We start from the raw sequence: 144,179 nt of genomic DNA, 5'->3' as shown, positions 1-144,179 counted from the left end.
CTCTCTGCTTGTGGCCTGGGGAAGAGGTTCCTGGTTCCCGGCTTCGGATCGGCGCGCATCGTTGCGGCTCACTTGGGGAGTGAATCATCGGACGGAAGATCTTCCTCTCTGTCTCTGCTCCTCTGTGTATATCTGGCTTTCCAATAAAATGAATAAATCTTTAAAAAAAAAAGATTCTGATTCCCTTTGTGATTCAAGTCCACTTTGTTTCTATAAATGTAAATGCAAGCCCCAGCACTAAAGCCTAGTGTCTAAAGTCCTTGCCTTGCAAGCACAGAGATCCCATATGGGCACGGGTTCATGTCCTGTCTATTCCACTACCCATCTAGTTCCTTGCTTCTGGCCTGGGAAAGCAGTTGAAGATAGTCCAAAGCTTTGGAACCCTGCACCCACATGGGAGACCCAGAAGAAGCTCCTGGCTCCTGGCTTCTAATCAGCTTAGCTCCGTCTGTTGTGGTCATTTGGGAAGTGAATCAGTGGACAAAAGAGCCTTCTCTCTGTATCTCGTTCTTTCTGTATATCGGCCTTACCAATAAAAAGAAATAAATCTTGGGCCCAACAGGGTGGCTTAGTGGCTAAAATCCTCGGCTTGAACATGCCAAGATCCCATATGGGCACTAGTTCTAATCTTGACAGCCCCATTTCCCATCCAGCTCCCTGCGTGTGGCCTGGGAAAGCAGTTGAGGACGGCCCAAAGCCTTGGAACCCTGTACCCGCATGGGAGACCCAAAGAGCTTCCTGGCTTCTGGCTTCGGATCAGCTCAGCTCTGGCTGCTGTGGCCACTTGGAGAGTGAATCATCAGATGGAAGACCTTCCCTTCTGTCTCTCCTCCTCTCTGTATATCTGACTTTGCAATAAATATAAATAATTTTTTTTAAAAAAAGAAATAAATCTTGTTAAAAAATGTAAATGCATTGTGACCATTTGGGGAGTGGACCAGTGAATACAAGATGTTTCTCTGTCTCTCCTTCTCTCTGCAAATCTTAAAAAAATCATAAACCTTTTTTAAAACATTTATTGCAATACTTAGGTGATACGCAAATAAATTTACATTTTTAGCTGAATGTAAGGTATGTATAATTTTATGTCAAGAATGTATCACAATTCAAAATTCAGTGATTTGAATTCAATCTTCAGCATACTGAATGCAAATGATTTTTAAAGGAACAAACTAAAATGTGTTTAAATGTAAATGTATTAAGAAGCATAAGATAAGTTAAAATGTGTTATGATTTAAGTGTGCTTCTAAACATTTATGTGCTGAAATTTAGTCTCATTGCGAAGTAGTAGGAGGGTAAAGAGTTAATCCACTGAAGCGTCAGAGGCGGGACCTGGGATGGTGATTAGGATTTGAGGAGTTTTAATGTCCCCATAACCGACTCTTTCTGACTTCATCAGAACAGGGCCAGAAAGAGGAAGAGGCATGCCCACGTGGACGCTCGCCCGCTGTCTCTCGCTGTGCCATATCCTATGCAGCATCTCAAACACGGGGGCAGATTGATTCTAGACTAAACCTGAAGAGGGACCATCAGTCACACACACCCAGGATTTCTCTTGGAGACTGAGTGGGTTTTTCAGGGTAAGATTGGGAGGGCCTTTCTAGTTCTGCAAGTTCTGCAGCCTCGGCCAACTGCAGATCAGGGAAGGAGGCTGAGCGCGGATGAGCAGGAGCAGGTGCCGATTTGTCTGGAGGGAAGTGGGCCAGTATTATCAGCTCATTTCATTGCCCTCCAGCTTGCCTAGGAGCATGCTTGTGATGGCACACAACCTGAGCCTTTCACCCCTCCTCTTTGGGCGCAGTGGATAATAAAATAGGCAGAATGTATTTCATATTCCAGTTGCAGATGAAAAATGAAGGAATAGATAAGAAATGGTGAGCAAAACATGAATAAAAGAATGCCAAGTCAGAAATTTTTTTAAAGATTTACTTAACTTATTGCAAAGTCAGATATACAGAGAGGAGGAGAGACAGAGTGAGATATCTTTCGTCCAATGATTCACTCCCCAAGTGACTGCAATGGTTCGAGCTGAGCCATTCCGAAGTCAGGAGCCCAGATCCTCCTCTGGGTCTCCCACACGGGTGCAGGGTCCCAAGGCCTTGGGCCATCCTCGACTGCCTTCCCAGGCCACAAGCAGGGAGCTGGATGGGAAGCAGGGCTGTCAAGATTACAACCGGTGTGTTTAAGGCAAGGGCTTAGCTGCAAGGCCATGGTACCGGGCCCAGAAAATTTTTAAAAAGAATATTTTAAAGTGTAAATTGTGATTTAAATGTAAACTAAATCAAATGTAGCTTACTATCATCTTTAAACTGTGATTTAAACAGTGTCAGTTCGGTAGCCACGGGGTGTGTTATCTTTCTGAGGTTGTCTTACGTAACCCAAGGTCTGAACATAAGTGTGAACTCTGTGAGGTCTTGCAACACTACATTTCAGTTGCAGTGGAAGAGTGAGCGTGAACAAATCTACCTGCTCTCGTGGGGAAGGAGTTTTAGTTTGAAGTTTTAGTTTGAAGTTTTAGTTTGAGACTTACGGGAATACAGAGGGGGGGAAAGTTATGAAACGAGGTCAAAGGGTAGAAAAGGATTTTATAGGACGTGGTGCGGTTTTATGTTTTCTTTTCATTGCAATGATTAACCACTGCAGGGATTTAAGCACAGAGGCAACCACATCTTATTCGTGTTTGTGAATTATCAGTGTCCCTGCTCCATGAAAAAAATAGAATTTGAGGGTCTAAGGATGGGACCAATGAGGCTATTTGGAAGGCCTTGGAGAGAGATCAGTGGTTAATGGCAGCTTGGCGCAGGACGGTCTGTGGAGGTAGAAAAAAAGGGAAAAACTTTTCTGATACTGTCAACTAGCAAGGTATGCTGCAATGAGCTGTATTCTGACTATTTTTTGTGTGTGTGGGACCGTGATCCCGAGTAGCTTGGAATATCTGGAGATTGCATCTCAAAGGAGGTCCTTAGGGGGAAATGAATCTTGGAGCAGCATCGGTGGGTGGAAGAGGAGATTCAGACAAAGAAACACTCAGAGGAAGACCAGTGAAAAGATCTGCGGTTTGCCACCCAAAGACGAAGGGAACAGAGCTTAGAGTTAACTTGCCCTCTTGTCAACTTAATTTGGGGCATGTCAACCATAAAACTGTGAGAGAAACAAGTTTGTGTTATGTTAGTGACTCAGCATACATTTTTTTTTTATGGCAGCCCTGATTAATTCATGAAAGCAAATAAAGGAATCCAGGACTATCCCCAGGTTTGTGGCCGGATATTTAGAGGTATCACTGGCAGAATAAACAGGGCCGGGGTACACGCAAGGATGTTGGTTGGGGACACTGAAAGATAACAGCAGTTTTACCTATTTTTATACGAATAAGTAAATGTGAACCTTGGCATGCATTTACAATTTTCAGACGTCAACACGGAGGACTGGTTGTAACAGGCTCAGGTCATCTATGAGCGTCAGTAAATTGGACTCTGTTCTTTTGTATGGAAGGCAGCCCTGTGTTGTGAGATTCCTATGTCTCTATAAATCAGTAAACTTTGGACAGACACAGTCAGGTCAAATGTCACCTTCAGAAGCCACTCCAAATTAGGAGGCAGTTTTGGCATTCTGAAAATATTTACTGGCTTAGACATGCTAAGACACAGCTTTGAATTTGATCTCTGCCTTTGCTAGAAGAATACAATCTTAGGTTATGCTGGCTGGAACTTACAGTCTTCATCCATTTGATAATGATTTTTATTAGGCATAATTTCACTACATTTTTCATAGTTTGGAATGTATGAGAGTAAGAATATCTTAGTATATTCTTATTCTGTAAGAATAGTATAAGAATAGTTTCATTTATTGCATGATTTAGGAGTGTTAGTTATTAGAGGTCTTATAAATTCCCACACAATAAACTGTTAGAAATTGAAAGGTAGTTTTAAATGCATGATTTATTTTCGCATTAATTTGGCCCATTCTTTAGTGTTTGTTATTGCCAAATACTGGAAACAGCCCAAACACCCATACCAAGTAATTATGTAAATTATCCTTGTTGTCCCCCAAGGCCCTGGAATATTACACTCTGCTCTCTTGGTGACTGTTTCTACTGCTGCCTGGAAAAGTCAGAGAAAAGTGCCTGGTGGCCAGTGTTTTTTACTTAGAACAACATTAACAACAACCACAACAACAACAAAATCTCAAGATGCTGGGGTCTGTGCAGTAGGTGTGGATGACACGAAGGTGTGAAGAGAACAGCTCTCCTGCTTGGCAGGGCCCAGGGCAGCGTCCAGATGTTTTTGGCAGGGTCCGGTGGATTTCCTTCTGAGCACCTTGATGTCTTTTCACCCCCTGTTTGCATGGACACTCAAGCACCCCACTAAGAATTCTGTAATCTATTGAGGCATTGTTGTTTTTCCCTGTGAGATGGTTTTGTAATGGAGGTGAGCTTGGGAACTAATGTTACTGATAATGTCCTGCTGAGTGGGCCTTTAACTGCACACAGGAGTACAATTAAGCCCATGTCCTTTCTGGACACCATATTGTGTGCCTACCCATTGCCCTACAATCTGGCCCAGACATGTAGCATGCCTTCTGGAAAATGACTTGATAAGGATCTTACAAACTTTAAATTCACATCATAGCTTTCTAAAATGGCAACCATACACGGAAATCACTCTCTCTAGTATCCAAAAACATGTTCTGACTCCTCCTTGGCTAAGGAACTCTGTTCCTAAAGCCAACAACTTTTTTTTTTTAATGTTTATTGCCTTACAATTTATTTTGATGTTATGGTCAAGAGAATAAAATTTGTTTACAGAAATGCGAATGCTTCCCCACATTCCTCAGTTTCTGTTCATGTGGTAAAGCCAACAATTGTAAGACAGTAGTTTTAGGGGCCATTTGTACTGTTGGTACAGTAACAATTTGTAAAATAAATAAAATAAATAGCCCTCACAAAATCTGAACTAACATTTTAAGACTACCCAATCAGAGATATGTTTCAAATTATTTTATTTGGATTAATTTTTCAGTGTAAAGCATATACTTGTTGCTAGATAATTTGTTAATTATTATTTCCATGTCTGAGTTCTGTGCAATAATTTCCATTATATCCTTTGACAGGATAATGACAAAGCTCATAAGTGAATATTTAATTTAGAAGTGTTAACATTAATGTTCAATAAAAAAAAAGAATCTTAAAAACTAATGGAAGTGATGAGAGTATGAGCTGAAACTGCTATGGCAGAAAATATAGTTACTGTGACCCTAAAAGGTTAGCCTGTCCTTGCAACTCTTTAGAAGAAAGAAAATGTAGCTGTTTTAGCCGCTCTTATAATTTTTAAACTAGAGGAATTATAGGGTGATTTTATTAATACCATAGAGCTATGCTTTTGATTATTGTTTGTTTATGGGGTTATAGAGCCTATAATTATAGGGGAATTTAATATTTGAAAATTTGTCTTGGATTTTTATGTTTTTTCCCTTGTAACATATTTCTCACATTAAATGATGGGCAAGTTATGGAAATAGACATCTGGTGGGAATGTATTACTGATTAGCAGGTAATCACATGTGCCTTGGCCTCGGAGTCCTGGCTGTCATTCCACGGCTACTACTGAAGTATGAACAGTGGCTTGCTTTGAAGAATATGAATACAGTATTTTGCAGAATTATCTTTAGGGGCACCTGCTTAGCCCTAAAGTACAGACAGAATGACCAAATGTCTGTATATGCCCCATTAGTCTTGAAGTAAAAATAGAATAATTAAAGGGAAATGAGCCAATCCCAAAAGGTTAGATACCACATGTTTGCCTTAATTTAAGATAATATTATGTTATGTAAAACATGTTATTTTGTGTATGTTATGTTATATGTTGTATATAAACTAAAATTGAAATGTCAATGAGGTGACCATAGAATGTGGTTAAGAAATCATATTTGTTTTTAACATATTGGTTACTCAATACTATATCAATTAATTCCACAACGAAGTTAATTGTTGCTGATGGTATGTTGGAGCTTTTAATTGATCGGGATGATACTCTGCTGGTTCTGCCCTCACCAGACAGGGTCTTCCTAAGAAGCCGAGGAACTTGACTGGACTATAAGATGCTGGACTCTATGTTTAGTATATGCTTGCAAAGAGGAAATCTCAACTGAACTTGAACTGTGGTTATGCAACAAGGTGGAGGAATCCACCATGGGGGGAGGGGTGGGGAGGGGTGGGGAGAATCCCAGTACCTCTGAAACTGTGCCACATAACACAATGTAATTAATGAATAATAAAAAAAATAGAACAATTAGTTGTTGGTGCAGAAGCTTGTGATGTGTCTGAGTAAATAAAAAAGGGCAGTTTCTTGAGCTGTTATGAGAGGGCACCAAGTAACAGTGTCCGTGTCTTTATCGTCAACTCCACACACCCTTCCCAAGCTCCGAACTCGGCTGGAGCTGGTCTCCGGCACCAAGAGTTTTCTTTCAACTTGATGCGTTAGAACAGAAGCTTTTCTACTAAATTTCATGGCTTAAAGATCACACAGTTGCCCAGATTTTGGTCATGTGACTGTTGTAACTCCACTTCTCGAAGTACCAATGAGTTGGCTTTTGCTCTCCCCACTTGTACCCCTATAACCTGAGTTTCTGAATTCCTGTTCCCCTGTAGGACATGATGCCTATCATCCCCCCAACCCACCAGAGGACATGTTTAGGCATTGCATTAAGCATATCTTTTTATTCTGAATTGTATAAATTATATTTCTTTTGATTGACAAGTTACAGCTATACACTTGTGGGGGCACAATTGCAATTTTTGATATGTATGTGTGTGTATATGTCATATGTTAACACACACAGTCTGTCAAGATTTGTTCTCTGAACTAGTATGTGGTCTGTCCTGAAGCAAGTGTATTTTGCTGCTTTCTAAAAACATTAGGTCTATGTGATAAAGCGCAATTCAAGTTCTAAGTTTATTGACTTTCCATTCTAGATGGTCTGTCTAGTATAATATTGCAGTGTGGTTTCTTTGTTAGATCCCTTCATAGTCACTTTATCTATATAGGTTTTCTGACATGGAGTACTTACATATTTATCACTGTTGTAACTTCTTGGTGAATTAGCCACTCTGTCATTATGTAATGAAATTCTTTGTATAGTTTTACAGTTTCTAAACTAAAATCCAGTTATCAATTGACTATACTGGCTGGACTCTGTAAATGTCTTGATTTGTCGGGCTCGAAGTCATCTTCCCTGGCTGTGTGCTACAACTGTTGGGAATTTATCGATGGGCAGGGTTGCTGCTTGGCCACATAGGATTGAGAGAAGCAGAGGTTATGTACTACAGAGACATGTGGACTGGGCCTGGTATATACCAGTCTATGATAAGCTGAAGCAAAGAACCAAGGTGTGCGGGAATTACAGCTCTGTATGTGCAACTGGGAAGGACCAGATGTTCTGCCTGCACATGATCACTGATCTGCAGTCACCTCCTAGCTTGAGGAAGACAGCACAAGAGCACTGGGGCTCACTTGAGTCATTCTCCTGGGAAATCACTGACCTGCAGCTGTGTCTTGACATTAAGAACTGAAAGTTCATTGGGTGGCCTTTCCTCAGCTGAGGTTGGACAAAACCAGTTATTTCCACCATGAGTAATTGCTAACCTACAATGTCTCAACCTCACAACCTCCAGATGAACTAAGAATGGTGAGAATCAATGCCAACTGAAAATATCCAATAGTGCTGCAGGATGTGTTCCCATATGGCCTTCACACAAGTATTATTATCATGGGAATAAAACTCTAGCTCTCCTACTCATATCATGCACCTGATGACAGGACACTTTAATACTTCCAAACAGGACATGGAAACACATGGTTCTCCATCCCTGCCCAAACTGCCCCCACTTTGACTACTCTATTAAGTTCCTGTTCAGACACCACCGTCCCTGTCGCTTGATGTTGTCAAGAGATGGTCCTGACCATGTGCAGGACTATTTAGTTAATTTGTTTGCTTTTTGTTATTGTTTTTTACTTCTTTGTGTTTTGGCTTTTTGTTCATTCTTCTCTCTCTCCCTCTTTTCCCTTCCCAATCTCCCTCTGTCTCTCTTTCTTTTAATATTTATTTGTTTTTTGTTGGAAAGACAGATTTACATAGAGGAGGAGAGACAGAGAAAAAGAGCTTAGATCTGCTGGTCCGCACTTCATATGGCTGCAATGGTTGCAGCTGAGTGGACCCAAAGCCAGGATCCAGGAACTTCTTCCAGGTCTCCATGTGTGTAAGGTACAAGGCCTCGGTCATCCTCTGCTGCTTTCCCAGGCAACAACTGGGGAGCTGGATGGAAGTAAAGCAACTGGTACACAGACCTGAGCCCACATGGGATTCTGGCACTTGGAGTTGGAAGGTTAGTCAGTTGAGCCAATGAACTGTGCCCCCAACCTCCCTCTCTTGAGCTTTCCCGTACATTTCTTTTAATGAATCCTTCTTTCCTGTGCACCATTTTAATTCAGCTGATTTGATTTCCTTCATGCATGGAGGGAAGGATCTGGAGTAAGTCCAACCAAAGCCCCCTTGCCCGCAGCACTTTGATAATTATGATGCTGAGAGACAATTTTGTCTGTCTTTAAAGTAATTTTTGTGAACTCTAAAGACCAAAGATTTAATAATAAAATGTAATATCATTTACTTTTCAAATAACATTTTAGCTTTATTTGGGTGCCTAACAACTTATGAGGATAGTCACTTCGATCAGCTTTTGACTAAGTATTTAATTTTTAAGAACTTATTTTTTTGGAGTTTTCATTTATCTAAATCTTATATTTAATACTCATTGTAGCTGTCAATGTTATTTTGCTACTACCTCTTGGAAAGTTCGTTCCCTTACTGGGGAAATGTTGACTTTCACATGGACTAGTTCTCTGGACTAGGTTGTTTTGGAAGACAAAGAGAAATCATGGCCCGGAGCATGCTGCAAATAGCAACATCTGAAACGGAAGGCTGAATTCCTCCCTTGACCTTCAAGTAGTATGCGGAGGTTGCCTGAGGGTATAATTTTCTAATTGTTCTGCTGCACTTGATCTTTGATTGTATCTGAAGGATGTACTTCCAACATTGTTTCAGAAGACAAGCAATCACATCAAAATGGTATAGAATCCAATCGAAGAACAAAAACTTGCCATTTTGAGTGTGAAGTGTTAGTGGAACCTAAAGCTATGATTAATATCCTCTTAGATAATGGCTCACACATGAGCTTTTTTTTAAAAGATTTATTTATTTTTCTGAAAGAGTCGCAGGAGAGAAGGAGAGACAAATATAATGAGTGACCTTGTGATCAATGCCTCAGATGGCGACAGCAAAGGGACTGAGCCAGGACAAGGGCAGGAGCTTACAGCTTATGCCAGGTATCCCACGTGACTGGTAGGGGCCCAAGCATACCACACATTCTGCTGCAAATACAAGGTGCTGAATCTACATTGGAGCAGCTGGACCACAAACCAATGCCCAGATAAGAGGATGGCTTTACAGGTAGCAATTCTACATGGACTTAGATTAAAATCTAGCAATAATGATTTTAGTGATTAATGCTCTGAAGAGGAAAGTAGGAGGAGTGAGTATCTTAATGCCAAAATAGCAGAGTTTCGGCTGGTATTCATGTGGAACATTCAGGAATCCTACAGAAAATGATGCATACTGTTTAGAACACAAGGAAAATAGCAATTAATAATATACACACAGTAAGGAGCTTGAGCCAGTGTGGAAACAAAGAAGGTTTCTGAAGATGTCCAACAGCTCGTGTCTTCATGGGTTTCAGCGACCGGTCCCACTGTGTCAGGATGGCGTTTCTGGCCCCTGGCCATTTCCCGGGACCCACCAGCCTAAACTGGTAAGGGCTGCAAGGACCAAAGAAAACTTCCAGAGCCAATCTGGGATCTGTGAGGAATAGCCATGGAATGCTGGGTTTCACCCCGATGAAGGAGGCCAGTTCGTCCATGTAAGTTATGTAATCTGTCTGTATCGTCTCGCTTTGGCCAAACCTAGAGATGAGAGAGGAAGCACCGCTCTGAATGTCCAAGGTCTGTGCCAATACGAGAACAGGGAACACGTCACGTCTTCTCTATCTTTCGCAGTCATTGATCTCTTGTGTTAGCAAGGGGAATGCCATTGGCCTGTCCTTTGTAGTTCTGCCAGCTTGAAAGGACATTGCATGCCTAATTACATATGGGTAAACTGACTCTTGCTTAAATGAAATTTCTATTTTGTGCCCACAATCTAAGTTGTAACAGAGCCAGAAGTGGATCCCATTCTAATGACTTAGTTGGGGATTACTTAAGACTGTCACAGTCTTTTTTTAAAAATTTATTTATTTTTGTTGGAAAGGCCAATGTACAGAGAGAAGGAGAAGCAGAGAGAAAGATCTTCCATCTGCTGGCTCATTTCCCAAGTGGCTGCAATAGCCAGACCTAAACCAATCTGAAGCCAGGAGCCAGGAGCTTATTCTGGGTCTCCCACACGGATTCAGGGTTCCAAGGCTTTGGGCCTTTGTTGACTACTTTCCCAGGTCACAAATGGAGCAGGGAGGAAAGTGGAACAGCCAGGACACGAACCAGCACCCACATGGGATCCTGGTGAATGCAAGATGAGAATTTAGCTACTAGGCTATAACACTGGCCCAAGACTATAGCAATCTTAAGCACTGACAAAATCTGTCTTAGGTCTAGATATTCTAGACTCCCAATATCATAAATAAATTTACCATTTCAGCTTTGTCCCCATTTTCTCTTCTATGTCACTCATCATGTCTTTCACAGAAGGTAAAGTACAAGTTCCTGAGAAACAGGGAAATATATGATAATGATTAAATGAGTCTGTCTTAGGGCTAGCCTACAATTTTTCCTTTGTAATAATTGTGAACCACATTGATATTTCCAGGTTTTTTTTAAATCACTTTCCTCTAAGACAAATTTTACTAAGAGGAACTGAGATAATCATTTTGGGACAAGAATCCCGTGTATTCTCAGAATTAATACTTGCAATAATAATTCAAAACAATTGTCTGAACAGTTTCATAAACCAGTTAACATTTACTATGTTGTAAGAACTTTCAGTCATATTTGTACAAAATTGAGCAACAAACAAATACAAATGAATTGTTTCTTTTCTTAAAATTTAACAGGAAAACTTCACAGGAAACAGTCTTGGAATTTTCAGCTGGTGAGTTATTTAATTTTGAAGGCCCAAGTATCTCTGTAGAGGGCAAACCATTCTTGAATGTTATTTAGAACAGAGACTATTCACCAATCACTAGAGGGCTCCCAGGAAACTAGATCTGATTTGTGGATGTCCTAGGATCTCAGGGTCACATTGGTTTATTGAGTTCTTGAAACACAGAAAAAAAATGTATAGTTTTATGCCCAGAGCTACTTCAAATTTATGATGATTTGTTTGAGAAATGAGATTTTTATTGAAGTCATTTTGAATGAGATTAGAACTCCCAGGCATCATGACTGTTCATGGGCTACAGTGACTGTCAATTCCTCATTCTTGCAATCCTGACAGCTATGGTCATGCGATGCCTTTTGTTGGTATCGATCTTAAACCATCTAATCTGTCTTGTCTTTGGGTGGAAGAAATTGTTCTGTTGCTCAGCTGCTACCTCCATTTAGTTTCTTGTAAATTGTTTCTCTGAGCCTTTGCATTGCACATCAGTTTCTGTTAACTACCTTGTTTGTTTCTTTCCGATTCCAAGTTAAAACTTTCTTCCTCACTGAGAACACAGGTCACCCCTTGGCCTTAATGAAGGTCTCTCTAGGCCTGCACTCCAAGTGAAAGTCTGAATGGAACATTGTGCCATGATCTTCCTGGCTGCTGCCTTACTGAACTTCACTGCCCAGTAACATGCCACTGTCTGGGTGGGAAGAGTTAGAGGAAGAGCAGGGAGATCACTAACGTGCAAGCCACCAATGATGAGGATGGCAGACTGCTGGAGCCAGGTGGCCAGGACACATGTGGCAACTTCTATATTACTGTGTAAAAGAAGAGTCATTAAGTCCCAGTAGGTTAGGTTATGAAGCAAGCCAGAGAAATGGCTTCAAATGGAAGTAAGCCTGCCAAGATTCCCACACCCAGGAGTTTTGTAACTCTAGGTTCAACTAGAGTTTGCATGCTCAAATTTGACATCTCTGATTGCTATTTAATAATGCAGTTGTCACCTGTATCTGTTTACAAGTGCATTCAAACCTTACTGTGAATCTAATTCCAAAGCCTTTCGCTGGGAAAGACAGCTCAACTCCCTTGTCTACTCCAATCAAGTTAATAAAGCTTATTGTTTCTTTCCCTTTTTTGAAACTATTTAGATGTCAATGTTTGTATGTCTTTGAGATTGGCCCTCTACTACTCCTACCTGTTTTCTCTAATAAAATTCTCCTTGTCTTTAATTAATAAACATCAATGACATTCCTATGAAAATATTTTCTGACTGTGTATATTTAAAGTTAACTGGGTAGTAGCCTTTAAAAACCATGTAATTTTATTGAGTTTTAAGACCATAATTTTATAGCTTATATGCATCATGATCTCTGCTCTTAAGTCACATGAATGACTTTAGGAAATTATCTGCTTTAAGGAGCTGGAAGTCATGAAAATGTCTTCTAAAGTATCTTGTTCTATAGCATGTTGGCAATGCATTGTAGTATATTGTAATTTGTTTATAAAATATAGCCCCTGAACATATACAATTATGGATTATACTGATAATATACTGGATGAGAAATTATATTTAGCATAGCAGTTTTCACAAAGCTCCAAAGGCTTTCTCATGGACCCATCTCTGCCCCATCCACTTACCCTTTATGACCTTGGCTGCCCAGCGGGCCTGCAGGTCAGTTGTGGGGATGGTAGCACCTAAAGACTGGACAAGGCCAATCACTGCCAAGGTTGACTTCTCCAGTAGAGGCGGAAAGATGCCTTTAAACAAGGTGACCTTGTTATTTGCACTTTTGATGACCGAATCATCAAGGAAGGGGTAGGCATAACCATAGCCTGTTGCAAAGATGACAGAATCAATGGCTTCAAACACAGTGCCATCCTCAAAGATGGCTGAGGTCTCTGTGAATTCCTTCACGTTGGGCTTGATGGACACAGTTCCACACAGAATGCGAGCTGGGAGCTCATCATTGAACACAGGCTCTTTCCTCAGAGTTCTGTATGAAGAAATAGGGACATCCTTAGAACGACAACATTTTCCATTGTTTCCTTGGTTCTCACACAAAGTGGCTGGGAAAGAAGGATCTACCCAATCTGAACCCAATCAATAGAGCCCATGCACAGACCTGATACGAAGGGAACAATGTGCTCTTTTCTGTTTTCTCTGATGGATCTATCTTCAACGTCAAGTTCTCCATTAAAACTTCTCTTAGGAAAAATTATGTGGGTAGTGTATCTGAGTATCTGATTTTTTTCTTGGCTGCCTGTTACTTATGAGGTTTGATTAGGATTAGATTAAGATGTGTTAATTTTTTGTGTATCATATTTTCTCATCTGAAATAGCAATAACATTTTTGCCTTTCTTAGAAAATCACTGAATGACACAAATACTACAAAGAATTCATGTACATGATGCCATAGATATTAACTTCTAGGCTTAATAACAGGCTACGCCAAACTACTCACTGCTATATAAAGAATATCAAATAGGAGGAATAATATCTGTGGCGAAGTTTCAGGGAAGCTACCACAGAGCGATGAAATACAAAGTTGCATACAGGCCAAGATACAAGTCAGGTGAAGGAGGAAAAATACAGAAATTTCAAGAGGAGGGCCTGGTGTCACTGGTAGAAAGCTAAGAAGGAAGAAGTCTGATTGTCATTCAGTCGCATCCCTAGTGCGTGCAAGTAAACATGTCTCATAACATACAAACCCCAACATCATCTGGATATTTTTATGTTTATGCTTTCACCTCTTGGTGCTCTCCCCTTAAATTCCTCCCCCCAGAAACAGACTCATATGCTTGTTTGTTCATTATGCCAGAGACGATGCGCTCAGTCTTCCCGGGAATACCCTTCCTGAGATGGTCTCATGGCTCATTTCCACATACCCCTCAGAGCTGTGGTTCAAAGTTCCTGACATGCAGCTCGGCATTGTGTCATAGCAGGAAAAGCCACCCCTGTAATACTGGCATTCCACATGGACACTGGTTAGTGTGCTGCCTGCTCCACTTCAGACCCAGTTTCCTACCAATAGTCTGGGGAGGCAGCAGAGAAAGCTCCGAGTGCTTGATTCCTTGCAATTTACATAAAAGACTCAGAAGAACCTCCTGATTCTGGCTTCAGCCATGCTGCAGCACTGGCCAATGTGACCATCTGGGTGAACCCGCGGATGATTATTTGTCTTTGTAACTCTGACTTTCACATAAATAAATCAAAATAAAATTAGAGTTCCCTTTTATATGAAGTATAGTCTGAGGACTTTATTAAAATCATCCTAATGACACTTGCTGTCTTAGTTGCCTGTTGTACTTTTTCTCTCCAGATCTTTCTATAATCCATTTCCTACTACATAGACTACAGATTATAAATCAAAAACAGGTTTTGCCTGTATCCTCAAATCTGCTGTATCCTCAAATCTTAATCAGAACCTGGGACATAATAAAACTTTAACAAATATTTATTAGTGTTATGTTTTTAATCTGAGTGTTTCAGCCTCTGTCAAAATTATTATTATTACTAATTGTCTGAGCTGGAGAATGAAGATGCACACATTGTGACAAAGGTTCAGTGAGAAGGCTCCGTTAAGAGGTGAATGAGGAGAGAGCTCAGCGGGGAACGTTTTTCTGTCTTGCAAACTTAACTTTTAAGACATTACAGCAAGTAGCCAAGGGTTATAGAATCAGCAAATCTGAGCTAATTTTAAAGGTCACTTCTACTTCCTGGTGGTGGGACTTTGGCAAAGTTACCAACTGCGTCAAACTTTGCTTTTTCACACAAGCAAGGATAATGGAACATACTTCATAGATGATGTGCGAATAAAATGATGCATCAAAGCCTTAACAGAGTCTTGCCAAAATGCTGACAAGTATTAAGTGCTGAAACCCGGTTAATTATTATCATTGTTACTCTGAGAACAAATTCTCAAGACATTATGTAACATTTCAGCTGTGCAAATGCAGCAAGGAGGATTGCGAAACAGGAAATTGTTTCTGGTTATGTTCAGCTCTTTATTTTCTGATTTGTGAGATGTGACTGTTTTACGAGTATATTGATTTGTGTTTTTTTAATTAAATTTATTCATTAATTACATTGTGTTGTAATTACATAGAATCTGGGATTCTCCCCCACCCTCTCCCCATGGTGGGTTCCTCCACCTTGTTGCATAACCATAGTTCAAGTTCAGTTGAAATTCCCTCTTTGCAAGTATATGCCAAGCATAGAGTCCAACATCTTATAGTCCAGTCAAGTCCAACTACTTATTGGGTAGACCCTCTCTGGTCTGAGGGCAGAGACAGCAGAGTATCATCCCGGTCAAATAAAAGCACTAACATACCGTCTCCAACAATTAACATCATTATGGAATTAATTGACATGGTATTGAGCAGTCAACATGTTAAAAATAAATGTGATTTCTTAACCACTTTCGGTGACCCCCCGTTCACAGTTCAATTTTAGTTTATATACGATTTGTTATGTGGTTTCCCTGAAGTAAAAGTCAGCCGCCATATCACTTCAATTTTACCTTACCTATTTAAAGGCATCAGGCTATAATTCTCGTGCTTGAACCTTGCATTCATTTGCCTCGTGTACCACCAGTCAGAGATGGCTGTTGGTAAGCTGTTCTTCAGGAAGGTTTGAAATCGTGTGATGAACACCATGTCCCAGGGATAGCCATCATCCCAGACACGACTCATGACCCATGAGCCACTTCTGGAGCTGATGGTGACCTTCAAAACACCAATCCAACCATTAAAATCGTGACCATTTTTAGTTGCTGTCGTGATTTGCTCTCTGGATCTCCCTTTAGGGACACATTTATGACCCTGACTCCCGAGTCGGGCAATAGAAGACATCCCTCAGTGGCGAGCCCTCGTAGGGAGCTGCTTTGGCTGAAGGCAGAGGCCGGCAATTAGCAGCTATGACAACTGGAGAAGGGATTCCTGACTGGGTTTCTGAGTAGTTACCCCTGAAGAATCTTTTAGAGCTAATAGGTAACATTTGTCCATACTCCTTAACCTGCCATAACACACAACAGGTCCTGTATCATCGCTTCTCCTTTACCCTACAACTTCTCTTCACATCTTTATTTTCTAAACTCAATGAGATTTATCTTAGTTCCTGTTGAGGCACCAAGTTTTTTCATGCTTTGAGATTTCTGCCTCGCGAGCCCTTCGGATGCTGTGTCTCATCTCTTCTAGTTCTTCAGCTTCAATGTCACTAACTCAAAAGAAGATCATCCGTATAAGCCACTGTTATACTTTTTCTGGCACTTTTCATAATTATAAATTAGACATTTATTTACTAATTTAATTCATTTTTTTCTGCACTAGATTCTGAGTCCTATAATGGAAGACTGTCTTTTTTGTTCACGACTCTCTAGCATCAAAAGCAGGGCCTGGTGCATTAGACACTCTCAACAATAATCGTAGGATGGTTGTGTGTGGGGGTGACTGTGTACACAGTTCTATATCTACATTGATTCCCAAACAGATGTTATTCTTTTACTATTGGGAAGCTGGAAACCAGAAGCATCCAAGGGCTTGCCCAAGAGTTTCAGTGTCATAACCTTAATGTTCAATCCATTTGTTAGGCATCAAATAGCCTTAAGAAGACAACTGCTAAAGTTCTGTCTTTCCTATTAAGCTATGTAAAATTCAGTATGGGAGGAGAGGGTTATAGAGAGGTTTCAAAACAAATCCCAAAAAAGAGATATGCTTCCAACTTCTCGTGTTACACAACACAAAAAAATATCTTATATACTGCTTAAAGAACTTAAGCAGAAGAACTGGCAGGCTCAAAGCGTAAAGAAAAGATAATGCCAGTTTCTTGATTTGATTTGCTTATTCTGTACACATGTGTTGAAATATTGCACTTTATCCCACACAATGTACTCATGGTATACAGTAATCAAAAATTAAAATGAAAAACCTCACTTGTACCATAAGAAAGCTGAACTATATAACATACCACTTTAACACTTGGAGTTGTTGCACATTTTGTTAAACTTCTGCTTGGGGTGGCTGCATCCCATCTGGGAGCTCTAGTTTGAGTCCTGCTTCTGATACAGCTGCCTGCCAGCATACACGGGAATGCAGGCAATGATGACCCAAGTACTTGGATTCCTGACTCCTGTGTGGAATTGCCGAATGGAGTGCCTTCCTCCTGGCCTCTATTCACCCAGGTTACGGTGGACATTTAGGAAGAGAACTAGCGGATGGAAGATCCCTTCCTCCCCGTCACTGTCTTTCCTCCTTTCCCTTGTCACTCTGCCACATAGATACACATCTTGAAATATACAGAAGGAAAATGAATGAACCCATCAAAAGGAAAAGGAAAAAGGGGCTTTCTCCTCCCTCCATATAATTTCCTCTCATATATTTTAAATATTAATAGTCATTTCTATCCCTTCAGAAAGCCCCTGCCTTATCTGAGATGTCATACCTTTTCAACTGTGTGGCTCAGTTCTGTGGCAATATCGCAGCCAGAGTTCCCCAAGCCAACCACCAGAACACGCTTCCCCTTGAATATTCCTGGTTCCTTATAGTCCCTGCTGTGGAAGCATTTGCCTTTAAAATTCTTTAGTCCTAAATGAAAAAGATAATTAGTTTGACTTAAATTAGAGAAAAAAACTTTGCTTTAATTGAAATGATCTGAGGTTGATGTAATTAACAATGGATTTTTTTTCATACTGTAAATCTATTTTATATTACAGAAGTATGTTTTAATTTAGCACGTTCCTACTTTTATTGTTAAAAATGTGGTCACAAAGACATTGACCTTGGCAGAGATATAGAAAGCAGCCTAAATTTCAGTCTTACCTGGAAAGGAGTCTTTGGGTAGATTGGGATATACGTGGTGTCCAGAACAAATCATTACAGCATCAAAAACTGCTGACTCCTTTCTACCATCCCTTTCGGTGGTAACACACCATTGGCCAGTCTTAGAGAAGTCAGGATGTTTGTTTATGCTGGATACAAGTGTCTACAAGAAACGGAGAAAGGAAGTTGCCTTTTCTATGTTAAGGCGTAGATTTGTGAAAACAATGTGAAAAGAAAACTTTGAAGGTATTAGCTTGGGAAACATACTTAACTCATTATTTAAGCACATCTTAAAAATTTGAAATTCCCTCAGAATATAACCAGATGGCACGTGTGTTTTGCTCCTGTGTGGATTCTTGTTTTGCCCAGTATTTTCTGCAGTAGCCAGTGGGGCTCCTGTGTCATGACACTGATTTCAACTGTGGTTTACATGTAGTGCGTATCATGTACAGGAATAGTCTGTTGACGCATAGCTTTTATAATTACTCCTTCAGCTATTTGACCTTGTAATAGTTTTACGATCTTTAAAAAAAATACAATGTGGATTTACAATGAAAGGCATGGTGTTTCCTCAAACTTTAGCATGTTTAAGAATCATCTAGAAAGCTTCCTACACTACAGATTCCTGGACAATGTTTCTTAATATTCTGTTATGCCTCAAGGTCTGCTCTGGCATTAGCTGTTCCTAAGCCTTTATGAAGGGGCTGGCTTGATGGCGTACTGGGTTAAGGTCCTGCTTTCTATGCTGACTTTCCATATTGCTAATAGTTAACTTAGGACCTTGCCACCCATGCAGAGATAAGGTTGGAATTCCTGGTTCTCAGCTTTGGCCTGTTCCACATCTGGCTGGAATGGCCAGGAGCCAGGAGCTTCTTCCAGGTCTCCCACCAGGGAGCAGGGTGCCAAGACTTTGGGCCGCCCTCGACTGCTTTTCCAGGCCACAAGCAGGGAGCTGGATGGGAAGTGGACTGCTGGGACATGAATTGGCACCTAAATGAGATTCTGGCCTGTAAAAGGTGAGGACTTTAACCGCTAGGCTACTGTATAGGCCCATGTTTCTTAAATTTTTAAAGATTGTTACAAAGAAGCAATAACATGAGGGATATCTTGCTTGAGATTTAAAGGGAGTGATTCTGACTTCTTTCTGCTTAACACAGCATTATAGAGTTGCTTTATAATATGCACAACACATAAAATTAAAATATTTCTAGTTGCCACACCAAAGAGTGAATAACAACAACAACAAAAAAAGAGGGAGAAATTTGGCCCAATAATGAAGACATGGGGACCCCACCTGTCATAAACAAGTGCCTGGATTTGAGTCCTGCCTCTGCTCTATGTTTATGTAGAAATCTTATATTGTTTCTTGCTAACGTTGACCTTGGGAGCCCAGGGGTGATGAATCAGACACCTCGGTCCCTGGTACTCATGTAGAAACCTGGAATAGCTCCCTCCTTCCAATTTGAGAGCTGACCCAGGCCTGAGTGGTTACCAACGACTGGGGAATGCAGTGGCAGGAGGGAGCTCCTTCTGTCTCTGTTTTTCTTTCCAACAAGCAATTTTCAATTGAAAAAATACACTTTAATTAGCACAATGCATCTATTAGAGGCTCAATGTGTAATCAAAAAGGAATTAATGTAATTTGATGGAATGTTTTTATGATAATTTAATAAATGTTTGCTTTATCTAATAAAAAAAAAGGAATTAATGATAGAGCTGTTTTACATTTTTTTCAGAACCATACACTGAAACCAATGTGTATTGTATATCTATAGCACTTTGCAATTTTGTAGCTAAGTGGCAATTAGCTTCCATTGTGTAGATTCAAAATAATGTTCATGTACATTTTTGATAGGTCAAGAGAATCCCTTTGTAGATTTGGTTTGATGAGAGCTTTCTTTTTTAATTCCTTCAAGCATAAATGGATGCTGAATTTCAGTAAATACCTTTCCCAAATTTGTGAAATTGGGAGTGATTTTCAGAACTGGTACCGTGCTGCAGTATGGGCCTCTGCCTGTGGCGTCCCAACTGCTCCACTTCCGATGCAGCCGCTGTTGTGGCCTAGGAAGGCAGCAGCCGAAGTTACAAGTCACTGGGCCTGTGCCCAAAGACCACATGGGACACCCTGAGGAAGCTGCTGCCTCCTGGCTTCAGATCAGGGACTGGCTCAGCTCTGGCCTTTGTGACCATTTGGGGTATAAGCTGGAGGGTGTGTGTGTGTGTGTCCTCTCCACAGCTCTGCCTTTCAAATAAAAATAAACCTTTAAAAGTGAGTTAATTCTTTAAATACTGATTTGCTTCCTGTAACAAGTTTATGTTGCAATATATGTTTATATATTATTGTAATGAAATAATCTAAGGAATGCCTCACTTCAATAAGAGTAGTAAACATTTCGTAATATTCGATTAGATCAACTTTGGAGGAATTTTTGTATTGTTGTTGTGAATATCAGATGTATGGCCACTTATGACATTTGTAAGTCTCCACTAATGGCTTAAAATAACAAGAATTAAACACCTGTATGTTTAGTGTTTTAATTCCTGAGAGGAACTGGTTTACAATTTCCCATTTCATGTAAGCCTGTCTGCTTTGTATAAAGGTTATGATATTATAGAGCCGTTATGCAAACCATACAAAAGAGGGCACAAATTATGGAAGTGATTTCTTCACTGCAAATTTGTAAATGATCACTTATTAAGCTACATGGTTATTTTTATGGATGACTTTTAACCTCCTGGATAAAAAAATTATAAATTAACAAAAAAACAGTCAAGCTTTTTACTTCTTGAGTTTTGACTTTTTTTTCTTTTTAAAGTATCAAAGTGGCATTTGGCAATACCTTTACATCATTCTTTTAAAGAACTTAAAGAATTTATTTTATTTATGTGAAATGCAAAGTGACAGAGAGAGGGAGAAACTGTGAAAGATCTTCCATTTTCTCTTTTACTTCCCAAATCGTTGCAATGGCAGGGCCTTCATTAGGCTGGAGGCAGGAGCTTGTAATCTCCGGCTTTTTCATGTAGGTGGTGGGCATCTCCTAACTTAGCCTCTTATGGAGTGCTTTCCCAGGCACATTAGCAGGGAGCTGGACCCAAAGTGGAGCAGCTGGGATTCAATCTGTCATTCCAATACGGGATGCTAGCTTTTCAGGTGGCAGCTTAACCCACTATGCCACAGGGCTAGTCCCTACATAATTCCTTGTTGGTAAATTTAAAGTTTTTAGTGTATCTTTTTTGTCTAATTTTTGCTTCTCCATATTTTTAATTTTTGCCTTAGTGCATTTTATCTGAAACTAATATCTTTCTGTTGTTCTTAAAAAGAAATAAATGAATATGATAAATGAAATAAACGAACTATCACTTCTGTTAGCACACTTTGTTCTCTTTTTAATTAATTTCTTTTCTAATTCCCTTCATTTTGTATTCTGTGGGTTTACACTGATTTTTGTCACAAAGTTTTAAAGCTTCCAATTAACGGCTTTTCATTTTCTAATACAGGAATTTAAGTTTATATTCTCACCAAAGCATAACTCTCTGCTTTTTGCAAATATTAATGCACAAAATGTGAATTATTATTCAAGTTTAAATAAAAATGCACTGACATTTCTTCTTTTACTCATACATAATTTAGAAGAATTTTAAACCTGAAGATTCATCAATTTTTTTTAACCTTAGTTATTGATACTAAACAAATTGTCAAGTTTTGTGAAGTTCCTATCATATGCCTGAGGAGAGGGAATATTCTCCAAATACATTATCACCAAGTAAGAAAGGGACAATGAAAACACCAAATTAGCATACAGGAAAACTAGACATGAACTTGTCCATCATGATGCCGAAAGTAAACTTGTCAATACTATCTGACCTTAAACTGTATGTATTTCAGAAGGTTTTTTTCTCTGGCAAACGCAGTGATATATTCTTGCAGCTTGCTGTTGTGCATAAAGTTGGGGAAGTCATCGGGGTATGGGAAGTCTGGAAAGCACATCATCTCTTTGGAGGAGTTGGTGAAGACCGACTGGTAGATGCTGGCTCTGCCATCCTCGGCATGCTCCTGTGAATGGAGAGTTACACATGGAAGAGGATTGTCAAGTGAGGATATTGACATTTGGGAGCCAGTGCCAAACAAGTGAATTGGCTTTGACCCATAGCTGAGTTTTGTAAGACGGCTAGGATCCCACACAAATTAACATCCGTGAGATAGTTGATGGTAATAGCAAAAGTTTATCAAGGGAACCCAGAAAATGGAAGGGGAGCAATCTTGAATTTCATTATGCTGTTTTAGAAATATGTAGTTCCGATTGTTTTATTTTCTAAACATCTACATAGGGTGACAGATAATTCCCAAGATTCAAATTTGTTTGATCTCAGCAAGTCAACTTATGAATATGACTGTATGATGGCCAATTTATAAAAACAAATAATGATAGATTGTTGCAATTGTTTATGGTATATCTATGTGTTCACATTTACATGTTTAGTCTTTTAAAATTCTTTGGAATTTCTACAATGCATAAAACAATGTGTGAACTTTCAATACATCTTGTAGAATTTATATGCTTTGCATGTGTTTTGAGTATCTGCATAAGTCACAAAATTTTACCTTTCAGAAATATAGGAATATTAATTTTGTGAACAATGCTGAAAAAGTCTTAGAGAAGATATTAGGTGAGGAAGGAATGATGCTTTTGTTGAGTTTAGAAATGTTGATAAATATGATAAGTATAAGGAAAACTCAAAATGTTAAATAACAGATTACCATGTAGGCTGAAACAAAAAATTCAAAGAAAGTTGTTTTTTTTTTTTTAAAAATGAAGAATTTACTATCCAGAAAAGAAGACTCTGTCATTGAAACTCCAGGCCAAAGTCCATGCAGTTTACTCATTTACTGTTTGCAGAATTCCTGAAGAGCACAGTTGGAGTGGGGAAAATTCACATAGACCTGTAGCCTGGTTATAAACTAACTCATTTTCTCTGTAACCAGAGAGTCAGGGAAACAAACCACTTTTTTACTTCAGGTCAGGATTAGAGCAAAAGAATGAAATGGGTATAGGACATGCATGGAAACCAGCACAAAAACTTAATCTGTATGCATCTTTTATATTGTCACACTTAACTAGCCATATTTAGATTTCTCAGAAGAAAGAATAAGTTGAGAGAAGATAAAAAGCTAACATTAATGGGCAGAATAAGAAAATACAAAATTAGCATAATGTTGAAGCTAATTAGAGTTTAAATAGTTTTTCTGAAACATGATTACAGGTCATGTTGTGAATACTAGATGTATTGCCATGGATGACATAAGTCTCCACTAATGACTTAAAATAACAAGAATTAATTTTCTCATCATCCTGAAGGGCAGTATTTGGAGATTGGTATTGCTGGGCCCCAAAACAAGCTGTCCGGAGGCTCTATTTCTCTTCAGAAATTCTGGAAGAGGATCCATTTATTGACTTCCAGCTTATGATGGATAGCAGAAATCCTTAGCTTTATCAGCATGTCCACAACACCTGCATCTCTTGGTGTGTGACTGGCTTATCCATCTTCATAGCTATAGTACAGTATCTTCTAATCTGTATCTGTTTTTCTTGTTGTAATATTTATTTGAGAAATAGAGAGATGGACAACATTCATGCATGAGTCACTCCCCAAATGCCTTGACACATGTCCTTCAATAGGGTTGAAACCAAGAGCCAAGAATTCAAACCAGTTCTCCATAACGATGTCAGGGACCATCACCTTTGCCTCCCAACATCTGCAGGCCAGGAGCCAGAATCCAAAGTTTATGACCCACATAGGATTCAGGTACTCTGATAACAAGGCACTGACCTCCTGAGTGCTGTTTTAACCACTGGACCAAATGCTTGCCCATCCTTCCAGCATTGTCTCTGTTCAGTCTTTCCCCTCTTCCTTCCTATATGGTTAAAAAATAGATCATTTTGCTCCTACCCAGATAATCCAGGCGATCTCTCCATATACAATTTAAAATTGAGTGTGGCTCCAAATATCCTTTTTCTTTAGAAGGTAACATTAATATTTTTTTTAAAAAGTTGGCTATACTATGGGGTAGAATTATTTAATTGGGATATAAAATGGTTGAATTATTCAATTACTTAGCCCACCTCAGTTCACCCACTGGCACCCCAAAAATCATATCTCTCCCATATGCAACATATTCACCTGATTCCAGTATCCCTGAACTTTCAACCTATAGCTGCTTACACTAAGTCATAACTGTCATTTATATGTCATTAGTTCAAAAATCCCACATAGCATCATTTAAATGATCAAAGACAGGTGAAACAAGCTCCTGCGTATGATCCACTATGAATTCAGGAAACTAAAAGAAAAGTTATCTTCTTCTAAAATACAATCGTTGGGGAAGACGTGAAACAGTGTGTGAAGCCACCATTAGTACACTCATGTTCCATATTTTACTGCCTGATATGTGAATCAAGCCCCAATTTCACTTGTGATCCATGTGCTTGCTCATGTACACCCTGAAGGCAGCAAATGATGGTTCAAGTACATGGGAGACCTGGATGAGATTCTTGGTGCATGACCAATCTTGAAGGTTGCAGGCTATTTAGACAAATGAATGAGCTACTGGATGATTTCTCCACTTATCAAATAGAAATAAGTAAACCTAAAAAATAAAATAGGTTAGTGGAAAAAACATAGAGCAAGAGCTCAGTACATTCTCACTCTAGAAGAGAAAAACGGATGAAAAAAAGGAATTGTAACCATTATGAAATCCAACATCACAACTTCTATAGGTTTTAAGACCTGCAGATAATCTCATGCCCGCATGAGATCCTGCTCTCTGTGTTACACTTTCTTTTTCTTGAAAGTTGGTGCACATTTTCATTTTCAGTTCAGTTTTGTTAGGCTGTGATGTCAGGTTCAAATTTAATGTCTTCCTTATGCAGCAAGAACGGCAACACTCTGTTTCTGGCTGCATTCCTCTGAATCAGCAAGCCAGCAGGTGCTTCGTGTTCAACAGTATTTTCTAGCAGCATTTTGAGCAAGAGACTTTCATCAAAGTCCCTGCGTAGAAGACTAACTGGGCTAATAGCCCCTGGTGAATTGGCACCCCAAAACTTACATAGGGTGGCTGAGAATTCAGATTGGAGAGAACAGCAAGCTTAAATTGGGATTATTGTCACCACAATTTACCAGCTGTATAATTTTTTCTTCACCTTCAGATGAATTTTTAAGAGGGAAACAATATATCTAGCCGATAAGAATGCGATAAAGGTTGGATTTTGTTTGAAATACCGAAAATATTCCCTACAACAGTCCTGCGCAGCATCTGGGTGCTCCAGTGGGGCCCTGTCAGTACTCCGGCAATGTCGTAGGCTCCACAGCATTTTGCAAGGTTCTGGGTGTGTTCAAGAGTTCATGATAGGGGCTTGGCAGCGTGGCCTAGTGGCTAAGGTCCTCGCCTTGATCCCATATGGCTGCTGGTTCTAATCCCGGCAGCTCCACTTCCTCTCTGTCTCTCCTCCTCTCAGTATATCTGACTTTGTAATAAAAATAAAATAAATCTTAAAAAAAAAAAGAGTTCATGATAACCTACAAATTATCTGTATGACTAAGAATAAAGCCTCATGCTGTTAGCAGAATTTGAAAAGCTATCATAAACACTATTTCATTTACTACTCAGATCCTTTTAACCCACACATACAATGATACAGGCTTTCTCATTTGAGGTGAAGACAGTGGCTTAGAAGACTTAAGAAAGGACTTAGTTGGAGGAGAGAAAGGAGACCAATAGGACAGGTCTTCTGGATGTGAGGACGCTGGTGTAGTATTGTTGAGCAGGACAGGAAGTTCTTCATTGAACGTGCGCATGCATATTCGCCAGGAGAGTTGTGGGCAACAAAGCATCTGAGCATCCTGTGCTTGGTTCCTTATGCAGCTGCTCTGTCACGTGGCTTCACAAGAACAAAGCCAGCAACTGGAACTTGAAAATCTGTGATTTGAATCGCCAAGATACATGTGCTAACATTATCAAAACAGTAGTAAGACATGTTCGGTGAGTAAACTGGATCACTGTTACATAAACCAAATCAATATTTGGCCACAGTTTTACCTCAGCAATTGCTCTTATTAAGGAATGACTGATGAGAACTTCCAAGGTAGTCCGATGTTTCATTTATTTCAGACTTGCAAGGAAGCTGCTTCCCAGTTTGCTCCAATATTGCATTTCATGGAGTCAGTCCCAGCACAGCTTATAATCGCCATGGTGATGGCTTTGTAAGGCTGTGCCCTGTCTTCCCATCTCAGCCCACTTCACACTCCTGTATGTTGCGGTGACACCACACTTACCGAAAATTTCCACAGTCCCCCGATATCATCACTCATCTCAAAGCAGGTGGGCTCCAGCCCCTCTTCCAGACAGCTCCTGATGGAGGCCAGGCCACTGACACCAGCTCCAATGACGGCCACCTTCTTCCCCATGGTCACCTGCACGCAGGCCCAGAGAACATTCCAGCAATGATACTACTGAAATTCAGTTCTTTCTTTCTTTATTCTGGCTTAGTGAGACACTTTCTTCTCTTTTTCTAAGAAAATGCTATTAAAACATGTTGTAACTCCTTTGAGTAATCTGACTAGTTTTTTCATTTCTCTCTAATTTCTAAGAGGAATATTTATTCCCCCGCCAAAAAAAAAAACACTTTGTTTTTCTTAAATTCTCCAAAATTAAGAGATGGATGATGCACTGAGTAGGTGCACTCAGGCACGCTTTGGCCTTCTGTCTGTCATCTCTACACAGAGAAGATAACGTAGGTCACAACTAAAACACATTGAACCCTCCACCATTCACAGAAAGTTTGCATATGAAGAGACAAATAGATGTGTGTATGTGTAAACATATGTAAAAAATCTGCTGTCTTCGTTATACTTGGAGTGAAACTTGATGAGAAACAAGGTCTGCAGAGGTCTACATTTAATATGCTAGAGGGTCAATCCCTTTTCTCTTCCCAATAAGTTTCAGTTTCTCAATTGAGAAGTTATTCCATACAGAAGAAATACGTATTCCCACTCATGTCTATTCCCTCCAACATCCATTCTCATTCAAGAAAATTTGCTTTTTAACCTTTTCCTTTTCCTGACCTTATCTTTAGGCTCTAATACCAATTTACCTTTTTTTTTTTTTGGTTGTTTTCAGGCAAAAATTATATAACCGTTCAAATAGAGTTGAATATATGAACTACAATCCATGGTTCTCAAACACAAAACACATCAAAAACAAAAACAAAAACAAAAACAAAGACAAAAACAAACAAACAAAAAAAGAAACAGCATACATCAAAACCAAACCTGTCTGAATGTTATCCCCACTGCTGACAAACTACAGTACGCTCTTTGATTTACTAAACGCCCCTTCCTATTTCTTAGCCCTCACAATGTCATCCTCCCCCCACCGCCCCAACAACCTTTTCTTTGCCTTCCTTGCTTCTGAATGGCGAGGTCCTGTGTCAGTCCTCTGTGTAGTTTGAAGAAGAAAAGTTTTCAGGGAAGTCCTACTGCAGGCAGCGCTGGGAGGAGTGGCACTTAAAGAGGTGGTCATATTTGGTCCTCTGGTAACTGAGCACAGCCTCCAATCCCTGCCGTGGGTGTGACAACGGACTCAGTGTCTCCCAGTCCCTGTTTCCCTTTAGTTGCTATCTAAGGTTACACATATGGACCCTTGGCTGGGACTGAGGCCGCTTACAGATGGTGCCGATTTTCTAGTTCATTATATTGTTTGTTATTTTTAACTTTAGCTTGTGGGGAGATCATGGTAGCACTCCAAATATCGGAGACAATTATTTACTTAATGGAGATAATCCGGCAGCAAAAAAAATGTCCTCTTCCTGTTCTCACTCAGCATGTCCTCTTTTTGACCTTTGTGGTCAAAGGACTTTGTTGCTCAAATTTGTATTTTTCTTATTTCTGAGGGCAGAAAAAATCAAATTGCGGAAGCTGACATAAAAGTATTGCAGTACTACGTAAAAGTATTTTGGCAGTAAGACTAAATAAACTGCAAAAAATTCCAGGTCTTTCAACTTCTAAGTATTTTTCCTTTATTGACCGTATTCCCATATCACTTCAAATTATGACACGTTGGTCACGGTATCCATTTAGCAGCATCGTTAACCAGCCAGTACTTCGCATGAAGTGGGAGAAGACGAATTCTTGTGGAATTGCTTTTGTTATGTGTTTTGGATGGTAATCTGTGTCTTTAAAGTACAGTAGAGACCACAGAGACTGAATCACTGTCAGTTTCATATCATTGGTTGAGGCAGTTAAACTTCACAGGTTTTAGTTTGTTTGTTAAGTGGGTATACTACATTGCTATTGCCTGTCTTGTTAGAGCATTAACACACACACACACACACACACTTGTATACATGCATATAAAAGGCTTGGCACGGAACTAGCAATCAGTGAATGGTTACTGAATGATTATTTTTGTTTGTTTGTTTGCTTTAAGTCATAGATTGATGCAATTTACTAGGGCTGCAATCCGGACATTATTGTATCTTTCCTCATTTTCTACAAGAGCTCTTGTTAAGTTTTTGATACCGAACAAGCTGTAATGCAAAGAAAGAAAATAGTGTGAATATCTTACTCAGAAGCAAGGCATTCATCCTAGGATGCACAGGACATACCCAGTTCCACCCTGGTTTCTGATGTCTAGGAAATAACACACTTGTTATTTCTGCCCTTTATTGTGGAAAGATCCAGTCAATGGTGCAGACATGTATCAACCCCTGCCTGGCTTTTTGGGTGCTGCAGCTTTCTGCCACATGTCCCTTTAACCTGCAGAATCTTCAATGCCCAGACCCAGATTATACACAAAGCCTCTTTTGGCTTCTCTGCTTGCTTGTCTTCTATTCATAACTCGTTTATGTGGCTTCCATTTTTTTACCTATAGGAGAAAGCTAGAAAAAGTTCAGAGTGTGGCACCCCGAAGCTAAGGTCCTGAAGAACCCTAAGCTTACTTCGTAATTCCTGGTTAGATTACTTACTCATTACTTCTGAGTATTCTAGATCCAATGGTTAGGAGGATCCAGGCAGTGGTTAGCATGCAGATGGATCAGTGAAGGAGCTGGCAATGTAGATTTTCATTTCTCTTGTCCTGCACAGCCCCCAGCACTGTGCAGATGAGTTGCTTACACCAGAATAAAAAGACACGCTCGTTTTGTATATGTGGAGAGGGCTTTGGGACATCGGGTCCAAAGGTAATCCTTGGAATGGGAGCTGACAAACCTTTTCTACAAAGGATCTGAGAGTTTGAAGTTGAGGCTTTGCTAACCACTCAGTTTATGGCAGCTACTCAACTCTGTCATTTTAGCTAGAGATAGCCACACACAAACGTGAACCAATGGGCACAGCTGGGTCTAATAAAACTGCTATAGAGATATTGACATGTCAGTTTCATATCACTTTCAATGTTATGAAAAATTGCTCTTTGTCTTGGCCTTTCCCCATCCATTTGAAAGTGTAATGCCACTGTTGACTTGCAAGTCACACAAAAACAACTGGGGGGGTGTGGTGTGATAGCCTAGCAGCTAAATTCTCACCTTGCATGCTCTGAGATCCCACAGAGGTGCCAATTTGTACGCTGGTGTCCTCACTTCCCATCCAGCTCCCTTCCCGTGGCCTGGGAAAGCAATAGAGGATGGCCCAAAGCCTTGGGACCCTGCACTCTCACGAGAGACCCAGAAGAAGCTCCTGGCTTAGCTCCTACCATTGTGGCCACTTGGGGAGTGAAGTAGTGGATGGAAGACCTTTTTCTCTTGTTCTCTCTGTATATCTGCCTTTCCAATAAAAAACAAATACATCTTAAAAAAAAAAAACACCTGGTGTTAAACTTTGCCAAGGCCTTACTCCTAGTTTGGAACAATCGTATCATTTAAGTAAATCATTGATGAAAAACAAATATCATGGGGCTTCTGTGAGGCGATCTTATCAATAAGTTTCAACGTAATAACGTGAAGATGTGATTTTAAGAACTTTCACAGATCATCCAAATTGGAAACTTACAAATTCTGTGTATGTCTGTGATGGATCGCCCCCTAGTGGGTGTAAGTGTTCACCACATTCCTGCTTAACTCGATTGAGAGGTGAAGTTCTCCTTTACTTACAGCTCACACACAGAAATCCTGAATTACAGCAGGCCTCAACTGTGGCTGTGAACGACGTAAAGTGAGGTTATCTAACGGTGCTAAAAGCCTAACAGGAGTGGGTGATTGGCTGCTGACTTTGTCCTAGTCCAGTCAGGGCTGTTATAGGCATTTCTGAAGTCAACCAATAGAAATAAGATCTCTCAGATAGAAATTCAACAAAATAAAAGCAAATATAAATCAAACAAGTGTTTAGCTGACAAGTGGGAGTTCAAGTCTCCTTGTTGCACACGTTCACTTCAGCATCAGCCAAATCCCAGAGGGCAACATGAGCCTAACTCCCAAAGAAGCCATTGATTTCCAAAACTGAATATTCCTTTTTAGACATGCGTGAATTCAGAGAAGGCATGTTTCAGATCCGAGTCACGATTTGTTGTTGAAGAGAAAATAGCTTCTGCTATTTCTATGTGGTAACAGAAAAAAAGGACAGATACCCAGATTGCCCTGAGGAAGAGGGAAGGTGTCTTTTACCTTGCACTTGGTCAAAATGCATGTTGAATTGCAAGATGTCAAAACTATAGAAGGATTCTACTTAAGGTCTCAGGACATTGTATGAATCAATGCAGATCGACATAGGAAATCCCCCCAAAGAAACATAAATCCAAAATGCAGTAGTGGGACTCCAAACGGGAGAAAAAGGTTTGGAGATTTAAAAAAAAAAAAAAAAAAGGAACACAGAAAGATATAACAAGCAGAGGGAGACAGTCAGGTGAACTGATACTACCAAGCAAAGCATCTTCATGTTGCTCTCATCAGTAAACTTGTGTGTGGTACTTGTTCTGGCAGAAGAGATGCCAAGAACATTGCCAACAGTCTAAGCATATTTGGAAAAGGTAATAGACCCAAATATGTAATAGAAACATATCATGGAAGCCAAGTATCTAAACGCATTAAAGCAAATGCAATTAGAAATCCGAAGAGAGCTTTGTTTTACAGTTCATTCAAACTTGCGGTGAACTTTTCAAAAAAAAAAAATAAAGGCAGAAAAGTATTGAATATTACACAAGTAATTGACTCTCTTTAAATTAGTCTTTTATTCAGTTATCTTTCTGAAAAATTTAATTTAGGAAGTGTGCTCATAAAACATACATTCCATTTGGGTCATCTTAGGGTGAATTATTAAAGACTGTCTTACCAGCCAAAAAGAAATAGCTGATGTCAACACCAGTTTTGCCTTGAGTAATAGTTAATTTTAAGCTCATTTGTTGATAATTGACCAGAGTGAAAGAATAAACCCAAAGGCAATGCAAAAATATGTTACGATAGCTAAAGCCAAATCTAGAACAAATGAAAACAGATACAACTTGATAAGAAACGCTTTTCCCCAAAGAAAGGTCAAGTCCATTGGCAAGTGGTGTGCACACATATCCATTTTATATGCAGCAATCTGTCCTAACCGACGACCTCTGAAATATCTTTGCCCAGATTGTGCAACTCCGTGTCCACGTGATGTCAACGTGACAGAATGTGTTAAATCTGTATGCAGTTTTCCTGTTGAGTGGTGCTGTGTCCCTCCGCGTGGATGATGGTTCTAGAGTGCCTTGCAGTAAAACAGCATCTAAAGCAGATGCTTTGCAAAAAGTGCAGGCTGGATTGGTTACTTGGCCTGGGAATGCTTATGTCTTCCTGCAAATCAACATTGACACTAATGTCTACACTGCTTAGATGTCACGCCTAAGTGAGCATTTTCAAACTGCTGCACCAGACAAGCCCCTTCATTCAGTCACTAACTCTTGTACTTCCAGAGCAAACATGGGCTTTTTCCTCTCAAGCTTTATTGAGAAGTTGCTACTAATAATATTGCTTTTGAAGGTGATGAAATGTGATGTTCTGATACAGGTTTAAATCATGAAAGATTACTACCATCAAATTAATGAACACATCAGAAACCTCACATGATCAGTAATACCACATGATTATTGTGGTGAAAACACTTAAGATGTACTCTTCTAGCAAATTTCAAATGTTTAACACTTTATAATTATCACCTATAATCATCATCATTGTACTTCTATCACAAAGTAATTCAGATTGAGTAATTTGTAAACAAGAGAAATTTATTCACTGTGGTTATGGATGCCCAGATATACAAAAGCCAGGGTGTCTGGTGAAGGCCTGTTGCTGTAACCATCACTGGCGAGGTGCCACCTCAGAGCAAAAGGGTGAGGAACAGTCAACCGCCCCAGCGAGCCTTCTCCAGCTCTTTCTGCAGGAAATGATTCCTTGATGCAGGAGAAGCTCTGATGGTCTCAACACCTTCTACAAAGCCCCAGCTCTTAAAAATATTGCACTGGGGAGTCAGTTTCAGACACATGTTGAAGGGAACACATACCTTCAAGTCAAGAGCACTTGTTCTGTCAATCACCTTGAAAGTCTTAATTTATTCTAACAACCACTTCAAAGTCTCACTGAATTTGTTGTGAATAATTTCTGTATCTACTATACCCTTGAGAAATGCTAATTTTTTTCTATTTGCTATTTCTTGAAAGCCTTACCAATGCAGCGTTAAATCTGTGATTCTGAGGTGAAATAAAAAATATGCCATTGTAAAAATTTAAAAAAAAATACAAAAAGGAAGGAGGATGGTGGGTGGGGAACATGGGCAGGAGGGAATGTAGGGTGGAAAGTACCACTAAGGTCCTAAGTCAGTATTGTTCACTCTGTGTAAGCAAAGGAAAGAAAAGAAAAAGAGAGGAGAGGAGAGGAGAAGGAAGAGGAGAAGGGAGGAGAGAGGAGGAGAGGAAAGGAGGGGAGGGGAGGAGAGGGGAGGGGAGGGGAGGGAAGAGGAGAGGGGAGGAGAGGAAGGGAGGGGAGGGGAGGAGAGGGCAGGGGAGGGGAGGAGAGGAGAGGAGAGGGGAGGGGAGGAGAGGAAGGGAGGGGAGGGGAGGGGAGGAGCAGAAATTCATTTTTAATTGGAAAGGCAAGTTTGCAGAGGAAAGCGAAGACAGAGAGAAAGCCCTGCAGTGCACTGGCCCACTCTCCAGTTGGTCACAATGTCCAGAGCTGAGCTGATCTGAAGCCAGGAGCCTCCTCTGGGGTCTCACATTTGGGTGCAGGGTCCTCTACTGCTCTCCCAGGCCACAAACAGAGAGCTAGATGGGAAATGGAGCAGCCAGGACATGAACCAGCACCCATATGGAATCCCGGCACTTGCAAGGTGAGGATTTAACTACTGAGCCATCACTCCTGGCCCAGTGCTGTCTTTCTAAAATGGATTGGTGAGACACAGGATAAATACTCCAGAAAGGAGCAATGTAAGAGAAGAAAGGAGTAGTGGGACCCAACTTCCCAAAGCTCATGTCCACTAATAACAATTTGAAAAATATGTTTACTTTTACCTAATTTAATAAATATTTGTTTATTTGCAAATCAGAATAACAGAGAGAGAAGAGAGAGGGGTGGGGAAGATCTTTCATCTGATGTTTCACTCTCCAGATGGCCACAAAAGCCAGAATTGAACCAGATCAAATCCAGGGACCAACAGCGTCATCTGCATCTTCAACATGGGGGTGGAATAGGGTTGGAGGTAGGGGCAGAGGTGGGGCAGGGATCAAGACATTTGGGCCATCTTCATTTGCCTTTCCTGGTTTGCCATCTGAATTTGGACCACCAGTGCAACAGCCATGCAATGAGTCAGTGCGCAGGAGACCGGTTTACCTAATCCACCACAGTTGCATTTCCTACTTTTACTTGTTTGAAAGCAAAAGGGGACAGAGACTTCTCTCATCTTCTGGGGTTTACTTCCCAAATTCCTGCAACATCCAGAGATGTGCCAAACAAAACTAGGAGTACAGAACCCAACCTGGGTACTCCTCATTGAGTGGCAGAGACACAAATAATTAGGCCATAATTGGATGCATCCCAAGGTCTGTATTACCAAGAAGCTGAACAAGAACTGGAATCCGGCTACTTCAAATCATATGCAATGTGGGCATCTCAAGAAGCATATTTTAAAGTCAAAGATACAGAGAAAGAGCTCTTTCCTCGACTGATTCACTCTCCATATGGCTGCAGTGGCCAAAGATGGGCCAGGCCAGCCAAAGCTAGGAGTGTCTTCTGTGTCTCAAATATGAATGGCTGGGACCCAACCTCTTGGACCATTCTGTGCAACATTTCCCAGGCTACTAGCAAGGAGTTGGAAGTAGAGCAGCCAAGACAGGGACCAGCATAGGGAAGGCAGGTGGTACCACCCTTGGCTCCTTTACCACAAAGCAACCCCACAGAGGCGTCTTAACTGCTACCCAAAAGGTCCATTCCTAGATACATGGATTTTTAACTGTTCCTGTCTCAGCAACTCTCTTGCATAGACATCTTCTACGTGTCATAGGGAAACTGTCTTCCCACTCTGCCCCATCCTGTAATACAACTGTGGCAATATTGTGCTCAAATCATGCATCTGGAAATGCTCCATCTAAAAAAAAAAAGATTTATTCTAATTTGAAATGTGTATTTTACATATAGAGAAGGTGTTCCATCTACTGGTTCACTTTCCAAATGGCTATAGCACCCAGAGGTGAGCTGAGCTGAAGGCAGGAGCCAGGATCTTCTTCTGGGTCTCCCACATGGGTGCGGGGACCCAAGGACATGGATCATCTTCTGTTGCTTTTCCAGGACATAAGCAGTTAGTTCAGAAGTGAAACAACAGCCATAAAATGAGATGGTACCCAAATGGGATACCAGTGCCATAAGGGAGAGGATTAGCCTGCTGCTGCACTGCCCATGGAAATGCTTAATTTCATCCTTGTTTCCCAGTACAGTGGTATACATAAAGTGAACATTGTTTATAAATAGATGGTTTCTACTTACCATAACATTACTAATAAACTTAATGAAGTTCATTTCCCCCACATACCATACACATGCTGGGGATATGGAAATGTCTAAATCCAATCTTGAGGACTGACCAATACTTGACTCATAATACTGTTTTCTCCGTAGACTCTTCCGTTCCCAGATTTCTAGAAAGAAGTGATGCCCAGGCCTTAAGTCCAAAGACTGTGTAAACTGTCTGGATTATTTTTTCTTAAAACAGATCCAAATGATTCTAATATGAAACACGGACTTCTTTCAAGCAGGAAAAACTGACTCCTGCACAGGCCAATACAAAGATCCAATGCTGAACACCTCTCACTTCGTTATTCCTGACTCCAAATGTACATCTCCCCAGACTGCAGGGAGAGACTCGTATTCCTATTATGTGTAAGATGGAAACAGAGATGAGATCTGAATATTAAGACTATCTGGGAGATGAAATGGACAAGGTAAATAAAGCACTCAATGTTATCAGGGCCTGTCTTACTCTGGACTGGAAATTCCGAAAAGCCTTTTTTTTTTTTTTTTTTTTTTTTGCCATTGTCTGGTTTCTAGTGTCGCATTCCTTGAGCCATGGCCCCGTCACCATCTTTAAACACCCCTTCCTCTCTGATCTTCCCACCTTTCTTTCATAAAGTCCGTTATGATGTCTTGGGCCCACCTCAATAATCAAGGAGAGTTTCTCTGTCTCAACATGCTTAATCACATCTTCAAAACTCGTTTTGCTCTGGAAAGCAACAGATTTGCAGATCCTGGGCACTAGGAATTAATTAATTAATATATATTAATATAATATGTGATTATATTGTAATTAATCATATATTATATATATATATATATAATTGAGGGAAATCATGGTTTAACCTATCCTTTTTAGGGCTCTTGCTAGTTTAGGAAGTTTAATAAGTGGATGAAGAAACTTGATCTAATGTTGTAAAGTGATTTCTAAGACATCCAGGTAACATAATACGGATTAGTGAGCAAACTAAAATAATCTATCATTTCACTATTAATATTAATAAGTAGTATTCTTAAATATATAAAAATTGTTCCTGGAGCATGAGCGTGCTGCATTGAACGGTTCATTCTTTGGTAGGTATTCATTAAGCATACGCTGAGTATCAGAGTATACAACTAAGCGTGGGATACAACAGCGCCTTCAAGAAACTTCCATTTTGTGGGACAGAGGGGAAGGGCATAAATCATTTTACCATAGTTAGGTAAATACAGTCCCAAGTGCAATCATGGCAATTTAATACAAAACATAGCAGCAATGCTCGCTCAATTAAAGTGGGACTCAATTAAAGGGGAATTCTATATCATCCAAGGTTCAATTAGAGAAGCACAGTAAGACTTCTGATCTTGAGTAACTGTGGGAGCAAGTTATGTGGCCTGAATACTAGTATCTTCACATGCCGTGCTGGAGCTTGAAATCCACAGGGCAGAAGGTGTGTGGGTATGAAGCAGGAAGAGCTGGAACAATGCAGAATCCGCATGTTCATGATTGTGTCTGTCTCTGACTGGCTCCAGCGCTGACAGTGGTGAAGTAGGTGTCTAGCAGGAAAAGCTCGTGTCCTCCATCTTAATCACAGTCAGTGCAGAAGGCAGAGAAGCTCAAGGAGAATCCAAGGCAAGGTGGAGTGGGCTGCTGCTGCCACCAGGGAGGTGACCCAGCAGAGAAAGGAACCTTTGTATGAACGCATCACTCACAGCAGCAGAGGGAAAAGGGATTTTGTCTAACTGCAAGTTTCCTCTACTTGGAGCAGCACATGCTCAGGTGGGGATACAAGGACAGGTGTATGTTACGGTGGAAAGAATGAAACACAAGTGTGAATTGACTAGGCTTTACAATCCAGGACACAGGACAGTGTATTTGATTGAATCCTAATGGTTATACAACACTGAAATTCAATATTCGATCTTTGTTTCAAAAAGCTCAATCCCAGACACACAGAGATGCTGGGGTCCGTGCAGTGGGTGTGGAAGACATGAAGGCGTGAAGAGTATTGTTCCATTGCAGGAAGGGCCACAAGGAATTTCCCGCTGCATGGCAGGGCCTGGCGGATGTCTCTGCATCCACCTGAACACATTTTCACCTCGCATGCATGGACACCCAGACAACCTCGCTAGGATTTCTGTAATCTATTTAGCCATTGTTTGCCACTGTGGAGTAGGTCTTTACTATCAATGCGAGCTTGGAAGTTGATGCTGCTGATAACATCTTAGCAAAAGGGCCTTTTACATTTCATGCTGTCTCTGTCTCTGCTGCCCCCATTGACCATCCTTAATCTTTAGCTCCCTCCTTCTGTGATGCATTTCCTCCCTTAACTGGTTCAAGACTAAGTTGCAGGGCCCAGCGCAATAGCACAGTGGTTAAAGTCTGCGCCTGGGACGCTGCACCCGCGTGGGAGACCCGGAAGAAGCTCCTGGCTCCTGGCTTCAGATTGGCTCAGCTCCAGCCGTTGCTGCTGCTTGGGGAATGAATCATCAGATGGAAGATCTTCCTCTCTGTCTCTCCTCCTCTCTGTATATCTGCATTTCCAATAAAAATAAATAAATCTTTAAAAAAAGATTAAGTTGCAGAATGAGGATTGTAGTAGCAATGTGTTACTGATTGATATACACCATCTATTGAGAACTTCCTGACCACATGGTCGGGATGGATAACATCCTGCTTTAAGGTGAAACAAATGGCAGAATTATCCTTGGAAACACCCACTTGACCAGGATGTAAAAAGTCTGTGCCAGAGCTTGTGACTGCTTCTGTATAAATAAAGAAGACAGCTTTCTCTCATTGTCCATTATGATCCTGGAATTGTAGTGGTCCATTTCGTTTCTCTCTATGCCTATTTCACGCACCCTTCTCGAGTTCCGAATTCGGCTGGATCTGGCCTCTGGCACAGCAGTCTTAGGTGTCTGAGCTGTCCCGTACATTCAAATTTCCTCAGTGCCTCAAATTGCTCAGTACATGTCCTCTTGCTTTCTCTTTCCCCTCCAACTTCCTCCTTCTCTTTGCTAAGTGCTACCTCAGACAAGAGTAACAGTAGCAAGATAAAAATGACCGCACTCCGTTCTACATTGTCACCGTGCTGGTGACAAGAACCTTTGCCTATTTAAATCAAAATGTTCCCACTGCTTCACAGAGTGCCTGGCACTTAGAAGAAGTTCAAAGATGTTTTTCATTTGATCAGGTTCCAAGAATTTCTCACCAGAAAATTTTCTTACAGAACCAGTCCTCCAATGTTTGTATATTCTATTTGCATGGATCCAACCAACCACAGATTGGAAATATTTGTGAAAGTGTAATGCTGACTATATCGAACATGTAGGCTTTTCTTGCCTTACCTAGATAGTAAAATTTAGCAATTATCTGTTTAGTGTTTACTTGATGTTAATATTACATGCAATCAAATTATAGTTTAAATGATGGTGTTGTGGTGCAGTGAGTTAAGCTGCTTCCTGCAACAGTAGCACCCCATGTGGGTGCTGATTTTAGTCCCAGATGCTTCACTTCTGACCCCTGCTACATAGCTCCCCGCTAATGTACATGGAAGGGCAATGGAAGATACCCCAAATACTGGAACCCCCAACACCCACAAGAGTACTAAGCACGTCGCTTCAGCCTCCCATGGTAGCGTTTGTTGTAGCACTTTGGTGAGTGAACCAGCAGCTGGGAGATCTCTCTGTTAACTCCGTCTTTCCTTCTATGTCATTCTGCTTTCAAATATATAAATAAGTATTATAAACATTAGTTTACGGGAAGAAGCGTGGGAATAGCACTGTGTTAAGATGCCTATGTCTCATTGTGAGCACTTGGGTTGGAGTCCTGATTCTGCCTCCAGACTGAAGCTTCTCACCAGTGCAGACCTTGGAGACAGGAATCATGGCTTAGGTTCTGGGTTCTGGTTACCACACAGCTGTCTCCTAGCTGTTCTTTCTATGGGGCGTGTGCAAATAGATTATGTGCAAATAGAACTTGAGCTTCTGCATATTTTGGTATCCATGGGTAAGGCTGACCAATCACCCTTGGATACCAAGGGACAATCATATTTTTTTTCCAATCACTTAGAGGGTGTGCTAGAGCACTTCTACATACTGTCAATTAAAGGGAGACATCAGATTCTTCAGGTTTTTGTTATAATATTCTATTCAAAACATCCTTTAGAGAAGCATCCATGAATAAAATCAAGCCATCAAGAAGGAAAATTGAAATGTCATTCTTCGAAATTTGAATTCTTCATCAATATGCTTCATCAGGAAAGTCTTCTGGATTCTCTTCCATGCAGCCTTCCTTCTCTGTTTCCCTATCTGCAGGGCTGTCTGTTTCATCTTGGGGCCAGTTATAATAATAAATAGGCTTCAATCTCTTCACATAGATGTTCTTAACCATTTTCTGGAAGCTTTGTTTAATGGTTGAGGAGATCATGCTGTGGGCAATTTTCTTCAAAATACCGTGAGTTTTTTCTGCCAAGTCCTGGATTTCGGGGTCTTTATCCCGACGCACTCGTTCAATAGCTGAAATGACAGAGACACCCTTAACTCAAGGCATCTCCCTGAACAGTCCCATCACATTTCCCAATGCTCCTCTCCTCCCCGGCTGTCCTTTTCTCCACTCTACACAGGTATGTGGAGATGTTTGTGAATATAAAGTACAGATATTCGTCACAGTAATGACAAGTAATTGCTTAAAAATAAAGAAGCATAAAATGAACACTGCATATTGACATGGAGCCACGGATTCACACATAACTTGGCATATTTGTGAGCAAATGAAAAAAGTTGTAAACTCTTACAGTAGATTTTATAATAAACAGTAATGGATCGTTTATAACATACCCAATATAATATATGCCGTAAAATGTTAATATCATCTTGTCTAGATAGTGGGCTCTGGGAAATCAGTATGTTTTTAATAAAAGAAATAGAAAAAGAAGGGAATGTTGGGAAGAGGAGGACGGGAAAGGGAGAAGAGAAGAAAAGGCTTTAACAAAGAGGGAGAATTCAAGTGCTTGTCATATAGCAGTCAATACGGGTTGAATGAGTGAGTGAGAGAATGAACAGATAAGTGAAATAGAAGAAAGAGAATGATTTCCCTAAGGAGTTTCATGAGCTGTAACAAAGCCAATGTTGATAATAGGGGTAGTTATGCATATAACCAGGGATAGAGGGAAATCTCCAGTAAAGCTACAGTAGGAAAAAAATAAAAAAAAAACCTTGAAGCTACAATAAAAAAAAAGTCTATTTTTAGTAGACAATGATGGCAGACAGCCATTGTGTTTTGTAATGCATCTGTTTATTATCACGATGATGGAATAATGGAGGCTAAGAGAGAGAAAGATGCCAAAGACCCAAATATTTTAATACAAGGGCGTTACCATTTTAAATTCCATTTCCTGCAAGTATAATATACATGGCTACCACTAAAATGTAAAATCTCTCAGGGGGAGACTGCACCTTGTTTCTGAATCTGCAGCTGTCACATAAACACAAAACGCTGCAAAGTGGTTGTTACAAGAGACCGAATGAATCCTTGACTTCCTGTGGTGCCCAGGTTCTCCGGGATGGTATCTAGATCCCCATGAAAAACATAAACAAAGACTCTGAAGTAGGAAGATAGAGTAAGCAAACAAGAACAGAGCACCTGGTAGCACACTGCAGCTCAGATCTGGCCATTGCCCCCATCTGGGGAGTGAACCAGTGGGTGGAAGACTTCTCTATTTCTCTTCTCTCTCTGCAAAATCTGCCTTTCAAATAAAAACACATACATTTTTTTAAGAGATGAAAGAAAAGTAGAAAAGAGAGGAGAAAGAAAAGAATCATCTCTCGAAAGCAGGTCTCTCCTGGTTGCCCTGCTAGCCAACCTGACACTCTACAGCCTGCGTTTTCAGATAGACCTCAGGAGAGCCCCAGCACTCACCCTCAAACATGACTTCTATTTCGTTTTTGAACAGTAAATGGTCACTCATTGCTGCCAAGTATCCTGTGCACAAAGGGAAGGTGAAGTTATCCCAAACATTCCATGAAAATGCATTCTTGCCTGTTATTTGGCTACTTTTCCTACTTTGCTTAAAAAAAAAACAGCTTTAGTTTATCTTTTAATACTTTTATATAATTAGTACTTACTACAATTGATAATTGAGAAATACACATGTATATGTTTTAGTCACATCACGCAGCTCAGTGAGCGACGACAACATGAATATGTCAAGGTCTCTGCTAGGCCATTCAACATAACATTACAGGCATTCCGGAATCCTCCCACAAGCTCCTTCCAGTCTCTTCCTCCACTTTTCAGGTATACTGTTTTGTTTTTGCTTTCTGTGTTCTTTTATGAGATTCCTCCATTTCCGTTCTTGAAATAATAGTCCATTTCCTTTGCATCATGGCAGTGGTTGGCAAATGTTTCAATTAACACAGTTGAACACATTGACCTATTTATTCATTCCTTATTTATTTACTCCATTTCCTTTGCATCATGGCAATGGTTGGCGAATGTTTCAATTAACACAGTTGAACACATTGGCCTATTTATTTACTCCTTATAGGAAAGAGTTTCTTCAACTCTGTTACGTGATATTCCATCTTACAAATGCAACCTTTAAAAATCTGTTTTGTGGATGGTGGGTGTTGGTGTTATTTCTGATTTGCGCTTTCCTATGGTTTAAATTTTTGGCTCCTCAATTCACACAGGATTTCAGTCACTAAAATCTTCCATTAATGGTACTTGATCTTCTTATGAGTGTGGAAACTTAATCCAATTATGGTATTTGGGGCTGGGTCCCTCAGAAGTGACCACCTTGCACTATGATCTGATAGTGGAGCATTCTGTCTGAATCCAGGTGGCATTATGAGACATGCCACAGAGACACGCACAGACACATTTGCTCCCTGTCTCTTGCCACACGAGTCCCTGTATACCTCGTGAACTGGACCAGCAGAAGTTCAGCACCAAAGGCCAAGGAAACGCAGACTTTACAGTCTCAGACTGTGGATCTTCAGAATTGAACCCAAACACATCAAGTTAACCTGCCTAAGGTATTTTGTGAAAGTAACAATAGGCCAACTAACACAAAGCTATTATGAATAATACTGTGATGGAGCTTTTTTGGTATATGAATTTTAAGTTGCTTTTTTTTATATACAACTAAGAATTCGGTTGATGGATAATGCATTTTCTTACGTTCAATTTTAAAACAAAGCAAGCAAGCAAGCAAACAAAAAGCCTGTGTGTATCAGTAGTGCTGCAAATATTGCTTTATAGACGTTGACCTTATACTTTTGCCAAACAAATGCCTGAGAGTGTTATGCATCACTGTCGTTTTATATATTTGCAATTACTTTAAAATTTACTGCTTATATGTGAAATGATTATTGTTCATTCAATTATCGATATGGCTAAACAATAAACATTAAACTAAGGTCTTTTTGCTTTTTGGTAGTTAAACTACATATTTGGTGATATGTTAAGTCTTTTTTACTGTAACATAAATTTAAAATATGTTATCTCAAAAACTTAAAAGAAGAAAAGAAATGGGGGACAGAGTGCCAGAAAGAGACAAGGAGGCTACTTGCTCTAATTCTTACTACTAACATTTTTCTTTTACATGATTCTTAAAGATTTTGTGGTAGCATCTTATCGTGATATTGATTTCCATTTTTGGTGGTATTAATAAGGCATTTATGGAACTTTTGGTCACATGAATATCTCACATGTTTTTATATCAAGTTAAGACATTTGCACTGCATAACTAAATATTTAGGTTCTATCCTCAGCATCGTTCCCAATTCCAACTTCCTGCCCATGACTACCTGAGGCATCGCAGGTGACGACTCAAAAAAATGAGTTCAGGTTAAGAAAAATAAAATGAGTTCAGGTCACCCATGCGGGAGACACGGCTTAAGTTCCTGGTTCCTGGATTTAGCCAGGTCAAGTGCCCATTGTATGCAGTTCAGGACTGGACCAATGAATGAGATTCAACCTCCATCTCTCCTTCCTTCCCCTCTCCCTCTCTCTCACACTCCTCCCTTGCTCCCTCCTCCCCTCTCTCCCCCACTCAATCCTCCCTCCCTCCCTCTCTCTCCACCACCTCTCCCTCCCTGATTCTCTAAGAATTGAGATCAAGATACTTAAATGAAAGCTATCAAATTGTATGGACAATTGTGGCACACTCTAAGCTGTCAATCCAATTCATCATTCCTCTCTTGTCCATTTAAATAACCCTGTTTCGGGGGGATCCCAGAGTGGAGCAGGGGGACAGGAGGAGGCTTGTATCCCAACCCTGGAGACTTCCAGATCCTCACCAAGGACTACCAGTACAGGCACCAAGGACTACATCCCAACTGCCAAGGAAACCAAGGGGAATTGGAGTGCTTTCAGAGGCCAAGAACTCTGAGGTCATCCAACCCCATTTGGATCTACCACACGGGATGCAAGAAGCCCAATTCCTTCCTCACAGGATCCAAGGTCATCGGAACAACAGCCAGGAACCCTGAGCGGTCCGCAGAAACAGAACAGTAAACTTCCTTCGGGATTAGGGAGAGGAGCTTTCTCTGGTCTTTACAGAGTTCCAACTTTGGATCTCCACCCTCTCTTGCAATGACCATCAGGGTTGCTCCAGAGCCCTCCCACCCCAAACACACACACACACACACACACACACACACACACACACACACACTAGAATAGATAGACAGAAACAACAAGAAAAGCTTAGAATCAGACAGGAAATGGTCAGCATGGGCTCACACATACCTTACTAGGTAGGACACAAAGATTAATTACTCCTCACTAAAGTATTGAAGATTTCTCTGCACACCCCTCCTAAAACTGTTCTGCGCCTCAGTTATTGACATATGTCTTGTTAGAGTTATAACCCAGTTTAGACTATCCTAAAATCTGCCAAGTTCAGCAAAATTATGCTTCAAAACTATAAGCTGCTAAATACTAAAATGAAAATAGACATGAGACAGCTGAATAGTACCCTATAGCCATTTTAAGGTATATAGCAGCTGGTTCTGTGTATAAACTAAAATTGAAACGTCAATGAAGTAGTCACAGGATGTGGTTAAGAACTTGCATTTTTTTAAACACATTGGTTACTCAACACCATGTCAAATAATTCCATAATGTTGTAAATTGTTGTTGATGTTATGTTGTGGCTATTAATTGATTGGGGTGATATTCTGCCAGCTCTGCCTTCAGACCAGAGATGGTCTTCCCAAGAAACTGTTGAATTTACCTGTACAATAAGATGCTGGACTCTATGCTTGGCATACTCTTGCAATGAAAGAATCTTGACCGAATTTGAACTATAATACAGCAACAAGGTGGAGGAATCCACCATGGGGGGAGGGGTGGAGGGGATTCCCAGAGCCCATGAAACTATGTCACATAATGCAATCCAATTAACAATAAATAAATAAATAAATAAATAAATAAATAAATAAATAACCCTGTTTCCTAACATCTCTTGAATTGATAGTTTTGGCCATTGTAACTTGAAAATAAATCACTGATTGGGCTTTGAGGGAAGTTTTCAAAATTGTACTGACCCAGTTGGAAACCCATCTTTTCCCTTTATTTTTGTTTCATCATCCGTGTAATCCTGTTAAAAGTAATCAGAAAACATAAGAGCCACCTGCTCAGGACAGATGGAAATGTAAAATGAATATTCACATGTGCATGTTGTTCCTGACCTGTATGAGAAAAGCTAAGGATAAGTTTTCTGGAGAGATTATAGTCAGACGAATATGCATTTGACATCTTCATTCATATTATGCTATTTCCTTTTATGCAAATTAACAGTTATTCTCTTAACAAGTTAAATGAGTGATTCCATGCTTGCTGCACCCGGGCCAATACTGTACAGTGTAAAAGTCTGGGTTTTTGTCAGTTTCATAAACAGTATTTCATTGTCACTATGCATCACTTTTTGGATGAAGTTGTGACACTTTTATATTTACGAGCTAAGCAAATTTTTTTTTCATATTTCTGCTCATTTTTCAAAAAGATTTTTTGTCTTCTTTACATTTTATTGTGTGAATTTTTTTGGATTAATATACAACCCTGGCACATTTTGGGGTGTTAAGAATTCTTTAGTCAGTGAACATCTACCCTTTATTTGCAATGAATATAAATAATTCATTTGAGCTTGACTTTTGATTTTATTTATAATAGCTTGGTACTGTAAAAACTCTTCACTTTTTTTTTATTATTTTTAATTCATTAATTACATTGTATTATGTAACACAGTTTCATAGGTACTTGGGTTCTCCCCACCCCTCCCCAAACCCTCCCACCATGGTGGATTTTTTTTTTTTTTAAGATTTATTCATTTTATTACAGCCAGATATACACAGAGGAGGAGAGACAGAGAGGAACATCTTCCGTCCGATGATTCACTCCCCAAGTGAGCTGCAACGGGCCGATGCGCTCTGATCGAAAGCCGGGAACCAGGAACCTCTTCCAGGTCTCCGACGCGGGTGCAGGGTCCCAATGCATTGGGCCGTCCTCGACTGCTTTCCCAGGCCACAGGCAGGGAGCTGGATGGGAAGTGGAGCAGCCGGGATTAGAACCAGCATCCATATGGGATCCTGGGGCATTCAAGGCGAGGACTTTAGCCACTAGGCCATGCCGCCGGGCCCAAAACTCTTCACTTTGTACACAGTCATCAATCTTTATAGTACCTGGACTAATAGCTACTTTGAAAGATCAACTATGTCCAAAATTGTGAAGATTTTCCATGTTATCTTATGCAACTTTATTTACTATTGTGGTTTTGATTTCAGTACTGGAACATTTATCAAAAATAAATACCATTTGGAATTTTTTAAATGTAAGAAGAAATTTAAAATAATTTTTAAGATTTCATATTATTAAGTAGGTACCACCTGGAATATTCAAGGAATATTCTTTTAAAAAATATATTTATTTATTTTTATTTGAAAGTAGGGTGCATATAGAGAGGAGGAGAGACAGAGAAGAAGCTCATCCGTCCAATGATTCACTCCCCAGGTGACCACAACGGCCAAAGCTGAGCCGATCTGAACCCAGGGATCAGGAGCTTTTTCGGGTGTCCCACCCAGGTGCAGGGTCCCAAGGGTTTGGGCCGTGTACCCAGGCCACAAGCAGGGAGCTGGGTGGGAAGTGGGGCTGCCGGGATTAGAATTGGTGCCCATATGGGATCCTGGTGCGATCAAAGTGAGGATGGTAGCTGCTAGGCTATCTCACTGGATCCTCGAGGAATATTCTATATTTGTGTTGCTGTTACGTTAAGTCAGTGTTTCACTTTGTAAACTATGGTATCTTCTAGGGGTTCTTTCTAGATGCTATTGTGGCCTGATTAAGCTGTTCTTTGTACTCACTCCACATGACTATATATCTGTAGCTTTGCTAATGTTCCCGAGAGAACTAACCCTTCTTATTTATTCTTTGGCTATAGTTTCAATTACTCTTGCAGGTTAGCTTAGAGTTGATACTTCAATTTTGTAAGCAAAGAAGCTGTTAATATTTTAACAGGCATGTTATTTACCGTCCCTGACATATTTGCTGCCTATAAGTATTTCTTCATTCTTGTTTTCCCTGCTATTCCATGAGGATAAACAGGAGAAGTTAAGCTATGTGCACCCAGTTTGGAATTCAAAATGAGGCATTGTTTATCTTAACATTCCAAGTGATAATCTAGTGGGAACAAACTTACCAGAGTATAGAAGATCAAAAACTTTAGTTGTTTACTTTTTAGTGTTTTTTTGGACTTCTTCCACCCCTAGTTTTGCTTGGACAAAATTTTATTGGGTAATGTAGCGCTTCTTAATTATTTTATTTTATAGTTAAGGAGATTCAAGTTTTACTGAAGGTGTTGTTTTACATAATTTTAAGTCATTGTTATTCTTGGGCTGTGTATGGTGCTTTAGTGGTTAAATCCTCGCCTTGCATGTGCCGAGGTCTCATATGGGCACTGGCTTGTGTCCTGGCTGCTCCTCTTTCCATCCAGCTACCTACTTGTGGCCAAGGAAACAAGTAGAGGACGGCCCAAAACCCTGGGACCCTGCACCCACATGGGAGACCTAGAAGAAGCTCCTGGCTTAAGATTGGCTCAACTCCAGTCATTGTGGCCCCTTGGGAGTGAAACAGTGGATGGGGAATCTTTCTCTGTCTCTCCTTCTCTCTGTAGATCTGCCTTTCCAATAAAAATAAATAAACCTTTTAAAATAAATTGCAAATCATTGTTTCTTTTTGCATAGTGTTTCCTTTTAAAGATTTTTTATTTTTATTGGAAAGTCGGATATACAAAGAGGAGGAGAGACAGACAGGAAGATCTTCTGTTTGTTGATTTGCTCCCCAAGTGTCCAGACAGAGCCATGCTGATCCAATGCTAGGAACCAGGAGTTACTTCTGGGTCTCACAAGTGGGTGCAGAGTCCCAGGGCTTTAGGCTGTCCTTTACTGCTTTCCCGGGTCACAGGTAGGGAGTTAGATGGAAAGCAGAGCTGCCAGGATTAGAACTGGTGCCCACATAGGATCCTGAGCACGTGCAAGGTGAGGACTAGAGCCACTAGGCCACTGCACTGGGCCTGCATAGTGTTTTTAAAGTTGGGGAGGTGGATGTTGATTTGTGGTATGTCATTTTCCTCAATGTCAACAATCCGTCCTCTTGAACATACCATATGTAACAATCTAATTGCACAGGTATACTCAGAGTACCACAAAAATAAGACATTTCCTAAATCACCCATAAATCACTATTCACCATAGATTTTATGATGAAAGCAGAGGTCCATGATTATAATGGAAAATTCATAATTTGGAGGCAAACCTCCAGGTGCTATCCTACTCTGAACATTTTAAAACAAATTAGGAGTTAAGAGTTTTCTTTACCTGTTAAAATAATTGCTGCTCTCTTCAGATATGTTCTGGAGCTCCCCAGGAATCCCAAGGTATCAGATATCAAGTCTTTAACGTAGCTCTTATAGGAAATAAGCTGAGAATAAAAAGAAAAAAATAGATACTCTCAGTTGCTTAGAAAGTCAATGTGTTCCCTCCAGAAGGGATTCCAGAGAAGACTTTTATGCCATCTCGGAGTGAATGTAAAAGGTAGGGATTTTCATGTGTCGATTCTACTCTTCAGCTTGCAGATAATATTCTGTTTCTACACTTGATCTTAGCCAAAAGCCCGAGAAGCGATAGTGTTCTGTTTCTAACATGACACCCCCCCCCAATCTCTTCTCGGTCTTTTGGCTAAGATCAAGTGTAGCAACACGACCCCCATACCAAATATTGTATCCAATTGTTGATTAGCCTCTGTCTCTCTCCCTCTCTCTCTCTCTTTCTCTGAAATTCATGCTGCTTTTCATAGCAACAGTAGCAAAATCATTCCAATTCCATTTTAGTGACTTGGAATGTTCTACCTTTACAAGCATCCAAGGCTCAAAGGAGGTGGGTTGAATACACTAGCAAAGAGGATCAATGTTGAGGAAGACTGGGTGAATTATTCCAGTATTTTTCCTTCTCAACTTTTAGTTGCTATCATGTATTATCTTTTCTTCATGTTTCTTTAAGACCGATCCTTTTCCATCACACGGTTGAGCACTTCGCATAGCCTCTACATTTTGTCTGTCCCTCCTATCGTATCAAAAGCAGGCCTGCTTACCAGATTGTTACAGATGTTTAGCACCACTCGCTCAAAACAGTATGTTTCATCCTTTTTCAGATAGGATGTTGACCACTTGAGCTGTGAGGCACATATTTCCAATGTATATCTACATGCCTGTGGGACGGAGAAAGGGCAGAGAGCAACTGTCATTTGCTCTTCTATAAAACATTGCAATTCTCTATAAGAGTAAGAGGAACAAGACCTAAAGGCCTTACCTTTACTACTCTCTTCTCCACATCCTCCAAAAACAGGACAAGGGGCACCAGGGCGCCGAGGACCACAGGGCTCAGCAAGCACATGTACCGATTCATGTCATTGAGTAAATCACCAAAGTGCCGAATGGCCATGCTTCGAATACCCCCATTGCTCTGAAGGGGTACAGCCAGAAAAGAGAAAGGTCCCCAAGTGGGGACATTAGGGCTTCATGTCATCAGGCAATATATATGGAAATTATTCTTTCTAGAAAAGACTTAACTCGGTTTAGGTAGTCAATGGTTTCATTTAGTTAGTTCTTTTTTAATCATTTATTTGTGGGAAGGAGGTTACGGAGGAAAGGAGAGCAAAGAGGAAGAGAACACCTGTTCCTTCTACTGCTTCTACAAATACCTGAAAAGTTTGGGATTAGGCTGTGCTGACACTGGACACTGGTACCTTGGTCCACATTATTTGAGAAGTTACCATCAGTCCAATAAACCTAGGCATTTTGATGTGGACCATGAACCTGACCAATCTGCTATACTCGTCACCTGCCCCTTCGATGGATTTTAGAATAAGATTTTCCAGCCCACCGTGCATAATTGTGAAGATGTGGAATCAACTTAAATGTCTACAACAGAAGAATAGACAAAGAAAATGTGAAAATTCACACCTATAAGACAGAAAATTCAGTGATAACATGGGTGAACCTGTGGGACTTACTAAAATACTTAGTACAATTTGGACTATATTAAATAATCAGTGAAAAATAAGTTTTTAAAATTCACAAATATGATTAGAATTTAGTTATGTAAGTAGAAAATAAATATTTTATATACTTAGATATTTATAAATGTAAAATAGTTTTCTCTGAAACTATGTACAGTAATTGTGCTATACTCAGAGGCTAGAGGACTTGACAATTACCTCTGAATATCATATGAACTTTTTTAAAAGATTTACTTATTTTAATTGGAAAGTCAGATATACAGAGAAGATGAGAGAGAGGAAGATCTTCCATCCATTGATTCATTCCCCAAGTGGCCGCAACAACCAGAACTGACCCAATCCAAAGCCAGGAGCCCTGAGCCTCTTCCTGTTCTCCCTTGCACGTGCAGGGTTCCAAGGCTTTGGGTCGTCCTTGACTACTTTCACAGGATACAACCAGGGAGCTGGATGGGAAGCAGGGCCGCTGGGATTAGAATCGGTGCCCATATGGGATCCCAGTGTGTGCAAGGTGAGGACTGTAGCCACTAGGCTACTGTGCCAGGCCCAACATAAACTCTTTAACAGTAATATACTACCAGGTTTCAATGGGTCAGATGTAAAGGTGATTGGAGCCTAATAATTCTAAGGGTGAAAAATTGAATCCGAGGAAGAAATCAATTTTAAGGAATGGTTTATCACCTCATTTTGCAAACATATTTTACATGAATATTCCAACTACTATATGACCTTGGCTGAATTTTGATTTCTTGCTTCAGTTTCCTTATATGTAAACTGGCTGAGAGTCCCTTAGAAAACTATGTAAGGTAACTGCTGTAAATACCTTACAACTGGCTGAGAGTCCCTTAGAAAACTATGTAAGGTAACTGCTGTAAATACCTTACAACAGAGCCCGCTCCACAGTAAACACTCAATAAATTCTACCCAGTATTCTTATTCATATCATTATATATTTATGAAAATCATCTTGGCCACTAAATTTCTTTTTCATTTTATCCTTCACTTATACAATTAAGAGGTTTTTTATAAAATTCAACCAGATAATTCGTTATCCAGCAATTCTTTAATTAAAAAAAATAAGTAATCATGAAAGTCTTAAGAAACATCAATTGTCCGTCAGTGTCCACTGGGGACTGTTTTTAAGGGGATTAGCCTTAAGGGATCTCTGTGATTTACCACTCCTCAGATGCTCAAGTGTCACTAAAAAATGGCATAGTTTTTTGCAAAAATCTATGTTCCTCTCACATCCTTTAAAACATCTCCAGATTATTTATCTCATACAATATAAATTAGATGAAAACGTTGGCATACTATACTATTCAGGGAGTAATAACAAGGAAACCAGTCCTGTAAAATTCAGTGCATGCTAGCTATATTTTTGATTGTGAAACCCGTGTTTAACTGGGCTAACTTTACATGGATTTTCCATGGCATGTCAAGTTTCCTTAATTGCTAAACTATAGCACTTCTATCCTACTTTCTGTAACACAGTTTCTTTTCATAATGAAAAGTTTCAAAATGTACTACTTGCTGTGAAATATTTTAGGCATGTTTTTATTTTAGAAAATATTGATTTATTTTAAAAGCAGAGTAACAGAAAGAGGAAGAAACAAAGAGACAGTGAGACACAGAAAGTAATGTTCCTACCACTGGTTCCCTCCCCAAATGGCTGTAAAGAAGCAGGCCTGTGCCAGGAGAAGTCGGGGCTGGAAATTCCATCCATGTCTCCCAGAGAGGAGGAGCCCAGATGCTAATGCCATCCTGCACTGCTTTCCTATGGGCACTGGCAGGGGGCTGGATCTTAAGTAGAGAAGCCAGGACCCAAACATATACCCTGAGATGAAGGTAAATTTCACAGTGACAAATCTGCTGCCACCACAACATGGCTCCCTTTGAGGAAATACTGCAGTAAGACCTTTCACATTGAACATTGAAACATTGCCTGTATCACTTCTGATCCTCTTAATCCATTTAACTGCTGTCTCTGTTTTACATAAGGGAAACATGTTATGTCAAGAGATTGAAGAAATCACTTGGTCAAGATTAATAGCTTGAAAGAGGTAGGACAATGATTTGAACCCAGACAGCGCAAATCCAGGAATAACCAATGTATAACCAGCAGGCTATGTAGCTCATCATTCATCCACAGGTGCAGGCTCTACGTTGACTCTCCTTTCTTCTATTAAGGCTGTTCTAGGTTCTCAAAGTGTAGTTACAGAAGTGCTATATTTACCTGATGGAAATGGCAGTTCCATGAAAATGGCTATCAACTATTGACTTATTCTAGGGTATATTTCCTCAACTGGCCTTCGGCTCTGCCTCAAAACCTAATGACCCTACCCACGTGACATCGCAACTCACATGATCCATCAGAGGATAGTAGCTGGAAGCAATTTGGGTGCATAATGTGGAGTAGGTCATCTTATCCAATCTGCCTAAAAGTTTTCGGAGGGTGAACAAGGCCCGAGCTACAACAGTCTTGTCTTTGGAATGGAACGCTCCCAGGATAGCTAATAAGATGCTGGAGACATTTTCTATCTACATAGAAAAAGAGGAAAATGAAGGGATTCAGAAACCAGAAGAAGACTTGATCAGGCACTGGTGTGCAAGCACCTGAATAGACAGTGAGTGCACCATGGTGTGCTAGACGACATACAAGAGCCAACTGTCAAAAATTGTGTAGACTTATTTCTTTTTAAAAAGGTCATTATTAAATTATAACATTGACAATAAAATAAAATCCATCTTTATAAATGCTTATACATAATTACTTCCCAATTCTCTGTCTACATTTGCCATTATTGATGTTCTTGAAGTTACTTACATGTAACGTATCTGAGTGGTGAGAATATGACATAACATTGTGTCACTGTCATTTCCTCTGTGTTTGACAGATTCCTGTGATATCTCAACATAAGGCATGATTATACATAAAGCAGAGAAAACACGTTTGCCTCCAGAGAGCTGGCTGCTAAAATTGATCAGCACACTCCTTCCCGACAATGAGACCTCCATACTGCTTGACGTTGATCTGCTTGGACGTGTGTGTATAGCTGAGTGTGGCTGCTGAGGGGAAATTATGGGATCCAGCTACAGAAGCGAGTCAGACAGAATGGAAATAGGAGACAAGCATGTAAAAGCACGAAACAAAACAGTTTTTTTTTTTCAAAGGGAGAGGAAGAAAACAAGTGAAGGAAGTTACTAAGTATTTACAAAATGATAGCTTTACAAAGAGAAAAGGGAGATGATGATAATATTAGTGCCAGAAAGCCATTTGTATATTATTTAATTCTAGTTCTCCAAGACACAGACTCTCCTTTAATTGTTAGGAACAGCACCAGATAAAGGAATAAATAACTAGCTTCTCACTCAAGTAAGAAAGAATGTTTAAAAATTTATCCTGAGAAAATATAGATAATTAATAAAACCACTGACTGTTCTGATTATTATTTGCAGCAAACAGATCACAGCTTATGGCATTCCAAATACGTGTTCACTATAGTATTTACACTTTCAGAAAATATTCTCAAAAAATAAATAGGGGTTCATTGTTAAGTTAATAACAAATATGGACCATCTACACTCCCAGTATTGGGACAAGATTGTTTGTCATTTAGAATCCATTCACCTGTGCTCGCTTCAGCAGCACATATACTAAAATAGAATCCATTCACCTGCAAGGCAACAAATAATCATATCAGTCAGCAGGAAACAGCATGAAGACTGGTTCTTAGCATTAATCTGTATTGCAATGACCTGAAGGGTTGTCGGAAATAGACTGGTGTACTCCAACCCCAGAATTTCCACTTCCTAGCAAGTTCTCAGGTAATGTTGATGATGGTACGAATAATGTATGAAGAACCAGACTTCTAGGTCCACTGCTAAGAAATTCTATAAAGGTGAGGCACTCCTATTTGGTATGCTTCTGAACATGAAATTGCTATACATCACATTATTTTATGAATCTTGATGTGGATGGTTGTTCAGAAAGTAATAAATACTTGAATATGTATGACTGAAATGAAAAAAGTTATAAGCAGAAGAAAAAGCTTGAGAGTGTGGGTACTCTAAGATAGTACTGAGTGAATATGTATATGTGCATGCTGTAGGGGAAATTAACCTGTGCGAGTTGGGTGTAAGAAAAGTGCTCACATAAGTCAGTCACGATAAATGTATTTGTAGTGCATTGAATAATTTTCTATAAAAAAATTAGATGAAGCCACTAAACTGGTAATACATGCACTCTGTTCAACTCAGTTCCTGATTGGCTATACACCAAGCTTTGATAGTGTTTCAGATGTATAGAAATTGAAAAGTATCAGTGTTTTGGCAGTATGACTCTGATCTCATTAGAAGACAAAATTCTTATTCTTGTACCTCATTGATAACTGGGGCCATGCTGGCAATTTTCTGAAGGCTCAGTTTGCAAACTGCAGGATTTGAATCATTGATCCAGTTTTTGTAGAGGACCAGAAATTCCTCTGGGAATGGATCTTTGAAGAAGTTATTCAGAAGCTGAAAGAAACAAGTGACGTTCATAAGCAAAAACAGAAGCCCAATGCATGACTTCTACCTGTCATAAGAACTCAAGATGTTTTCAGTAAAACTGGAATGTACATCCCACTAGAACCCCAACTATATACCTGTGCCCTCATAAATATATGGCTACTGACAAAAGCTGATGGCAAATGGAGTGAAAGGGTAAGGTTAAGCGTGTACATTTGGCCTCGAAGTTTAGCTGTTGATCAGGATATCTTCATTCCACATGGCAGTGCCTAAGCTGAATATCGTGGTCCAGCTCCTGATTCCAGCACATGCTTGCATGGCCCTTAGATGTCAGCAGTGGTAGCTCAAGTGATTTGGTTTTTTGTTATCCACATGGAAGACATTGTTTTGTCCCTGGATCCCAGCTTTTAGCCCCTGGAGACTGTGTGCATTTGGGCAGTGGGTTTTAATATAAGAACTCTTTCTCCCTATCCATATCTCAAAGAAGGTCAAGGTATTGGGTCCAATTTAAAAAAAAAACAACTTGCAGTTTTCCCTGATTACAAGTATTTTTGAAAACTTCTTTATGCATGATTTCAACATATTTTTTTGGCACCCAAATGAAGTTAACTTCCAATTCCATTTTCCATAAACTTTTTGAAGTAAACTAGTATTCCTGTGCTCATAGAAAGGGAGAAAGGAAAGTAGGTTATTTTATCACTTTATAATTTTTATTTGTTAAGAGAGCAAGACAGACAGCCAGAAAGATGCACAGACACACAAAGCTCCCATCCACTTTTTCACTCCCTAGATGCCTTTAGTTATTGGCAGGGAACATAATCCAGGACTCTGATGTTGAGTGGCAGGGATTTGATTACTCAAGCCTTCCTGCATCTCTTGGAGTCCATGCAAGCACAAAGCAGGAATCATACACCAGGGTCAGGTGTCACACCCCAGCACTCTGAGTGGGATGTGAGTGTCTTAACTAGGGACTTAGTTCCATCAGCGTGCCAAATACCTTACCCTGGGTATGTTTTTCTAAGCTAGAAGAGCTGTTTGCTTAGGCCAGGCACTGTGCTAATATATGAGCATATAATGGCGAGTAAGAGTCTCAACCTGTAACCTATGAGATGTGCGGGCTAACTTGAGACTCCGACAGCATGTTGTCAGGCCATTCAGATGAAAATGGACTAGGTGTTCAGATGAATAGTACTAGGTTGGAAAGTTACAAGATGCTACCACATTCATGGAAGTACTGAGTTTTGCTAGATACACAAGTAAATTTATTTTATAGTGAAGAGTGAAATTTAGGTCTGAACTTGATAGCGTAGAAGCGTTAGCTAGATAAATGGAGAAAACATGTCCGGGGAGAGTAAGTCAGATACAAAGTCCCAATGTAAACGGATGTGGGTGTGTTTGAACATCTGAACCAGGAGCCAGGGGAGTAAAGACTGAAGAGAAGAGAGGAGGGTAGTGGGGTCCCAGAGCTGCTAGGGAAAGCCCGTGACTTGGAAGTAGGCTGGAAGAGGTAAAAGAGCTGTGGCTCAAAATGAAGACATGAGTTGTCAACTACCTGTCACCTACCTAGTTACTGGCAATTAGACAGATTTTTTTAAAAAATGACAGTTTCATAGAAACATAAATTCCATGAAGGAATTTTCATTTATCACAAAAACAGAAGGAGTGTACAGGAAGAAGGTGAAAAAATTTCCTAATGTGAAAAAGATGTGGGGTGAAGGAGGTGGTGAGAGGAGAGAGTATTCCTTTATTTTTTTAAAAAACTTCCAAGTAATTTTTATAAGAATTACATACCAAATCCAAAAACACCAATAATTGCCTTAAAATGAAATGCATAAAAATCATAATAAATATTATTTTAATATTTAACATATTGAATAATGAATAACACATGAAAATTTTAAAAAGCATAAACATTTAAAAATCTTTAAAAATAAATTTAAAAATTGGGTGCAATAAAAGAAATTCAAATTAAAAAAAGCCTGAAAACTCATGGAAATTTAGGAGTTCTCCAATTTGTGGAGCAAAACATTTAAGCACATGGGCTGGCACCATTGTGTAGTATGCTAAACCACTGTCTTCAGTGTGGGTATACCAATGGGCATTGGTTCAAGTTCCAACAGCTCCACTTCCAATTCAGCTCCCTGCTGATGTGCCTAGAAAGCAGCAGAAGATATGCCAAATGTTTGTGAGCCCGTACCCATGGGAGAAAACACAGAAGCAGCATTGGACTCCTGGCTGCAATCTGCCACAATCCTGGCTGTTTGGGGAGTGAACCAGCAGATGGAAGAGCTCTTCCTCTGTCTCTCTCTTTCTCTCTCTCTCTCTCCCTCTCTCTGAAAGTGTGCCTTTCAAATAAACAGATATTTTAAAAAGAAAAGGAAAAACAGAATAAGAATTACCACAAAAATTAAAATAATAGAATTTTCTAAAAATAAATAGTTATATTTAGTTGGAAGCAAATGGATCACTTGACCATAAACAATTCGTTAAGAAATAAATGCTAAAATGAAAAAAATAACAATTTATTTCCTGAAATCAGGAGAAACAAGATGTTGACACAGTACTCAAATTATGCAATCCTCTTAAATGTTTTTGAAGATTTATTTCTTTTTCTTGAAGGAAGAGACAGAGGAAAGATGTTCCGTCTGCTAGTTCACGCCCCAGTGGTAGTTGCTTAGCCAATCCAAAGTCAGGAGCCTGGAGTTTCTTCTGGGTCTCCCATGAGGGTCCAAAGGCTTTGGGCCATCCTCTACTGCTTTCCCAGACCAAAAGCAGGGAGCTGGATAGGAAGCAGGGTGGCTAGACATGAAATGGCACTTGTATGGGATCCCAACAAATGCAAGGCAAGGATTTAGCCACTAGGCAATCAATTCTGGCCCAACCCTCTAAATTTTAACTAAAAAATTCTTCCAAAATTCTAGAGATATATAATTTACAATGTCCATAAACTACTCAGTAATTCATTTGTTATGCAGTTGATTTTTAAATCTATCAGAAACACTGCAAGAAAAAAAGAGGAGCCAAACATAATAGATAACTATAGAACAAAATTACAGCTGAATACCAATGTAAACATTTTTAATGAAATGATAGCATTTTAATTTTTACTTATATCTAACCTGTAAAATACCGCAATGATAGTTTTAATATTAGGCCATCTGTGAGCAGTTTATATCAAGTCATGTAACAGTAACATCACAGGTGGGCAGGCGTGTCTTTTGTGATCACAGTGTCAAGCTTTGAAGTGGTTATAACCTACTGGGGAACTGAGTGCAGACCTGTTGGGCTTCAGTCCTACCACCAGAACCATCCTCCAATCAAGCGGGGAAGAGTCATACCCTGTGGTTGCTAGGGTGATGGGCATGCTGGCACTGCTCCTGACTGTAGACTTCTGAAGTTGCCCTCTAGCTCTGGCCAGTTCCTCTCAGTGGCGCTCTGAGAGTAATCCCACTGCCTGCTGTCCTGCTGGGTAACAAGCCTATCTGTAACCTTGTGAGAGAGCCTGCTAATTTGGTTTCCCAAACAGATTTTCAAACAGTCCTGTAGCTCAGCTCCAGTTCCTTTCTGCCTGAATTGAGTAGCAGTTTAGTCTGTCCCAAAACCTGTAGGGAGACATACCTATCTATGTACCTAGAAGCTGTGACTAGCTGTGAGCACTGAAGCATGCCGGTGGTTCAGTTCTAGCCTCGTTTCCATGGTCTGGGTCCAGTTCTGTTCAGGGAGTCAAACATTGGCACAGAGGGAGCACCCTGCAAACCAGAGGGAACTTCTGTATCCTTGGTGCCAAGTCTTCCATCTGTGAACTCTGAACCAGGCTTCACCCCAAAGCCAGCACTACTGAGCAAAGTGTGAAGATATTGTAGCTCACTGGGAACCAGAAAGGAACCACACCTGCTAAACCCCAACTAACAAGTCCATCAACTACAGGTTGCATCAGCCGGGTGATATGCTCAAACTTTACTCATCCACAATCCCAGAAGAGACACATCAACCAGGGAACCCAAGAGAAAGATGTGAGCTCCCCCAAATTTTGTGGTCTCTTATAGTTCATTGAAAGTGTTTTTAGGATGTTTCAAATTATATTAATTTTTTAAAAATATTGGACATCACACTTAAGGTTATGCTTGCCTATAGCAATATTGATTTCATGGAGAAATTAAGTTATAGTTACAACATTACTTTTATAAACAAAATAATCACCTCAATCTGCATCACAGTATGTATCATAATATTTGTACACTTATTAAAATGTTTTCCCATCTCCATTTTATCTGATTCCTTCTTTTTCCCCTCTTTTTTTTTTTTTTATTATTGGAAAGCCGGATATACAGAGAGGAGGAGAGATAGAGAGGACGATCCTCCATCTGATGTTTCACTCCCCAAGTGAGCCGCAACGGGCCAGTACACGCCAATCCGATGCCGGGACCAGGAACCTCTTCCGGGTCTCCCACGCGGGTGCAGGGTCCCAAAGCTTTGGGCCGTCCTCAACTGCTTTCCCAGGCCACAAGCAGGGAGCTGGATGGGAAGTGGAGCTGCCGGGATTAGAACCAGCGCCCATATGGGATCCCGGGGCATTCAAGGCGAGGACTTTAGCTGCTAGGCCACGCCGCCGGGCCCTCTTTTTCCCCTCTTGCACAACAGTGTTAACTATCACCATTTTCCCTCTGTTTTTAATATATCCAGAATTAATCCTCTATATATTGTAACAGACATGCAGGAATATATGAACTACAAAAATTGTCAGTGTTTGTACTGAGCCACACTTGGTGGAAGATAAAAGCTACCTCCAAGGATGGCCAAAGGATCAACCTCCTCTAGTCAGATCTATCTTCAAACTCAACACCAATTTAAGATATTTTTCATGGTCTTAAATCATCATAAGAACCTACATGGAGAGAGAGAGAGAGACAGAAAGAGGAGAGAGAAGAGGCTAGAGTGGTGATTAATTCAGATAAAGAATTTGAAAATTCAGTTTTGTTATGATGCTATGCTTAGAGCCTCCCAATAAAACTCACCTCAGTGAGGAATATTGTTGTGATGATACTGTCCTCTGATCTTCTAGGACCATCCACTGAAAGTTTGTAAAGATAATATAAAGTCTCCGGAAACTGTGGAAAGTTATGCTCACTGAGAGCTCTGTCAAAAGAATAAAGTGCTGAATTACAAGAAGGAAGAACAGACATTACATCAGTAATCGCTACAGTGACCAAGAGAGAACCATAATTCTCACATTTTGTAACGTTCAGATTAAAATGCATACTGCAATAGTCCCTTACGATGGCAAATTGCAGCCCCGCTCTTCGATACTCCACCGACCACAGGGAATTATAGCATGTGGATCCTTGTCACAATCTCTCTCCTTAATGTTACTTCTCTTCCAGGCCTCTCCAGTTCTTGACCAAAGGGATGGTAGTGCAGGTCATCTTTAAGATTTTAGACGAAGACCTTTCTTTGAGTGGCAGAACGGAGAGGCGTGTTTGGCACCACCCTGGGCCGTCTGACAAATAATGAACTCTGAAGAGCTAAGGCATTCTCCGTAACACATTCACACTTGCCCTGATGAGATTGCTAGAAATAGAACCACTGCAAAACTCCAGTTTGGTCTTTTTGTATCAGTGATCCCTAAAGTTTAATGTGCATGGCAATTACTAGAAGACAATAATGCTAAAATGAGATGCTATTAAACAGGTTGTGGATTGAGCCTGAGAATCTGTGGTGTTTTTCGGTTTGTTTGTTCGTGTCATTGTTGTTGTTTGTCTCTTTGTTTCTTAACCCACAGGTATTGCTGTGGCTGCTGGGCTGTAGACCACATTTTGAGTAAGATTCGAAGACACCAAGGACAAAGTTCAACTAGTCACCATTTTAAGAGAGTGCCCTTGTACTAACACTCTACAAAACAGGATGTGCTCCTAAACTACTGTGCAAACAAGCCGGTGCTTAAAAAGTACTCAGAGTCCATGAAACATGTAGCACTTTTCAAATCAGTCACAATTTCTTATGGTCTGTCATGTTGCCAAGGCTTTGAATCCTAATTCTTGATTACAAAATCTGATCTCCAGAATCAGAAACTTGCAGTATACTGATGAGCTAACTGGGGTCAGGGATTGCATCCTTTTGAGAACCCTGTCTGGTATGAGAAAATTTAAAGTATTCCTCTATTTAAACTATAGTATACCAAAACTATAATTTGGCTCACTCAGCAGAACTCAATTCCAGCCTTTGTGACCAAATGAGAATGAACCAGCAGATGGAAGATCTTTGTCTCTGTCTCTCTTTCTCTCTGTCGATCTGCCTTTCCAATAAAAATAAATATTTTTTTTGTATGGGAGCACATTTCAAACTACGATGTCTTGAAGCAGAATTCAGTTAACATCAGAGAAGACGAAATGCACTCACTTCCATACATATATGCACAAATATATGAAAGACATCTGCTTTAAGAAGGCAGAGTCATTGGCCATCTGTATTGTCAACAGAGAGGAGACAAGGGAAAAATAGAGCTAAATAACGATTCCTCAAAATAACTGAAGAAGTCGGAATGACTTGGAAATTCAGATTGCTAATAGGCACTTGGGATGTTTAACAGAAGCGGATTGTGTTCCCTGTGGCTTAATTGAAAGATGAGAGAGGTAGGTTAGGGATCAAGAGTCCTATGCAGAAACCCCTGTTCTTACTTGGCAATGAGGTATACCCAATGATGGTGATAGAGAGGTTGGGAAAACTGGCTCCAACAGTTCCTTTTCTTTAGAGTCATGTCCACATGTTGTAGTCCAGAGCAGGTCAGCAGAACTCTCAAGGCATCCAGCGCATAGCTACTGCAGTAAGATGAGCAGAGTCACTACCTGACAGTGACGGTCACTTAACGACACACTGTCTCCCTTTTGCCCCATCTCAGCCAGGACATAGATTTAGAGAAAAGTCCCACCCCGCGACCCCTGGAAAGGGAGCTGCTACGTACTCTGTTTCCCTGATTAGCACTACACAGTGTAAGAGGTTAAACTGGCTCTAGGATGAATCACACGGTAGTTCTATGAATTTGTTAGCTTATTTGTAAGAAACACTGAATGATATCATCACCGGTAAAGGTGTTGATTTTCTTTTGTGTATGACTTAATAGGGGATTACATATTGGTCTTATCTGGTATACCCCTGCTTAGCGGACAGGATCACATATCTTAAAGGGCCTGATTGCATTCTAAAGCTCTCTCTGGCTTAGACATCCACGTTAGATAAGGGAAACAACTGACAGTTGGATGAAGTTTTCCTTGCAGGGCACTGAACAAAACTGGATTGCATCCGTTTGAGCAAACATGAAATACTGAGCCCTTCCATACATAGCTGGATGACAGTGGGCAGGCTGTCATCGAGGCCATACAACGTATCCCCAAGACAAAACCATTTCACTGCTCACAACATAGGTTTGTGCATAGTATTTATCTTCTAGGGCCGAGAACCCTGAGAAAAGGGTCTCACAGAGTAAGTCCATGGCAGAGCTTGGATGTGTCTTGCTTTCAACCAAACGCTCCTTCCCACTCTCTTCCCACCTGGCAGCCTGTTGTGAGGTGAGAGTGAGTAGCAGGCATCACCTCTGTGCAGTACTGGCTCTTCAGTGCTACTTATGCATGTCCCAGGAAAGGGTAGCTAATTTCTAGATACTCAAAAGAGTCACTTTTCCGAAGGCATTTTAACCTTCATGAGCGAGAAACGAAACAAAGTCTTATAAACTGTGCTCTAAGCACAGGAGTATAAATGATCCTACAGGAACACAAGGGAGTAGACAGTGTATAGCTGAGCGCTACCCTCATTCAATTGGAAACAATCAGCGGCAGCTCACAAGGGCCTGGCCTCTGGCTCCAGTCTCAGTTGAGTGCTGTAGAAGAGTTGAAGCATGAGGGACACCAGGAGCTCTGGGAAAAACTGGGTCACTGCTTTTCTGTAAGAGTCAACAGGAAGCAAAATGCACAGGACCTGGGATGCCTGTAAGGGAAAGAAAAATGGAGTTAAGAAGGAAACTACCTCCTTCCAAACCTACTCCTATGAAGCAAAGAAACTCTTCAGCCCCTCCCCTGAAACATGCCTGTGTATTCACTTATTCAACAGCCTGGAAGTTCATGACGAACCAGGCGCTTTGCCAAGCATTCTTTGGCAAGAGGCTACCCACTTACTATTTAAAACAGAACAAAACATCACAAAACCCTTGGCTGCCAAACCAACAGGAAACACACTAGGCCCCAAAGAAAGCATGCATCACTAGGTCTCCTTCATATATAGACGTGAACAGCGATCCTCCTAAGAGTCTAGACCCTTCCATTCCTTAAACAATGCAGAGGAATGAGATGCCGAAGAGCTCGCCGACCCGAGTGCAGATGTTTCAAATGCTGACCCCTACAGCTCTCACCGCATCAGAAACACACATTCCCACGCCTCACACTTGTGAAGCTATGCCAACCTGTGTATCTATGTTTACTCCCAGGTGTGCCAATGCTGATCGTTGGCTCATACACCATGGTAGTCACCAAGACGATTAGGCTTGTGGCTGCCTGTAGAATTCAGCAAGGTCTAATCTGCGGTTTCCATAGTGACATCAACTTCCACACTGGGCCCTTGCTCTGCAGCCCCTGGCATATCGCCTATGCTTTCACTGCCAGTGCTCCAGGTTTTCTCTCTGCTCAGAACTTGCTTTCCCAGACGTGATACAAGGATCAGAACCTCACCTGACTCTAGTTTTGTTTTGTTTTTTTTTAATTTTTATTTTTCATGATACTCAAATTTCTAATCAGGCGTCTCCTTAGTTGGGAAGCATGCACTACCCAATGTGTTTAAATATCATCCGTCTTTTTCTTAACCCCACGCATCTTTATAATTCTTCATGTATTTTTAGTTTTATTTTCTTTGAAAGTCAGAGAGGAAAACTGGAGAAAGATCGTCTATCCTCTGGTTCATTCTCTAAATGTCCACAATAGCAGGACTAGGTCAGGTTAAAATTAAGAGCCCAAACAGCCTGGATTTCCCGTATGGATGACAGGAATCCGAGTACTTGAGCCATCCTTTGCTGCCTCTGTTACAAGAATGCAGGCACCATCGCCAGGGCATGGCACATAACAGGCCTTCAGTAAATACGTACTAGATGTGGGCCAGTGCTGTGGCATTGTAGGCTGAGCATGCAGGCCTGGCATCCCACATGGGGACTAGTTTGTATCCCAGCTGCTCATCTTCTGATCCAACTCCCTGCTTGTAGCCTAGGAAATCAGGGGAGGATGGTTAAGTCTTTGGACCCCTGCATCCATGTGGGAGACCCAGAAGAAGCTCTTGGCTCCTAGCCTCAGCTTGTCTTAGCTCCAGCTTTTGTGACCATATGGGAAATGAACCAGCACAGGGAAAATCTGTCTCTCTCTCTCTCTCTCTCTGTAAATCTGTCTTTAAAATTAAAAATAAATGAATGTTCAAAAATACATCTGGGGTGAATGGATACGTGATGCACTCTAAATGTAGGCAGGGTTGCTATGACCAGGAAGCCATTGATGAGACAAACATTCATCATATTACTTACCACCACGGGCATCATACTAGTAGCATCAAGAGAGCAACGTCTTCGGTCCAACTGGTTTTCCTCCATCTGGCCAGGCTTCCCTTTCAATATCAGCAAGATTGTCTTCAGCACCTGAGGGGCGACGCTTGACTCCGAGCCTGCCGCTTGCCACATCAGTATCAAGGTGCTGCAAACAATAGCCCTTCCACTTTTTTGTTTGTTTGTTTTGCTTTTTTCTACTCGGAAGAGTGACATAGATCAGGGACAGGGTTTTGGTTTTATGTCCGTATAGCAAAGACACCGAAGGCAAATCTAAAACACCAGGAGGTTCCCATTTCCAAACGATCCTGTAAGTCCTACCCTCAAAATCTGAAAAAATTAAATAAAAGTCCAAGGACAGCACAACGGATAGGTCTGCAAGTTTATTTCTAGCTCCTTGTCAGCACTGACCAGCTGTTTGCACTCCAGAATTTCTATGCTCTTCCTACCCCATGACCTTGTTTGCACAAGAATAGTAGAATATTTCAAAACAGAGAAGCAAATATAAATTAATATGTACAAAATAATTTATAACCCAAATAAGTAAAAACAAAATGAACCTACTAAATAAATATTAAAAGAAAAAAAACTGGGTCCAGAGGAATAATCCTTTTAATGATTTAGTGATTCAGATATAACTGGAACCCAGGTAAATTGATGACCCCTCACTAGTCCCCTACAGATTCGGTTACTCTTCAAGATTAGTCTTATTGGGCCCAGTGCGGTGGCCTAGCAGCTAACATCCTAGCCTTGCATGTGCCCAGGATCCCATATGGGCGCAAGTTCTAATCCTGGTGTCCCCACTCCCCATCCAGTTCCTTGCTTGTGACCTGGGAAAACAATCAAGGACGGCCTAAAACCCAGGAACCCTGCACCTGCATGGGAGACCAGGAAGAGGTTTCTGATCAGCTCAGCTCCAGCCATTGCGGCTACTTGGGGAGTGAATCAGGGGATGGAAGATCTTCTCTGTCTCTCCTCCTATCTGTACATCTGACTTTCCAATAAAAAAAAAAAAGTCTTAAAAAAAAAGATTAGTCTTAGTATGGTTTGTATTAAAAATTGCTGAACCTCTCTACATTGCTATGGTTTTGATACCTTGCCAATTGATGCTGGGTTCTAGTTACTGCTTTTAAGTTCCATGAGTATCCCCCTGGAACGTGGACACTCCAGGTCTGCAGAACCTCACTCCCTAGCTGCTCCAATAGAATGTACATGTTTAGAACCACATCAGACCTTAGGTGTCCTGTCTCATCCTCTTCGTGTTCACAACTCCTAAATGGTCAAATTGTCTATTTGACTTTCTCCTTTAGCTTAGTCTTTCCTATGGGATATAAGCACAATTTGAAGTCTTGGATACGTAAAGAGATGCTATTAAGTTCCTTCAGGTGTACTGTGTGCTGGGAATTATACAGGAGTGTTAGCAATGCTGTGAGGAGCGGCTCGAATTTCAGCCCCCATATTGCAAAGATTCACGCCATCTTAGACCTGGCACCATTTCAGACACCTACCCCTCCTTAGGTTTCACTTCTGAAAGTTCCGCATCTTTCAGAAATTTTAAGTCAGTTCCTGATCCCTGACAAAGTATCCCAAAGAGGAAAATGCTCACTCCTATATCAATATCCGCTCTCACCCCAGGGCCCTGCCAGTCAATCCACCAATCCCTAATGGCGCCCTACTCCCACTACCCAGCCCACTGATACGAAAAGTGTGCTCCCTTTATTCGTTCTCTCTCTCTCTCTTTCTCTCTCTCTCGCTCTCTCTTTCCTTTTCTCTCTTACCCAAGGCCACCTTTCTCCCTGGAATAGAAACTTCCCATGTGACTTGCTGTGTCTTGAGTTTTGGGTTTGTGGCAAAAATTCCTAACCAATGGTCTCACCCAAATATCACACTCATCCTATACAATCTTATCTTTCAGGAAAAAAAAAAAACTAAACCAGGCTTGATTATGAGAGATGAGGACTTGAAAACACGTCCATGTGACTGTGGAGCCTGTGAGCAAACCCTGGCGAGAGAGGGAAGGGAAAGGGCGATCTTACTTGTCTGCTGGGACTGGGTAGTCCATGAGTTGAAACATAACCTTCTTGGGTGAAGTGCAGGCCAGCAAGGCAATGATCCGCAACAAAGCTTGCTTCATGCTGTGATAACAATTCTCATACAATTGCTTATAAATTGCATCTACAATCTTACACACCTGAAAGAGAAATTCCACAAGTTAACAGAAAGTTTCTTTCAAGATCTGATCATGATTAGAATAAACGAGACAGCAACACACAAATAAACAATACCATAAAATCTAATTATGTGAGACCATGGAGTATCTGTAGGGATGCAAAACAAACCTCTGCATTTATGGACACAAATTTTAAAACAAATTATTTTGAGAGGGTTGACTTCTGAATGGAAAACGCTGAGCCATATTCTTGCACACGCTTCTCAAAGGCCCCACTTCATTTTTGCTCGCCATCACACCTTTTGTCATTCATCCTTTTGTATGGAGAGCTCTTGCTAGACATGTAATTTGTCATCACCATTAAGTTTAGTCACTGTGATCATAGATACTATTTAGAAGTTGGTTGATGGCGGAAACTCGCAAGATGGCCGACATAGGAGGAAGACTGTGAGAGAGCTCACAGACAGAGAGGGCTAGAACGCGACAAAAGCGTAAGTGGAGCAGCATAGAACTACAGGGAGAAGAACGTGAAGTTCCCTGGACAGTGTGGAGCCAAAAAAATCCACACAACTCGGAAGAGCAACCAGGGAAAAACAAAACAAAGGGCAGGGAAGACGACTTTCCGCTCCTGAACTGCTGAGTCACCTTTGAGTGCAGACGCTGAAAGCCCGCAGACCAACCCGCAGACGCTGTGGCCGTGAGGACAGGCGGTGATTGGGACCTGCTGGCATCTGCTCACCCTGGTCACCAGGACCCGCCAGGACCTGCGCCCACTGTGGACACCAGGACCCTGAGTCATAGGGACCCGACGGCATCTGCCCACCCTGGTCACCAAGCCCCGCTGGGACCGCCGCAGCCTCCAGGTTCCACCCGCCTACACCCGCCGGGACCAGAAACGGACGCAGTAGCCAGGAGACGCACCCTCGGTGAGGGTTCCCACCAGAGGAAGAGGCAGACTGCAAGAACGTGAGGTTTGAGTGAGTTGGGTGGGAACAGTGGTGGGTTGGAGGCTTCGGGAGTTGGCCCCCCAGGGGCATGCACAGAGCCTGAACACAATTGGTGCTCGTCTCCCCGCCCCTCTCCCACCCGAGACTCCAGCGTCTAGAGACACCGGGAGAGTGCCTTGAAACTGCCAAAACTGGGTCTGGGAGAAAGGCAAAAGGCACACTGAATACTCCCCCGTGCCTTTGTGGTCTGGCACTCAGCTGGGCGGTGCTATCCCACAGGAACCCAAGCACGCCTCTGGGCTGGGCAGTCCCGTGCTAGCGCTGGGGCAGTCGGTCCCCTGCAAGTGCTGGGGTGGGTGGGCCTGCGTAGGAGGCACTTCCAGAGAGCACCTGGAACACCCCACGCCCTATAGTTCCGTGCTTGGGAGACGAACCAGGAGAGCACTGCGGACGCGCGTGCAGGAGGCATTCCCAGAGAGCACCTGGAACCTCCACGCCCTGTAGTCCCTGGCACTGGGGACACACCGAGAAAGCACCTAGAATCCTCCGAGCCCTGTGATCCCGTGCACAGGGGGCGCGCACAGAGAGTGCCTTCACTCCCCCACGCCCTGTGGTAGCATACCTGTAGGGGACGAGCTGAGAGTGCGCTTTGAATTCGCTGGGCCCTGGAAGTGGTGCCCTGAGGTCCAGTGTTCTGGAGACGAACCAAAAGTGCCTTGAAAATTCCCACACCCTGCTACTCCACGCCTGCAGACTCCGATCTCTACAGGATAGTGCTTGGAGACCCCTCAGCACACTGGTGCCTAGGTCTCTCAAAAAAGAAACACTAACACAATGGGAAGAAATACCAGAAAAGGTAATGATCCAGATGAGAGTGCCAACACCCTACCAATAAAGGATCAAAAGCCAATGTCTATTTCAGAGATGCGAGATGAAGACATAGAAGATCTACCAGACAAGGAATTCAAAAAAATAATGTTAAAATATGTCAGAGACAATGAGAAGAATTGGGAGGACTTCAGGAATTCAAGAACCACATAGCCTCAGAAATACAACAAATGAAAAGTAAAATCCTTGACTTAGAGCACAAAATTGAGAGCCTAACCAACAGAACAAATACAGCAGAAGAGAGGATCTCTGAAACGGAAGACACACAAAACGAACATACCCAGTTCATTAAACAGCTGGAGACAAGTCTGAACAAAGCCAATAAGACCATACAAGAAATGAAACACAACCTCAGAAAATCGAATATTAGGATTATTGGCCTTCCTGAAGGAGCGGAAAAAGAGTCAGGAATGCAAATGGTGCTCAGACGAAATTATACAGGAAAACTTCCAAAACACTTGGAACATGAAACCAGCCCAAATCCAGGACGGTCAGAGGACTCCCAGCAGATATGACCCAAAGCGATCTTCATCCAGACATATGGTGCTCAAGTTCCACTCCAACGAAGACAAAGAAAGAATCCTAAGACAAGTACGAAGCAGAGAAAAGATCACATACCAGGGAAAACCAATCAGGATCACTGCTGACTTCTCTGAAGAGACTTTACAAGCAAGAAGAGAATGGACAAAGATCTTCCAAATCCTGAATCAGAACAACTGTCAACCAAGAATATTATACCCAGCAAAGATCTCATTCGTATTTGAGAACGAAATCAAATACTTTCACAGCAAAGAGAAATTAGAAGAATATGCCAGCACAAAACCAGCTCTACAAAATCTCCTTGGAAATGCACTAAATCCAGAAAAAAGGGAGGTGAATCATAAGCAAAGATGGCAAACAGGAAGATCTCCCCACTAAAGTCCACACAAGGAAGGGCAATTACACAGATAACAACACCCACAAAAGCAAGTATGGCAGGGCAAAATCACAACCTCTCAATTTTAACTCTTAACACAAATGGCCTGAACTCACCAATCAAAAGGCATAGATTAACAGAATGGATTATCAAACAGTACCCAACTATCTGTTGCCTACAAGAGACACATCTAACCAGAAGAGATTCGAAGAAGCTGAAAGTGAAAGGTTGGAACCAGATATTTCATGCCAATGGACGAGAAAAAAAGGCTGGGGTAGCTGTCTTAATTTCAGATGATGTGGACTTCAATCTGACACACATCAAAAAGGACAGGGAAGGACATTATATATTGGTGAAGGGACTGATCCATCAGGAAGTAATTACCATTGTGAACATATATGCACCAAATTCAAACGCACCTAGCTACGTGAAGCAATTACTCACGGACTTAAGGGGAGACATAGATATGCACACAATAATAGTGGGTGATCTTAACACCCCACTAACAACTATAGACAGATCAACAAAACAAAAACTCAACAAAGAAACAACAGAGCTCATACAAACAATAGAACAACTGGACTTGGTAGACATTTATAGAATTTTTTACCCTAAGGCCACAGATTATACATTTTTTTCAGCAGTACATGGCACCTTCTCCAGGATCGACCACATGATAGGACACAAAGCAAACCTAAATAACTTCAAAAAGATAGGAATCATACCATGTACCCTCTCAGACCACCACGGAATGAAGCTGGAAATCAGCAATTCAAAATGCCCCAGGAAATACAGAAACTCTTGGAGGCTGAACAATATGCTATTAAACGAACAATGGATCAGAGAAGACATTAAAGATGAGATCAAAAAATTTATGGAAACCAATGAAAACTCTGACACAACATTCCAAAATTTGTGGGACACTGCCAAAGCAGTGCTACGGGGTAAACTCATCGCAATTGGAGCTCATGTCAAGGCCCAAGAGAGGTGCCAAATACAGGAACTAAACACACACCTCCAGGAATTGGAAAAACAACAGCAGAAGAGCCCCACACATAATAGGAAACAAGAAATCATCAAAACAAGGGAGGAAATCAACCAGATAGAAATAAAAAAAACCATACACAAAATCAATGAATCAAAAAGCTGGTTTTTTGAGAAGATAAACAAGATAGACACCCCACTGGCCCGACTGACAAAGAAAAAACAAGAGAAGGCAAGAATTAACAGCATCAAAGATGAAAAAGGCAACATAACAACAGACACTGCATCCATTAAGGCCATAATTAGAAATTACTACAAAGCACTGTACTCCAACAAATCAGAAGATCACCAAGAAATGGAAAAGTTCTTAGACTTCTACCACCTGCCAAAACTTAGCCCAGAGGCAACAAACGACCTGAACAAACCCATAACTGAAGTAGAGATTGAATCAGTGATTAAAGACCTCCCAACAAAGAAAAGCCCAGGCCCAGACGGCTTCACTACAGAATTCTACAAAACATTCCGAACAGAACTGACCCCAATCCTCTACAAACTCTTCAAAACAATAGAAAAAGAGGCAACCCTTCCAAACTCATTCTATGAAGCCAACATTACCTTAATCCCAAAACCAGACAGAGAACTAACAGAGAAGGAAAACTACAGACCTATCTCTTCGATGAACATTGATGCTAAGATTCTCAACAAAATCCTAGCCAACAGAATTCAAAAACACATCAGACAGATCATTCATCCAGAACAAGTAGGATTCATCCCTGGAATGCAGGGATGGTTCAACATTCGCAAATCCATAAATGTGATACACTACATCCAAAAACTGAAAAACAAGAATCACATGATAGTATCAATAGATGCAGAAAAAGCTTTCGACAAAATCCAACACCACTTCCTACTAAAAACCCTAACCAAGGTAGGCATAGATGGAAAAATCCACAACATAATTAAAGCCATATATGAAAAACCCAACGCCAGCATCATACTGAATGGAGAAAAGCTGGAACCCTTCCCACTGAGATCTGGAACAAGACAGGGATGTCCACTTTCTCCACTACTATTCAACATAGTCCTAGAGGTACTCACTGAGGCCATAAGACAAGAAAAAGAAATCAGAGGAATCCAAATGGGAAACGAAGAAGTCAAACTCTCACTATATGCAGATGATATGATTCTTTATGTAGAAGAGCCAAGAGACTCAATACAGAGACTGCTAGAACTTGTACGAGAGTTTGGTAGAGTGGCAGGGTACAAAATTAATGAACAAAAATCAACAGCCATAGTGTATGCGAACAGCCCCAAGATGGAAAAAGACTTAACCAGCAAGATACCATTCAAAATAACAGAGAAAAGTATGAAATATCTGGGAATAAATCTAACCAAAAATGTAGGAGACTTATTTGAAGAAAACTACAAACTACTTAAAAAAGAAATTGAACAAGACCTCAAAAGATGGAGTAACATCCCATGCTCCTGGATAGGTAAAATCAATATCATTAAAATGTCTATACTGCCAAAAGCAATATATACATTCAACGCAATCCCAATCAAATTGCCCAAAACATTCTTCATGTAACTGGAAACAATGATCCAAAGGTTCATCTGGAAGCACAGAAAACCACGGATAGCTAGAACCATCCTTAAGAACAGGAAGTTAGCAGGGGGAATCACAGTTCCGGACCTCTGGACATACTATAGGGCAGTGGTTATCAAAACAGCGTGGTACTGGCACAAAGATAGAGAGGAAGATCAATGGAGCAGAATAGAAACACCAGAAGGAAACCCACACAGATACAGCCAAGTAATCTTTGACAAAAAGACAAACGACAATCCAGGCAAATGGGAAGGTCTGTTCAATAAATGCTGTTGGGACAACTGGTTAATAGCCTGCAGAAACAAAAAAATAGATCCACATCTCTCACCATACACTAAGATCAGATCTAAATGGATAACAGATCTAAACCTACATCCAGAAACCTTCAAACTTTTGGAAGAAAATGTTGGAAACACACTGGAACACTTAGGGGTAGGCCCTCACTTCCTAAAAAAGACTCCAAATGCAGTAGAAATCGAGACCAAAATAAACAATTGGGACCTCATCAAACTAAGAAGCTTCTGTACAGCTAGAGAAACAATCAACAAAGTAAAAAGGCAACCCACAGAATGGGAGAAGATCTTTGCACACGACATAGGTGATAGAGGGTTGATCTCCAGAATATACAAAGAGCTACAAAACAACCAAAATGTCAAAACAAACAAGCCACTCAAGAAATGGGCACGGGAAATGGGCAAACACTTCACAAAGGAACAAACCCAAATGGCAAATAAACATATGAAAAAATGCTCAAGTTCCCTGGCAATAAGGGAAATCCAAATTAAAACATCAATGAGGTACCACCTAACGCCAGTAAGACTGGCCCACATGAATAAAAGCACCAACAACACTTGTTGGCGAGGTTGCAGGGAAAAGGGAACCCTACTCCACTGCTGGTGGGGCTGCAGGCTGGTACAGCCTCTATGGAAATCAGTATGGAGAATATTCAAACAACTCAAATTCAACATACCGTATGATCCAGCAATAGCACTCCTAGGAATATATCCAGAACACTTGTTCAATGAGAAACCAACATGCACTCCTATGCTCATAGCAGCACAATCAGTAATTGCAAAAACATGGAAGCAACCAAAATGCCCATCAACAGAGGATTGGATAAGAAAGCTATGGTTCATCTACTCCATGGAATACTACTCAGCTATTAAAAAAAACAAAATGCAGTTCTTTGTGGCCAAATGGGCCAAACTGGAAACCATAATGCTAAGGGAAATGAGCCAATCACAAAAGGTTAAATACCACATGTTTGCCTTAATTTAAGATGATATGATGTTATGTATAACATGTTATGTTATGAATGTTATATGTTGTGTATAAACTAAAATTGAAGTGTAGGTGAGGTGGTCACAGAAGGTGGCTGGGAACTCGCATTTACTTTTAACATATTGGTTACTCATTACTATGTCAATTAATTCCATAATGATGTAAATTTTTGCTGATGGTATGTTGGAGCTTTCAATTGACTGGGATGATACTCTGCTGGCTCTGTCATCAGACCAGAGAGGGTATACCTAAGAAGCCGTTGAACTTGACTGGACAATAAGATGCTGGACTCTATATTTGGTATACGCTTGCAATGGGGGAATCTCAACTGAACTTGAGCTGTGGTTATGCAACAAGGTGGAGGAATCCACCATGGTGGGAGGGTTTGGGGAGGGGTGGGGAGAACCCAAGTATCTATGTAACTGTGTCACATAATACAATGTAATTAATGAAGTTAAATAATAAATAATTAAAAAAAAAAGAAGTTGGCTGATGTAAATTTACGGTAGACTGGAATGCATCAGATGTAATTGGTTTTCCACTTACAACATGCCACTCCATACAAAAGAAATACAGTGAATGAAAGAATGAATCTCTTTGGGTATTTATCCTACTACATACACTACAAGGCAGGTTTGAAATGAAACATGAAGTCTTATTCTCCTTGGCTACAGGATTTAGAGTTGCTTCTCTTAGTCCCCTCCCTGTGGTAAATACTGCCAATCTCTCAAATGAACTAACCATGTCTTTGGCTGCTCTGTTAAAGGGTAATCTGCTTTGATCCCCAAGGAAAGACTTGCTGGTGGATTTATCTAGATTGCAAGACCAGAGTGCGATATTGCTGCTTAGGGATATTTTCAAACCCCCTCAATTTTTCCTCTTAATGGACTTTAGAACCTAACATTGTTTAATAAAAGGATCGTTTTATGCAGTGTTTCAGTTGTTTTGGGGTGCTTGTATGGGTACCCTACCTGGCTGATCCTCATTTGGTTCTGTTTTCAAGAGCTAGTGGTTTCACCTTAATGAGCCTACTCATTTGGCTTTGTTTGGTTTCTTTTCTGCCCCAGGGACTTGGTTACCATCTAACTTCCTCTGGAGTGCTTTTGTTATTCTTGGTAGGAAGACTCTACTTTGTTTAGGAGATGTTCATTGCTCTCCAATTTTCACTTTGATTGCTGTTTTTCCTGAAGAATGTTCCCATCTCTTGTCAATATCCGAAGGCTTAACAGAAGCACTACTTCACCTTTCTTGCTCTCTAAACTTGTTCATCGTGATCTTACCCTAGTGACTTTCAGCGCATACTTTTCCAGAGTCAAGTTCAAGATGGATGAAGCCTCAGATGCAGTTTTGTAGTCCGATGAAGACATCTTCCGCAGGAGACTCCACACAAAGTCAGTCAGCAAGGAGGGCAGCAAGGTTTGTCCTACACTCTGAAACCACAAGAAGAGAGGTGACCTCAGGCCTTCTCCCCCAGCGTTAGGACTGCTGAAATCATGACCCGTGAGCCTACAAATAAGGTTCTCCAAATGAACAACCTTGCATCTTGGGATGCAAGGGCACTGTCTTTGGCATGTTCCTTCAGGGGGAACCTCAGCTTTCCCAGTCAAAAGGTGAGCTGCCTTGAAGTGCTTTCAAGAAATTTCCATGAACTCTTGGCCTAACATGGGTAACAGGAGCTTCACCTGCTGTGCTGCCCCACCAGGTCCCCTGCTAGGTGGTTTCTCCTGCCCGGGGATAAACCTACTTACCTTGAAGGACGCAGTGGAGAATATAGAGCCTCGTGTTTTTTCCAAGGGCTCGGTAGGGTGAAATCTGTTTCCTTAGCATTGAATTTATCATGGAAACATTTCTTTTTAATTGTTCTTTTAACCAAAGTCTAAGACAAAGTGTCATTAACCCAGTCCTGGAGTAAATTATGATAATATTGAAAAGTGTTCATCGATAACTGATTATTTTGCTAATTAATCAGTAATTACCCATTTTTATAAACTATTTTTTAGTCAAACAAAAAAGGAACATAACTAGGAAACATACATCTCCGTTGCATTTAACGAGTTAAATGAAGCTGCTTAGAATACTGGAGATGATTCTTTCAACAGAGATGAAATTTAGCCACACGAGGTACAATTTACCTTTGACTGGATTTTTAAAAATGGAAATGTATTAAAAATACAAACTTTGCAAAAATAAGGTGCCACTAGGGGTAACAACAAACACAAAACAGAGAATATATAGTAAGGAATATCTAAGATACCTGAGCAATTTTATTTCTGTTTTGTTGCAAGCTCTTGGGTAGAAAATCTACCTCCGACGGAGGGGACAGGTGGCAACCGCTTCCACAGTCAGCAAGTTTGGCTGTCTTATTTTTTTCTATTTCCACTGCAGCAAGGAAACGAGTTTAATGTTTTTATTTGATCAATAACTTCTTTTATGACACTAATATTTTCTTATCTAATTCTGATGACCTAAAATTCTCTGAATTTTAACCTCTGAATATGTCTCCGTTCATAACTTAGTCATATAAAATACTTTGCTCGTGTTGATCCCAAATTGATAAAAATTTGATGAAAAGTTTTGTGACAAGTGAATAAAGGGCACTAATGATTTTAGTAAACTAAAGCTATCAAATTCATTCAGGCTATCAAATGCAGTGTCCCGTGCGTTGGAAAAACAATTATGAAGCTGATGGGTCCATTGGTGGAAGAGCAGATAAAGATATTTGAAAAGAGGTGAATAGTAATATGACAATGGAACTAGAACCTCTCAGTCGAGACTTCAGCTGCAGAAATATTTAATTCCAGAGGAAGTGTATTTTTTAAGAGAGGCTTTTAAAATATTGAACATGTGGCAGGGAGACAGAGGTTCTTCAAATGCCTGTAGTGGCGAGAACTGATGAGCAGTGTCAAAGCTGGGAACAAACAATGCAATCCAGGACTGCTGTGTGAGTGAGCTGTCATTTGCTGCCCTCCAGGGTCTGAACCAGCGAGAAACTGAAATCAACAGTTGGAGCTGGGATTCAACCCCAGGTGCTCCAACCTGGGATGCAGGCATGGTAGCTTCCAGATTAAATGCCTTCGACCTCCTTCCCTCACAAGGCAGATTTTAAAGGACTTTATTTGGTTTCAGTAGTTTTATGTAGATAAAATTGGCATACACTATGTTTAAATGCATTATCTGTTGATAATTTTTGTAAATGTACAAAGGGTCATTGACAATTTATGGTGCTCACAGGCTGTATTTCAAAACTTTTTGCATCAAAAATAAACGTATATTTTAATTCTACTTTCCATAATTTTTTTTAATTGGAAAGGCAGATTTGATAGAGGAGCAACAGAAAGCCCCTCCACCCATGGGTTCACTCCTCAAATGGCTGCAATGGCTGGTGGTGAGCGGATTCAAAGCCAGGAACCAGGAGCTTCCTCTGGTTCTCCCATGTGGGTACGTGGTCACAAGGCTTTGGGCCATCCTCTACTGATATCCCAGGCCATTGAAAGCTGGAAAGGAAGTGCAGCAGCCAGGACATGAACTGGCACTTATACTTGGATACCAGTGCTTGAAGGTAGAGGATGAGCGTGTAAGCCATAGCACTAGCCACTCCAAAAACGTTTTGCAGGTGCTCCTATGTACCTATGAAAACATCACTGCTTGGAAGGTGAGTGTATCCATTGCTCCCAAATATTTCTCCGCACTTGCTTCCTGTACCTATGTCCTGATTCCATAGCAACCACTCACATGTTTTCAGTTTGTATTGCCCAACTTTACTGAAGTGGAGTCACCCTGTGTCTGCTCTTTGCTTGGCTTCTTTCGCTCAGCAATGCTTGTGAATCACTGATGTTGCTCTCTGAAAGCAACAGGGCATTGCATTTAGTGACGGTAAGTCTTTACTGTATGGACACACCGCAATGTCTTGCTTCATTCGCCTGTTGGTGAACATTCAGGTTGTTTCCAGTAGCTATTACAAAGGTGTTATGAGTACTGTGCAGTACTGTTTGAGCATTTCCTTTCTTTTTTTTTTTTTTTTTTTTTTTTGGTAAATACCAAACTGTGGATTGAATGCTTCACAAGTTAAGATAACACATTTAATTAATCATTTCAGCAAAGAGATGCAGATGGCAAAGAATTATATTCTATACACAGTCATTAAACAATGTTAATACTGTAAGATACCTATATGCATTCATCAGAATATCCACAATTAAAATAGCTAACCTTTCCAGGTGTTGTTAAGCATACATAACAATTTGAAATCAAACATTTACACATTGTTGGTAGAGGTAGAAAATTGTCTAAAAATCTGGGGAAAGTTTAACTTTTTTACAGCAATGACAAAATATTCAAAGCTGTTGTTACTTTTCACCTTGGTTGTCATTTAATATTGAATTTGCAGTATTTTTTATAGGTTCTGGATATGACTCTTTATTCATGTTTAATCTGAAAATCTGTTATCTCTTTCCAGGGCTTACGGCTTAATGTTATCTTTTAAAATGCAGAAGTGTTTAGTTTAAATTTGTTTTTCATTTACATATTGTGTTTTTGGTGTTGTACCTAGGAAATCTTTGCCTAACCCAAGGTCTAAAATATTTTTTCCTAGTTTTGTATTTTCTGGTTTTAATTTAACTCTATTTTACTATTTTCAATTCTTATTCCAAGGTTTCAATGATGGATCCATGTTGTTTTCTGAATACAGTGTTCAGTCTTTCCACATTATTTATCATGAACTTATTTCTTCTCTTTTCAACTTTGTCAAAAATCAGCAAGCTTCATATGTAAGAAACTGTTTTTGGACATTCTATAACCTATTCTGTTCTGTTTTGTTCTATGTTGAGCAGAAGTAATGTCTTGATGTTGGTATTTTTGAGAAATCATTTAATATTTCATGATTAAGTATGACATAGCTTTAGGTGTTTCACCATGTATTTTACCAGAAGAAGGAAGTTCTCTTCCACGCCTGGGTTGCCAAATCTTGATCAAACACATGTTAGGTTTTTTAGGAGGAGAGACAGAGAGGAAGATCTTCCATCCGATGATTCACTCCCCAAGTGAGCCGCAACAGGCCGGTGCGCGCCGATCCAAAGCCGGGAACCAGGAACCTCTTCCGGGTCTCCCACGCAGGTGCAGGGTCCCAATGCATTGGGCCGTCCTCGACTGCTTTCCCAGGCCACAAACAGGGAGCTGGATGGGAAGTGGAGCTGCCGGGATTAGAACCAGCGCCCATATGGGATCCCGGGGCTTTCAAGGCGAGGACTTTAGCCGCTAGGCCACGCCGCCGGGCCCAACATGTTAGGTTTTATGAAAGGTCTTTTCTTTATCTCTTCAACTGATAATACAATTCTACTTCTTTGAATGTTTGTGCAGAGATTATTAATTATTAATTATTAATTAATACAGAGAGAGAGAAAAATCTTCCATATGCTGGTTCACTCCCGAAATGGCCACAAAGGCCAATGCTGAGTTGATCTGAAGCCAGGCATCAGGAACCAGGAGCTTGTTCTATGGTCTCCCAAGTGGGTGAACGCAGGGACCCAGGAACTTGGACCATCTACTACTGCTTTCCAGTCTATAAACAGAGAGCCTGATCAGAAGTGGGGCAGCCAGGACACAAATCAGCACGAAAAGAGATGCCAGCACTGCGGGCAGAGGATTAGCCTGTGCCAGCCCAATGCTTTTCTTCTGTTTGGTTATATTTGGTTTACTAAACTTGGTAACTTTTTTTTGCACCTGTATTCTTGAGAGGCATTCACTGGCTAGTAGAGGAATTTGATGTACCTTGTGTGATTCCTTTACATGGAATGAGATATTCTCTCATCCTCACAATTCGAAAAGAATTTGTATGGTACTATTGTTAATTTCTTCCTTAAATATTTGGTAAGCCATTTAAACATGGAGCTTTCTTTGTGGATCTCGAGTTTTACTTACAAGATACTAAAATACAAATTTAATTGTTTTGGTAGACATGAGACTATTGCAAGAAAAAGGTAGTGGAAATTGGAATTAAAAGATAAATTTGTTATGGTGGAAAAAATTTACATCTATATGAGTTACTTCTGTGATACACATTTTGCATGCTCTTTCTGAAGAATTCTTATCATACGGTATTCAAGTTACCAGTTGCTTCATGAGTAAGCGTTCATAATTTCTATCTTTCAAAAAATTCATTTTATTGAAGTTGCCAAAATCTTGAACCAAAGTTACTTACAATTTACTATTTTTTAATACTCATAGTGTCTAATGATGTCACGTTTTATTCCTAAACTTGGTGGTTTGTGTTTTGTCTTATCCCCAGAAGTAGATTCCTGAGACTATTTTGGGCCTCACTGCTTTTCTCTTATTTTCTATTAATTTGGATTATATTCTGATTTGCATCATTCCACTTCTTCTGTTTGATGTGGTTTAATTTGCTTTTTTTTTGGTGTAGTTTCTTCAGGTGAAATAAGAGATCATTGGTTGGAAAAATGTTCTCGAGCGTAAGTAGGCATTTACCATGCGTAGGATGTTTTGCAGTCTCCTTCCACCGCATCCTATGACTATTCTAACGTGGCATTTTCATTTTCATTCTGTTATTTACATTCCGTATTTTTATCTTTAAATATGGGTATTTACAAGTATATGCTATTCAGTTCCCAAACATTTATGGTTTTGCAGCTACTTTCTGGTTTTGTATTTTAACTTAACTCAATTTTGGTTACAGAATATATTTCACTTCCTGCGATGTACTTCATTTCTGAGAAAATGATTTTAGGGGGCCAGATGCGGTAACCTAGCGGCTGAAGTCCTCGCCTTGAACATGCCAGGACCCCATATGGGCACCAGTTCTAGTCCTGGTGGCCCTGCTTCCCATCCAGCTCCCCGCTTGTGGCCTGGGAAAATAGTCCAGGTGGTCCAAAACCTTAGGACCCTGCAACCACAAGAGAAACCCAGCAGAAGCTCCTAGCTCCTGACTTCAGATCTGTGCAGCTCCCACCACTGGGGAAGATCTTCCTCTCTGTTTCTCCTCCTCTCCATATATATGACTTTGCAACAAAAATAAATAAATCTTAAAAAAAAGAAAATGACTTTAGGTAATATTCTATTTAACAAAAGGATTGAAGAAAATGCTCATCTTTCTGGCATTAGATAAGTGTTTCCTGTTCATTGGGAGTGCGTATCCTTCTTGATTTTCTGTGTAATTGTGGTTTGAATTCTCAGACTGCAATTTTGAATCTTTTTGTTTCTGCTGGTAGTTCTGTTACTTTCTATTGCATTTTCATTTCTGATTGCAACTTTTGTGTTTAGGAACCTAATTGCTGACCATTGTCTTCTTGATTGATTAACCACATATTTATTTCATTTTCTCTGACTTGGAAACTTTTTTTTTTTACAAGATACAACTGCTTTATATACAATCACTCATTTTTTAAATAAATCATTACTCTTAGCATATGATAGCCTTTATGCTTAAAATTATTTTTTTTACAGAAAGCATATAGTTATTTGTTTTTTAAAAAAAGATTTACTTATTTTGAGCCCGGCGGCATGGCCTAGCGGCTAAAGTCCTCGCCTTGAACGCACCGGGATCTCATATGGGTGCCGGTTCTAATCCCGGCAGCTCCACTTCCCATCCAGCTCCCTGCTTGTGGCCTGGGAAAGCAGTCGAGGACGGCCCAAAGCCTTGGGACCCTGCACCCGCGTGGGAGACCCGGAAGAGGTTCCTGGTTCCCGGCTTCAGATCGGCGCGCATCGGCCCGTTGCGGCTCACTTGGGGAGTGAATCATCGGATGGAAGATCTTCCTCTCTGTCTCTCCTACTCTCTGTATATCTGGCTTTCCAATAAAAATGAATAAATCTAAAAAAAAAAAAAGATTTACTTATTTTACTTGAAAGTGATGGTTACATGGAGAGAATCTCCCATTTGCTAGTTCAGTCCCAGATTGTCACAGTGACCAGAGATGGACCATTCAAAACCAGGAGTCAGGAACCTCTTCTGGGTCTCCCACATGGGTACAGGGTCCCAAGGCTTTGGTCCTTCCTTTGCAGCTTCCCCAGGCTATCAGCAGGGGGCTGGATCAGAATTAGAGCAGCCAGGACAAGAACCAATGTCTATGTGGAATGCTGGCACCAGATACGGAGAAAGAGCCTGTTGTGTCAGACCCCTAAGTCTGTTTTTTATTCAATATAGCAGTCAGTCTTTGTTCATTTGAAGCGTTTATAATATTCCCAATTTAAGTCTTCCCTTGATAATTTGTTTTCTATGTTCTCATCTCTTACTCCTTTCCACTGTTACTCTCGTTTTACTTCTTTTGCATTGTAGCTTTTTCTGATTCCATTTTATCTCCATCTTGACTTACCACATACAACTCTGCTGTTTTATATGAGAGCTGGCTTTATGGCTCTAACTCTTTGAAATATCACATTTTATTTTCTTATGACAGTTCATTACTGTTATGCATAGAATAATGTTTCCTTCTTCAACTATCTGTGCTGTTATGTATATATTTTGCTTTTGCATTGCCGTTTTTGCTTTAAACCACTAATTATAATTTAAAGAGATTCAAATAAGGAGGAATTCAAAATTTAAATGTATAGTTGATATCACTCCTTTATGTACATTCAAGTTTTCATCTGTTCTCACTTTCTTTGTATATGTATGTGCACACATATTTATACATTTCTAACTGTTGATCTGGTGGTGATGTATCTCAAAAAAGCCATTTCTCTTTGTTTTTAAGCATATTTTTGTTTTTAAGCATATTTTTGCTGCTGAAGGGATTTCAGAATGACAGCCTTTCTCTTTCTTCACTTCATTTTATGTTGTTACTTTATTCTTTGCATAGTTTAAGATGAAAAATATCCCTTCTGGCTCCTTTTAGAAGTTTCTCCTTTAAAAAAAATGTTCAGATGCAATTTAAGTATGATATGCTGTACTGTGTTTTCTTTTTCTGTGGTTTTTAAAAATTTTAGACATCGTATTTTTTTTTCTGCCTTGCCTTCCTCCAAACCAGAAGCGTGCTAGGCTGAAGGAGGCTGTCCTGCAGCTCATCGACGCCTGTTCTCCTTGTATAGTCTTTCCCATCTCTGATTTGTTTGCCTTTTTTTTTTCACTTTTGGTACTTAGTAGCACTGTGATTGCCTGGCCAGGGACCATTTTCTTCTGCAATATTTAAATGCTTTCAATCCCCACGAGTGAATTCTTAGGGATGAGATTTCTCTCCAGAGGTTCATTGAGTCTTTTCAGAGCTTTTCTTTGACTCTACGGATCAAGTTCCTCTTTTTTACACACTTTGTAAATGAAATAGCATTATTTTAATGTCCCTCTGCTAACTATGTCATCTGTGGAGTTTCTGAGTTAGTTTTGATTGATCTTTATTCTCATTCTGAATTGTATATAATCTAAAATTAAATATGCATATTTGTGTATTTGCATAGCAGATGGTTTTTCCATTGGATGTCAGATGGTGTTAATTTTAAGTTATCGAGGGCTGAGCTTTTCGTATTTCTAAGAGTAATGAACTTCGATTTTGTGAACAATTAGAGCATGCAGTAGTATCTTTACGATTTTAAATTTTGTTTGTAAGCCTCGTTCAGTGATGCTACAGTTTTTCCCTAAAGATAATTCCCTCACCCTACTCAATCAGACTCGCTCTGGGTGCTCCACCCCATGACCTGAGGTTTTAAATGTTGGCTTATGGGCACAGTACTGTGACTACATTCATAAACTCGCTGGATTCCTCTAGTAACTTGAGGTGCTCTCCACTGCCTCCCCGGGCAGTTCCCTCCTCACTGGTTCTCATCAGTATCCAAAGGACTGTCATGGGTCCTCTGTTGAGTCTGCATTTATCTGTTGCTCTGCTTGCCAAAGCAAACCATCATGACCTCCCAACTCTGGCTCTTGAACATGGGTTACCTCTGCCTGTGCTAGAGCCTAAAAACTTAGTATGGATTTTGTGCTTCAGCAATTAAGGGTGTGTGTGTGTGTGTGTGCTATAAAGTTGTTCTTTATAGGAAAGTAAATCTATCTTCAGATATTATACCCTGGACAGAAGCACAGTGACATCACAAGTATTTTTTAGGTTTTGCTCTCAAACAAGTAAGTTGCTTAGAAATTTATCTGCAACCTTTGGATGTTCATTTCAGGTTTTGCTGTGTAATTCATAGCACATTTATTTTAGTCTTATTTTATTTTAGCTGATTTTTCTTCACCATTGAAGCAAGAAGCTTCTGGATTGCCTCAGTTGAGAGGAAAATGTATCACTTTCTAAAGAAAAAATTGAAATGTGTTTGAGAAGGGAAAGGAGGGAGAGAAAGAGATCCAGAGAACAAGTGAGCGTCAGGCATTCCTGTCTCCTGCCACCTTCCCCAAATGCCCACCGTGCTGCAGGGGCCACAACAAGGAGTGGAAATAAACCCGGGTCCCCACAGGTGGCCTGATCCACAGCAGCCAAACCAGCATTGCCACCTCCCAGCATCCACATGAACAAACATCCGAAATCAAGAGCTGGAGCCAGGAACTGAATCCAGGAAACATAGCCACTCAGCCAAAGGCCTGCTCCACGACTCCCTGTCTCCATCTTTCTCCTCCCCACCATTCACACCCAATGGCAATTGAAGCACAGGACATAATAGATCTTGAAGTATCAACTATATCATTTCTAGAATATTGGCAATGCTAAAAACAGTTTTTAAAAGCCACATTGCAGAAAGTGGAGTGTGGATCTTGGGGAAGGAGTAAGTTGTTTACACACAGTACCCTCCTGGGACTGCCATGCAGAATCATTAAGAGCAGATCCTTAGTGACCCAAGGGAAGAAGGGAACCGTTCCTACCGCTCTGACACTTGGCAATGCAGAGGAGGTGATACAATCCCAAGGACGCTTGGTGCGTGATCGAAGGATCATCGTGAGAACACAGAAGAGATAGCTCTGCGGCCAGGACACCCAGACAGGGGGCATCAACACTTGTCTAATGGAGAAACACAGGGAGACTGAGGATGCAGAGTCAACATTAAACATCCCCATTTGATGCTTTCCTGGGTAAGGCCGGAACTGAAGGACAAGCTCAGGGTTTCAAAATCTGTCTAAATCCTTGCTCTGCTGGTCAGTTTCCTCATCTGCGCATCAAAGATCACAAAGGCCACCTGGTAACACTCGGTGAGAGCAAAGGGTGACATTGGTGATAAGAACGTTCCTTGGGAACTGTAATGAGTCAAATAAGTTCTGTGGTGTTCAACAAGCAGCGATTTGTTGACAGGGCTGGCTGTCAGTTTCCAGAATCTTTCAATGCTTGTTTCTTTGCCCGCTGGACATTTCAAACGGCCCTGTCATTGTGGAAGTGTCATGTTTCTCCTCTTGGCATTGCTGTGACCCCTCCCAGGGAAATTCATTTGTAAGAAAATGCACAGAATTCTCTATTACTGTCAAAGCCAACATTACAACATACATACACACCACACACACGCACACACACACCTGCTCAACTACTTTGACACACAGGACGGGTAAAAACAAAATGTATGAATTTCCCATTTTTTAACCAAAAGAAGACTTTACTAAAATATAGGTTTGATCAATGAATAGCATGGCTTCCTGACTGTTTTTATCTTTGAAATAAGCGACTATTTTTTTAAAATTTTTATTAGATAGTTCCTTTGATGGATGGAGCGGAGGTTGGTGGTTAAGTTTGGGTTGCTGGTACGCCATGCAGTGGAATCCGAAGGCTGGCTTCTTTTCATTTTCCTTCTCCTGTGCCTTGTCATGTCTGCTTCTCGTGTTCTCGTGTGTGCGCGTATGTGTTTGTGTGTTTGCACAAGCACTGGAGGCAGCAAGCAGAGAGTGGGAGTGAGAGAGAGAGAGAGAGAGAGAGAGAGAGAGAGAGAGAGAGAGATGCCTGAGGCACTGACGGAACAATATTGAGTGTTGGTGTTTCTCTAATCTGATGGTTCCATGGATCATTTGAAGAGAATGGTCACTTTAAGAAAGTATTGCCAACAAAATAATAATGGTAGTCAGGATTGTGGTAACAGCTAAAGTCTTGGAAAAGGGATTCATGGAGGAAAAATACTACAAAGTGTATGAACAGCATCAGAGGACAGCATAGGTGCTCAAATATATTTTTGGACAAATAACAACTGAGCTTTCAAACAGTGTATTGTATAGAGACACACAGAGCAGGCCTGACGGAACCTCAACTTTTAATTGAGCAACATTATTTGTAAGAGGAAGCTAACTGCCACAGAGTAATTTTGTTTCCATGATCATGAGCCTAGCTGTTAGTGTTCCGAAAAATGTTGTGATGCTGCCCCCTGGCAGCAATTATTGAGCATTGCGGAACAGAGATTAAATCGCTTGGTTTCCCCCAAAATTATTCCAGTTAGAGCTAGAAAACTTCAGCCAAGAAGTTGTCTGAAGTTTGTGCTATCTTTGCAGATTTAAATAGTCATGACTTCATGTTTAAAGGGTGGGTCATGCTCAAGGGAGAATGAGCTTTGCAATAGCAATGCAGAGGTGGAAGCAGGGAATAGACATGTGGAATATTTGTGTTCCCGGCATCTCAGCTGAAACCCAGCTATTCTGTGCTTCTGCTAGAGCTTCCTTCCAATGCTTTTGGGAAGACAATGGACGACGGTTCTGTGGCTCGAGATGCTGCCATTCACGTGGGAGATCTAGATTATTTCCTAGATCATTGACCTGGTCTGTCCCTGAATGTAATGAGAGTTTGGGGAACGACCCAGAGGATGCATGACCTCTCTTTCCCTTTCTGTCACTCTGCAGGTCAAATCTTCCTCAGGAAGATGAGAAAGCCACAGAGTTGCAAAAGACAGCATGACAAACCGTCGTTATGTGCTCCTCTAGTGCAACTCACTAGACTAGGTATTCAAACACAAAGAACCACATGTGACTAGCACAACATTGTCTTCAGATGCTTGGTGACATCACATTCATAGGGGACCGTACAGAGCATAGGCTTGAGTGGTGAATTAATATTTATCTCAAACCTCACTTGATGATTTTTCTTTGCTGAACCACCTGTACCTTTGGTTTTTTTGTTTTGTTTTGTTTTGTTTTTAAAGATTTATTCATTTTATTACAGCCAGATATACACAGAGGAGGAGAGACAGAGAGGAACATCTTCCGTCCCCTGATTCACTCCCCAAGTGAGCCGCAACGGGCCGACGCGCGCCAATCCGAAGCCAGGAACCTGGAACCTCTTCCCGGTCTCCCATGCGGGTGCAGTGTCCCAATGCATTTGGGCCGTCCTCAACTGCTTTCCCAGGCCACAAGCAGGGAGCTGGATGGGAAGTGGAGCTGCCGGGATTAGAACCGGTGCCCATATGGGATCCCGGGACTTTCAAGGCGAGGACCTTAGCCGCTAGGCCATGCCGCCAGGCCCACCACCTGTACCTTTGTATGGAGAGCTCAAATCACTTTAGAAGTAGGGAGTGCAGGCCTTCGCAGATGAGCAATTCAGTCATGTTAAACATGATACTTAGCTCTTCTTTGGAGCACTGAAATGGAGGACCACAGAAACAGATTTCAAACAAAACAGTGCATCTTCAGATATGTGATAGATTTTATCTGGAATTGTTTGGATGTATCTGAGATCTGGCTGTAAAAATAGTAAAAAAAAATAATGGTGACATGAAGATATTTCATATCTCCAGCCTCCTTGAAACTTGACCGCTTCTCCAATGACTCAAACAATCAGGCAATTGGAAGAGTATATTTAAAAACTCCCTGAGAAGGGCTGATGCTGTGGCCCCCAATGGTTAAGCTGCATCCTCAAAAACCCGAATCCCATTCGGGAAATGACTTCAGTCATGGCTGCTCCACTTTCAACCCAACTCCCTGCTCATATGTTTGGGAAAGCAGGGTGATGGAGTCAAGTGTGTGGGCCCCTGACTGCTCATGTGGGAGGTCCAGCAGGAGTTCTTGGCTCCTGGCTTTGGTCTGGTCTTTGGCTGTTCCTAACATTTGGATAGTGAATCAGTGGATGCAAGATTTTCTCTGTTTCAACTTAGTAAAACCAATGTTTCAAAAAATAAATCTGCGTATATTGACATGAAAACGTTAGGATATTATTGCTCAGAGAAAAGCAAGGGGCAGAAGCAGCAGAACTACATGCGGATAGGATGCAAAGAAGCACTAAGTAATAAAGCAGTGTATCTCCATGTATGCATGTGTTCATGGATGTGTACATAGGAGGCAGGGTGCAGCTCACATTGAGAAGGCTAAGGACTGCCTGGTGGGCACAGTAATGAAGGCAGACATAGGGCCTGGCACAGTAGCCTAGCAGCTAAAGTCCTCACCTTGCACACGCCCTGGATCCCATACGTGTCCTGGTTGCCCTGCTTCCCATCCAGCTCCCTGCCTGTGGCTTGAGAAAGCAGTGGTAGACGGCCCAATGCCTTGGAACCCTGCACCCACAAGGAAGACCCAGAAGAGGCTCCTGGCTCCTGGCTTTGGATCGGCTCTGCTCCGTAGTTGCGGCCACTTGGGGAATGAATCAGCAGATGAAAGTTCTTCCTCTCTGTCTGTCCTCCTCTCTGTAGATCTAACTCCCCAATAAAAATAGCTAAATCTTTAAAAATGAGTGAATAAAGGTAAATGTGACTTCTATCTCTAGCAGCTTTAACATGAAACTGCTTGAGAATTACATGTAAACCTTTTTAAAAATTAAAAAATAACCTAATAATTTCGAGAAAAAAAAAAAGAAGAGCGTGAAAAGGAAGATAAGGGAAAGATAATAAGGCTATTTACAAATCACACTGATTCTGACACACAGAGAAATCAAGATGTTAGATAAAATATTCAGCTTGGCTCCTTCCAATTATTTCTGTGAAGTAAAATGCATGTTTATCAAATGCCTGAGTTCTTCTCTGATCAATGCAAAACCATGCAAGATATCGACTCCTTTCTAAACATACCAACCGATCAGTGCAATCATACCAGGCGGCATCTATTGCTCTCCAGACCCAAGACAGAGTGAGTAGCGCTACAGGAATTCAGTTCTCAAAATGTGCGACGTTTTTGCATCCGGGTACTTACATATCCACGGACCTTCTTGGATGCGAAGCTCAGCACCCTACTGATGGTCACCATCCCTCTTGCCTGTAGGTAGAAACGGTCCTCACTCATCCACACAGCCATCTCCTGTTGAAAACGCAAGCACCATTCTAGAACCATGCCATTTCCATATCCCGAAGCCCCCTCTTGCTCGTTTCTAACGTCTGCATTTCAGCAGTTCCTACGTTCTATTGGTTATTCCATACTTAATTTCATTTTCTGTAAAAAATGCATGTAGGATTCTATCGTATCAACCGTAATAACCACATCTTGATTTTGTATGATTAATTGCTATTATGTAGTTACTAATAGTACTGCAAGAGTCACTTTGTCAGGCAATATGAAACGTTCAACCACCAACTATTACATCCCATCATTTTCTTTAACGGCGACTAATTCTTGAAAAAGAAAAAAGACATAATATGCCTTTCAATTTTAAAACAGAATCAAACTTTTATTTGATCCTAAAAAGGCATTTTTGCTCATAATTATTTTGCAAATTCACCATCTAGAGGTCTTCTGGCTAATTGTTAGAGAATAACATGAAGAGACAGCTTGGCTAGAAAGTTCTCACTCATTTCAATTAAAAATCTGTCTTGGATAGTGCTGTAGCCCAGTGGCTAAAACCCTTGCCTTGCATGCACCAGGATCCCATATGGGTGCTGTGTTGTGTCCCAGCTGCCCCGTTTCCCTTCCAGCTCCCTGCTTGTGGCCTGGGAAATCAGTCAAGGACAGTCTAAAGCCTTGGGATCCTGCATCCATGTGGGAGGCCTGGAAGAATTTCCTGGCTCCTGGCTGCAGCTCAGCTCAGCTCCAGTCATGTGGCCACTTGGGGAGTGAATCAGCAGATGGAAGATCTTCCTCTCTGTCCCTCCTCCTCTCTGTGTATCTCTTTCCAATAAAAATGAATAAATCATTAAAAAAAAAAAAAAACCTCTGTCTTGCCAGGCTTTCTATTTGTGCTAAATCTTTAGGTACAAGAACAATTTCTAATCTTGGTAATGAGAAAGATTTGTGCAAATCTCACAAGGCAATATTAACAGACTGTTAAGATCCTGTTGCAGTCTATTTTATATTAGCCAGTGGTTGGCCAATCTGTCCACTCTTGTCACACCTGTTGTGGAAACTCCTCTGAGGTTGATTTCCTAAAACAGAAGAGTGTCTAGTCTCCAAGGTATCAGTTTCTGCCTACTATAAAGGTGAATTTCAAATCTTCTTAGGGATGAGGAGGGGAGAGTTAGGTGTGATAAAGAACCAAGTGGTTAAGTAGCAGACTCCCAAACAAGGGTGGCTCCTCCACATATTAGTATTACATATTGTTTTACTCCTTTTCTCTTTCCATTTTCTTACTAGGATAAGAGTGTTAATGTTAAAGTTTTCATAGGATTATTGTTAGGATTAAATGAGATTAACCATAGGCTCAACATGGTATCTGACACAGATTAAATGCTGAATCCATAAAAGTTGCTGATGGTAGCATTGGGTGGTTAAACGAGAATGCATGCTTTTTTTTGTTTCAATTCCAATTACTTTTGCTATGAATTTTACCTCTTCACATTTCCTATTCATTTGTGTCTTTCTCAATAAGCCCCTGTGAATCATTACTAGATCATTCATATGAGACATTTTGGTTGTTTTTTAAGCACCTGATGTTGTAAATGTCCCTTTCAATACTGTTCTTGATATATCTTACGGGCATTGATATTCTTGTTTTTGCTGTTATTTCTTCGGTGCCACATGGGTAATGTGGTAGCAACAATTTCTTCAAGAAGGTTTTTGATTTTCTTTGTCATTCTGCAGCATGTTGTTTGACTTCATGTTGATGTGAATTTTCTGTTCTTCTCCCTGTTGTAGATTGTGTTTTCTGGCTCTGTATTTAAGGAGATGCATAGTAGAACTGTAGCGGAGACTGACATGTCCAGATGTGGAAACATAATGCCGTCTGCATCTCTGCATCCAGATCAAAGATGGACTTCAAGTGAAACTGCTGAATATAGCCTGACAGTAGGATGCTGGACTCTGTGATACTGTCCATGCCTACAGTCCTGGGGTAGCACTTCAATAGTGGAATGATGGCTTTATGACTCCTCATGAAGAATTAACCATTGTAATACTAGTGGGGGGATCAATAGGAGGGAAGGGACTTGGGGAGGGGAACAGGAAATCCCAGAGCCTATAGAACTAGAAAATAAAATAATAACAAGAATAATAATAATAACTAAGAGAATGCAGGGAGATAGTAGGGCAGGATAATAATGCAGCCGATTGTGCCACTGCTTGCAATAGCAGGTATGGGTTTGTTTCCCGGCTTCTCATTTCTGATCCAGCTTCCTGCTTATGTGCCTGAGAAAGCAGTATTAAACAACTCAAGTGCTTGGGACTATACACTCACATGGGAGCCTGCGATGGAGTTTGGGTCCTTGCTTTGGCCTGACCCAATCCTGGCCATTGTGAAATGAGCCAGTAAATGAAAATGTCTTTGTGCCTCTGTGTGCGTCTGTGTGTGAGTCTCTGTAACTCTGCCTTTTCACATAAAGGAATAAAATAAATCTGCTGAAAAGGTTGCAGAGATATTTTTAAATGCATAAAAAGACATGCAACTCAAATGAAGCATAAGTTAGCTCCACGTGCTTTGTTTCACATTCTTTTTTTAACTTCTCACATATCAATCTTCTTTCATTGGATGGCATTATGATTTGCGTAACCCATGAATGCTTCTGACAGGGTATGTCAATCTGTTTTGCTAGTATTTCCATGCAAATTGCACTCATCTGAATAACCCCAAAGTCTTCACTTATTTCAGCACCAACTCAAAATCTAAAACCTAGAATTTCACCCAACTCATACAGGTGAGACTCAAGACACGATCCATTGGTAATTCAGACATGCGGTAGATATCTTCATCTCAAAACAGAGAAACAGGATGAAGAAAAGAATCCATTTTATTGGGAACCCAGTCTGTAATAACAAATCCACTTCTGCCCAGTGATGACATGAATGAAGGCAAAACTCCCATGACCTAATAACAGTTCAAAGACGCCATCTCTATTATATTGAGCATTGTGTCCAACACATGAACTTTGTGGAACATGTCTTAACCAACAAAAATGATTTCCGTGAATATAGAATGCCACAGGATTCTAAAGCCAAAGATCTAATGAGGAAGAATCAGGTGTATTGATGTTGTAACAGAACAGTTCACTTTGTGTGTACTCAAAGGTAAATCAGTATTATTCTTATTGCTTTATATGATGTTTACTTATATTGGCACTTAAGGCATGGCTTCTCAAGTGTCTGTTGAGTCCATCTCCTCAAAATTTATTTCTTTAAATGTATGCCTCTATAGTTGAAATAAAGGAAAACTACTTCATTTTGTGACTAATTTTACTCCCTGCTAAGTGAAGACAAGTGCTTGAAAGAGATGCAAACATGGCACATTGGAAATAAGTGAGTTCTCTCCTTGCGTTTAGAACAATCAAATTTCAGTGACCACCACAGGCTGCAAACAGCCGAGTGGAATGGCTCCTTGGGGGAAGGGAGACTTGGCTGACTTTCAAGTTCTTCCCAGCCTGGAGGCTTTTTGACCACCACAAGTGCATCAACTGGGCCACGTGGCTCCCGTGGTGAAGGCCTGGTAGTTCAGGCTCCAATGGCATTAGGTGAAGCCTTTGGGCCACCTTGTGGTGCATTCTGGGGATTTAGGGGGTTTGGATTTTCACGGGAAAAGGGGATAGCACAGGTGGTGGTGATTTATGACACGTGGGTTCAAGCCACGAGGAATTACTGCTGAGGGACTTCCATGGATAAGGCCACTGTACGTGGATGTGAGAGAGGGGCCGAGACCAAATGTTTGTGGGGTGCGGGGGGAGGCAAGAGGCCCTTTAATGGCCAAGCTGAAGTTTAAGCACAGATGGAAGACATGAGCTGGAGAGTTAGCATTAACCATCACAAAGCACCACTCACTGGCACATACTAAAGTTAAGGCTGGGGCCTACCAGTGAGAATCAGAACAGGAGGTGGGGGGTGTTGTATTAGGATGGACCATGACAATACTAGTATATGAGAGAATCGGGTCTGGTAGCAGAATCTGTGGGAGAGATGTGGGCTCATCCCTATAGAACTGCAATCTTTGTTGGCATGCCCTAGAGCCGTAGATGGGAACAGGCCTGGCTAGGGAGCTAAGGGGATGCCCCAACAGGTTGACTTCCACTAGTGAGAATGAGAGCCAGATTGGTGGTAGCGGGCTGGGATGGACATGGCTACAGCTTCCATCAGCGCAGATGTGGACTGGGGCTGGGGACTGGCAGACTGGGTTAGACTCCAACACTCACTGGTACTGATGAGAGCCAGGGTGGGAGTAGAATATGCTGGGCTAGATCTTGACCCCTGCTGAACCACATGAAAGCTGTGTTTGGGCGTGGATCAGGTATTTCTGGGATGCAACACCCAACAATTAAAAATCAGAAAGGGTGTGGGCCAGTTGAGCAAAGTCACTGGAGGTGGCCAAGAACCCACTGGTGTGCAGGAGAACTGCCACTGGGTGGAGACCCAATAGAGAAGCTTGGAAAACTCCTTCATAAAGATGCAATCCTGCAGATGAGTGCAAGTGTCAAAGCAAGGAACAGCCAAGACCATGCCAGGTAACAGTACCTGCCATGTAGATCAGGTCTGGGGACAGACCAGGCTGGGTAAATATGTAACATTTACCGGCAGATCTGAGAACCAGAACAGGGTGCAGCAGGAGCCAGGTTGGGCCATAACACCATCCAGTTCAGATAAGGGCTGGAACAGGGATCAGGCTGGGCTGGGATAGTCTCCAGCACCAACTAGCAGGAGCTGGAACTGGGAGCATATTAGACTCGCCAGGCTGTGTGATAAGATAGTGGATACTGAGGTGAGGTGAGCATGCCAGCGTGGGGTCAGTGGGTGTCAGATTCATGAGCCAAGGGTCTGGTAGGGCTCAGGTTGCCTGGCCTGGGTCCTGGGGCATGCCTGTACGGTGAGTTCCATATTCATGAGCCCCATTGGTGGGGGATCCAGCCAGACTCAGGTCACCTGGCCTGGGGCCCCTGTGCCCACCTTTGAGGTAGGTGCTAGGTTCATGAGCCCTGAAGGTTGGGGATCTGGTAGAGCTCGGACTGCCTGGCCTGGGTCTCTTGGCCTGTCTGCAAAGGGGGTAGTGACATATTCGTGAGCCTTAGGGATCAGGGATCTGGCAAGGCTGTGGTCACCTGGCCTGGTTCTCTTGGCCTGCCTGCGTGGGGGTGCTGGGTTTGTGAACCCTGGGGGTGGAGGGTCCTGGAGCCCACCTACTAGGTAGGGGTTGGTTTTGTGATGCCAGGGGCTGTGGATCTGGTGGGGCCTGGCCCAGGTCCTTGGACATGCCTGCAAGAATATGACCTCTTCAGTAAAAAAGGTAGAGCAGTGGGCACAGACCCTGATCCACATGGAGAATGTGGAAGCCCATTTGGAACCGTAGCAGAAAGAGAACGGAGCAAATCGGACAACTACCCCAACTAAATGATGACAAAAATCTGGGTGAGTGGAAACCTGAGCTTGACTAGAGCAGCCAATGGACATTAGGCGGGCTACATCATTGGATCTGCGAAATAGACAGCATACACCCTGGGTTGACGTCGCATGGCGGTTCCCCATCCCTGGATCCTGGGACATTAGGAAAGCCAGGTGTAGCTTCCCCCTTTATCTCTCCTGTTTTCCCCAGAAACAGCAAATGTGGAAATAATGATTTCACCCACTTATCCCTAATCCTCAAGCCTTCCCACCATGCCCAAACATGTAACTATCATGAAAAATGTTGGAAAAACAATAAAATGTCTTATTTTCTTTTACTTTACCTTTAAGATCTGTAGTTTGTAGAGATCTTTAGATACTAAGATGAGAAGAGTGTCTTCATATATGTTTAAAATATTTTGGTATAAACTCTGGAATACAAAAAAGTTGCAGAGCTATCTGTTCAATCTCAACTAAAACTGATAGTTTTGCATCAGATGTCTGCAGTTCGCCACCCCATAAACTGAAGGTAAGGAAGAAGTGGCCGTGCTAACATCACCACACTCAGAGCCTCACAGCATCAATTTCTTTCCCAGCTTATGAAGCAAACACAGACATGTAAAACAGAAACCAGAGATGTTGATCTTCCTAGAGGATTCTTCCTATCTTCACTCTTCTCTGCTCCCATTCCCTTCTTGGTAGCACCTGTTCATAAACTGTGAGCATCTGTACCCATTTGTTCCCTTAAGTCCTATGTAATTTATTAAGTCCTATGGTTTGTGGAATTCACACGCAACCCAGAGATACATATTTATTCTAGAAAAGACGATGGCCTCATTCTATCTCAGAAAACCAAAGCAGAAAATCATAAAGACCGTACCCTCTGCGAAGCAACGTGCAGGAACGCTGTGGTGTCTGCCACGGTATTCTTACAAGACAAGGAAAGTACAGCTTACCACCAGGTCTGTTGTATCCTCAGCACCAGCCCCCCTTGCTTTCACTTCATCAAAACTTGGTATGGAAAACACCATTTTAAAGGACAGCTCTATTAGCTGCAATTGAATTTCATACTGTAGAGCAGGCTCCACATAGCTGTCAAGAAAAAGCTATGGTTATTAAATACTTAATAAAAACAAATGTCCCAGGGCCCGGCAGCATGGCCTAGCGGCTAAAGTCCTCGCCTTGAACGTGCCAGGATCCCATATGGGCACCGGTGTAAGACCCAGCCGCCCCACTTCCCATCCAGCTCCCTGCTTGTGGTCTGGGAAAGCAGTAGAGGACGGCCCAAAGCTTTGGGACCCTGTACCCGCGTGGGAGACCTGGAGGAAGTTCCTGGCTCCTGGCTCCAGATCGGCACAGCACCGGCCTTTGCGTTCACTTGGGGAGTGAATCATTGGACGGAAGATCTTTCTTTCTGTCTCTCCTCCTCTCTGTATATCTGATTTTGTAATAAAAACAAATAAATCTTAAAAAAAAAAAAAAAGCAAACATCCCCTAACATTAGTAACTCTCTTCTGGTGATAAAAGGACTGGAAAAGTGAGGGCCAGTGCTTGTCTTTGCATTTAACACATGTGCTACATACTCTCTCTCTTTTTTTTTAAAGATTTATTTATTATTTTTTATTACAAAGTCAGATATACAGAGAGGAGAGACAGAGGGGAAGATCTTCCGTCCGATGATTCACTCCCCAAGTGAGCCACAACGGCTGGTGCTATGCCGATCTGAAGCTGGGAACCAGAAACCAATTCCAGGTCTCCCACGCGGGTGCAGTGTCCCAAAGCTTTGGACCGTCCTTGACTGCTTTCCCAGGCCACAAGCAGGGAGCTGGATGGGAAGTGGAGCCGCCGGGATTAGAACCGGCGCCCATATGGGATCCTGGGGTGTTCAAGGCGAGGACTTTAGCCGCTAGGCCATGGCGCTGGGCCCTACATATTCTCTTTAAAATGACAGGTGGCATTCTAAATATGAAGGAATGATTTTTTTCATAATTATCATTTGCAAAAGAGTCTTCTGAAATTAGATATGTTTCTGCATACACATATTTATGTGAAGTATTGTTACAGTCACGTCCACAAACCTACATTAAGCTTTAGGAGTCCCACTGCGTGATACCATAATTTCTCCAACTGATGGTACAACACTTTTTACATATTGATTCTACATTTCTGAATTGAGGATAGCTGCACCCTTAAATTCGATGCAAAGCAAATATGCCCATCACCAGCTGGAAAGATTACCAGTTGACCCACGTAACACAGAGAGATTCGGGGAAATATTGAGACAAAGATAGATGTTGCTGAATTTGGAGTATTTTTAACTTTTTGTTTTCACAATTGTGATATTTTTGAAAGCTAAAATTTTAATGATATTCAATGAAAAAAAAGAGAACATGAAAGATATTGTACCTGGAGTTTATGGCTAGGATCATGGACTGATAAGAAATCATGCCTGTATATGCTTCCCACAAACTTGCAGCTTTATTCTCCTATGCATCACGGAAGAGTAAAATCAGTGATTAGAACCAGTGAGGTTCACGACATTGTACTTAATTCTCCATTTTATAGAGAATAAAGAGGCCCAATCGTGCTTGAAAATAACCTCAAGAATTCACAGAAATGTTGAGATCAGAAAATGTATAATTGAAGCTAGATAGCATGTCTGCCCAAGTGGTAGTCTTCTACAATCCCCACTGTTTTTCTGTCACTCGCATTCCTAGGTGGCATATGTTTAGACAGCCTTCTTCCCAGGCAGACTTCTGAAGTCCCCTGTTAACTGGAACTCAGTGCGGAGTCTCCCTGCAGACACGCAGGCAGAGAGCTCAGTGCAATGGCTCAATGGCTGAGTCCTCATCTTGCAAATGCTGGAATTCAATATGGACACTAGTTCCTGGTCCAGCTGCTCCATGTCCAATCCAGAAATAAATCTTTTTTTTAAAAAATGCCAGCAGAGCCATTCAATTTAGGTTGGCTGAATAATGATTAAACTCGTGCTATCCAATGAAAATCACACAAAGTCAGTATATGGCTGTCTAACATTTTAAAAAGATAGCTAAAACAATTCCATTAACATATAATAATGATTTTCAAGAATGATAGAATTCAGTTAGCCAAGAGAACATTGAAAAGAAGATGAAAGCTGGAGGCGACTGTCCCGTCTGATTTCTCAGCTACAGTAGTTTCGTCAAAGGGGACAGGTATAAATGCGGGTCCATACCTTTTTTTTTTTTTTTAAAGATTTATTGTTATTGGAAAGCCGGATATACAGAGAGGAGGAGAGACAGAGAGGAAGATCTTCCATCCGATGTTTCACTCCCCAAGTGAGCCGCAACGGGCCAGTGCGTGCCAATCCGAAGCCGGGAACCAGGAATCTCTTCCAGGTCTCCCACACGGGTGCAGTGTCCCAATGCATTGGGCCGTCCTCGACTGCTTTCCCAGGCCACAAGCAGGGAGCTGCATGGGAAGTGGAGCTGCCGGGATTAGAACCAGCGCCCATATAGGATCCCGGGGCTTTCAAGGCGAGGACTTTAGCCGCTAGGCCACCCCACCGGGCCATGGGTCCATACCTTAACACGGGGAAGCTAATGACCTCTATTAGGATGCCAACAATACACAATGAGGGAAGGATCGTCACTCCGATACATGTTATCAAGAGAATTAGAAACACACAGGCAGAGAAACTAAATCCGATCATCTTTGTGCCATTTATAAAAATCAAGCCATAACGGCTCAAAAACCTAACCCTAATTCCTGACACAATAAAATTACTACAAGAAACTATAGAAAATCAAGTTGAATATTCGATTGGAATTGACATTTTGGAGTATGGACAAGCAAATTAAACACAAAAGGGAGATTTCATGAAACTGAGGTTTCCGCACAGCAAAGAAAACAATCAACAAAAATGAAAAGTCACCTGTGGAATAAAAAACAATGTTTGAAAGTCGCATTTTTGACAACGCACTGCACTTTATGTAAATACTTAGAAGAAAAAAACAAAAGCAAAAACAAAATTAAAATTTAAAGTCAAAATGTTTAAAATTGGAAAAAAAAAATGGAGTAGGGATTTTTCCAAAAAAGATAAATCAACGGCTCAACGGGTATATGAAAATGCTGCTCAACATCAGTGATGACTCTCACCCCACATTTCTTAAGATGAATCATCTTAAAAAAAAAAAACCCAGCAATTGACAGTGCTGTTGAGGGGATTGAGAAAAGAGAATCTTCATACACTGTTGATGGGAATAAAAATAGCCACTACGGAAAATACTCTGGAACTAAGAAAATATTAGAAGTGTAACTGTCATGTGATCCAGCAATCTCACTTAGGAACATACACCCAAAATTGCAATCTCAGAGGTACCTGTGCCGTCTTGTTCTGGGAACATGATTCCCAAAGACAAGACTTGCAATCGGCTTGGATAAAGAAAATATGGAAGACATACAATGGAGTTGATTCTTTTTTTTTTTTTTTTCTGTGTTTATTGGAAAGGCGGATATCCAGAGAGGAGGAGAGACAGAGTGGAAGCTATTCTGTCCCATGGCTCACTCCCCAAGTGACCACAACGGCCGGAGCTGAACCAATCCGAAGTCAGGAGCCAGGAGCCTCCTCCGAGCCTCCCACATGGGTGCAGGGTCCCAAACCCTTAGGCTGTCCTCGACTGCTTTCCCATGCCACAGGCAGGGAGCTGGATGGGAAGTGGGGCTGCCAGGATTACAACCAGTGCCCATATGGGATCCCAGTGCGTTCAAGGTGAGGACTTTAACCACTACGCTGTCACGCCAGGCCTGGAGTTTATTTTTAAAAGTAAGGAACTCCTGCTGCTTATGACAGCAAGGGTTAACTTCAAGGATGTCACGCTAGGTGAAATCAGCTAGATACAGAATTGCAAGTACTGTGTTATGTCGCTTTTATTAAAATAAAAAAAAAAAAACAAAAAAAGTACTAAGGGAGTGAGTATTGATACAGCAGTTATCGAGGCACTCTGGCGCCCCGCGTGCCACCTCAAAGTGCCCGCCTCTGAGTCCTGGCTGCGCCTCCACTTCCAACTCCCTGCTTCTTTGCAGCTTGGGAGGAAGCAAATGACGATTCAACTGATTGCATTTCTGGACTGAGTTTCCTCCTTCTCTCTTAAGCCTGGCCTTCCATCACCATGACAGTGGAGTGAAGTAGCAGATGGGGGAGTGCTGCCTCAGATAAGTAAGATAGCAAAGTAAGATAGCAAATGAATTAACCAATCCAAATAGATGAGCTTGCAGAATCAATGATAGAATAATGGTTCCCAGGGGCTGGAGTTCACTCCCTAAGTGGCTGCAATGGCAGGAGCTGCACCAATCCAAAGCCAGGAGCCAGGAGTTTCTTCCAGGTCTGTCACATGGGTGCAGAGACCCAAGGCTTTGGGCTGTCCTTGACTGCTGTCCCAGGTCACAAGCAGGTAGCAGCATGGGAAACAGGGCTGCTGGGACACGACCTGGTGCCCACATGGGATAATGGGCGCGTGCAAGGTAAGAACTTTAGCCACTGGGCTACTGCACTGGGCCCCAACTATGATACTTCTAACAGATCAAACTTTAGTACGGTCATCTCTCATTGAGTGTGCTGTGATTAAAATATGGTTTGCCTCCATCTGGAGTGGCGAACACGTGTTGGAAACTTGGAAAGGGATATGAAATAATAGAGTGATGGTTACTGGAGGCTTCCCATGGAAGGGATCAAGGTAGTTCTTATGGGACACCCGATGAGTAGTTCTTATGGGACGTCTGAGAGGGTTGTTATAAAAGGTAAACCGGGTCACCCACACTCTCCAGTCTTCTGCCTTGTGCTGTGACCTCTGGCTCTTGCACGTGTCCCTGTCATGGTGACGAATCCATCACAGGGACTTCACTAAGGTGGAGTAGTTGCCGGTGGCAAGCTCTTGACTATCTAGTACTGTGAGTTAATTAAACTGCTTTTGTGTGTGTGTGTGTGTGTGTGTGTGTATATGTATGTGTGCACATGCATATGTGTGTGTGTATACACACACGCATATATATTTAGTTACCATTGGCAAATCCCCACTTTGCAATTCTAATTAGAGAAAATCAAGAGTTGCAAATTCTAATTGAAAACTATTATCATGATTTCTACGTAGTTATTAGGGCACCCATCTCAATCACAGAAAGAAAGAATTTTGGTGGTCTAAGGGCAAAGGAATGAAATGGATGATATTATATTAAGGCTAAAAAAAAATAATTAAAGTGGAAGATCTGTGAGGGACACTCACCAGTATGCATAATAATCCCTTTACAAGAACGAGAGATGCATTGCAAACTTAGATACAGACATGTAGCTTGGTCCAACCATGAAAAGTGGATTATCTCTAGAACTATCGCCTTGATGGAACTTTTAAAGTACTATGCCATTTTTACCAATGCAGACTCTTAAAAAGTAATATGTGTACAACACAGTACAAATGGATACAGTAGGCAGTTTCCAAGTGTTTCCTCTTGGCAGGTCGAATGCCATGGTTCCAGTTACTGGATCCCTGTGCCTCGTCCAGGAACACGTATTAGTTGGCATGCTAACACTACTCATTTTGAACAGGCAGTTATCGTTTCCAGGGTACAAGAAGGGCATAGTTATTTCATTTTGTGTAACCTCTGTCACTGTTTTTCTCCCTCTTCTCTGAACCTTCTCCCACCCCATCATTTCTTGCCACATAGCTTTCTTCTGCATGGACTATTTCAAGTCCAAATATAAAAACTGTCCATCACTTTGGATGATTCAAACAGGCTCATTGTTAACAGTAACCTAGAATCTTCTTATTTAAAAATCTTGAACTGTATAATTTGTTCAAAAGTCTTCCCCAAGCTCCAGGGAAGGCACAGTTTGGGGTTTTATGGTCAGCGTTGGGTTTTACAGCAGTGCTTCTGTAACTGGATTCCTTAAATTTGTATTCTGACTCTGCCACTTGGCAACTCTATGGGTCATCTTTAAGTTCTGCTTCCCCCGTTTGCAAAGTGGGGGTCACTGACCCCAGGACTTACCCCACGGGACGACCGTGAGGAGAATAAAGAGGTCTTTCATCCCAAGCACCGAGGCCCAGCACGTTATAAATTCCCTGTATTGAGTTGCCTGTCCCCCATTCCCCTGAGAGTTTCCTCTGTCTTTCTCTAGGGTTATGACAGGGACATAAGGAACTTGTTGTCAGACACAGCACGCTTTCATATCTCTTGCCTGTTTCTCATTGCTTCTGACCCAAGGAGTTGTGGTCACCCACAGCTCCACTAGAGAGATAGCCATATTCCTAGGGATTTGGCACTTCCTATTGTATTTGATTTCATTGATTTATGATACAATTCCATAGGCTCTAGGATTTTCCTTACCCCCCTCCCAATCAAGACTCAGGTACATGTTCTGAATGAAGCCAATTACACAGACGTATTTATTTTAGAAATTATGAAATCCAAGTCCCTTTGGCCCTTGCACAGGGGGTTCCCAATGGTCAGAAGTTCCCAGTGATGTTCTCTACCTGAGATGCCTGCGGTATCTGGCAACGCTACTGTTTATTTTACACAATCTATAATTCTGTTGGAGTAAGACACTGCCTTACATCATTAAATTTCACAATTTTGAATTCCTTGGCAAAGCTCTGAAGAGTTTCGTGAATGGGCATCTGTCCAAAACTTCACTCTTATCCACAACACCTACAGTGTCTCCTCACATGAGCTTGGGATACACTCATTGTTGTAAGTGCGTACCATGGGATACTAGGTACACACTAGGCACATACCTCTATCTTGGAATTCAAACACTCTTCCCCTACCTTCTGAAAGTTGGCAACTTCCAGATGAACAATAGGAGAATTTCCTTCATCAAACTGCCTCCTCACCTAAGAGTGCGTCCCCTCTCTGAAGACAACCTGTACCTAATACCTCTTTAACATGAGGACAAAAAAGTCTCAGCCCCTTTCTAAAAATAAGAACAGCCATCTTGAGACAAGAGCTCATTTAGGGATGTTTAAAACATGCCTTGCAGCGGAATCACAGTTGCATTTCTCTCTTTATCCAACCCTGATTGCCCCATTGGATCCATCCATAGTTTCCAAAAAGCAATTTTAAGAGCAAATCCAAGAAATTTCTGGAGACAAAATTTCGTCTTAGAGTCTGATTGCTGGGGAATAACATGTGATTTGTTATTCTACAAATGTATCTTGCTGTTTGATTCCTTTCTTGAACCGTTCTGTTCTTTCCTCTCCAGTCACGTATTCCATCGGACATTAGATGTTAAGGAATCCCACGTGTGCTGCACGCTTGTCTTGCTTAAGACTGACACCAATTTTTAATTATGGACATTCGGAACGTTTTTCCTTCAGGAAAGTATCCTCAGATTTTATCTGAGGCCAGTGCTTGACTTTTACTTTACTTCATACATCAAAACGATAGCATAATATTTGATAAACAGCAGATAAAGAGATTTTGTGGGTTAAGTGAATGAATGAGTGAGGTGGGGATGAATAAAATGTTAAACTTCATGTTTCAGGCTCCAATCGCTATAAAAATTAGAAAATTATTGAAACAGCTCTATTTAATAATGTGATTTTACTGTCACTGCTTTTATTTCTTGACTGAAATCTACTTCTCCATCAACTGTTCCTAAACGGTTTAATTACCATAAACTTTGACCTGGGGATTCTAGCACAACTGGTTTTAATATCCTCACTTCCAATTCTATCTTCAAGGATAGAAGATCAACTACCTTATTATGATATCCCTTCCTTATGTCATCTGGTTTAATTTGGACCAGCAAAGTAGCCAAATGCCTGAAAATCCATGCAAGATAAGTAGAAATGGAAAATGCAAAGTAGTATTTTTTTCTCAGACAAGCAAATGCAGCCAGCTGGGCTAGGTGTAGGGCATGCAGCTTGATGGGAAATGTTTCCAGGTGATGGACGGAAAGATATGAGCAGGAGACCATTGCAGAGACAAGAAATGCAGCACAGGTGTGGAAAAAGTAGGAAAAACCCCCTGAGTTGCTATTTTCAAGGAATGAAAAAGAAGGTATAAAAAAGATGATGAGGAGGCTAGCATTGTAACCTAGTGGCTAAAGTCCTCGCCTTGTATGCACCAGGATCCTATGTCATGTTCATTCATATCCTGGCTGCTCCACTTCCCATCCTGCTCCCTGCTTGTGCCATGGGAGAGCAGTAGAAGAGAGCCCAAACCCTTGGAACCCCACATCCGTGTGGGAGACCCGGAGGAAGCTCCTGGTTCCTGGCTTTGGATCAGCTCAGCTGTGGCTGTTGCAGCCACTTGGAGTGTGAACCAGCAGATGGAAGATCTCTATGTAAATCCCACTTTCCAATAAAAGTGAATAAATCTTTAAAAGTTTTTGAATAGATGATGCTGGAGGGATGAACAACTGTAACACTGGTGTAACTGATCCAGTGAATATGTCATATTTCTCCCAAAAGATTTCAGTTACATCAAGACCCCTTACATTGACGTAACTGAATGTCACTTACCATGTGGTGCCATTTCATACTGGATTGCAGCATCTGAAGGCTGCTTACTGCCCGGGAGGAAGAAGGAGAATAATTTAAAAAGACTGTATTTCCAACTCGCAATTCAGAACTCTATTGCCAACTCGGAATAACGTATGTTGTAACCCCACCACCACACACATGTACATTCAAGTCCATGTTAAATTCTTTCTATTTCTAAATCACACGTAACAAAGCAATTAGCAGGGTATGACACTGCAGTAAAAGAACAGCGCACTACAATCAAGTAAAATTTATTTAAGATATATCAGGTTGCTCAATAAGAGAATTGATAGTATGGTCCTCGGAATTACTAAAAAGTAAAATTTTGAAGTAGAGGTTTATCATCAAATTTTAAATCTGGCTTTGATAATATATAATGATGCAGCTGTGAGGTTAATGTTTTAATATAGTAAACACAACATCCACCACTATGCAGAAGTATCTTCCAGTATTATCAGCAAATAGAACTAGAGCTGATGCAGTGGCTCAACAGGCTAGACTTCCACCTGTAAGTGCCCACAACCCATATGGGTGCCAGCTCATGCCCCGGCTGCTCATCTTCTGTTGCACCTCCCTGCTTATCACCTGGGAAAGCAAGGGAGGATGGCCTGGGTCCTTGAGACCCTGTATCCACATGGCCGACCTGGAAGAAGATCTTGCTTCTTGGCTTTGGTTCATCTCAGCACCATCAGTTATGGCCATTTTGGGAAGCAAACCAGCAGATGAAAGATCTTTCCCTCTCTGTCTCTCCTTCTTTCTGTAAATCTGCCTTTCCAATAATAATATAAAACATCTTTTAAAAAATAGAATCACATACAATGAAACTGCTTCTGTCAACTTTGTGCTGTGGTCTCTGATTTCTGCTTTTTGAAATTTACACAGAAACGTCTATCCTCACACATGGTGACTTTCATAAATGTTTTATGAGTTTTTCCATTGGTTAAATAGACACGCAATTGCATCTCTCTCTGCCTCTACCACTTCCTCCTCCTTTTGTCTTTGTCTTTCACTATTCTCTCCCAGACACACCCTCTCACACACATACACTCCTATTTCTACTTTAGCCTTACTTGTTTTTTGGTTCTTTGATGACATGCTGACAAATGTCAATTAAATCCTTTCACCACTAATGCTGAAAAAGAGAAGAGTATGTGTTAATAGATAAACCGGTGACTTTCCTTTAGCTCCATTTTTCTTCACCAGTTTTGGTGCTACTATATTATATGGTACGGGATTTCTATTAATTATCGGCTGCTATTTGTCAAGCTAAATCAAATTGAATGTCATAAAAACGCCCGTTTGTTATTTCTTTTCTTTCTGTAGACCAGAACGTTCTTTCTCAGTTTAGCAATATTCTCTGCTCAAGGTAGCTCGCACATCAAGTGCAGGTGTCAGCTCAGGTTGGAGGCTCGGCACCCACTTCCAATGCCGCTCGGATGGCAGCAAGTGTTCTCTGAAGATTTCAGACCGATCCTGAGGCTTGCTGCTGTGGTTGAGGGCACCTCTCAGCTCTGAGAAGCTTCTTGCTCCTTTCCATACACCATCCGCTCCCTTCCATAGGCATTCTGACAGTAGCAGACTCTGATTTTTTATCCTAACAGGTTCATGTAAGGAGGTAAGCCCCCCTTCAGATAATATCCCTTTTAACTCAAAGACGGCTGATTAGTAATCTTCATTAAAAATTTAAAACCCCGGGCCCGGCGGCGTGGCCTAGCGGCTAAAGTCCTCGCCTTGAAAGCCCCGGGATCCCATATGGGCGCCGGTTCTAATCCCGGAAGCTCCACTTCCCATCCAGCTCCCTGTTTGTGGCCTGGGAAAGCAGTCGAGGACGGCCCAAAGCTTTGGGACCCTGCACCCACGTGGGAGACCCAGAAGAGGTTCCTGGTTCCCGGCATTGGATTGGCTCACTTGGGGAGTGAAACATCGGATGGAGGATCTTCCTCTCTGTCTCTCCTCATCTCTGTATATCCGGCTTTTGAATCATAATAAAATCTTTGAAAAAAAAATTTTAAATCCTTCCTTGATTTTTCAGCTTCAAGGAGAGGGATTTATACAAAACCTGGATACCAGGGATAGGAATACCGGAGACCACTTTTTTTTCTTTTGTTACTAGTAAATTTGGATTTTTAATGATCATCAGTACTTTTTCTTATTACAAACTTTCTCATTACATGATATTTATTGCTTCAAATGTAAACCCCACATATTACATTCACATTCATTTGGATTGAAAGTCCTAACTTCCACTTTGCCAGTGTTAGTACTCATACTCTTTGGTCTGTCTTTTCCCTTCTTTTTCGTTTGCACCCTTTTATCACAGTCTGGTTAATTTTTATGTATTTATAAGACAGAGAACACGCTCATTTAATGTTTTTCTATTTAAATTCTTACAACAACCAGTATTGCGACAAGCCAAAGTTGGATCCCTTGGGGGAGCTCTGGTTAGGATTAGGGGTTAGAGATAGGGTTAGGGGTTAGGGTTATTGTTACGGTTAGGGTTATTGTTAAGGTTAGGGTTAAGGTTATTGTTAAGGTTAGGGTTAGGGTTATTGTTAAGGTTAGGGTTAGGGTTAGCAGTTAGGGTTATTGTTAAGGTTAGGGTTAGGATTAGGGTTATTGTTAAGTTTAGGGTTAGGGTTAGGGGTTAGGGTTAGGGGTTAGTGTTAGCGCTAAGGTTAGGGTTATTGTTAAGGTTAGGGTTATTGTTAAGGTTAGGGTTAAGGTTATTGTTAAGGTTAGGGTTAAGGTTATTGTTAAGGTTAGGGTTAGGGTTATTGTTAAGGTTAGGGTTAGGGTTAGCGGTTAGGGTTATTGTTAAGGTTAAGGTTAGGGTAAGGGTTATTGTTAAGGTTAGGGTTAGGGTTAGGGGTTAGGGTTAAGGTTAGGGTTAGGGTTAGGGTTAGGATTAAGGCTAGGAGTTAGGGTTATTGTTAAGTTTAGGGTTAGGGTTAGGGGTTAGGGTTAAGGTTAGGGTTAGCACTAAGGTTAGAGGTTAGGGTTAAGGTTAGGGTTATTGTTAAGGTTAGGGTTAGGGTTATTGTTAAGGTTAGGGTTAGGGTTATTGTTAAGGTTAGGGTTATTAAGATTAGGGTTATTGTTAGGGTTATTGTTAAGGTTAAGGTTAGGGTTAGGGGTTAGGGTTAAGGTTAAGGTTAGGGTTAGGATTAAGGCTAGGAGTTAGGGTTATTGTTAAGTTTAGGGTTAGGGTTAGGGGTTAGGGTTAAGGTTAGGGTTATTGTTAAGGTTAGGGTTAGGGTTCGGGGTTAGGGTTAAGGTTAGGGTTAGCGCTAAGGTTAGGGGTTAGGGTAAGGTTAGAGGTTAGGTTAGGATCCATCCACTCCAGTTTTGTCACCTGCTGCTCCCCAGGAACACATCAGCAAGAAGCTAGAATTGTACTCAGACACAGAACTCAAATCAGCTGCTCCATCATGAAATCAGAGTATCCCAAGCAGCGTCTTTGTTGTTGCCCCAAATCTGCTTTCTACATGCCTCTAGCGTGCAGCTATTGTTGGAATCGTTTTTAATTGAGCCTTTCTGCATCAAGATGGCTTCAATCCACATTTATTTGTATAACAGTTTATGTCACCATATTTCATATCATGCTTTTTGTTGCTATTGTTAATTTTATGATTACACGGAGTGTGTTTGTCTATCAGAGAGAGACAAGGAAAGATGACGTGTTTGCAGTTATCTTTGATCTTAAAAATAAACAGATCTTTTTTAAAAAGAGTAAATCTGTTTTTATTTTCCTCTTCTATGTTGATCAACCTTTCTCCCTCTTCCTGCATTTGCAGAAATTTTCTGTCTTTGAAATTCAGTTTAAAAGAATACTGCTAAATATTGACTGCCTTGAATGGATTTTTTGGTTTGTATTCTATCTTGCAATGTATATATTCATGGAATTTTGTATTATATTTATATTTAAATACGTTGTCTCCTGCTTTTTAGATTCTCTTTATGGTGATGCTAATTGCGCTTTCCTTTATTCTCCATTCGAAAGTATTTCTAGCTTACCTAGCCATGTTTATATTCTTTCTGCTGTTTTCAACATGTAATTTGTTTTCTAAGAATATTTGCCCCACTCCACCTCCTTATGGAGCTCTGCGTTTTACTCTTACACTGCTATGATTCTATTTGTAGATCACATTTAATAGATGAAATTGCCTCATTAATTTTTTTCATTCTTTTTTATTATCATTATTTTATGGCACATTTCCATAGGCTCTGGGATTTCCCTTTATCCCTCCCCCCACACTTATTTTGCTCATATTATTACAGTAATACAGTCCTTCTCAAGCAGTCCTAAGTCCAAAATTCTGCTATATAAGTATATCCTAATATTCTAGGTGTGGACAATGGCAGAAGGCCCAGCATTCTATTGTAAAATTTATTTAATAGTTTCATATAGAGTCCATCCCAGATTTCGAAGCAGAGAATGCATACTGCATTGTGTCTTCTCATTTCCATATAATAGTCCTTGTTACATGGTTATTATGCAGCCCGTGCGATGAAAAAGCATAAAACAATCAACAACATGAAGAAAGACAGGAAATTCACAGTATGAAGTTAAGTAACATGCTACTAATGACCAGTGTGTCACTGAAGAAATGAAAAAGAAAATTAAAAACCTTCTTTAAAAAAACAATGATGCTACTGTATGGCCTATGTGTCAGTGAAGAAATTAATAAGAGAAAAAAAACCCTCCAGGTCTCCCACATGGCTGCAGGGTCCCAAGGTTTTGGGCCATCCTCTATTACTTTCCCAAGCTAAGGCAGGGAGCTGGAATAGAAGTGGAGTAGCCAGGATGCAATCTAGCGCCCATACAGGATCCCAGTGCATACAAGGTGAGGACTTTAGGCTACTGCAGTGGGCCCAACTGAATATTTACTTCATCAGTTCAGATATGTCATGATCTTACTGTCATTTTTAAATAGTATAAATTGTCCAAGTGATTACCATCAGTTTGGCTTTAACATCTGGTTACACTGCACTACAGTTAATTAAAAAAAAAAAATTCACCTGCACAATTTCCCTTAAGTTCTTCTTGAAGCATAATATACAACTTTAAAAAAAAAAGGAAGACAAATTTTAAAACCATGTGTGTTATCTTTTTTTGGAAGATTTCTAACTTTTTAATTTGAAAGACAGTGTTACAAAGAGGACAGAGAGAGTCTTCTATGCACTGATTCACGCTCCAAAAGGCCACGACAACCAGAGCTGAGCTGGTGTAAAGCCAGGAGTCAGGATCTTCCTTTGGGTCCCCCACAGGGGTGCAGGGCCCAAGGACCTCAGCCATCCTTCACTGTTTTCCCCAACAATAAGTAGCGAGCATCCGGGACCCAAATCAGCACCTGTCAAAGATACAGGAGGCATCAGAGCCTGTTGACATGTCTTATTAAATAAAATGTACTGCACTTTAACTTTATAGCCTTATGTTTATTTGGTTTATAAAACAGTAAAGGGTGAATTGAAATCTCCTCCAAAGACTGGTATTATCAGTTTCTCTAAAGGCATCTACTGCATGTTTCACTGCTATTGAAGTTTGTTGATCACACAAAACTCCAATCTGATACTGTCTAGCAGATGTCATTCATTATTAATTAATTTAAGAATTCTGGGGGCCATGCCATGGTAAGTGAGGTAGGCGTCCACCCACATGGCAGGCATCCCCTATGGATGCTGGTTTGAGTTCCAGCTGCACTGCTGATCCATATGGGAGAGCCAAAGAAACTGCTCACTTTTAGTTTCAAACCAGCCCAGCTCTGATCTGGCCCTATCCACTGCAATCATTTGAAGATCGCATCAATAGATGGAAGATTCACTCTCTCTATGTCTCTCTCTCTCCATCTATCTCTCCTTATCTCTCCATAAATTTGCCTCTTAAAAAATTCCTTCTTCATTTAATGATCAAAGCCTAGGATTATCCTTTGTTTGCCACCTTACTCTTTACCTTCACCATTCTTTTATTTTCAATATTTGCATCTTTTGTTTAAATAAGTCTTATGAAAATATAGCAAGAATTTAAAATCAATCTCTTAAGGGCAAGAGAGATATGGAGTGGGCCTGGTACAACAACTTAGTGGCCTAACCCTCATCTTGCATGTGCCGGGATCCCATATGGGTACCTGTTCATATCCCAACTGCTCCACTTGCTATCCAGCTCTCTGCTTGTGGCCTGGAAACACAATAGAGGATGGCCTGAAGCCTTGCAACCCTGCATCTGCATGGGAGACCTGGAAGAAGCTCCTGACTCCTGGCTTCAGATCAGCTCAGCTCAGGTAATTGCAACCACTTGGGGAGTGAGTCAGCAGACGGAAAATCTTTCTCTCTGTCTCTCTTTGTGTGTATCTGCCTTTCCAATTAAAAAAAAAATTTAAGAAGGATATGGAGTAAAGAAAACTCTGATTAAGTTACAAAGCTATTGAAATAATATATACAGGAACATTAAGAAATCAGGCTTAGAAAAAGAAAAAAAGACGGAAACCAGGAGAAAGTTTGGTAAATACCATTCTACTTCAGGAACTATTTCAATGTTACCTTCCATTTGCATCATTGGTACTATAGGATATTCACTGTCAAAGAACAGAACTTCTGAAAAGTTACAACCACTAGAGATTTTCAATTCTTTGCATTATGAGCATTTTCCATAATATCAGTTTACTGAGAACAGCTTGGTTATCTAGTGCCCTCCCTTTAAAACTACTATCTCGCTTCTTATAATGCTAAGAGATTCTCAATGTTTTTCAGCCTAACGAAGTGACAGTGGACCTATTCCCAAGAATTCCAGATCTACAGAGAGATCTGAATCTCTCTACTCAAGAGAATGTGCAGGGATTACAGAATAACTCTTTTTCCCACACCTCTATTTCATCAGGGTAATCAGAAACAATATACAAGTTAGTCGTGACCTATTCTTCCTACAATACGTATAAAAAAATCTCAAATTTCTTTGAAATGAGATCTCAGGGTTTGCAGTAACAACAGGGAGTAACCTCCTCATTTAAAAACAGGCACTACCTTAACCAAGAAAAGTGTGCATTCCATGGTTCCTACATCTGAGTTTAACATCCTTTTCTAGCTAGTTGTTATCCCCTTACCAACAAGTCTACACAAGTATACTTTCGGAAAGTTTGTGGATTCAATCCAGGCTCCTCCTGAGAGCAGCAGGGACACAGATACATGAGTCATCACCTACTGCTTCCAGGATCTTCAGTGGTAAGTCTTCAATGGAATCAGGAGCTGGAGCAGGATACCCAACCCACATACTCTGATATAAGACGATGGCTTCCTAAATGCAAAGCAAATGTCCCCCTCTTTTTAGCTGTATTATTATTATTATCTGTGGGGGGCGGCCGACCCCATGTGGATGAGGGGCCACAAGATGGCGGCTGGCTGAGGGCCAGGAGGTGGGATTTGTCCCGCCAGTAGGCAGGCAGGAAGTCACAAAGATAGGCTAATGCCCCACCCCCACTGCAATTGCTGGCCTATCAATGCCCAGTGGACCCATGGCGAGAAGTGGTTGGTGGAGAACTGTATATAAGCAGCCTGCTTTTTGTTTCACCTGCCCCTTGTCGTTCGCCTTTCCTTTTTTCGTTTGTTTGTTTGCGTGTGTGTTCATTCGGTGTGTGTGCTGGTTGCGGTGGCGGTTGCTGTTTTTTCCAGGCCCTCGAAATTCCTCGTCATTTTAGTGTCGCTGCAGGGCGGCAACAGTTATCATCATCATCATTTTATAATACCGTTCCATAGACCCTGGGATTTCCCCTTCCCTAATTCTCTCCCACCCCCACCCCCCACTGAATTCTCTCATATTATTACAGCTGCATAGTCCCTCACACACTGTCATATGTCCATCATTGCAGGCATGGACAATGGCAGAGTCTAGCATCCTATTGTCAAGACACATGCAGCAGTTTCATTGGGAGCCCATCCTCAATCTAGAAATACAGAAGCATATTGCACCATATCCTCACATCTGGACATGTCAGTCTCCACTATACAGTCATTACAATTCCCCCCAAGTGAAGAGCCACAAAACAAAACCAACAACAGAAAGAAAAGCAGAAATTTACAATGCCATGAAGTTAAACAACATGTCATTGGATATGATAATTTCCATTACACAGTCACTATACACCCCTTAAATGAAAAGAACAAAACAAAATCAACAACAGGAGAAAGAAGTATAAACTTACAACACCATGAAGTAACATGCTACTGAATTACTAATGTGTCGCTAAAGAAATGAAAAAGGAAATCAAGAACCTTCTTGAAGAAACTGATACTACTATATGATCTATGAGTCATTAAAGAATTTAATGAGAAAAAAGTGTTTCAAAGAAATGAAACTAAAAACAAAAATCATCAAAATCCATGAGATAGAGTTTCCACTTTGTTGGTGAGATATATCTCCTATAGGCAACAAATAGATGTTTTTTTTTTTTTTTAATTCAGTCTACTAGTCTATGACATGCGATTGATGAATTTAAGCCATTTACATTCAGGGCTAATATAAATAGGTGGTGATTTGTACTGTCATTTAACAATGGGTTGTTCTTCCAGAACACCTGTTTTATGAGAAACCAACATGCACGCCTATGTTCACAGCAGCACAATCAGTAATTGCAAAAACATGGAAGCAGCCAAAATGCCCATCAACAGAGGATTGGATAAGAAAGCTATGGTTCATCTACTCCATGGAATACTACTCAGCTATTAAAAAAAACAAAATGCAGTTCTTTGTGGCCAAATGGGCCAAACTGGAAACCATAATGCTAAGGGAAATGAGCCAATCCCAAAAGGTTAAATACCACATGTTTGCCTTAATTTAAGATGATATGATGTTATGTATAACATGTTATGTTATGTATGTTATGTTGTGTATAAACTAAAATTGAAATGTCAATGAGGTGGTCACAGAATGTGGTTAAGAAATCGCATTTATTTTTAACATATTGGTTACTCATTACTATGTCAATTAATTCCATAATGATGTACATTTTTGCTGATGGTATGTTGGAGCTTTTAATTGATCGGGATGATACTCTGCTGGCTCTGTCTTCAAACCAGAGAGGGTATACCTAAGAAGCCGTTGAACTTGACTGGACAATAAGATGCTGGAATCTAGGTTTGCATAACTGTGGTTATGCAACAAGGTGGAGGGCTCCACCATGGGGGGAGGGTTTGGGGAGGGAAGGGGAGAATCCCAGTATCTATGAAACTGTGTCACATAATACAATGTAATTAATGAATAAATTTTAAAAAATGGGTTGTTCATTGATTTAGTCTTCTATTATTATTTTACTGGGATGTTCTTCCCATTTGCCTTTGGTTTTGGTGGGTGCTATTCCTCTTCTCTTTAAAGAGAACATCTTGAAGTATCATTTGTAGGGCAGGTGTGGAAGAGACAGAATCTTTGAATTTTTCTTTGCTGTGGAAGAATGTTATTTCATTTTCAATGACAAAAGAAAGCTTTGCCAGTGTGTGAGGAGTTAGACTGGGTAGTAGGCAGGGCGTTTCTGGGTCCACGTTTCCCCCACCAGGTCTTAGATTGACCAGAGCATGTCTCTTCCAAGGGACAGGATGACATTGGCATATCAATTCTCCACCTGAAGCATCAGCCATTATCTCCTGCCATTGGGTGGGAGGGCCTCAGGCTGGTCTCCTTATCATTGGAAAGTAGCATATTTAATACCTGTCTGGCTCTTTGCCCTAAAGCCAGATACCAGGGGGACCAGGACATTCCTTTTGCCCTTGGAAAGCCCCTTTGAAGTAACCTTTAAAAGGTGCTTTCCCAGCCATTAATATGGGACTTCTTTCTTTTCCTCCTGCCACTATGGCAGAGGACTAGGGTCTCTTTCCACTTCTCCTCCTACTACTATGGCAGGGGTAAGGGTCCTTTCTATCTCAAAGCCCCCTCCCGTCACTAGGACAGGAGCCTTCTTTCTCAGCCTTTCTAATAAATCTTGCTTTAAAACTAAACTGTGTCCACACGAAAATTTTTCTTTCCTGTGAGACAAAAATTGAGGTTGCTGCCACATTCGGGGTCCAAAACCCCACAACACCAGGAACGTTATCCTGGGTCAACAATTTTTTGCTTTTAGCACCTGGAATGCCACTCTATTCTATTATGGCCTATACAGATTCCTGTGAGAGGTCAGCTGTGAATGTAATTGCCATTCCTCTATATGTCAATTGATTTTTTTTTTTTCACAAGCACATCTTTTCCTTATGTTCGATTAAAGAGAGCTTGATCACCATGTGTTGTGGTGAGGATGGCTTTGGTCAACCTTGTTTGGAGTTCTGTGCCTTTCCTGGATGTTATTTCCCAATTCTTTCTGCAAGTTAGGGAAATTTTCTTTTTTTTTTTAATTTCATTAAATAAATTTCTAAACCCAGCTTCTCTTTCTATGCCTTTTGAAACTCCCATAACTCTTATATTTGGCCTTTTAATATTTTTTAACTTGACCAAGTTCTGCTTGCAGCTTATTGTTTCCCCATTGTGACAAGAAATAGCCTCTAGTCCTCAGATTATTTCTTCAACCTTCTTCATCTTATTATGGAGACTTTCCACTGCATCCTTCATTTCCAATAATTTGGCTTGATTTTGTTTTAGTGTTACTATTTGCTTTGTGCATATTCCTGAATGTGCTTCTCGTTGTTGGTAAGAAGCTTTATAACAAGTGTTGTGAATTCTCTATCCTTCTTTTTCTGGATATATTCCTCAGTTAACTCTGGGGTTGGCAAAGGCTTTTGCTTTTTTTTTTTTTTGTAGGGGAGTCTTCAGTAATATTTACTGTACCTTTGTCTCTTGTTTTGCTCTTAGTCATTGCACTTCTTTCTGGCTCTCAGATTTTTCTCCTTGGGGCAGGTTTCCAAGCTGTTACTCACAGGTTCGCAGTGCTGTTTTACTTATTGTGGTTGGTACATGGTTCTTTGTTTGCAGTCACTCCCTCTAGCAAGTATCAGATCTGTGCTCTTAACGTTAGACTTCTACAATGGTTGCCTTAACCCCAGCTCCCAGCTCAGCACTCTACCTCCTCTGATCCAGTGTTGTTGTGCCATTGTCCATACAGCATTTCTCCCACTTCCTGTTAGAGCAGGTCCCAGGATTAAGGAGACTCCAGGTTTCCTGAATATCTAGGCTGTTGGCAGGGCTAATCTTGCTGGAACCTGCTAGCCATTAGGTCTAAGGGCCACCTGGACCTGGTTGCTGGTGGAGTTTTGGCCACCAGTGAAGTTCAGATTGCCCCCTTTCTGAATGTACCTGGTGTATTGGGTCACTGCAGAACCACACCATTTTGTCCGCTGCTTTCCAGTGTCCCTCAGTCTCCAGGTGCCCCTCTGCCGTCAGTCTGTCCTCTCCTATTTCCTGCAATGTGCCCTCTCTTCTTCACTCTGGCTGTTTGTTTAAAGGTGTCCTCACCCTATTGTGCCATCTTGAGTCCTAATTTTCTTATTAATATTTGTACATTTTAATGTGTACTATGAATATTTCAATACATAGATACATGCATAGGAAATCCATTATCTGCTTAGAGCCTAATAGCTTCTCTTCCAGTTCTTAATATAATAACTATACTATAAGTCATCCGGTATGCTATGGAACAGTAGCATCATTTTTATCTAACTGTGTTTTGGTGCCCTTAGCTAACCTCACCCCCACTCTGTCCTTCTTTCTACATTTCCCAGCTTCTATTTATTTTTAAATTCCAAATAAGTTTACTTCATAAACCTTTTTATACTTCCTAAAACCTACACTGACAAACGAGGTTTTATTATCTCTTTAAGCTACTAAGATTCTTTGAACAAGTGTATATTTAACAAGCTTCCTGCAAATTCCAGAAGACAACACTTCATTATGTAAATAATTCTCATTAACCTCAAAAGTATTCATAATTAAATCTTAATGAAAAAATATTTTATGCCCTTTTCTGCATAATTTACAAAAAAGTTTACTCATTCCTCAAAACTAGATACATATTTTGGAATGCAGAGACAGATTTTGATTATTATAGACATTTTACTTTATTATAAGTAACACACTAAAGGCTCCCACTACTCAATACTGATGAATAATAATGTTGCTACTATTAACTCCATTTGGTGGAAAAAAAACCTGAAGAAAGCACTAGCAGTAATAATCATGATCATCCATTTTGTTTCATTTCTGTTCTTAATTAATAGCCTCCTTTATTTGAGTTTTTATTCAAACTTATGTGCAGATGTCCATAAGGTATCCATCAGGTAATATTCCAGTTATTTATACTCAAATGCCAAAATCCTTTTATTTTAAAGATGCATACTTGCCTGCAGATAGAAGTACGTCAATTTATTACCACCTCTATATCCACAATAATATATATGTGTATCTTATTAAGCAACCTGAGGCCTCAAAGCTAACTTTCATTAGACACTGAAGCTATGATTAGTAAGGCTCCAAAAAGCATCTATATAAGGAGGCAATCAAAGACCTCCTCCATCTACTTTTTGGCTACATGCCTGGAGTATACTGTAATGATAGCCAGATAGCTATGTTATCATTGGTGGCAGTTCAAATCTCTACATTGCAACCGTTAGCCTGGAGGGTCGGGGGCAGGTAGAAAGCCCCCAGGGGTGGTGACAAAAGTCTACCCCTCCTCATTCACATATCTTTACCCTAACTGTCATCACCTTAAGCTAGGAGTGCCTCAGTCCAGATGCAACTTCAATGGCCCACTATCCTGGGGACCGATGAATCTTGCCCTCGAGCAGATTGCAATAACTCTCTTTTTACCATCATTGGTATGCCACTGTTTGGTGCAGTTTTTATCTAACATTTGATGTGATGGCCAGGAAGGGGTGCTAAGGCTCCCTTAATTGGTTTGAGCCCCCTCCTCGTCCTCCTCTTGCTTCCAGACCACTGACCTCTGTTGTCCTTGCCTGCCATGGGATGATAGATCCACCCAGCTCCTCCTGTCCCAAAAGTCCTTTCCAACCTCCTCCGCCCAAATCATGCACATGTTGGTCCTCCAATCCTGAGCCCTCAATGATATGAGAGACACGTCCCCTCACTGACCCGCTCCCTCCTCCAACTCAGGGCCCTCAATGAGACCAGTCGCCCTCCACCCCCCGCCCAAGGGAACCAGGTTCCCTCCTAGTCCAAACTTCAATGTGGGGCGCTTTCCTCACGTTCAGACTACGTGCAGGGTGCTTTGTCAAGACAGGACTGGCAGTGCCAAATTGCCAGCAGAAGATATTCTTTAATTTTAATATCTCTGCGGATTTGGGCAATTTTTGTCACTGTAGTGGCAAGCGGTCTCAAATTCCCTATGTCCAGGTCTTTGGAATCTGCTCCTGTCCCTCCCTCATTCCTCCTATTCCTGCCCTTCCCTTTGTTCCTCTTCTTCCCTGCCATGCCAAGGGTCCTTGCTGCCCTGGCTGCACAGAAATTCCCTGTCCTTGTCCTAGAACCTCTCTGACCCCTCTACCTCCACTTTTTTCATGGCTCCCCTATGCCTCCTACTCGGAAACTTCCTCCATATCCTTCACTTCCTGTGTGGACACCATGTTCCCAGACCCCCTCTTCTCCACTTCCTGTGCACAAACCCTGTCTGCCATGTAGGAGGACATTGTGACCCTAGAAGGTCAGTGAGCACAGGATTACAGTTGGTTGGATAATATTTGGAGGAGAATAACCAAATGGCTACCTTTTGTATCCCTTATTGGATATCATTTGCATAAGAACAGTTGAGTGGACAGTATGTATATGAGAACACCAGGTGGAATATACAAGACAAAAGGAGTTGCAAACAAAAGCATTGATGGTTTTGTTGATAAGCTCAACACTTCCTCCCTTATCCTGTATGGCCCTCAGTGTATAGTTTGATGCCACTAATAAACTACAGCTTTGACCATCAGTCAGGGTCCACGTGTGTTATTATCGGCTCCGTGCACTAAGTCCATCGCTGCGGGACAGCGACACTGCCATATTGCCTTTCTCCGTTCTCACCAGCTGCCCATCCTGCTCTCCCTCTTGGGTTCTTCTGACTTAACCCCAACGATGCCCCCTCCTCAACAGAGCCACCTCAGGGCCTAAACTCTAGCTCTCTCTCCCACCCACAACTCCAGCAGCTCTTCCTATCTTTTTTTTCTGCTTCCCTGTTGCTGCAGGTGCAGCAGCTGGTTTAAATTTTTTTTTTTCCCCCTTGTAAACCCTACTCCTGCCCCTTATCTGACAGGGGCAGGGTAGGAGATAAGCTAATTAATGTCTATTTAGGAGAAAAAAGAAAAATCTGTTACTTGCCAAGCTTGTTCTGTTAGTTGATTAAACATTTATGTATCAAAATAATCCAGTATAGAGTTGTTCTTATACATTGCTAAATTATACCCAAGCATGACATAAACCCATGTGCTTTTATCAGTTGTTTCACAAAGTATTTCCAGGCTAAAGCATGTTACAGAACTGGTGGAAAGTCATGAAAGTTTTGAGTACTACATCTTATATGATTTATGTGCAATGTAATTGATCATTGCAAAAATTGCCTTTAGCATTTATCATTGATATTACTGCTTTTTCTAATGTGAAATTTAGGTTAATTATAAGCCTGTGCTCTTGTTTCAAATTTGTAGCAGACATCAGACCTTTGGTAAATGTTACGTGATAGTTTTCACTTGATAATGTTATTATTATATATAATTAATCTGGTGTTTCCAACTCCTTTCTTCACTATTTCTCTATCTCTTTCTCTCTTTTTCTCTCTCTCTCTCATGCTGAGGAACTCAGGCTGCACAGTTTGATTTCCAGACCTTAAAGGGATGGCTAATTTCTTAGGCCAAGGAGCCTAAATGTCTTCTCATGGGCATCACCTTAAAATGGTCAGTCTATGCCTGTAACTGCAAATTTCTAGATAAGTCCATTAAGAAATTTAGGGATAGAACTGATCATCCCCTTGGCTGACCTCCCATGGCTGCCTCTGTGGTCCACTTTAATCAGGGCCCAGAGGAAGAGTGGTGAGCTAAGTATCAGGAAGTCTGTTAATGCCACATTATATAGTAACCAGTCTAAGAAAAACCCAGCAAGGCCAGTGCACCCTGAAGTAGTACCTGCTTGCAATGTGGGGAGCCACAAGATCGAGCAAATAGCTGCCAACACTATGTGTGGCTTTCAAAGAATCCTGTCAACTGGGGGGGGGGGGGAAGAAATTCAAAGAATTCCTAGGTCAGAATTATTGTGTGCCACGAGCTAGAAAGCCCCTCACTCTGTCCAGCTCCCAAAGCATCCATCACTATGGACGGATGGCCTAGAGTCAGCGACATAACAGGTAAAGCTGTATATTTCATCCACAGACACCATCTTTTCAGTACCAGCTTCCTTTTCAGGCCAGCTCTCCAGGAGACAATGTGACATCTCCCCAGAATCTCATACTTCCTTTATGAAGTCTCTTCCAGTGCCCCATATGAAGAGATAGATGGTCATGGGCCTCATAAGCACCTGGCCAACTTTTGGATTTGGATAATAGCAGAGCTTTTCTGGGTACATCTGGACTTGAAACTCCAGTGTCTATGTGTCTAAGACCTCAGAAACAGTTTTTACTAGCTGCCACTGTACCTTGAAGGCCACTGTCAACTGCAGCCCTGGCTTTGCCATAGGTGCTTACTTTGCTCCTGCTCAGCTCAGAAGGGCCGGAACACTCACCCTAGCTCCTGCTAGCAGCCAGAGTCCCCATGAGCAGAGGGAGGGAAAGAACACAGCGCTAGAAGCAGGCCAGACTATCTCCATTAGACAGAAGTATTTCTCTTTCCCACAACCATGCATGTTATTCTGCTGCTTCTTTTCATATGCTGTCTTCTCAAACCCTCACTAGACAGTATTAATAAATTTTTATGCATGTTCCAGCCTAAGCCTCCCCACTAATTCCATAAAACAAAAGGATGGAACATTGGGCCTGAGTAGAAGTGACCCCAGTTCCCCACCAAAGCCAAATGGACACTCCATTCAAGAATGGCAGGAATACACAGTCTGCACAGAAGGTCAACATCTGGCATGATGATCCATCCACCACCATGGAAGTACCCTGAGAAGCTCTTCAAGACCAACCCTCAGAGACTGCCTATTCCAACAAGCATCAGGAGGAACTCAAGCCGTCTTTTCATACAGACTTTTGATAAGTAACCCCTCCCTCAATCCCTGTGTCATTTACTCAAATGTAAATTTTTTTTCCAACCAAATCATTAATCAGCTTCTTTTGTAGGGCTGGGAGCTCGCATTCCTCCTTCACCAGGTTGAGACCCCCACCAAGAGAACACTGCACCCAAACTCAGTTTGAAGATGTCATGGGTCCCCTTCTCTTAACCCTGCCTCATTTCTTCCATTCCCTTCAGCACCCCTCAACCTCTCACTCTTGCCCCCAAGTCCTCCACTCTCATCTCTTACCTAGGGAAGGCTTGCTGGACCGGCCTTTATAGTCACCTGACCTCACTGTCTTTGTGGACAGCAGTTCAGTGTGGGGCCCTGATGGTTGTCATCAGGCAGCCTATATGGTAGTCATTCCTGAGTGTCCTGGAGGCCAATTGCCCATTCCCATTCTACCATCTGGAGAGGGGATTCCTCACCACCAAAGGAATGCCTCTCACCAATGCCTCACTCATTAACAGACTCCTCCTGCCCAACCTCTCCCATTGTTTCTCCTCAAGGAGCCCTTAAGCCTAAGTTGCTTGCTCACCAGCTGAGGGGACATCAACTGGGTGAAGACTGGCAGATCAATTTCACCCATGTGCTCACCCACAAAAGCTTCTGTGAGAACATATGAACCGATATCTTCCAGACCTGGCTGCTACTACACCATCAGATTCCAATACCTCTCCCTTCCAGCCTGAGGACTCAGTCCTTCTCAAGACCCTTCACCCACACTCACTCCAACCTCGGTGGACCAGACCTCACCTTGTGAACCTGACCATGCCTACAGCTGCAAACTCCTTGGTCACACTTCCTGGTATTATGTTTCTTGCCTCCAACATATTACTCCTTTTACCAAGGATGAATGGTCTGTCACTTCCTTGGGCCCCATCACACTCAAACTCTCCCTACTACCTCATCTCTCTTTTACTCCTCTTCTTGACAGCAGTTAACTCTTCATTTCAGTTGAATCTGCTCCATCAGGACATTGGAAATAATACCAGTGTCAAGGGGATGAGTCTAAGCCCCCTCTTGTCAAATATTATCATTACAAAGAGCTGTGTGGCACTGGGGAAACTCAGTATCATGCCACAGTCCTCACATAAAGCTGTATAGGACGATGTTCAGGAATTCCAAGGTCAATTCTCTGTTGGCTGGCCCCAGCACCATCTCTCAGCATGGCTCAATATAATTGCCCTGCCTCCAGCACCAATTCCTCATTTGTGTTGTTTTCCTTGGTTTCAGTCAACTGTTATGGATCTCCTAGCAGGTGCTAACATCAGGAATAAGTTACTGGACAGGAAGATTCAGAAGGGGTTTAAGGAGCACATGCCCAGGGTCCACCATCTGCTGGAACTTGCTCCCACCTCCCAGCTATAGTGAGAGTGGCAGAGTCCAGGATATGCCCAATGTGACCACATCTGACAGATCATGCAGCAAACAAAATGGGAACAACAGATCGGATTCAGGAGGTGTCCCAAGTCACAATGAATCAGATGTTTCTTCACTGGAAAGTTCCCTATGCCCCCTTCAGTCTTCCTGGTCAGACACCAACCTATACTTTTTTCCGGTCAGGTCCTTCTGGATCCTATCTCCCCTGAATCATCACCCTTATTTAGCAAGTTGTAGCCAGACAAGACCCACGGTGTCCTCTTACACCAAAAAGGTGGGAATGTTACCCTGGAGGGCCCAGGAGCAGGCAGAAAGTTCTTAGGTGGTGCCAAAAGTTTCCTCCCAGGAATAGCCAACTCAGATTCATTTAAGTGGAGCCAACCAACCAGAAGACAGGACATACCTTCACCTCAAGCTGCGTCATCCCACTTCTTAAACTAGGCATACCTCAGTCTGGGTGTGACTTCAGCAGTACACTACTCTGTGGACCGGTGAATCTTGCCCAGGAGCAGATCTTAATAACCCCAGTTTTACCATCATTCTGGTCTTGGTAGCCTTGTTGTTTAGGTGCAGTTTTTTTTTTTTTTTTCTAACAGTAACAGATTTCCCAGACATAAAGCTAGCCTCCGAAAGGTCAGCAATAATGTAAAGAAGCACCCCTGATGTTGGTTTAAGCCATGCTAGAAAAAAAGCCAAAAGGACCACGGTTCCAACTGTCACTTCCCTCCAAATGCCAATAAGGACAGCAGCAGGGGAAACAACATGTAGACCTCAACTCTCAGTACCCTAGACAGGAGGACAAGGGTGCCATCAGCAAGCTCTGCAATGAGCAAAACTCATTCCTGCTGAGAGAGATCAGAATGGTGATTCTGTGGGGGAGAACAGGAGAGGAGTACAAGAACTGTTTCAGTGCCGAAAATGTCCTCTCTCCAACACTGACCTGGGTAGAAGTTACTGCAGTCTGTGATACAAAAGAAATAACTGAATCATGCTCAAAAGATTATACAGCTCAGTATATACAACATACAATATTTAAACACAAGTCACCACTAACAGTCCTTTTTCTCAATTATCATCCACTTCAATCTCCCTCATATTGCTAATCACAGAACACCAATATTCCCAGACTACAAGTCTTTCCTCCCTTTGAAGATCCCTAAGACTTCATTTATTACATTTCTTCTAGCGTTTTTCTTATTCTATGTCATATAGCAATTCAATCATCAGGCGCTCATCCATGAGGTTCCTTCCAAGATACAATCCATCAACATAACACACCAAATTTCTTAGATTGGGTTGAAGCTACTCCAACATCTGATTTCAAATTATATCACCCTTTCTGCTTGTTGTTATGTGAAAGGGAATGCAAAAGAAAGGGAGAGAAGGGAGAGAACAGGAGAAAGGAGAAGGCGATACATCTTCAGCTTGCCAGTTCACTTCCCAAGTGGCCTCAGTGGCGGGGGCAGAGAAGGCCAAAGACTGGAACTCCATCTGAAACTCCCACTGCACTCGCAGGGACACAATGTGGGCCATCTTTGGCAGGCTTCCTACGCACTTTAGCAGGGAGCTGAAGCAAAAGCGGAGAAGATGAGACTAGAACTGACACTCTAAGATGCTAGCATTAAGTGCAGCAGCTTATGCTTCTGGGTTCCCACACTTGCCTTGGTATCTCCTGTTTTAATTCCATCATTTCTTTTTTTTTTTTTCTCTCTACTCATTTATTCATTAATTACATTGTATTACATGACACAATTCCATAGGTACTGGGATTTTCCCCCCCTTCACCCCAGGGTGGATTCCTTCACCTTGATGCATAACCACGGCTCAAGTTCCGTTGAATTCCCATCATTTCTTAATAGCAACTTTCCACTCAAGCATTCCCTTTTTGGCCATTCTTTAAGGTTCAATTTCTACTTCACTCTTTCCCCATATCCCTGCAGAACCACATGCATCTACTGGGCACCTAAGTCCATCTGTTCAAATAGAGAGTAAAATTTGCAATGCCACTGGATTTTGAACATTTTAGTATGAAAACAAATGCAAAATACTGTGATCATCTATACTATAGAACGACAGCATTTTGGAAATATTTCAGTGATATTTCACTTCCCTTTGCTGCTCCAGAAAATAGCCCAAGAGCTTAGGCCCCTGTACCCACAGGGGAGACCCAGCACTCCTGGCACCTGGCTCCTGGCTCCCACCTAGACCAGCACAGACCATTACAGCCCTTTGGAGACTAAACCAGCAAATGGAAGACCTCTCTCACTACCTGTCTGTCTCGCTCTTTGAATCAACTTAAATATACACCCAAAGAAAGCTTAGAAAAGACTGTTCCTGTCTAATTGATTTTAATGCTATCACCATCTCAAGGAGGAGAACTCCCAAGAATCCAAAGCAGAATAGGAAGGCGACAGTTCCCAGAGTGGAAAGAGAATCTCTTCAAAACATCAGACCTCAGTTCAGTTTCATCTCCCTCTCTCCAACCCATGCAAGAAAAGCATGCATGCTATTGTTCCTTCTGCCCTGGCAGGACCCTCCTCCTCTTGAAAAATTCTGTTTCTCATCCTAAAAAGTTATCTTACACAATGCTGCTTTTCTTGTTACTACCTTTTGTCTGCTAAAGAGTTTATCTCCAATTTAAAGGCAGAGAAACATACTATCTCCATTCATCACATTAGAGTCCTCAGTTAAGTCCAGCAACAATGGTAACTCCACAGTTACTCAAGCAAACAACGGAGGGACAAAGAGCAGGGCAACCAAGGCATCACAGATAGAAATCTCCATGGAGACGCCCTCTAAGTGTCATGTCAGCCCTCATTGTTTCATTGGAGGAGGAAAAGCAGAAATACTTCAGCCAACCAGCAGGGTGAGCTCTATCAGATTCAGTTCCATTAACACCCAAATCTCTCAACACTCAATGGTGGAAATGGCTTGCCGTATCTCTAATAAATTTTAATTCGAAACATCACTTCTAGGACTATTTTAGTCAGTGTGACATGTCATATTTTTTTATCAATATTCACAGATTCTCCACGTGCAGATGTTTTTTCTGGTACAGAAATCTATAAGCAGGGAAAAAACACCAAATAATTTGAATACATATCCAAAGTATTGCAGTATCCACTCTTGTTTTATTTTATAAGACTCACTGGGAACAAATTGCTAACTTAAGAAAAAAAACTCATGTTTTCCAAAAAAAAGAAAAAAAAGGATTGCTAAAACTAGTCTTCTACAAGATTACAGTTGATAATTCAACCCACCAATCCAACATTTCCTGCAAACTAAATATCAGTCCTGAGAAAAGCATTCCCATGGTAAGATCCACTCTTATATTCTTTACAACTCTAAATAATTTGACAGCAAGCAAAATAATTAAATCTATTCACATAGTTAAAAATGACAAAGCTTCTCAAATCTTACAAAATTCAACAAAAAAACACTTTTTAAATGACTCCTGCAAGTGTTAAAACCTACAACAATTCAGCCATTTTCACTAAATGTGACATTCAAAGAAGTTGAACATCCTTGTGGAAGCCCCTATTCATGACTCCACTACTTGCCCAACTTCGAAGACATCTTACAGATCTGCCATTCAGGAGGAATGCTCCATGTGTTTTATGTTGTTGTTGTTTTAATTATTTTGATTTTTGATGATTTTTTACATAGTTGATTAGGGTGATAATTGTCAAGAGCTACAGGAAGGTGGGTGAGATCACCATTTCCACAATCTCTTATTTCCATCTTGTACCTGTGGCAAGATGGAAGACAGGGGAAAAAGCCACACTCAGCCTCCCAAGCATCCCAAGGTCCCCCATGTGGGACATGCTCTGAGAGTTCTGCTCAAGATTACTGCCGATCTTCGGGGAAGGGCCTGATTGGGCTGACTGCTCCGAATGGTGCAAGCAAAATTAGAGTACGCAGGGGTTGATGGGGCTTGGCCACATCATCAGATGGCAGACTGGCACCGGGGGCAAATTCTGTTAAGTTAAATACCAGAACCACCTGGAGAGTGCACAATCCAGAAGTTGGAGTGGCCTAGTAGGGAGATAGTGGGCACCTCCCTTGTAGGTAACCACTCCCACTGGAGAGCATGGAAACCAGGACAGGAATAGGGGATGCTAAACAGAAAGCCACCTGCCAGTATGTGTGTGGGCTGGGTAGTAGGCTGGTTGGGTCGAACTAGGCTTCAATGCCCATTGACAAGTACCAGAGCTTAATGGGATGTGGGACAGACTGAACAAGCCTGCAGTACATACTGGCATGCATGGGAACTAGGGAAGGGAGCAGGCCTGGTGTTATGGGGAGTCACCCCACCTAGGCTGCAGCTCCCACTGGTTTGCGTGAGGACCGAGTATGAAGTGGGTAGGATTGAGCTGGACCACAATGCCCATTGGTTCAAGTGGATGATAGGGCTGGAAACAGAACTGACCCAGCAGAGACCAGTCACATTAGGCAGGGCCATGACACTAACAAGCACGCTAGAGAATCATATCTGGGGGAAGACTCTGTGGGGGATGTGTGGGCCAAACCCTATGGAAATTCTAGCCCCACAGGTTGCTTCAAGAGATGGAGTGGTGGTGGACTAAGCTATGTGTGACCAGGGAGCCTGCCATCAATCACAGATTAAAGAACCAACAACAGTCTGGACTGGTCAAGGCAGCAGCACCCAAATGTGCATCCTGAATAGGGTGTGGGGTGGGCCGGGCTGCAACATTCACCAGCTCATGCAAGGCCAAAAGGAAGGCCAGACTGCGCCAGGCACTGGCCTAAAGCCCAATGGCATGTATGAGAACTAGGTCTGGGAGGGGATCAAGGGGAGAAACTTGGCAAGTCATAGCTCCCACTGGTGAACAGGTGGTCCAGACCTGGGGGTCAGACAAGCTGGCCAGAGTAGCTCCAACGGCTCATCAATGTATGAAATGGCGATGGAATGGGCACACCGGGCAGTGCTGAGCAAACCTTAGCCCATAAGTAAAATTAGAAACCAGGATGGAGCACAAGACATGCTCAGCTAGGTTCCTGCACCAACTGGTCTGCGTGAGCCAGGGACGCTAAGCCACAGTGTCTAAGGCAGGGGTCGTGACAGGTGACGGGCTGTGCCAAGCTGAGTCAGAGCAACCACTGGCATGCACATGATTTATGGCTGGGAACAGGCCCGATTGGGGAGCTAAGGGGACACCCTAGCTGGGTGGAGGTTCCCACTAAGGGGGCACAGACTGGAATGGGGCTGCGTTCTGATCAGGACACAGCTGTAGTCTCCCTTGGCACTTTGCAGTGTAAAACAGTTAATTTATTGCTCCAGATGTTCTAATTCATCAACAAGTATTCTCAGCAACACTCCTTTCATGTTTTAACCAATAGTGGTTGCAACATGCAACAGCAATGACATAGAAACTGAGAGACTATATTCCATCATGCCATTCACAATCACTTCTCTTCTTCAAAACACTGTGGAAGACAGGTAAGACTAGTTGCTCTTTGAGATTCTTTCCACTGTAAAACTGGTGAAGGAATAACACTTTGTCAGTATCAATATACCTAACACCAGCCAAGGCTCTACTAGGCAGGGGGTTGGGGAAGATTTAAAAATGGAACATTTCTATCTGAGAAGAAACAAGAAAAATTAATGTTTTATGTAATGGTGAAAACTTCAAATTTCAATTTGAACAGAGATTTGACAAACTTAGAGTGATCTCAATCTGTTTAAAGATCCCTTCAAGTAATCTTGTTGCTAATGACAAAAAAAGGAGTGCTTTTGTGCTTCCCACTATTAGCTGATATACACATAAAATATTCTTAGTGTGCCCTGACTTTTAAATTGTTGAAAATTCAAACATGTAAATCGTCATGATTTCACCAGTAAATCGGATATCACTACATCAATACTAGTCAAACCTTCATGCTTCATCAATTAAACCGATTCCTTCCCCAACCCACAACATTGCTGCCATCAAGTTCCCGCAACACGTACATGTGGCGCAGCAGAATCTGCGAGCTGACTTCCTTTCTATGCAGTATTTAAGTTGTCTTTTTTTTTTTTTTTAATGTTTCCTTCTTGTTGAGACCAAAAAAGATTAAGTAGACTACTGCAGGAAGGCAAGTCACGATTAAGGCAAATCTAATTTATCATCGAGATGCCGTTGGCTTGGCCTTAATCGGGACTGGCCCAAACAGATGTCTGTTGTCTTGGTTACTTGGGTTGAAATTGCCAACTTGTAATTAACACAGGACCTTCACTTCAAGCCTCTGATTGTTTTGATGCCCAGAGTTGAGTACAATGACAGCAAAAATATCTCAAGCCTAAATATGGAAGTTTTACAGCTGCTCTAATTAAGTAAAAATTACTTCAATAAGTAAAGAAAACTCTTCTGCCTATATTGCTAACCCATGGGTGGATCCCAACAGGAGAGTCGCCTGTGGAAGTTTCCGCACAGCAACCTAAGTTTCCAAGCACGGAGAAGCGTCGGGGGTAACTCATCTTCAGGCTCACGGGACAAGTGGAGCACACCTGCTCTCCTCTGGCAGACATTAAGCAGCCAGGGACACGGAGGCCAGGGAATCAAACCTGCAGAGGCAAAAAGCTTTAGCTGGACACCCACTGAGCCCCCAAGCAACCCAATACTTGGAATGATTTACCTGTTACAGTTACTTCCCGGGTTCATGGGACTAAACAAAACTCCCATTTCTAGTGCCCAACTCAACCCCTTAGTGTCCGCTACTGGACCCTCGGACGCCGCGGAGGACAAGCCCCCGCCAAACCGTCCAACCGGGCAATGTTGGAAGCGCGTGCCATCCCCGTGTCCCACACCGCTCCGTAGAGTTCCTTGGCTCCAAGGTCCCTCTCTACTCTCCACTGTCCACCTCCGGACCGGGTTCCCACGGCGCAGGCGCGCTCTTTCCCGCCGGGGCTGTGGGCTGCAAGGGTGGCCAGCAAGGAGGCTCTGGGCAGCTTCGCCCTGGGGGAGCATCTGGGCCAATTAGGCAAACTGGGGCAGCAGAAACAATGGTCACCTTCCCCGCACTGACCTAATCACTCCCATGGAGGTTCCTGCTGCAAAAAAGGCACACTCCAAATAGGGGAGTGCCTAAACTCTGTGATCCCCAAACACAGGGCATGCCTATGCCCTTTAAGGTAAAACAGGACCCTGTTTGATTTCCACGGTCACCAGCATGCCAAAATGCGTTGCCTTTTAATGCTGTTGAGGAAAAGGGTTACACAACGCAACATGTACCACTCACAGCTGTGGAGCAACAAGCAGAGAAACTTCTAGGTTTAAGGAACCAGCTGGGAGATTGGCTTGAAGGCCAGGCGAAGGGTCCAGTGGGTCCTCTCCATTCCCAAGCTCACCTACCCTTCAAGATGCCCTGGCTTGATCAGGTTGGACTCCGTAAGGATGCTCTTCCCCATGCTTCTGGAAACTTCTGTAAGACTCATCTGACTTGTAGGTTAACCCTTGAAAGAGTCAGTCTGTCCCCAGAGGGTTCTGGAACGCTGCCTTTTAGCGAGCGTTCATCACAAGACTCTGGCATAGAAACACCAAGCAGGGTCTTTCCCTTTGCTTTGACCTGAGTAGCTGAATTGTTTCAGAAGAGTTCAAGCCCTGCGAATAATAAACTACTTGTCCTCTCAGAACTTTAATTTTCTCACTTAAAAAAATGGGGGCAGGAGGGGAGGGAGGGTTACTAGTTGAGCAACTCTCATAAGCTGTGCCCCTCCCCATACTTGTCCTGGGCATTCAGAGGAACACACAATAATTGTTGCACTTGCAGAATCCATTAACAACGTTATTCTGACTTTATCATTGTGCTTAACAACACATAAAAACATGCAGGACCATTGTTGCAGCACAGCACATTAAGCAACCACTTGCCATGCCTACATTCCATGTCTGTGTCCGTATCCAAGTCCCAACTGCCCCACAAAGGATCCAGCTTCCTGATCATGAATCCTGTAAGGCAACGGATAAAGGCTGAAGGGCTCGGGCCCCCTGCAAAAACACACGTGGAAGTCCAGGATGGAGTTACTGGCTCCCGGCGGAATTCGACCTGGCCCAGCCCTGACCGCTATGGGGAATGAGCCAGCAGATGGAAGATTGGCTTGCTCACTCTTAGGTTTGCTCTGCCTTTCAATAGACAAAACTAAAGGAACAATAAATATCTTAAAATATCATGTATTATGGAAATTCCGGCACAATGAAAGCCGTTGCCAACACCACCACCAACAAATGTGTCATGAATGCTCACCACTGGCAGATCACGCTGCAAGCAGACAGAACCACCAAGAACTTAACCATGATCAGGAATGTTTCTCACCTGATGAGGCCTCCTCTGATGCTAGAACTTGGCAACCGAACTATATGCTGTCATAAAAGCAGTAGTGGCAGCATACTTAAAAAAAATAATTGAGAGGAGGAGAAAGTTCCCAGCAACTGGTTCAAATGTGTAAGTTGGGAGTGGAGGGGAGCAGGACCGACCAAGAGGCCACCCAAGGTAAACAGTCATAAACTAACTCCAGATCTCCCACCGACTGTCAAGAACCTAATCCTATTAGCCATTCTTGCTGCTCCCCGTTCCTGCACTAACAGAAAGCCGGTGTTAGGAGTTGTAACCAGGCAAGTGAACACAGACACTCTAACCTGAGATGCAGGTATCTTAGGGCTTAGTTGCAATTCTGAAAGTAGAAGTAGGCAGATTCAATAAAACTCCTTAGAAGCAAAATAGATCTCAAAAACTCCCTACAAGTGGGAGAAAATACAAGCGAAACCTGAGATAGAGTGATACAAAAAGAAAAAAAAGTTGCAGGCAGTTGGAAAAGCTCAAGTGTAAATGTGTAATTCAATGCCAATGCTTGAGGATGTTAAGAAAAAATTACCAGACGCAAAATGGAGGAATAGGGTAAGGGCACGTTTCAACAGATGGAGAAATATTAGCCAGAGTGAAGCAGAGAGGGCACATTCCAGGAAATAGGAAAGGACAGATCAATGGCAGAGGGCCACCTGGAGACTGAGGGACACACGAAAGCAGCCGAGACAATGGTGTGGTGTTGCAGTGACCTGATACCCCAGTAGCATTCATTTGCATACCAACATTCAACAACTTTGCAAGAAACAAGGCTGAAGGACAGGAACTAAAAGAAATATAAAATTTAATTAAGATGAATAGCAGGGATGAGGTGACTCAATGCACTCTCAGACAAGCAAGTGGGTGAGTCACTTTCAACATGGGTGTTATTAAGTTCTTTTCCAAATATCATTACGAAGATCTGAGGGTCTAGTTTAAAATAAAACAAAAAAAAAGGAAAGATCGCAGAGACACCATAACATAATTAACAGTCTTGTTTATCCTAATAATTCCTCATAGTTGGATTGCAGGTGCTCCACCTTCCACTTATCCTCAGATTGGCCATCAGTCTACCATGAAGGCTACCCTGACAGCCCGGCCCTGATGCCTTTCCCAGACAGGTGGCCAGTTCAGAGCTCTGGTGTTCCCATGCGTTTGATAAGGCTCCCGGGGTAGCCCTGTGAGGAAAGAGTGCCCAACCTCGAGAAGATAAGAAACCTCAAACCTGCTCTCTGCTTGCCATGACCTACTTAATTCCTAGTCCTAAGCATGCCAAATTACAAAGACTCCGCAAGAACATCAGTTTGCTTTGTATTTTGCGTGAAGGTTGACCCACATTTGAGAGAAGATAGGATGCTACGGTACTCATCCTCATGGCTATGAGGTGGTATATATTGGTTTTCTTTTCAGCACACTGATAAAAAGAAACTAGTACTATGAAAGTTTCTGTAAGGGATTATTCAAATATCCCACCCTGGACCCGGTGCCATTTCCTCTTCCTCACAGCTCATGAAATTCTCGCTGATCCATTTGTTCACCAACCGGGTGTAACCCGGCATTTCACCTGAGACTACCACCCCCAATCTCCCAACCCCTCCCCCAACACCACCCACTTACCAATCATCCTTAGGCAGTCACCTGTGACAGTCTCAGGAGGCGATTCCCTGAGGCCTGCTTTCAATCCCTCCCAGACACCCCCCACCACACCTTGTGGGCTCACCTGAATGGCATAAGAGCCCCCAGGTGAGGCTCTGCCTGCGTTTCCTCTTCCAGCCTCCCCACTGCCTTCTTTTTTTCTCACTGTCTCTCCCTCCCGTTCCTGCCCCGCTGGAATAAACCTTCTAAAGTACCTCATTGTGTCTGGTGTTTTCCGTTCACAGTAAAAGAACCAGGCTGTAGGAATTAGCTGCGTGTAATAACATAATACCATAAGAACTCTAAGAACTTTAAGTGTTTTAAACAACTAACAGTTTCCTACATTTGGGATAACTTTTGCTTTTCTAGCTATAGCTAATCTCCTAATCTACTAAGTTTATTTCTAACTACACGAAAGAATGATTTAAAAGTCTTTCTGATACCGGTTATGTATATTTTTTAACAAACCTTCCCTTTGAGTTAAATGTCTAATTATGTTTTTACCTATATTTATATACATACAGCAATCTCCAACAGCTGTATAACTGACATCCATTCCTAAGTAAGTGATGTGAGGGCACTTCAAAAGTTCATGGAAAGGGCCCGGCAGCGTGGCCTAGCGGCTAAAGTCCTCGTCTTGAACGCCCCGGGATCCCATATGGGCGCCGGTTCTAATCCCGGCAGCTCTACTTCCCATCCAGCTCCCTGCTTGTGGCCTGGGAAAGCAGTTGAGGACGGCCTAATGCATTGGGACCCTGCACCCGCGTGGGAGACCCGGAAGAGGTTCCAGGTTCCTGGCTTTGGATCGGCGTGCACCTGCCCGTTGCGGCTCACTTGGGGAGTGAATCAGGGGACGGAAGATCTTCCTCTCTGTCTCTGCTCCTCTCTGTATATCCGGCTTTCCAATAAAAAAAAAAAAAAGTTCATGGAAAATTGAATTTTAAAATACATTTATTTGGGCCCGGCGGCGTGGCCTAGCGGCTAAAGTCCTCGCCTTGAACGCGCCGGGATCCCATATGGGCGCCGGTTCTAATCCCGGCAGCTCCACTTCCCATCCAGCTCTCTGCTTGTGGCCTGGGAAAGCAGTCGAGGACAGCCCAATGCATTGGGACACTGCACCCGCATGGGAGACCCGGAGGAGGTTCCGGGTTCCCGGCTTCGGATCGGCGCGTACCGGCCCGTTGCGGCTTACTTGGGGAGTGAATCATCGGACGGAAGATCCTCCTCTCTGTCTCTCCTCCTCTCTGTATATCTGACTTTGTAATAAGTAAATAAATCTTTCAAAAAAATAAAATAAAATAAAATAAAATACATTTATTTTGTTGCCAAAACTTTTTGAAACCTGTGCCTAGGTTTTTCATAACATACATTTTCCTTTAACTTCCTGAAGACTCCCCATAGGCATAGTTATTTACAAAACTCAGATACATCAGTTTTAATCTAGAAGGTGCTCACACCTGCCTCATCTCCAGAGATTCTAACTCATTAGGTCTTGACCAGGCGCCTTGGTGAAGCTTCTCAGGTGGACCCAGTGATCTAATGTGGTCACCTACCACTGACTGATATGCCTTCCCTTGTAACTTCAAATACCAGTCCTTTGCTTTTGCAAACTGTGTTTTTTAGATTGTGATAATCATCTTTCCCTGAGAGTACAGCAAACCTCAGGTTCTGGAACCTGTATGTTAGTGAGATTCCTCAGGCAATGCACATAGGAAAGGCTCACCAGTAGACATGGAGAGAAGTAGCTCTACCCACTGTGGTATTCCTTTCTGCATTGCTGCACACGACTCTGAACCAGTCCTCCTTTGAACGAGTCCAGCAAAAATAAAGTTCATCTCACCTTTGTTATAAAAGCAGATGGCAACTCCAGAAAACACACTCCTGGCACGCACAGGATGGAGCCTAGTTCTGATGGCCAGGACACTTCACGTCTCTATTGCCATCGCGACTGCCAGGGCTGCAGTTCAACCATGTTCAGTCCATACCCTGCTGCAGCCCCACGTTTGGGTGAAGATGAATCAGACTGGAACCATAAAGCAAAACAGTGATGGTGGTGAGCTTTGGCTGGGGTGCTCAGAAAGCTCCACTCTGCTTGCTCCCTAGCCCTGGTCAGTAACACAGAGGTCCCCACTCTGGCATTCTGTCCTCTCTTTGAGATGCAGGATCCACCTCATTCCCCCACTTGCCATCATCACAGCGGGGCTGCTGAAGTACTTCTGGGATTTCTGAGCTATCTCAGCTGTAGAATACAGAACACACTAGGCACTAATACATATCTGATCCTGGAATCCTGATGGTCAAGTCCAGATTCTCATTATAGCAGAATTCTCTCAATAATGTCCTCTCAAATGATTGTAATTGTGTTTACTTTTTTTTTTTTGTAAGTATTAGCTGCTGTGGCTGGCACTGTGGCATAGTAGGCTAAGCCTCTGCTGGCATTACCAGAATCCCCTATGGCTGCTCCACTTCTGATCCAGCTCACTGCTTATGGCATGGGAAAGTAGTAGAGGACAGCCTAAATCCTTGGACCCCTACACCCACATGGGAGACCCAGAAGATGCTCCTGGCTCCTGGCTTCAGATTGGCCCAGGTCTGGCTATTGAGGCTACTTGGGGAGTGAACCAGCAGGTGGAAACTCTCTATCTCTCTCTTTCTCTCTCTCTCTCTTTCTCTCTCTCTCTCTCTCTCTCTCTCCCTCCCTCCCTCCCTCCCTCCTTATATCTGTTACTCTGCCTTTTAAAAAGCTGCTAAGGTAAGTATCCCATTGCTATGTATACAGCTTGATATTAGACAAAAATAAGATACTAGACTTTCTTATTTTATGTTGTTACATTTGGTTGTTTCCACCATTTGAGAATTTGTTGGATCCTGTTTGTACAGTTCAATAGTCTTTCATTAAGCAGCACGTACAGATAGCGCAGCAGCAGTCATAGTGAAAATGACGACTGCTTTAGGGCTGAGGGATGCCTTCCAAATTATTCCTCCTGGAAAAAAAGCTGAAAAGCTTCCTTCTGCATCTGCAAACTTTCTCACAAGCATTATTTGGATTGTTCAGCACATCCAAAGACCCCCTCTTGGGCACAAGCTGCTTACAGCTCTTTCCTGAGCTGTTTACTTTGGAAAGTGATTTTTAAAAGTCTTTAAAATCATTCCTTCTTGTTTTATTAACTATTCACAATATCTATTCTTTCTCTAGAGTTTTTTTAACAGCTTTATGTATTTTACTTTATAATCAGAGTTATAGAAAGGAGGAAACTGAGAGAAAGATCTTTCATCTGCTGGTTCACTCCCCCAAAGAGCTGCAACGGCCAGAAATAGGCAATCCGAAGCCAGGAGCTCAGAGATTTTTCCGTGTATCTTACATGGGTGTGGGGATCCGACACTTTGGGCCATCTTCATGCTTTTCCAGGATGTGAGCAGGCAGCCCGATAGGAGCAGCTGGGACTCGAGCTGACACTCCTATTGGGATGCTGGCATTGCAGGCACAGGATTGGATTGCTACACCAACGTGCTGGGTCTAGAGGTTTTTAATTTTTTTGCTTTTTGTTTTTAAGATTTGTTTGTTATCTTTATTTGAAAGGCAGATTTATATAGAGTGAAGGAGAGACAGAAAGAAAGATACTCCTTCTGGTGGTTCACTCCCCAAGTGGCCACAATAGCTGGAGCTGAGCCAACCCAAAGCCAGGAGCCAGGAGTTTCTTCTGGGTCTCCCATGTGGGTGCAGGGTCCCAAGACTTTGGGCTGTCCTTAACTTCTTTCCCAGGCCACAAGCAGGGAGCTGGATGGGAAATGGAGCAGCTGGGACATGAACTGGTACTCATATGGGACCCCTGTGGCATATGTAAAGCAAGGATTTGCCCACTGAGCCATCATGTCAGACCCTTTTTTCCTGTTTCTTTTATTTTCCATCTTTCCTTCCTCCCTCCCTCTCTCCCTCCTCCTTCCCTCTCTCCCTCCTCCCTCCCTCTCTCCCTCCCTCCCTCCCTCCTTCCTTCCTTCCTTCCCTCCTCCCTCCCTCCTTCTTTCCTTCCTCCCTCCCTCCCTCCTCCCTCCCTCCTTCCTTCCTTCCTTCCCTCCTTCCTCCCTCCCTCCCTCCTCCCTCCCTCCTTCTTTCCTTCCTTCCTTCCTTCCTTCCTTCCTTCCTTCCTTCCTTCCTTCCTTCCCTACCTCCCTCTCTCCCTCCCTCTCTCCCTCCCTCCCTCCCTCTCTCCCTCTCTCCCTCTCTCCCTCTCTCCCTCTCTCCCTCTCTCCCTCCCTCCCTCCCTCCCTCTCTCCCTCCCTCCTTCCTCCCTCCCTCCCTCCTCCCTCCCTCCTTCTTTCCTTCCTTCCTTCCTTCCTTCCTTCCTTCCTTCCTTCCCTACCTCCCTCTCTCCCTCCTCCCTTCCTCTCTCCCTCCCTCCTTCGTCCCTCCCTCCCTCCCTCTCTCCCTCCCTCCCTCCTTCCTCCCTTCCTCCCTCCCTCCCTCCTTCCTCCCTCCCTCCCTCCCTCTCTCCCTCCTTCCCTCTTCCCTCCCTCCCTCCCTCCCTCTCTCCCTCCCTCTCTCCCTCCTTCCCTCTTCCCTCCCTCCCTCCCTCTCTCCCTCCCTCCCTCCCTCCCTCTCTCCCTCCCTCCCTCCTTCTTTCCTTCCTTCCTTCCTTCTTTCCTCCCTCCCTCTCTCCCTCCCTCCCTCCCTCCCTCTCTCCCTCCCTCTCTCCCTCCCTCTCTCCCTCCCTCCTCCCTCCCTCCTTCTTTCCTTCCTTTCTTCCTCTCTCCCTCCCTCTCTCCCTCCCTCCCTCCCTCCCTCTCTCCCTCCCTCTCTCCCTCCCTCTCTCCCTCCCTCCTTCCTCCCTCCTTCCCTCTCTCCCTCCCTCCCTCCCTCCTTCTTTCCTTCCTTCCTTCCTTCCTTCCTCCCTGCCTCCTTCCTCCCTCCCTCCCTCCCTCTCTCCCTCCCTCTCTCCCTCCCTCCTTCCTCCCTCCCTCCTTCTTTCCTTCCTTCCTCCCTCCCTCTCTCCCTCCCTCCTTCCTCCTTCCCTCCCTCCCTCTCTCCCTCCCTCTCTCCCTCCCTCCTTCCTCCCTCTCTCCCTCCCTCCCTCTCTCCCTCTCTCCCTCTCTCCCTCCCTCCTTCCTCCCTCCCTCCCTCTCTCCCTCCCTCCCTCCTTCTTTCCTTCCTTCCTTCCTTCCTTCCTCCCTCCCTCCCTCCCTCCTCCCTCCCTCCTCCCTCCCTCCTCCCTCCCTCCCTCCTTCTTTCCTTCCTTCCTTCCTTCCTTCCTTCCTTCCTTCCTTCCTTCCTTCCTTCCCTCCCTCCCTCTCTCCCTCCCTCCCTCTCTCCCTCCCTCCCTCTCTCCCTCCCTCCCTCCCTCTCTCCCTCCCTCCTTCCTCTCTCCCTCCCTCCTTCCTCCCTCCCTCCTTCCTTCCTTCCTTCGTTCCTTCCTTCCTTCCTTTAACTGCTACTTAAAAGTATGAAACAACTTTTTAGAACCTGATACATGTTCACATCTATCTGATTCTCCAGCCTGTGCTCTCCATCTATATACTGCCTTGGGACAGGATAACTCAGATGTGCCGTCTTAAGTAACTTAGGGCTGCAATCCGTTTTTATCAGCATGAGTTCCACCTGTTTCAGTGAACTCTGACACACTGTGTGTCTCCTTGCTGTCTTGGAATGGGGTTTTGGGAGAGGATGGTTCTCAAGAATAGAGAAGTTCAGCTTCCTCATTGATGCTACCTGCCTACCTAGAGTTGATGGAGTCTTGCTTCTACCTCTGCAGGCTGCTATCCAGTTGTCCCAACAGCATTTGTTGAAGAGGCTTTGCTCCTGGATTATTTTTAGTTTTCTTTTCAAAGATTACTTGACTGTTTATGTTGGGTTCCCTTCTGGTGTTTCTATTCTGTTCCATTGATCCTCTCTCTCTCTGTACCAGTACCAGACTGTTTTGATGACCACTGCTCTGTAGTATGTCTTGAGGTCTGGAACTGTGAGTCCTCCAGCTTGATTTTTATTCTTCGGGATAGCTTTGTCTATTTGTGGTGCTTGTGTTTCTGGATGAACTTTTGTATCATCTTTTTCTATTTCTGAGAAGAATGTTGTTGGGATATTGATTGGGATCATGTTGAATCTCACATTACTTTCAATAATATGCACATTCTTTGATGCTGATCCCGCCAATCTTGGAACATCTACCTTTTAATGTCTTCCTCTGTTTGTTTTTCAATGTTTTATAGTTTTCACCATAAAGATCTTCTACATTTTGGTTAGGCTAATTCTAAGGTATTGAAGATTCCTCTCCACTATTTTAAAGGGAACTTTACTTACAATTTTTCAGCCATGAAATTATTTGTGTCATTGACTTGTATTAATTTTTAAATAATGCCATCCTGCCAAATTCTCTTACGAGTTCCAATAGTCTCTTAATTGAATTTTGGGTTTTCCTAATTAGAGATTATGTCATTTACAAATAGGGATAATTTTAATTCCTCATTTCTGATTTGAATTCTTAAATTTGTTTTTCTTGCCTATTAGCTGTGGCAAGGACTTCTAATACTATGTTGAATAGCAGTGGTGAAATTTGGACATGCTTGTCTAGTTCCAGATCATCGTGGAAAACCTTCCAGTGTTTTCCACTTAGTATGATGCTGGCATTTGGATTTTTTCTGTATTGCTTTGATTGTGTTGTAAAATGTTATTTAAATTTAAAAAAGCACCCGCTTTGGACCCAGCTCAGTAGTCTAGTGGCTGAAGTCCTCACCTTGTACAAGCTACGATCCCATATTCTAACCCCTGCAGCTCCACTTCCCTTCCAGCTCCATGCTTGTGGCCTGGGAAAGCAGTCAAGGATGGACCAAAGCCTTGGGACCCTGCATCTTCATGGGAGACCTGGAGGAGGCTCCTGGCTCCTGGCTTTGGATCGCCTCAGCTCTGGCCTTTGTGGTCACTTGAAGAATGAATCATCAAATTCAAATTCCTGGATCAAGAGCCATATAAAGAGCCTAAGGCTTCTCTATGTTCCCTGAAGGAAATCTTTTTCTCTTGTTGCCACAGGACTGTGATTTCTGTAAGTCAAATGCTGAATCTCATCTAGTGACTGACGAAATTGCAATGAAAGTTGAACTTCAAAGCTTGTAGGAGTTCCACTGCAAAGTAAAACCATTTATAAAGAAGGAATGGGCTCCTGTGGGTTGGGATAAGAGTGCATGGGTGACATTCTAAAAACGCTCAAGGTAACTGAATGTATAAATCCTGATAGAGCTTTGTTCATGGATGAGATCTCCTATAATCAGTAGTCGTCTTCGCAACTCCAACAAAAGTATTCTCATCAATACCAACATCACAGGATTCAGTGGTATCATCCTCTGGACCCACAGTGTATCTGCTTCCTTATCTCTATCTGAGATTAGCACTTCCATGTCAGAGGTAATTATAATGGCATCATTAGAAGGTGTTGCATTGCAAGACAAGTCTGGTTTTCCTAGGACTCATTGTGATCATCCCTGTTTTCTTCCAGACCATAACTGAGACTAAATTCCAGCAGACTCCAAATAATGAGATGCAAAATACAATCATGAGAAGGTATCTACAGTATAAGAAAACAACCTGAGATTTCTAATTTATACAGACTAGGTGAAAGTAAATGTTAAGTATGAGACCATGATAGAAAAAGCATAATGTTTGATCAGTTTTAATTTGTTAAAATGTGCCTAGCAATCAGAGAATATACATTTAGTAAAGCAACCGAGGAAATCAGAAAAGGCTGTAACACTTGGTGGACGTATGAAACCACAGGTGACCCATGGTGAACATCTTGGAAATGCCGATGGTGCCTGGGTTTAACATTGAGAAAGGATTTCAAGGGAAGAAAGATTGGAGTATGAGAGTGGATTTATAATGTAATATTTACTCATCCATACTGGTTCAAAATGTATGCTTTTCACCAACATTTTGGGAAATAAATTTGTACAGCTATTCCTCAGAATCCTCAAAAAAACTCAAGATTGCTTATTGCAGGTCATATCTTATGGTGGAAGGTATTTCTACATACTTGATGCAGAAATAAGAAAACTAAAATTGAACAGAAGTAACACATCTCCAGATGGCAGGGGACAACACAATTGCCAGATGCAAGGTGCATGTAGCCACCACCACAGATAGCAGTGTCAAAGTAACTAACAGCATAGTCTGCTTTTTACAGACCTGTGCCATTGTCTAGTTAATCAGTGTGTCCCTAGAAATGAAATAGGTAAAACATTTACTGTTTTTAAAATTTGTATAGATTGAAAGCTCTACATCAAGTGAACAGAAGTCTAACATGGATTATCAAAAAAGCCATGAAACCTCAGTTGATCCCCAGGCATGAAGCCTTTTTTTACATCCAGTACTGCTTGAGTGAAAGACAAGCCGATCCCCTCAGGAAGGCCACAATGGCGTAATGATCTACTTTACAATGCTAATCATTCCCCCAACCTTGCCTGTCAAAGACCCATGACTTTTTTTTTATATTTTAAGATTTATTTATTCATTTATTTTTATTGGAAGATTAATATACAGAGAGAAGGAGAGACAGAGAGGAAGATCTTCTGTCCAATGATTCACTCCCCAAGTGGCCGAATGGCAGGAGCTGAGCCAATCCAAAGTCAGGAGCCAGGAGCTTCTTCTGGGTCTCCCACGCAGGTGCAGGGTCCCAAGGCTTTGGGTCAGCATCAACTTCTTTCTCAGGCCACAGATAGGGAGCTGGATGGGAAGTAGAGCCTCTGGGATTAGAACCGGTGCCCATATGGGATCCTGGCACATGCAAGGTGAAGACTTTAGCCACTAGGCTACTGTGCTGGGCCCAGACCTATGACGTTTTACTACAGTCACTCTGTATTGACAAAATGAAACAATTTGGGGGATTAGTAGACATTGCCCCTGAGTTGACAGATTCTGGGATAAGAGCAAATTCAGTTAAAATAGGAGAAAATGCAGTTCAGGCAAAAATAGCACTTAGATCAAGTGTGATTCATAGTGAATTGAGAACAACCCTTAACCCCATGACCTGTGACCATTTCCCAAGTTCCAGGATGCTAAATTAAAATAGATGTACTCATCACAGGGCAGAATGCTCACACGAGTTTTCTGATCTCTGGGGTGAGGGCTGTTGCAGTGCATAAGCTCAAGGGGAAGTCCTTAGAACCCCTGCTACCTAGGAAAACAGTAAGCATTGAAGAGATCAATGCTGTCATGAAGAACCTGAAGGGGCCAGGAGTGCTGACTTCCGCTACATCGCCATTAAAATAGCTTGGCTTGCTTTTGAAAAAGAGAAACTGATCTTAAGGAAGGACATCTGATGACCAGATTAGCCAACAGGTAGATTCAATGGAGACGTTATCCTAGATACGGTTTCTTTGCTTAATACATTAATGTTTGCCTTAGTACCTAATATTTATGCCTATTATTCCAGCAACTGCCTTTTTCTCTGTGTCTGTCCTAGCTTTCAGCTGACAAGAATGGAAATGGCCAGATGTGAAATCGCATCCTGATTCATAGAAGCAAACCCATAGTTGCAATGGTCATGACGTTGAAGTACTATGGCTAAAATTTTCAGGGAAAGAGAATTTGCAGTGGTATATGGGCAGATCTCCTTGGGTGGGATCAAAACATGAGGTTGTGATGCTTTCAAAAGGGTTGGCTTAGTAGAGAATGTTTTAATTATCTAGAAGGTAAGAGATTCAATCTGTGGGCAACAGTCAACCCTGCTCCAGACACTGCTTACATCACCCAGTAGGCTTAATTTAATTGAAATTTGACTTATTACTTGTTATTTATGCTTTTGGAATATTTTAGAAGCCATTGTCTGATCCATCTATTCAGAGATTTAAGTATTTTCTTCTAAGAATTTTCTTGTTAATGTGACATACACTTAGATGTTTGATTTACTTAATGTTAATTGCTTTTCAGTTTGCTAAATGTTATTTGTCCATTTAAGAGATTACAGAGACACAAAGAGAGAGGTTGAGAGAATGTCGTATCTACTGATTCATGCCCCCAAAATATCTGAAATAGCTGATGCTGGCCCAGGATAAAACAGCTGATGTTGGGAATCAAATATAGATTACTAATATGATGATAAAGAAACAAATATTTAATCCATCACTCACGCCCTCTCAAAGTATATGTTAGCAGGAAGCTGAGGTTGATAGTGCAGTTGGTACCCCAACCCAGGGACAGTGATATGAGACATGCACATGAGACATGCACATCTCAGGAGGTGTTTTAGCTACTACGTCAAACATCCATCTGATGTTGAGTTACTTTTTAGTTAATTAGTACATGATGGGAGGTAAGAGTCTGTATTTTTGCATCATGATGTTTAGCTAATTCAGTGTCATTTGTTAATGTTCTACACCTCTGTGGGGATTTGCCCCCCTAAACAAGATCACCATATGCCTGAGCAATGGACTTCTGAGACATTCTCAGCATACTGAGAATGCCGCAGGAAGCCGACTTCCTGCTGGGATTGTGGGCGGCCTTGTTGGCAAAGCATGCCTGGGGAGGGGCCAAGATATCCTCACCATCTTCCTCTTCTTTTAATGATTGCGGCCTAAATGCATCCGAGTACAAAGTTTGTTACATTCCTTTTCTCATTAGATCTGTTTGTTTACCAACGTTGGTTTCTGTAACTCATGTTTGTTTATACTGTTGCCTGAAGCCAGGCGCTTGTTTCCCAAATCCCTTGTGATCTATCTTGAGAGGGGCTTGCATGCGATTGCTTAGTTAACAAATAACTTTTACCTGCCTGCTTGCTCTGCAAAAATCTTAGTATAAAGATGCCCAGTAAAACTCAATATCGTGTGCATTGGTTCATCTTACCTTTGCATCCCCTGTGTTCTGATTTTTCTCAGCACAGTTGTCACAGCTTGAGTCCCAATTCCCTCTAGAGGAACCCCTAAGAACACTTACTAGTATGCACAAGAGCCAGAATGGGTGTGGGACAACTGGGTTAAGCTGTATTACCCACTGGCAAATGCTTGTATTAGGTGCAAGTCATGTCAGACTGGACCAAAGTACCCTGTGGCAGATTCGAGATCTGCCTGGCTAGTAACGGGCCTGGTACCATAACTGTGGGCATTCATCTGCTGGACTGTAACTCCCGCTGGTGAACATGAAAGCCAGGCTTGGGGTAAAGTGTAAAAGGTAGTAAAACCTGTTAGCAACCATGGGAGAGCCATGTCTATGGGTAAGTTGGGCTGAGCTAAGCTGCATCACCCATGGGTGTACAGGGGAGCCAGATGAGATACTAGACAGACTGGGCTAGACCACAACAGCTGCCAGCAGATGCAAAACTTGGGATGCGGCGGTCTTAGTGGGGATCATTGTGAGTGGCCCCCAGTAAGCCACTGCACCTGCTGTTGTGCATGAAGATCACACCTGTGATAGGCTGGACTGGGCTAGGCTGTGAGGTCACCCAGGTCAAGTTTCTTTGGGGACTCCCCAACTAGACGGCTAAACTTAAACCCCAGCCACCGGGAAAACCATTAATATATGTGGTCTGACTTTGGAGTGCATGTATTGGGACTGGGCTTCGTCTGTTGCTAATGCCCAAGCAGTGGACAGCATGCCCAGGTGCACGTGGGAGACATGACAGCCAGCTCATTTAGGCCAATCATCAGACGAAAGATCTTCCCGTCTCTTCTCTGAGTGTACCATCAGAGGATGGTTAGGAGGATAGGTTGGATCACTCTTGCGGCTAAGTTTTGAACATGATCCTGGGCTTATGGATACACTAACATGAGCTTGGCCACTCCATAAACTTTGGAAGGAAGATCGGCTCAGCGTTTGTGTATGAAGCTAATGACATTTTAGAGCTATCAAAACCACTCAAGTGACACCCTCAGAACACTCCTCTGCACATTGGGTCTCTAAAATGTCATCAAATGACTGTCCTCCATCCCTGGGTGCTGACGTAGTTTGACAGCAAGGGACAGTCCAATCAGCTGCACCCTATACAGGCATAGGAGCAGGACAAGCTGAAACGTTGGTCACACACACCTTCCTTCAAACCTCACCTTCTTCATCCTAATCAGAGACCCACATGGGCATGCCTTCCTCTCAACTATGTAAATAATACCAAAAATAAATGTAAAAGACACAATGATCTGTAGTTTTAGTCTGTTGCTATACATGCCTGGCTTGGAGATAAGGGTAATAGTGGCCTCATGAATTAAATTGGTGAGTATCCAATTTCTTTTGGGGGACAGAGGAGAGAAGATTTTGAGAATTAACGGTGTTAGTTTGTCTTTAACAGTTTATAAGATTATGCAAGTAAGGCATCCTGTTCTGAGCTTTGTTTGGGAAGGATTTTGATGACCAAATTCAATCCTTAAGGATAGGTCCATTAAATCTTGCTAATTTTTCAATATTAATTGATAATGTATATTTTAGGGTCTTTTTCCATTCATCTATGCTGTCTATTTTTTTCTTTTACAAATAAGTTAGAGCATTCTGAAACAGTGCTTTATATTGTGTAAGACTTATTGTAATGTTCTCTTTTTATCAACTTTAACCGCTAATTGTTCTGAATTTATTGGACGGTATAGCTAGAGGTTTGAGAATTTCACTTGTTTAGATCCATTGAATGTTTCATTTCATGAAATTTCTCTTGCCTTTTTCTATACTAAGTTTTACACTAATCTTCATTACTACTTTCCTTTTGCTAGTTTTGAGGTAGGTTACGTAGAAAGATAATTAGATAGGAGAACAACGCGGAACGTCACCAGTGTGCAATTGTAACCAGCTAAAGTCTGTGAGAAAGCTCCAGGAACTCAGGGCAGAGGTTCTGAAGCAGTTGGAATGGAAGAACATGGGCGCAGGAACTCCCTAATCTTCAAGGTTTGATAAGAGATCAAAGAAAGGTGTTTCTTTCATATGCTGTTTAATCATTAATGGCTTGCTAGAAGGACATCTTGTCTGTTGATTGACCCCAGCCTCTGCATACTAGCACGTAAATCCTGTTTCAGACCCTTCTTCTTTATGCTTACATGGCCCTCAGTCTTTAAAAGTCTTTTGCTGTGAATATACTTTGGCTGCTGACCATCATTCAATAGTCCATGTGGATGATTATTGGCTCCGTGCAAGAAGTTCCTTGCTGCTGCATTGCAAACAGGGTTACTTTTTATTTTTTTGAAGTTGGGAAGTTAGCTTACTGATTTTGTTACGTGTAACCTTGTTATGATCTATAGTCATGGTGCTATTAACACTAGAACTTGTCACTTGCGTCTGACTGACTTACAGTATCCTTTACCGCACCTCTCTCTAATACCTCCTCTCCCAGCATTCCCAGCTTGCATTTCCTATTTTAAGCTCAGATCTACTATGTTTTGAACTTCTGAGCAAAAAACAAAACAAAACAAACAATACTAGTGTTTCTATATCTGACTTACTGCATTCAAAATAATTATGTACAGTTTCATTAATTTTTTTTCTGTAAACTATGGAATTTCATGCTTTCATGATTAAATTATATTTCATTGCTATTTTATCACATCTTCTTTATCAATGTGTATACCGTTGGACACTTATTGATGTCATATCTTAACTTATAAATAGTGCATCAATAAACATGAAAATGCAGGTTTAATTAAATTTTCATTTCCAACAATAGTGTGTGATCACTGTCTTTCTCCACATTCTCACTAGCATTGCTTATTTCTGCGATTTTTGATAAGAGCCATTTAAACTTGAGTAGGATGATATCTCAGTGGCTTTGATTTGCAATCCCCAGATAGCCATTGTATTAAGCATTTTTTCATGTGCGTGTTGGCCACTTGCATTTGCTCTTTCAAGAAATGTCTATTAAGATCCTTTGCCCATTTATTTTATTTTATTATATTTCATTTTTATTACAAAGTCTGATATACAGCAAGGAGGAGAGACAGAGGAAGATCTTCCATCCCCTGATTCACTCCCCAAGTGATCACAATGGCCGGAGCTGAGCCAATCTGAATCCAGAAGCCAGGAGCTCTTCTGGGTCTCCCATGAGGGGGTGCAGAGTCCTAAGGCTTTGGGCCATCCTTGACTGCTTTCCCAGGCCACAAGCAGGGAGCTGGATGGGAAGCGGGGCTGCCGGGATTAGAACCGGCATCCATATGGAATCCCGGGGCGTTCAAGGTGAGGACTTTAGTTGCTAGGCCACCGTGCCAGTCCCTCCTTTCTAA

General features: G+C 41.8%; 2 protein-coding genes across 7 annotated transcripts; both read right to left on the bottom strand.

The window, feature by feature from the left end:
• Nucleotides 1-9,591: 9,591 nt before the first annotated feature.
• LOC101525721 (flavin containing dimethylaniline monoxygenase 3) lies at nt 9,592-26,489 on the bottom strand. The gene is made up of 8 exons (XM_058660968.1): nt 26,330-26,489; nt 21,864-22,052; nt 17,999-18,161; nt 17,622-17,764; nt 15,708-15,907; nt 12,820-13,175; nt 10,730-10,802; nt 9,592-10,010 (listed from the first exon to the last, which is right to left on the bottom strand). The coding sequence occupies exons 1-8, from the start codon at nt 26,459-26,461 to the stop codon at nt 9,671-9,673; spliced, it is 1,596 nt and encodes a 531-aa protein (XP_058516951.1). The 5' UTR covers nt 26,462-26,489; the 3' UTR covers nt 9,592-9,670.
• A 12,659-nt stretch (nt 26,490-39,148) lies between these two features.
• On the bottom strand, nt 39,149-126,809 carry MROH9 (maestro heat like repeat family member 9). 6 transcript variants are annotated; one of them, XM_058660962.1, is made up of 23 exons: nt 126,675-126,738; nt 115,163-115,234; nt 103,564-103,625; nt 102,473-102,519; nt 95,379-95,458; nt 93,929-94,064; nt 93,317-93,403; nt 87,444-87,548; nt 83,226-83,361; nt 74,682-74,806; nt 73,708-73,857; nt 65,672-65,826; nt 63,618-63,783; nt 61,902-62,044; nt 60,742-60,882; nt 59,083-59,203; nt 53,939-54,076; nt 51,923-52,099; nt 48,856-49,008; nt 48,638-48,754; nt 47,866-47,968; nt 40,907-40,969; nt 39,149-39,504 (listed from the first exon to the last, which is right to left on the bottom strand). In XM_058660962.1, the coding sequence occupies exons 3-23, from the start codon at nt 103,586-103,588 to the stop codon at nt 39,230-39,232; spliced, it is 2,643 nt and encodes an 880-aa protein (XP_058516945.1). In that variant the 5' UTR covers nt 103,589-103,625; nt 115,163-115,234; nt 126,675-126,738; the 3' UTR covers nt 39,149-39,229. The 6 variants fall into 6 exon arrangements, with proteins under 6 accessions (XP_058516945.1, XP_058516944.1, XP_058516946.1 ...); XM_058660961.1 differs by lacking the exon at nt 115,163-115,234 and having other exon boundaries at nt 126,675-126,809; XM_058660963.1 differs by lacking the exon at nt 115,163-115,234 and having other exon boundaries at nt 60,742-60,879; nt 126,675-126,809.
• Between the last annotated feature and the right edge of the window lie 17,370 nt (nt 126,810-144,179).

The sequence above is a fragment of the Ochotona princeps genome, chromosome 2 (genome assembly GCF_030435755.1).
Source record: "Ochotona princeps isolate mOchPri1 chromosome 2, mOchPri1.hap1, whole genome shotgun sequence".
Lineage (NCBI taxonomy): Eukaryota > Metazoa > Chordata > Mammalia > Lagomorpha > Ochotonidae > Ochotona > Ochotona princeps.
This window is presented reverse-complemented; position numbering and strand designations above follow the sequence as displayed.

Excerpts from the sequence above, each read along its gene's own strand:
- LOC101525721 (XM_058660968.1), bottom strand. The coding sequence starts at position 26,461 with ATGGGGAAGAAGGTGGCCGTCATTGGAGCTGGTGTCAGTGGCCTGGCC. Across the intron at positions 22,053-26,329 it reads GGGGACTGTGGAAATTTTCG|GAGCATGCCGAGGATGGCAG; the intron begins GTAAGTGTGGTG and ends CTCCATTCACAG. Across the intron at positions 10,011-10,729 it reads ATGGGGACAAAGCTGAAATG|GTTTGGCCAAAGCGAGACGA; the intron begins GTAAATTTATTT and ends TCTCATCTCTAG.
- MROH9 (XM_058660961.1), bottom strand. The coding sequence starts at position 103,588 with ATGTCATCAAAGAACCAAAAAACAA. Across the intron at positions 83,362-87,443 it reads CCAAGAAGGTCCGTGGATAT|ACAAGTGTTGATGCCCCCTG; the intron begins GTAAGTACCCGG and ends TTTCTCCATTAG. Across the intron at positions 74,807-83,225 it reads CATTGCCAAGTGTCAGAGCG|TGGAAATAGAAAAAAATAAG; the intron begins GTAGGAACGGTT and ends TCCTTGCTGCAG.